Source organism: Motacilla alba, chromosome 23 (assembly GCF_015832195.1).
Source record: "Motacilla alba alba isolate MOTALB_02 chromosome 23, Motacilla_alba_V1.0_pri, whole genome shotgun sequence".
In the NCBI taxonomy this organism is placed as follows: domain Eukaryota; kingdom Metazoa; phylum Chordata; class Aves; order Passeriformes; family Motacillidae; genus Motacilla; species Motacilla alba.
This window is the reverse complement of record NC_052038.1, coordinates 3,249,372-3,391,937: the sequence shown is the minus strand read 5'-3', so window position 1 is coordinate 3,391,937 and position 142,566 is coordinate 3,249,372. Positions and strand designations below refer to the sequence as shown.

At 49.8% G+C, this 142,566-nt stretch overlaps 1 protein-coding gene across 1 annotated transcript; it reads right to left on the bottom strand.

Annotated features, from left to right (window-relative positions):
• Nucleotides 1-23,765: 23,765 nt before the first annotated feature.
• GRIK3 (glutamate ionotropic receptor kainate type subunit 3) lies at nt 23,766-138,201 on the bottom strand. Its single transcript, XM_038160935.1, has 16 exons — nt 137,604-138,201; nt 72,243-72,419; nt 71,221-71,478; nt 69,140-69,321; nt 65,141-65,194; nt 60,646-60,819; nt 58,285-58,428; nt 56,305-56,412; nt 52,673-52,786; nt 49,933-50,136; nt 41,103-41,326; nt 34,947-35,065; nt 32,921-33,138; nt 25,895-26,117; nt 25,434-25,684; nt 23,766-24,085 (listed from the first exon to the last, which is right to left on the bottom strand). Exons 1-16 carry the CDS (start codon nt 137,716-137,718, stop codon nt 23,891-23,893), a joined length of 2,760 nt encoding a protein of 919 aa, XP_038016863.1. The 5' UTR covers nt 137,719-138,201; the 3' UTR covers nt 23,766-23,890.
• Nucleotides 138,202-142,566: the final 4,365 nt, after the last annotated feature.

Below are 142,566 nucleotides of genomic sequence, written 5' to 3'. Positions count from 1 at the left end.
CAGGCTGTTCCAAGCCCCTCCAACCTGGCCTGGAACAGGGATGGGGAACAGGGATACCCAAGGGGTGTGACAACCATAACTTTTCTGGACAACCCGTGGCAGTGTTCCACATGTGTCTTCTCCCCTTCTCCTTTTGTAAGATATGTTTTTAGAAACATCACTGAGGCTCATAAATGAGGCTTTTAAAACTGTTTAAATACCTGTCATATTTATAGTGTGTTTCCATGTCATTGAATGCAATTATCTGGAGAAGTTCTTTCGAGAATGTATTCAGGTAATTTGGAAAACACTGGTATTTCCCCCGCTTTTGGAAAGGCCTGAGGTCTGGGTTGGGGTTTCTGGAGTAACCCAGCCGTGTTTCCAGCAGCAACAGTAATCACTATCAGTGAGAAGAAAATAATATTGCAGGGTTCTTTGCTTGAAAGTCAGAAGGAATTAGGAAATCCTGCTCTGCACCGCTCCTTGAAGGTCAGGCAGGCATTGCTCAGTCCAATCACATGTGCAAACTCCAGCATCTGAGGGCTCACAGAAGCTGATAAAGAGTTTTCCCTGAAGTCCTGCCGCAGCCAGTGGGATCGTGCAGGCATCACCTCTGTCAATATTTAACTCTGGGTCAATACAGCTTGATGTTTGGCTTAACAGAACTTAATATCTGCCGAATGTCAGCCAAGTTCTTGCAAGTGCAGGAGCTGCCTGGTTCTGTGGGGAAGGGGTTCCTGGCTGAGGAGTCGGAGGGGAGGGGAAGCAGCCCAGCTCTGCTCACAGGTGAGGGCTGGGAGTGGCTCCTGCTCCTCTCCACCCCAACAGACAGGGCTGCTAACCCAGGATGGGTTACTGGGGCTGTGCAGGGAACAGGGAGCTGAGTTCCAGGGGATGAGCCTGTCACTGGTGCATGGGGCAGCCTGGGACAGTGGAAGGTGTCCCAGCTCAAGGAGCAGCAGCTTCTCAAGGCATCTGTCCCTTTCTGTGTGAGCTGCTGGGGCTCATGGAGCTCCATCTGGCACAGAAGATGCACAGGAGAGAATCATAGAATGGTTTGGGTTGGAAGGGACCTTAAAATCCATCTTGTTCTAACCCCCTTCCACTAGACCAGCTCCTCCACTAGAGACCTTCTGGTCCCATCAACATCCCCAGCATGTTGTGAGTGCTGCTGTTTCTCCCTGGATATTTGGTTCTCATGAGGTTTTCCATTCTCCTGTCTGGCAGTGATGCCCTGAGGCTGCTGCAGGCTGCTGGCAGCTGCAGTAAGGCCATGCTGCCCCTCTGTCCTCCCCTCAGCCTGGCACAGTCCCCTCCTCCTCACAGCCCACGTCTTTGGGCAGCAGTTAGCCAGTGACAGGGGTTTCTTTTTATCATGGTTTTAATATTCATGCCACATGCAAATGAGGGGAAAAGGTAATTGTCCCAATTAACACTAAATAGGTTTTTCTCACACATCTTGAATAATTTGATGCTTCTGCTTATCTCATAAAAAGTTTCCTGGTGGAACTGCCTCAGCCTCGGTGTTCCTACAGGAGCCTGCTGAGCCTTGGTAATTAAGCTGTGATTAGCCAGCTATAAATACATGGGGTGGAATTCTACACTGCACTCGTAGGGCACCTGGAGATGCTAATAAAGTGATCAGATCAGTGAGCACCTCAGGTACAGCAGCAGTGCTGGGAGAAAGCTTTTGCTGTTAGCAGCAGGTCAGCTGCCATGGCTCAGCTCCTCTGGGCTCAGAGCTGAGTGCTGGACCAAGGCTGGTACTGGTGGATCCCTTCCATTGGGAGCACCAGCATTTCTTCACAGAAGGGGAGGTCTGCCCTGGTCTTCTAAGTTCTTCTAAGCCTTCTACATTTTTGTAGTAGAGTTCTCACACACTTTTCATGTAAATAATGATTGGTTTGCATTCTTTCTAGAGGAGAAAAAAAATTGATAAACAGTTTAACCAGTGTAACTAAAAAAGTAACAATTTCATCGTCCAATCCAGAGTCACTTTTAAAATCCTATATATATCGAAGTCAAAAAATAAACTTTCTTCTTTTTACCTCAAAAATTTCAGCGTGCATGTCATTTGTTTCGTGTCCTATTGCAACAGAGGTCAGGCATTAGAAGGGGCTGCCCAGGGAGGCTTGGAGTCCCCATCCCTGGAGGTGACCAAGGAATGACTGGACATGGCACTCAGTGCTGTGCTCAGAGTGACAAGGTGGGCGTGGGGCACAGCTTGGACTCGATGATTCTGGAGGGGCTTTCTGACCTTGGTGATTCTGGGATTCTGTGCTTCCCATGAAGGGAACAGTGGTGGTGAACTGGCTTTTTGAGGAGGTGGCTCATTGGGTTCCTCTGCTTCCCATGCCCCCTGGGCTTTGGGCTCCAGTGGTGTGATGAGGGGTCCAGTGAGTGAGATCCTCCTCCCACCCAGAGCGGAGGACAACTCCTGGGCTTGAAACCAAGGGCCACGAGGTTGTGCTCATTCAGCCAGAGACATGATGGATCTCATGGCCTCTGGACCCAACTGCAGCTGTTTGTGATGTCAGGGGACTGCTCTCCAGTGAATTACAGCTGATATTTCATCACACACATTATTCTGGTAGGGAACAAACTGGAGGAAGCCAGGACAATTTGGAGAAGAAAGTGAACTGACAGTTCCCGAGTAAATGATTCATTATTCACTCAGCTCTGGCTGCTTATTGCACTTGCCCCGACTCCTGAACAGAAGTTGGCTCCTTTCAAACCCTTCTGCATTCCTATTTCTCTGCTGTGACATGACCTGGCAGCTGAAATGTTCACGAACACACTTATGAATTAAAAGTTCTGTCAAACCTGATTCTGTGAACTGCTCACAGGAAATTCATACCAGCTGCTAATTTCCATCCCTTTACGTCTCAAATACCATTTGTGAGCTTTCTAACTCAATGCTATTTCAGTTTTAAAAGCACTTCAGGAAAACAACGTGGGATTATTTGGCAGGAGGCAGTTGTCTAAAGCACTGTCAGAACAAGCACTTTCTCTTTAGCAGCCTCTTTCCTCACCATTACAGCTCCTGCAGGGGCTGGTACAGACTCAGCCCCTTTGGGCCCGGCACTAGAGGAACAACGTGCACAAAATCCTGATGATTTTGTAGAGTTTGACATACTGTCGTGGAACTGTTCCAGTCATGTGAATGAGGAGGCAAACAGGGAAATCTGAAGCTTCAGAACACTGTGCGAGAGCAAAGGGTTGGATGCAAAGGAGTGCAGCACCAGAAAGGGAATGGCAGAGCCCCCGTGCCCAGGTGAGGCGAGAAACAGAGGTGGAACAGAAAACAGTGAACCAGTTTATGTAAAATCAAAACCGAACAAAATATTCACAAATGTCACTGTCATATTTTCTGAAAAATCCCTTTGCCAGGATTTCTTCTCCTGGGAAGCTGAGAAGCCTCAGAGAAAAATGAAAACAATAATTATCTGATTGCTTCTCCTGTGTTTTGCTGCTTTGAAATGTGGTTGGAGATTGTTTATCCCACATGGGAATTGTTTGATTGGTTTCATGTGAATTTTTTTACTTAATAACCAATCATGGTCAGGCTGTGTCAGGACTCTGGAAGAGAGAGTCATGAGTTTTCATTATCATTCTTGTGAAGCCTTCTGTCTGTATCCTTTCTCTATTCTTTAGTATAGTTTTAGTATAATATAATATAATATAATATAATATAATATAATATAATATAATATAATATAATATAATATAATATAATATAATATAATATAATATATAGTATTGTATTATATTATAATAATAAATTAGCCTTCTAAGAGCATGCAGTCAGATTCATCAATTCCTCCTTCATCCTGGGGACCCAGCAAATTCAACACACAAAGAAGATCCCAAGCAAAAAATTCATAGAGAGAAAGAAAAATAAAGGCTCAGCCAGGGGCCTGCACTCTGGACCGTGATGTGTGGGTGGATGTGGTGTTTTCCACGCCAGCCCTGGACGTGAGTGCAGATACCTGGGAGCAGTGGGATCCAAGCTGCCAGCAGGAACCTTCCCGCAGAGGGCTGTGAATGCATCCCACGTCATGCAACACCTCTGCTCGCTGTTCCAGCCCGAGGCAGTGCTAGAATAACCACAGAGAGCACGAGCAGGCGTCAGCTTCGGTTCGGGCTGTTTGGCACAAAGAACCGTGTCCCTGTACGTGCTCGTTCAGGCTGGGAGGGGAGATGGAAACGTTCCCTTTCATTGCTGATTTCTCCATCTGTTTTGTGTCTCTGCTTTGTTCGCCTGCAGCGCTGCGTGGGTGCTTGTTGGGGAAGGGCGTTCCGGAGCCCTCGCACAGTTTTCCTGGTAAACACGATTTGATAGTCACTTCAAGTGTGGCTTTTGCAGTGTTCTCGCATTTCATTCCTTTATGCTCTGCCAATCCGAGTCCTGCTGCTCCTTTTGTCCCTCTGCCATTCCAGCCCAGCCCTGCCCCCAGCCACTAATGCAGCGAGAAGTATTTTTTCCAATTTAACGCTGACCAATTTTTATGTGTAGCTGTAAGTGGGTCCATTAGCGCTGGTCAGAGGAAAGCTGAAGAACATTTGGCAGATAATTGGGCCTGGATCCATCAGAAGGTCCTGATGTGGAGCCTGCAGCTCTCTGTGCTGGTGAAACATCTGTGTAAAGAGCTCTGCTGCTGAGGCTTCGTTAGAACTGCCCGTCACCACAGTCCTCTTAAAGCTCTCAGTACACCAGGGACTCCTCTGGGTCTACCCAAAATAGCAACTCTCCACTTAGGCAGCCGTGTGCTGAAACGGGAATCGTCTCATTTAAATGTTCCTGGCTGTAGGCACGACCTGAGCCTCTTTGTGGGATGTGCTGAGCTATCAAAGCCTCACTCTTCACAGCTCTCCTTAGTCCTGGGGGACGTGGGGCTGGAGATGGCCCCCAGCTGTGTCCCTGAGCTGAGTGTATAATTTTCCAGCCACATCTGGAAAGGGGCAGATGTTTAATTGCACGCAAATGGTCATTTGTCACAGTGAAACCGTCTTTTCTGGTAGGATGATCCTTGAAATGAAGGCTGTACTTTAGGATGAGGAGATAATTGTAGTGTTTATGGAACTGAGTGACAGATAAAATCCGGGGCAGTTTCCCCAGCTCTGTTCAAAGGCTGTTCTCTCAGCCTGGCACACCCTGCTGCTGCTCTGGGCCCCTTGGCACTGTCTCATGCCTGAGCCTTGTTTCCCCATGCATTTTCCAGCTGTGCCTGTGCCCACCTCTGCTGCTCACCCTCTGCTCTGTGCTGGGTCCTGCTGCTGGCTCGGGACCTTCTGCACCATGGCCCTTGTCCATGGCACAACGCTCAGGGTGTGCCTCCAGAACCAACAAAAGGTTTATTTAAGTGACTGCCAGGGGATCACAGCGTTCTCCGAACCAACAAAATGAACCCTCCATAAGTGCCTTAAAAACATTCAACACTGAGAGAAGAGGCAGAATGGACCTGACACATCTCTGCATCTCAATACAGGCCATGATGAGCTCCTCCTGAGTCTCCAGTCTGTTACACCCTGATCATCTCAACTGTCCTAGGATCCTCCAGAAGCCCTTCCGAGTCACCCACCAGCTGTGCTGCTCTGTTGCCTGCACCCCTGCCCTCTCCATCAACACAGGGCAGTGTGCCACGCTGGTGTCCCCCACCAAACCCTGCACACGCTCGTGGTGTCAGCCTGGCTTGTGCAGAGGAGGTGTGGGCTCCCAGCCCTGCTGATTAATCCGGAAGAGACATTATTTAAGAATATTGTTGCACCACTGAGCTGAAGTCAGAGGATGCTGCTGGCTTGCTGGCATGTGGGATGGCTTCGAGCAGGATGAGCACACACCGAGGGTGATGCTGTGCGGGATGAATGCCAGCGAGCAGGGAGTTTTCAGACATGCAGATTTGTTTTGTGGATCATCATCTGTTCCTTCTGTGTGCTACTTAAACTGGCTGTTGTTATGCAAATCCCGTAATGTATTTAGGAGTGCTCTCCAGAGATTTCAAATGGCATCTAATCTGGTTAGCAGATCCATTCTGCAAGAGACCTGGCTAATGTGTTCAGCTAAAGACGAGATATTGGTATTTTATGCATGTGACTAGCACAGAGGCTGTTTTATCCCATTCACCAAGCACTTACAGCACTCTGACTGACCCAAAACCCGTGTAACTGCCAGGGAGAAGAATAAACACACCAATAATGTGAACAAGCAAGTACAAGGTATTTTCAGCTCCTGACAGTGCCTCGGAGTTGCTGCAAACTGGGAACTTGCCTACTCTCCTGAGTTAAACAAGGCTGGGCTGAGTCTGTGCCTGGATGAGGAATCCAGGAGCTCCCAGAGCTCCTAGCTCTTGCCCTGCCTGTCATTTCAGGCCCCAGTGCACCTTCCCTCTGCTCCCTGGATTTATTTGTTACCAGTTTGATTTGTAAACCACCAGGGAGTCTTTTTGTGCCTCCAGATTGATGAGGGCTCCATGCCCAGACTTCTTCTCTGTCCGCTATCTCCTTCTTGGGCTGTGGGACGTCCAAAGGAAACAGATTCCCGTTACATCTGTTTTTAATGCAATTATTTCATGCAAATAAGTGTTTCTGTTTCACTGGTTGAACTTAAAAACTGTATATCCACTTGGAATGTTCCACTGAAACCACTTATTTCTAGCCCAAATGACAACCCAGACTTTTTGACCAAATGGCACTTTACTTTCTGCTAGTTAAAACAAATGTTTCTGATTTTTCTTTAAATGCTACATTAGAATTGGATTGAGATAAATTAGCACAAAAGTACCTCATTGAAATAAAAAAAATGTTAATTGAAAAAGTTTTTACTCTAAATTTAAATTTTAAAGGCAAATGCCTTCAACAAAGCAATGTGAGCGGTTAAATAATTTTGATGTACATGAAACACTTTATCAAATTAATCTTTCATTTGAAGACTATAAATACATTAACATTCACATTTGTGTATTCTGGAAATGCAGGGTTTGCTGGAGCTCTTGTTCCTGGTTCCATGTAGCTCTGGGCTGGCTCCTCATTCCCTTCTCCACCATCTGCTCGGTGTCTCCTACCCCAGAACTGTCCCACATGCCACTGTAATGTTCCTTGTCAGATGACAGATTTCGGGGAGCTTTAGTAATTAGGAACTCCACTCTCATCAAGGAAAATAATTAGTGTGAATGCTTGTGGTTTACTAAAGCAGCTCAATTAAAGAGAGTAACAAGCTTTTTACAGCAACAAAGGAGGGACTAAGCAGGCCTTGGTGAGTAAATAAAGCTGTAATCAGTATGATTAATTTAAAGTCTCAGGAAGGCAGGAATTGGATTGATATTCCAAAAGTTTCACACGTTTCATGAGATCTCAGAAGAAATCATTCCACATTTTAGGGCTAACATGAGGCCTCGCTAATTGTGAACAAGAAGAAGTAAAACCTGACAAATGTAATTTGCTATTAATTTCCTCCGAAGCACAGATTTTCATGAATGTTTTCATGGGGCTCCTAAAAAAAAATAAAAAATCTGTGTACATTTCCTGGCTAAAATAAATTCAAGATAGATTTAGGAATGGACTGGATTTTAACCAGGATCCTTAAAACCCTCCCTCATCTGCATTTTTTTTTACCCTGGCACTATCATGGGGACTCCCTTGTGCTGTTTCTGTTGCTCAAGAAATTGCTGCTACTGGTATCCCTTCTCTTCCACCTGAAATTTGGCATTCCTCCATGGTTTATTTTGGGATACAACAAACCCTAAACAGCTGGACAGGAGCTGGGACTGTAAATCGTAACCAGCTTTAATTTCATTCATTTCCCGCTGGTGACTGATGGCTTTATGGTGCTTTACTGCACTTCATAATAATTTAAAGCAGATATTTAGTATGTCTATAAAATCTCTTTCACGAGCTTCTGGGGAACAGAAGGGAAATACTCTGCAGGTTTTTGTTTGAGTTACAAACTGTTGACAAGTCAATCTACAAAATAAGTCATTCCTGGGAGTGGAGGAGTTACTGAACCCCTTTGCTTATAGGAACCTGTTTATGGGGGAATTCTCATTTTTTTCTTATTAAATCCAGACAGGCTTAATGGTGGAATCAGTCTTTGAGCCTGGGAAACATCCTGATAATGCTTCAGTCTAGAAATGTCATATCAGACAATTCTTGGGTCTCGTTTTGCTACAGAACACAAGGCTTGAATAATTTCCTTTGATAAGTATTTTTCATTCTTTCTCATTTTTCTAGTGTTTCCAGCATTCTCAAATTTTCTCCTCAGCATTTTTAGTGGAAAGAGAAAAATCCTTGGAGTGTCTTATAACTGATGATTTCCATGACAATTATTTGAGAATAAGCACCTCTGATTGATGGCTGGGTCTTTCCCTTTGCACAAGGCAGAGCTCAGGGAGCTTCTGAGTGATTTAGCACAAATCCAGCAGCCCTGACAGTGAAACCCTGGGTGCACCCGGCTGGGTAGTGAGGTGAAATCTCCTTCTCGAATTTCAGCTCGAGTTTTGCTCGTTCCCTTGCGTTTCTCTGAGTTTCCTCCTGCTGAACGTGGTGAAATCGTGTCTCAGCTGATGAAAATAAACACTGCGGCGCTGTGTCAGTCTGCTGTGGCACCCTGGAGAGAGACATGGCATTTCCAGCAGACATCTGAGCAGGGAGAAGCAAAACAGACCCTAACTGGAAGTGCAGCTGGGTAAGGACAGCCCTGATGTGGTCCTGGCAGCCTGGAGGTGTGGAAATGAGGAGGGGCAGCCCCTGCATGGAGGCAGGAGTGATGGCACATGACAGGGCTTGGGTGTCCTCTGGAGAGACTCTGGTCAGACCAAGGTCAGCCTCCAGTGGGAAGCCAGATAAAAACCTGCAGAAGAAGCATAATTCTCTATTCTAATTCTAAAATTTGTTAAGCTGTCATGATGCCTTAAGTTTTAACTTTTATATTTTTCAGATTCTGTGCTGCTTTAGTGTGAAGTTCTGAACTTCATGTTAAGAGATGGTGAATTCTCTTCACAGAGTAGGGAGGCAAAACAATTCCTTTTCCAGCTGGGGACCAAGGACAAATGATCCAAATTTCAGGCCCAAGAGCAGAAACAATGTGGACTGAAGAGAGAAAAGCAAGAAGGATGGGACTTCATAACCTAAAGCTTTAGTTGGGCAATTAATTCCAATATGCAAATGGACCAGAACTTATAGAAGTGAGAGACCCCGTGAGCAGTCGTGCATTTTGGGACCATTTTGGCTCATCTTGGGTGCAGCCCTGGCTGGGCTCTTGTGCTGCCCAAGGTGCATCCATTGAGGACTTTTAATAAATCCTTACTTTATTCTTTAGCTCTGCCTGGTCTCTGTTCTAGCTCAGCCTTCTCAAGGCCTCAGTCACTTTGTAGGGTTGCCTGGACTGGCTGTGGCTCTTGAGAGCATCCTGCCCATGCAGTGCCAGCCCATCCTCCATGGATGTGGATCCAGGGCATCCCCACGCTGCCGCTTGCCCTCCCTGCCATGCTCCTGAAATCACATCCTCCTTGAGAGGGAATTTCATTTGCAAGTCTCCAGGTTTTGGATTATCCCTCCCAATCCCCTGCAGTATTATGAATTATTTCTGAATTTAACTCGAGTGTTTCTGTGAACCCTGCCCGTGAACTCTGCAGTAATTTGTATTGTAATGGGAAGGGCAGCACGGCATGGAAAGAACCTTTCCATAAATAAATGCTGAGTGCTGGGGAGCACCTGCAGCAGGAATGAAAAATCAGAGGCGATGGGGCTATTTCAGCAAGTTCAAATTCCAACCAACCTCCTTTCAGCAGAGGAAAATACCATTCCAAAACCTGCCGTGGTGTTCATTTGCACTGGAGAAGGATCAGCGTTTGCATTAGGTTCTCCAAATTTTGATAACCTCATTTCCCCTGAGGGAGTTTTTGGGCAGGATAATGTATAGCCCCATGTTGTGTGTTCCGAATTCCATTTGCTAGAGATCAGGATTTTATTGCCGGAGCAGCATTTAAAAATTGCTCTCTCTTTTCTTGGCTTTGTGGGAATTTACAGGCCCAGAGCAGAAAGAAAAGGATTTTTTGATAAGATGTAGGCTTGATTTTTATTTATTACTTTTGATGGGAATCTTTACTCCATGGATGAATCTTGCTAGTTATAAAAAGTAGTTGCTGAAAATGCCCAGCTCTTTCCTGCAGTGGTGCTGGAGCTGGAGCTGCCAGTGCAGGAAGGGCTGTTCTGGAACTGGAACACCCAGTGGTCTGAGTGCCCAGCCACCAGCACTGCCAGGCAGGCAGCTCCGAGGGTGAGTGCTCAGCTTTTCCTAAAAAAAAAACTTCTTTGAGGTGTTTTAAGTTTTTTTTCCTTTTTTCCTGCCTTTATGCCATCATTGAGCAGCTGCTGGGGCAGCTGAGTTGTGTGCTTGGGTACCTCCCTGCAGGCCCTCCTGCTTCTCTGCTCCTGCAGAGGGATGATGGAGCAATCAGTGGCTCCTCTACATTCTCCTCCTTTTTACCCTCTTCCTCCTCTTCCTCCTCTTCCTTGCCCCAAGTGCTCTTTTGCCTCCCTGCTCCCTATTCCCTGGGATGCCAGATTTCAGGGATTTCAGGGAGCAGGTGGGCTCTAGGAATTGCCACCTGTGCCTCAGTGAGGTTGGGGGGCTGGAGGTGTGACAGACACTGTCCAGTGCATCCTGGGCTCCTGCTCCAGGCCAGATCCATTTTGGGGGCCAGGAGGTGGGACAGACACTGTCCAGTGTAGGAATGTGTCCTCTGTTGATGGAGTGACAAAACTATTCTTTGTCTCCTTAAAAAGGAAAAAAAAACCCAGAAGTTTCTCTCCTCAATTAGGTGAAAAGACACCTCATGGGACCTGGGGGACTTCACCTCAAACTTAAGGATAGCTAATTGGACAGAAGCTGAAAAGTCTTGCCTAAGCAATTTACTAGAACAAGAAGAGAACAAAAAAAACCCTAATCGCTTTTGTGAGGTGTTTTACCAAGAGCAAAAGCCTTTTGCACCTAGCTCAGTTTTTCTCTGTAAAGAGTTTTGTTATTTTACCTTTTATTAAAACTTTTTTGTTTCCAACACTACCACAGAAGCCATCCTACTAATTCTATGCCTTCTAAAGTAGCTAAGCTATCTTCAGTGTGATAAAGATCTCCAAGAGCTTATGAGACCTGGCTCAAAAAGACCATATATCAGTCCAGTGCATGCTGAGCTCCTGCTCCAGGCCAGGTCCATTTTGGGGTGTCTGGTTGCTCCCCACTGTTGGGTCAGCTCTGTGCTGGGCTCTGTCTCCAAGCTTGGAATGTGCATCAACTTTCCCCACTGAGTTTTCCACTTGTTTTTTTATTTAATTGAGCATCTCTCAGCGTGTCTCCTGCTTCACTGGGCTCCTGAAGGACTGAGGCATTGATGCAGATCATGGCAATTATTCCTGGGACAGTGGTTTGGGCTGTTCCACTCCAGCCCAGCTATGGGCTGAGATCCTTTAAATGCACATGTTCCTTTCCTGAAGAATTAGCAGAGGAGCTCATTAATTCCTAATTGCTGCTAATTAATCCTCTGTATGGTTTCTCATGTTTATGAGCAGATGAAGTAGAACTTCCCCTCATCGATGCCTTGAGAACATTTAAGCCTTTTGTGTGGCTTGTTAAATCATCACATTTCAAACTTCCCAGTTGCCAAAGCAGTCAGTAATTAATTGATATCCCGTGGTATGAGGTAACTGTGTGTTGGTTTCCTAGTCCTGCTTTACTTGGTGTATTTTCATGTCCTATGGCAAATTAACTCCAGGTTCCAAATTTTCCTCGGAACACTTCCAGAGCCATGGTCCCTGTGAGGCTGCTCTCTGAGGTCCCTTTGCCCACACAGGTGACCTTTTAAGAAGTCTTTACTCCAGCCCTTCTCTCCCCAAAGCTCCATTCTTCTAACCCAGCCAAAGAACAGCAGCGCTGGCTCCACAAATCTCATCAAACTTGTTGCTTCTTGGTAGCAACTGGAGGTAAATGGATGTTCCCTGCCCTCTGGGGGTAATGATGGTTTGAAACTCCCTGTCCTGCCTCCCCTTCCTTCATTTGGCATGTCTTTGGGAGTTTATATAATCTGGCAGTGATCCTCTGTCTAAACCCTGTCCAGCATTTCATGCAATAAACTTAATGAACTTTTCCATCTTGGAACAGCTGAATTCTTTCAGAGCAGCTGCTCTGGTTTATTGATGGGCTCATTAGAGCACTGCCACTGGCCCGGGAGGGACTTTGTGCATATCCCAGTGTGGAACATAAACTGGGCATTTCCAGATGATCCTGCTTAAAGGCTGGGAGGGCTGGGATTGATGGCTGGGACTGCAGAGCTCAGACAGGGAGCCTGGGGAGATGGAACTGGCGAGTGCAGGGAAAGCCAGAGGGCAGAGGCAGTGTGCTGAGCCCTGGCTGGCTGGCAGGATTGCTGTTCCACGGTTTCCTGTGGGATCTGTGTCTTTTTGGGGGAGGAGGTTGCATGGAGAGACTGAGCTGTGGGTCCCCGCAGCACTACCAGGGAAAGTGGCACTTCTCTCACTACTACATTTGGAGAAAATCTAAACAATTTGAGATTGTTTTCAAATTTTCTTTGGAGGGCTTGTAATGAAAGTGATTCCTCCCCAAGCAAGAACATTGCCCTTTCCACACAGCTCTGTTGTTTACTTCATCCATCATCCTTGCTCGGGAGCTCAATTCATAGGAGTGCCCTGACTGCTTGCTTGGGTGTGAAAATTGAAATTTCAGTTCTTGTCCTTGTCTACTGAAGTCACCTGGCCTGTGTCCATCGGTGAGCTGGTCCAGACTGTCTCATCAGAGCTCGACTTTTAGGGGAATAAAAATTCCAGCTTTATTTTCTGAGACTGTTCTGCAGCATCCACCTCAATCACGCTGTGGTGGAAAACATTCAGGATTGCATTTGTTTACAGGGCCTTTCTAGTGATCAGCACCTCCTGGGAAAAACGCCTCAAAGGAGTAAGAATAAACCCAAAAGGTTTCCAAATCTCGTTTTTAACATTCGTGATCATTTTAATCGTTCTGTAGGTCCCAGCTGGTGCTGGGTTCTGCACTCAGACCTGCAGAACAGCCCTGTCTTTGCAGCTGAGCTGGAGGAGATGAGAAAAAAAGAGAATGAGACAAAATGAAAAAAAAAAAGCATGAAAAAAGAAGAGAATGAGAAAAGCCTCGTGCAGCCAGTCTGGAAGGGACAGGTCCTCTGAGGAGCATTTGGAGCACAGGCTTTAGGATAATTAGGGCTTGTGTTTGGGTGAGCAGGTGCCAAAAGCTGCTCTGTCCAAACTGCCCCTAACCCAGACCACTGTGTGCTGTAAATCCTGTTGGAAATAAATAACTGAGCCCACAAACTGGTGATTCAGCCCTCAGAACCTCAGACAGTTTTGTTTGTGTTATTTCCATTTGCCTGGGTAATCGAATTTGTTGGAATTAGGGGTTTGTCTAGATAATAAGGTTTTCTCCCCCTCTGGCAAAGGAGCGGGCTGTGGTGAATGCTGCACGGATTGGAATAAACTGGCCCTTGATAGCATCAATTACCCACTCCTGATGGATGGCTGAGAGCAGGCTGCCAGCTTTGGGTTGCACGGGATCAGCCACATTTCTCTCTGATGGAAATGCTCAGAAGAAAATGCAATCGCAGCATTGGTGGAGACCTGTGCATGTGGAGGGACCCCACAGCCATGCTGGGGACAGGACTGTCACCACATTTCTCTTCACAGAGAAAAAGCAAGGCACAATTCTTCCCAAGAATATTTCTGGGCTTCGCATTCTGTGAACCTCAGAGAAAGGAAAAAAATAAATTATCATTTGCTGTGCTTGTGTTTGTGCAGAAGTAGAATGCAATGTGGAGATGGTTTACCCAAAGTGATGGTGTTTTGTTTCCTTGGTCTGTCAGGGCCAGGTTTGTGTCTGTGTGTGTGTGTGGGGACTGTTGGGACAGTCACGAGATTCTGTGCAGGGTGTGCAGAGTTGAGTGCTTGGCAGATTCAGTTTGGATCTAATGTAACACAGTGTAATATAATATAGAATAATATAGTATAATAAAGTAATTAATTGGCCTTCTGATATCAGTGGAGTCCTCCTCATCATTTCCTCCCTGCCACGGGGGTTGTCTTGGCTCGATACAAGGGCAGCCTGGCACCCCCTTAGTGCCTGTGGGCCCTGGGCAGTGGCAGCCTGGCCAAACCCCCCTTGGTGACACTGGTGACAGGGTTCTGCTGCACTCTGTGCCAGGCCACTCAGCAATTGTCCCTTTGCTGGTTCTGTGGGGACTGCTGGAGTCAGGCCCTGCCAGAGCTGTGGTGACAGCAACAGGAGCACCTGTGGTGGCTTGTGGAGCCCCTCAGAGGCTGTCCCCCACTGGTTCTCCAGGGGGAGGCTGGGCAATGTTATTATGGGATATGAAATCATATGATGTGGATTTATTGTTGTTTTTAAGGTGAAAAGGGAAGTTTATTATTTGATCTTAATATTTATAGATTTTTGAAAGTGATAGTGGATTGGAGGGTGAAAGTGTTACTTCTGCAATGACATTGGATAAACTAACGGTTTATTAAATATTTTTCTTTCACAAAAGAATGCAAAATAATGTTACTTACAAAAAGCGTGTGAAAAAGTTTGTTACAAGAATGTAAACATTAGAAAGTTTAGAGAATTTTAAAAAATCAGGGTGGCAGGGCAATGACAGGTTGTGGTTTGTAGGTGTGAGTGTAGGTGGTGGCCAAGCCATGCTGCACCTGGTGAAGGATCCATAGAGTGGGTGATGGTGCTCTTGTGTGGGGCAAAGCCTGCAGCAGCCACTTTGTTCAGGCTTCCCCAGGGCTGCTCAGCCAGCAGCAGGATGGGTGATGATCCCTGGGGCTTGGGGGTCTGAGGAGCTGCTGGACTCTACCAGCCCTGCCACTGGATGTCCAGCCAGAAGGGGAGCAGGGCCTCTTTCTGCTCCAGGAGCTCCCCACAGCCTTGCTCCATGGGCTTGGGGGGGTCTCTCCCCATCCAGGGACAGCTTCAGGGAGGTTTGGGGGCAGAGTTCTGTGCCATGGAAGCACTGGCACAGCAAGGGAAACTGGAAATTAGAGAGGTGTGTATGGACAGACATAGCCTGAAGTGTGAGCAGGGCTGGAGGGGTGGTTGTGTTGCTGATCATCAGGGTCCAGAATTCCTGCTAAAAGACAAACTATCCCACTTGTATTACCTATGGTAGCTGCATGACCTGCAGGATGGATTGGGATTAGTGTTGTAGTAACAACCTGCTGAGCAGCCCCTGGCTCCTCCAGCCTCCCTAACACTGCTGCGAGCCAAAGGAATCCTGTGTGTCCCCATGCTCTGCTCCCGTGAGGAGACAAGAGTGGCGAAGCCATTAGCTTGGAGCACATTCCTTAATGTGGCACAAGCAGCTAAGGAAGATGTATTTATGCTCCTTCATTTGCAATTGATAATCTCAAGAGTGAGAACTGGCAATAAATTCCCTCACTGGGGCTCCTCTCCCTCCAGCCCTGCCACAGAGGGGGAGAGCAGCTCATTTGCATGAGATAATGAAACTGCAGTGAAATAGTAAAATTGCAAAGCAACTTTGTTTTAATAATGACAGATGCTTCTTAAACACTTCAATTATGTCTCTCTGAGTTGTTTTAGCAAGGCCACAGAAAGGGAGAGCAGTATTCCTGAAATACTTGGAATAAATCTCATTCCCTTTCCACAACATCTCCAAGTGGAAACCTTTCCCCTTGGTTCAAACAAAAGCATTTGGCTTTTTTCTGGGCTCAGGGCTTGCCTGTTTCAGGTCCTGAGAGGGGACAGGTGAGTGCTGCCAGGCAGGTCACCCTCCCCAGGGTGGGCTGTAGGCCCTGGGGTGCTGGGAACTACATTTCCTTGTGCTGTCCTATGGGAATTGTTAAAATGGTGCCAATTCCCATGGTTCGTGACCCTTCAGTGACACAGTGTCAGCACCAGCCTCAACTTCAACGGGCAAAACTGGCTCCCGAGGTGCTGCAGACACTTTGCTATAAAGAAGCAGCAAATGGTGCATCCAACAAAGCACAGGGAGCAAGATCAACACATTAATGGAAAAAAAGCCATTATGAGAGCACACAGCGTGCATGGAGAACAGGGAGAGAGATTCTGGGCAGCAGGGGAGGATGATGAAAATAAGACAACTGGTGCTGAAGGGTAAAAAGCCTGAGAGACTGGAACGGTCTGTGCCTGAAATCTTTCTGCAGCACGTTTTTGTGTTTTCTGCAGTGATTCTCCAGCCCTGTGCGCTGCTGCCTGCCCCCTTCCCTCCTCTAATGGTGCCCTTTTCCCTTCTGCTGGGGACTGTGCTCTGGTTCCTCCTGCCTCCCTTTCAAGCCCATGAAAAGAAACCTTTTCAGACCTGCTCCTCCCCTGAGCCCGTGAGGCTCCGAGGTGTTACCTGTGTCACATCACTTTGCTAATTTACGACAACCATTTCAAGGCACATTATATCCAGAGCCCATATGTCACCTCGGCGCTGCCAAAAGAGTTCTTGTTTACTAAGCTGAAGCTTTCAGCGTGCTCAGAGTGTGCTAAATAGCACCATCGATACTACTTAAAATAAAAGGTGTCAGCACCTTGTCTGCCCCTGCAGATTGCTCAGAGCTCTCAGCTCTGAAATGTCCCTGAGGCTGAGCTGCTCCTGCTCTGCTCCTGACCCATCCCTGCAGCTCTTGGGGCTGTGACAGGAAGGCAGCTCTTGGTTTGGGGCAGATCGACACACTTTTAGTGGTTTAAATGTGTGGTATTTTCTGAGTCCCCCGTCGTTGGGAGGAAATGATGAATCTGACTCCATGTTCTTAGAGGGCTAATTTATTATTTTATGATATGATATTATATTAAAGAATGCTATACTAAACTATACTAATGAACAGAGAAAGGATACAGACAGAAGGCTAGAAGATAATAATGAATCTCGTGACTCTCTCCAGAGTCCAGCACAGCTTGGCCTCAATTTGCCAATAAGTTAAAATAATTCACATGAAACCAATGAAACAATCACCTGTTGGATAAAGAATCACCTACCACATTCCAAAGCAGCAAAGCACAGGAGAAGCAAATGAGATGATATTGTTTTCCTTTTTCTCTGAGGCTTCTCAGCTTTCCAGGAGAAAATCCCGGGCAAGGGGATTTTTCCAGAAAATATGACGGTGACATAAATGCTCTTAATGTCTGGGGTTCCCAAGGAAAGCCAGGGCCACGTGTGTGCAGCTGCTGGAGCTGTCCAGCTCTGGCAGAGGAGCAGCTCCTGGGGTGTGCAGAGCCCAGAGAGAGCCTGTCCCTGTCCCCCCGTGCAGCTGCATCCCCGGGATGTTCCCAGCACAGTCCTGAGCTGACGGGGCCCTTCTGCTGATGGACCAGGCTCCTGTGTCACCCTGGGTTTTTAAAGTTTTTATAAACCTTCTGATGTTTGCATTCTTGTAACGAACTTTCTCACGCACTTTCTGTACATAACTTATTGTTTTGCATTCTTTTATAGAGGAGGAGAAATTTAACAGACTGTCGGTTTGTCCAGTGTCACTGGGAGAGGTGGCACTGTCACCCTCCAATCCACTGTCACTTTTAAAAATCTATAAATGCTAGAGTCAAAGTTAAACTTCCCTCTATTTTACCTTAAAAAACTGCGTGTCCACATAGTTTTATTTTGTGTTCCATAACAACGCTCCTGCTCTCCTCCCTTTCCCTGCCCCTCTGTGTAGCACAAAGTCTTTCAGTCTTCTGGTGTTTTCTGCTTTGTCTAAGCCAGACACTCTGCGTTTTCTAGTTAAAACCATAAAATTAGTGCACAACTCCAGTCCCACGGTTCAGTTTCTGGTGGAAAATATCAGATGCTGAAGTTGCACGAAAATTCTTGATGGGAAATGTCACCAAATTCTTCCAAATGTCACAGTTTGGATCCAGGCTGTGTGTTTGGAGGCCCGGGGCAGGTTTCTTTCTGTGATATTCACCTTTCTGCTGGGCTCCACTTCTCACTGGCATCACCCCCCTCGTTCTGCAAGGCCCAGCTGACCCTGTTCCCATTCTGGAAGGGGGAATAAAGGAGGGGTCTCTGGAGGAGCTCCTGGTTGTGCTGCAAGTCACTTCAATTTCTCATCAGTGGAGCCAGAGATGGAGGTGGCACGAGCTGGGATCAACCTGTCATGCTCAGTAAGCTGGGTTGGGATGCGATAATGCCACTTGTGAAAATCTCAGGAAGATCCTGGTGCTGGACAGGCAAGAGTGTTATTAAATGGAAAGTTATTCTATGCAGGTGCTGCTCCCCATTTCCATGGTTGTTTGGGCTTTGTAAAAGCGATGCAAACACAGTTTTTATACCAGGCAGGGACTGTCCTGCCCAACCCACTCTGGCAGGCACTAAAGGAGACAATGGATTTCCTGCTGCCATCATTCCCTCTGTTCCATCCCCAGATTTCCATTAAGGAAATCAAGTGTAATTTACCCGTGAAAACATTCAGGTCCAAATTTGCCTGAGTCCTCCCCAAGTGGCAGAGATTTTGTCTGGTTTGGTCTGGGGAGAAGGAATGAGTTGGTGCTCACAGAGAGCAAGAGTGCACAGAGGGGTGATGGTGGCCCGTGTCAGCTGCCTGTGAGAGGGCACGGGGATGTATCAGAGCACTGACACCCAGGGTCAGCAAAACACCTGCTCACAGATGTACAATTACTGCTTTGAAATGGGATTTTGCTGGAAGAAATCCAGGTTAAAAATTATTCTCTGCTGAGCTGACAATCTAAAATGTCTGAAGGTGCATGGCTGGGACTGCGTGGGGGGAGGGTGGGCAGACACCTCTCACCATTTCCTGATTTCCTCCATATTTTGCCCAGAGGGATTAATTGGTGCTTCAAGGGAAGGGAACTGCTGTTTTATGAGTGAAATCTGTTGTCTCATTCATTATTCATTCGGAGGTGATTGGCAGCTTCCAGGCGGTGGGGTCACAGGCACTAAAGGGTGAGCTGCTGACTGACAAGGTTAATTGCTGCCTGGCGTTAATGCTGATAACGATTTATGTTGACAATTCCTGGTGTTCCTGGCGCAGCCAGAGGTTTGTCATGCGGGGGCAGCCCCTCCTGCCCCTCCTGCCCCTGCTGTCCCCGCAGCTGGGAGCTCCCATTCCCTCAGCACGTGGGAAGGGATTTTGCTCCCTGAGAAGGTCTCTCATGCTAAGTGATGCAGAAGCAGCTTTGCAAAGGCACCCGTTGCTTTTACCTTTTTTCCTTCTTCTTTTTTTTTTTTTTTTGCGATGTTCTTTGCATATTGATCAGGGTTCAGAGCATAAAAGTGAGGCTGGGCTTGGCTCTGCTGATCCCCCTCAGCACCAGCCTCAAAGCTTTGCATTTCTGGGGGCTCAAGCGAATAGAGATGTGAAAGATTTTTGAGGGTGACCCTTAAAAATACTTAAAATGGGAAGGAGTTGTCTTTATTTCTCAGTGTGCAGGGTGGGCTGTGCCACTGAAGCCCAGAGCCACCCCTGGGGCTGTGCCCCCACTTTTGGGGTTTGTTTTATCTCTGTAGAGAGGGCACAGCTCCAACCACACTCGCTGCTCACTGCAGAGGTTTCCTCCCTGCCTCCATATAACAAAGCAGAGCCACAAAGATTTAGACTAATAAACACTGGCCTTTAGGGTGCTCTCAGCTTTTATGGGGCTAATAAGATTTTTGACTTGCATGGGAGGGAAGAGGCAAACAGCGCCTTTATGAACCTGGCAGCCTTGCTGGGGCTGCTGCACCTCTCTGTGATGAAAAGCTGAGGCAGCCTCCAGGCAAACCCCGACAGAGAGAGCTCCTGTGGACGGCTCTTGGTGGAATATTCAGGCTTAATTACCTGTCTGATATCAAGCTGTGAGGGCAGGGAGAACTGCCCTGTCTGAGCCTCATTATCTCTCCCCTCCCTCTGGCCAAACTTGGGACCTTCCCTTCCTCTCCTGAGACCGTCACCAGTGCCCCAAATGTGCCACAACCCCCTTGGTGAGCAGCACCAGCAGCACTGCCCAGGTGTTTGGGCTCAGCTGGGAACTGGTTTTATCACACTGGCTTTATGGCTGATAAAGTTGGGGTGCTGTTAAACAGTGGGAGTCTGGGACAGAATCTGAGCAAGAAGGAAGGGAGATGTTGAGTATAAACAGGCATAAACTTCATTATTTTCTAGAAATTATTTATTTAAAATTTAAAACCATATTACTTCATACAGCAAACTGTGCACTTTGATATATCACAGTGTCTTAAAAAGGAAAATAATCAGAATTTTTTCTTTTTTTTTATTTTTTGGAAATTGTATTTACATCAGCCTAGAATGATCAGCAAGTAACACAGTTACTATGAAACCAAAATTGTTACAAAATGTTTACAAAAAACTATATTCATAGAAATTCTGCATGTCCACAAAGGAAAATCCCCTGAATGTCACGGAGACTATTTTTTCCTTTTTCCCACTCTTTTCTTTTATTTTTTTTCTTTATTTTTTTTCTTTTTTTTTTTTTTTTTTTGAGAAACATGTCAAAGTAAGGTACAGAGCAGAGGGCTCATGATGCCAATGCCTGGGAATGCCCCTGCCCTGCCAGCCCCGAGCACTCTGGGGACTGTTGCACCCCACGGTCACTGGGTGCTGGGGTGAGCACTGGGTGAAGCCACCAGGAGCCACGATGTCCCTTTGCTGTGACCTTCCTGGAGAGCCTCTGTGCTGGCACCCAGCCCAGTCCTGCTGCCAGCACCGAGGTGGAGCACTGGGTGCCCAGAGCTGGTTCCCCTTTGCATATTCCATCTCTCCGTGGGTCTGTCCCCTCGACACCAGACCTGACGCGTGCTGTTGGTTGACTCCAAACAGAAAATCCGCCCCAGGGAAGCTGCTGGCTGCCCCTGCTCTGTCTCACGGGAGAGTTGGAGGGGAAAAAGCAAGTGATAAGGGGATGGTTAGCCGAGGTGACAGCAGTTTAGATACAGTTTAATAACCCAAACCTGCTTTTTCTGTATTTCCTGCTCAGTTTTCCAGTCCCTCTGCCCAGGTGAAGAAAGGAACAGCGTTGGAAGTCAGATGATTTCAGACCGAGCTGTCGCCAGTCCCAGCCAGGTCACGGAGGTGCTCACAGGAGGCTTTGAGGCTTTGTCATGGGGTCTGTCCCTTCCCAAGCCTCCCAAGACGTGGCTGTGAGGCACTGGGCTGGCTGCTCCTGCTCTGGCATGAGCACGCATGGCTTTGGGCTCCCCAGCAGGAGCACACGGGGAGGCTCCGGGAGCTCTCCTGGCTGAGCTGCCCCCGGTCCCGCAGGAAGGCTGGGGCTGACATTCCTGCACGTCCCCTCAGGTCACAGTGAGCGGGGCCAGGGGCTAGGGTCTGCACCAGGCTGGGGTCCCAGCAGCTCCTCTGCAATTTTTGGGTGCTGTAGAACATTCCCTTGTTGGATGTCAAGCGTTCCAGTGATCAACACAAAGCCATCATGTCGATGCAGGAATTTGGCTGCAGTTCGTGGCTGATTTAGGGGTGCAGGGATGGAAGGAAAAGGTTCATCTGCAGGGTTTGGTCTGGCTGGCACTACACCAGTAATTCCAGATGCTCACCTGTTACATTTGTGAGTAAAATCAAGTCAGGCTGGTGTCAATAAATAAATGGGGTTTGTGGTGTTAGCAATATTTATTTATTTTTTAAAAAAATCTGCTAAGAAGCAAAATGAATGCTGATTTCTGTGGTATTTTACTCTCTGGATATTTAAAGCCAGTTTCAGGCTTTGTTTGCATCTCTGCTTTTTTTTTTTTAGAGCTTAGAAATCCGCAAGGAAAACATAAAATCTACTACTCTGACAAGCCTAAGGATTTGCAAAGGAATACAGAAACCATGTCATTGGCTTTGGGAAGCTGCCCCACACTTCAGTTTGTCCTCTGCTCAAGGTATTTGTGCGGCAAACTAGTAAGAATCTGATGCCGACTGCATTGGCAACTTTCATCCCTAATTTTTCATGGTTTTTGTGAAAAGGTGAAGATGAATGTAAATTCTTTGCATGTCTTTACTTGAGTCAAAGTATGACAAATCACCTGGTTTTGCATGGGGTCACTCTGCTGTTTCTTTACATCATGGAAAAAGCAAAATAAGGACAAACTGTGTTCCATGATGGGGTGGGGGAGCAGCTCTTCCCTCTTGAGCTAACCTGCTAATTCTGCTCAGTTTGAGACAACCTTCCTCACTGAGCACAGAGAGGAAGAGGTGGGGAAAAATCTGAAATCAGCTACAGTCAGCTTTGTTCCTTTGGGCAAGGATAAACTTTCCAGAATGGCTGTGCAGCTCAGGAGGGCTGTGGTGGCCTCAGCACCCTCTGACCCGTGGCCCAGAGCTGGGTGCAGGGCTTGGGCACTGCTCCATCCCTGCCCTCCACACAGGTGGGGTCCTGCAGGGCCACTGTCCCTCTTACCCCTGCTGGGGAAGGGTGTTGCTGTTTTCTCCACCACCAGTGGTTAAACCAGAGCTTTTAAGCACCTTTGCATCACATGTGTGACATTTTGGGTTATGGTGGGCAGAGGAATTCCCATTTGTTTGATTTTGTGAATGAATCCCACTGGCTGCCTGCGGGTCCCCTGGCAGGGATGGAGCTGAGGGAAGTAACTCGAGTGTTACCTTAGGTCAGCAGAGGGGTCTTTGGTAATTCTGCCTAAATTCATCTGCAGGACCAACCTTCTGGGTTAGGCAGCCTGAAAATAAGAAGACAATTCATGGAAGATTTCCTAAAAACATTTTAGTGTGTGTTTGCTTAAATCCCATGGAGAGGCTGCCTGGAGGGGTGGCAGTTTGTGGTCAGAGCAGGAGGAATCCCAGGCTTGGCTCTGCTTCTCCCAGGTCAGCCCTGGCTGAGATACATCTTTCAGGTCCTTGATGCCATGGAGAGCACTTAGTCCCAAACCAGGCCCGCAGCCCCCTCCCAGTGTGGAGTTGCACTTCAGCACTCCTGAATTTCATGGAAATTGTACTTTTGGCTCTTGGAAGCAGCTCTCCTCCTGCCGCTGCTGGAGCCTGTGGACGTGGTTGCTTCCCATGCTTCTCTGCAGGAGAGACTGAGCTTTGCAGGAAGAGCAGAGACAGAGCTGAGCACCTGGAGATCATGGTGTCACCCTGGGCTTGGGCTGGAGCTTGGCTCGGGAGTGTGGGTGCTGTCACTCGGAGGTGCAGAAGGTCCTGTGCATGCCACGCTGTGCCCTCCCTGGCCCAGAGCTCGGGTACATTTCAGGCTCACCTTCCCCTTCCCAGACAGCTGCCCTGGATCTGCTGAGGAATGAGTGTCACCTTCTGCCACCACGCTCCCACGTGGCTGTCCCGCTCCGGGTGGCTGCGGCCAGCACAGCCGCGAGGTGAGGGCCACCGCGAGCTGCTCTGGGGCAAGCACAGCCTCCACCATCCTGGGGCTTCCCAGATGCCTCTCCCATTCCTGGGCAGTGTATCCAAAATGTGCTGTGTGTGTCGGTGTGGACCAGGTGCTCACACCTGACCGAGTGTTCCTGTTTATTGCCGTGCTGATGGAGCCACGCTCGGGGCTCCTCCTCACCCGCTCGGGGTTGGCTCAATTCTGCTTCACCTCCACGTGTTTGCAGTGTGTAAACATCAGACTCCTGCGTGGTGGTTGGACTCCATCAGGCCTGGAGGATCGAAGCATTAAAAAAAAAGGAATGAAAAGTAACAAAACAAACGCAAAAAGCCCCAAGACCCATGTTACTGTCCGTGCTTGGAAGTTCTGGCTCCTCTGCGATGATGGATGCAGCTGGGTTGCAAAGGCCTTGTTCTCGAAATGAACAAACCAGGCTTTTTTTTTTTTTCTTTTTTTTTTTTGTTTCTCTCGTCTTTTAATCCATTCTTCCCTAGTTAAGTGTGCATCCAGCCGTGTCTGCTGCAATTCCTTCCCTCCCACCCCTCCCACTGCCATTCCCTAGGGAAACACAGGTGCCAATCCGGTGTTGCAGGTCATGCTGTCCTTGCCGGGCAGCCGGCGGTCGTTGAAGGTGTGCATGTTGATCACGGCGTCCGTCTTCACCATCACGGGGGGCTGGGGCTTGTGCTTGACCCGGCGCTGGCAGGTGAGCGACAGGCGGATCTCGTCGGCCATGGCGCTGCAGAAGGAGCGCTGGGGACAGTGGGGGTGACGCCTTAGCATTGCAGCTCTTATATTTTTCAGCTATTTGTAATCCTGCAATTCGTTAGTGGGTAATTGTAAAGCTCCATAGCCTGTCAGCCACTGTTCGCCCATTTTGGTCAGACTCAACAATTCCTCTCTAGGCTTGGGAATCAAGGGCACCTCACTGTCTCAGGCCCCAAAAATTATAAACAAAAGTGAGTTGAGGGGAGCAAACTTGGAGTAAATCACTTCAATACCTGAAGCTCTAATTAGAGGATTAACCCCTGATATGTGAATGGACAAAATTTATATCTGTTTGAAAAACTCATGGCCACTGTCCCTCTTGTGTGTAGCCCCTTGGAGGTTTTGACTGCCCAAGGTGTACCTAAGGCCTTCCATAAGTACCCACTCTTATTCTCCTGATCTTGCCTAGCCTGTGCTCTAGGGAGCCACTCCAAGGCATCAGGCACTAAACACCCCGTCACTGCTGCAGTGTTCTGCTCCCCCGGGGGGGCAGTGGGGCTGGAAGGGCTCAGCAGAGGGTGAGGATGAGATTTGGGGCTGCTCAGACATTGGCTGTGCTCTGTGGGGCTGTGTGGGCACCTGGCTGAGCCCTCTCCCTTGGCAAGGACTGTGCCTGTGCCATGCTCAGTCCTGCACAAAGGCAGAGCTGGAGGTGGCTGCCAGGGTCTGGTGCTGTGTGATCCCTGCGGGGGGCTCGGGGGGTCTGACCCTCCTGCTACTGGGCAGCTTTCCTTTCCCTGTCTAGTCCATCATGAGGGCAGCTCGCTTTGATTTCCGGTCATGCACAAAAGTGCATGTTCCACTTACTGCACCGGGACACCCACGGCAGGGGAAGGACATAAAAGCAGTTCTGTTGTTTCCTGAACACTGATCAGCAATGATGGGCCGTGTCTGCGAGCGTGGCTGAGTTGTGAGACAGTGTGAGGCTTCCTGGTGAGCCCTGACTTGTCCCTCTTTGAATGGGACTGGGGACAAGGCATGGATAGTCACACCTGGAACGTGCAAGGTGATTTCAAGACGGTGTAACAGCTGAGAAAGGCCCCTCCCAAGGACTTCTGTCTATATTTTAATGATTTATTTGTCAGCTTGCTCTAAACCACCGTACCAATGTGTCCTGGTCTGGCTGCTGCAGCAGCAGACCCTGATCAGAGCAGACGTGACTTTCCCCCGAGTGGAGGCAGTCAGAGGGACAGCCCGGTGAGCCTCTGGGGATGGCATTTTAGGGGTGCCAGACTGGATCCCTCTGCCCTCTCCCTGCCTGTCTCTGGGGTCAGTGTGCAAAGCCACGGCTGGGCTAAGGGGAGGCAGAGAATCAGGGGGAATCAGTCGGTACCTGCTCGCGCTCCGCCGTTTTGCGCAGCTTGTAGATGAACTCCACCATGGCCACGAAGACGGACAGCACCAGGCCTGCTGCCAGGACAATGAAGATCCCTCCGATGTTCTGGATGCCCAGAGCACTGGCCTCCTTGTTCTCATCCTCAGGGCAGCCGTTCCCCCGCCACCACTTCTCCTTCATGACATGGAGCTTGTCCTCCTCCTGGAGCTGCAGGATGGCGATGGTGATCTTGTCCCTGTATGGTGACCCTGGGGGTGGGGACACTGTTATACACAGAGGAAAAGGGGGACAAAAATCCCACCCAGCAGGGAAGGTGTCTGTGTTGAGCAGCACAGTTCAGACCTCTCTTCAATGGGCAGACAGTGGTATTTGGAAATTTGCTGCTGGGAGTGCATTATTCAGTCACCTGTGTTTGTGGTGACCAGCCCCCTCGGGGTAGCTGCAGAGATGTCACTTACCCATGGGTGTCCCGATGCCATAGCCTTTGGTGTCGATGAGCCCCCCGATCTGGGTGAGGTTGCAGTTCCTCTGGGTGATGTACTCGATGGTGGTGGACTCCATCAGCAGCGCGTAATCGGCCGTCAGGGTTCGCTGGATCCCCTCCTCGTTGTTCTTGACCAGTGCCGTGGGTTTGCTGCTCATGAAAGCCCACATTTTTTCAAACGTGGAGATTTTGGATTTCTGGAAAAATGATACCCCCCACCCAGCCCCAAAATAAGAATGAGTTCTCCGTTTGCTGAAAGCTGGTATCTTTTCAGTAAATAATAATAATAATAATAATAATAATAATAATAATAATAATAATAATAATAGTTGAGAGCCGATCACACAATGGAGCAACCATGAATTTGACTTTATCTTAAGTGCCTTCAGTGCCCAGCATTGTTTGGATTTATGTCGCCTTAAAGAGACACAGGGGTTGCAGCAAACATCCCACTGTGCATGTGCGTCAGGTCCTGAGGTGGAACTGAACCTGCCCAAAGCCCTGCAGCCCCGCTCGTCTACCAGGCCATTGTAAGATCTGCTTAAATGTGTTCACTTCCGAACCAGGATTTGTTTACCTTGAAGTGTTTCTGCATGCAGAAAGAACAGAGAGTTTTGGAGGACGTGGTTTTCTCTACACACACTCTATGATATTTTTGTCTTTCCTCAAGCATGGCAAGGAAACAAGTCTCCTCTGAGATATGTGCAACTGCCAAACAGATTTAACGTACCCACGTAAACAGAAGCACAGAGATATTCAAGAAGATTGTCTTACGGCTAAAAATAAACATGGATATTCTTTCACTATCAGCAGACATTCTGTTGCAAAGGATGGAATATGTTTTCTAGCTTGCTATTCATGTGAATGTTTTTTTTTCTTCTAGAAAATGTGTTGAGTGAGAAGAAATATGGTTATTTTACGTCCTGCCATAACATTTGAAAAGTACCATTTATCCACGAGCACCTTCTGAGTTGTCTCTGTCAGTCATCGCAAAAGTCACAGAATCTCAGAATCCCAGAATGGTTTGGGCTGGGAAAGACCTTAAAGCTCATCCTGTTCCCCCCCTGCCATGGGCAGGGACACCTTCCACTGGACCAGACTGCTGGTCAGAACTGGCTTTAGTTTAGGAAGATTTCCCAGGCAGGCAGAGCAGTGTCCTCTTGCCCCTTTGCTGGTCCCAGTGCTCCCGTGGGTCAGTGCTTCTCCCTCAGACCAGCCCTGGGACAACACTTGGATATTGACACTTGTGTTCCCACTGCTGCCAGCTCCTTTATGCACTGTTCTTCTTCTCTGCCCCATTTCTTGTTTTTCCGAGATCTGTTTTTGCCTTCTTATTTCATAAGAGGCAGCTTAGGCAGCCAAAGCTCTTCCTCCACTGTGCTCCTTGGTGAGCCTGGAGCTGGCTGATAAGTCAGAGGGCAGATAAGTCCCTGTGCTGTGCCTGGAATCAGGGTGGCTTCTCAGCAGCTGCTGCTCGAGGAGTCGCTGCTGCAGAGCTGTGATTTCAGCTCTCGTTTATCTCTCCACAGGTCTCTGTCCTTCCATGAGAAAGCAGGAGATGGAGCCCAAGCCCAGCCCAACTGCTGCTGCCACAGCTCCCCATCATTTTGCCAGTATCACCCAAAATGTGCCAGCGTAGGTTCTTCTGATAAAACCACAATAAATAATGGTGAGGTAGCTGAAAGTCCCTCGTAATGCTTCATTTTCCAAACGTTTTGCCCATCCACCTCCTTTATTCCAGCACGTTTAGCCAAAGTTAAACAAAAGCTCATCACCCCAAAGCTGGGTCCTGCAGTGCTGTTCAAACAAAGGCTGTTCCTCTGCCATTAACCCTGTGGGCCCCTTCTCCCACCTGAAATACCCAGGGATTCATTTCTTCTTCAGTAAAGCTTGTGCTCGTTATAATCCACTTGATGAATGCTCAGCAGTGGATGTGCTGGAGCAAACTTCATTCAAGAGGCAGGATAATCTCCCTCGCTTCGAAATCTGGACCAGGGCCTGTAAGGTAGATTTGTGGCATCTATCAAACCTCAAAGAGCAGCAAGAAATGTAGCCTCCAAAAGGATTATTAAATATCTGAACATTACAATGGGTAATTGAAATGAATCGTGTGCTCGGCTGGCTGATAAGGACTTGTTTAACATTTATATAGTTCACATCAGAGGCCTCTGGGTTCCTTGGCTCTCCCTCTCTCTTCTTCTCTTTCTGCATTTAATGCTCCTTGAGTGTTGACACAGAGCTTTTAACATCAGTGTTCTCCCAGTTTAGAGCACAGAGCAAAATAAACTGGCAAAAAATCAATAGGCTGCATTTAGTGAAGCAAATGGGACTTGCATGAGGCACTGGACCTCTTCAGGCAACTGAAATTACACGAGACAGGGCTCCCTGGAAGAGAAAAACCACTTTTCTCTTCTTCTCTTAAATCACTACTCCTGGACCAGCTTGAAAGGACTTAATTGTGTTCGGGATGCCAGGAGGAGCCCAGATTTGTCACTTCTGGCTGGGCCCCGCCAGGGGTGGAGCACTCCTGAGCTGGGGCACACCTGGGAAGGGCTGGCAGGGAGTTTGGAGCTGCTGTCACTGCTCACTTGAGCCTAAAGAGAGCTGGCACGGAGATCTGGGCTCAGGGCTGATGCCCAGCAGGGCAGAGGAGCTGGGGGGTCCCTCCAGGAGGGAGGGCAGGCCGTTGGTGCTGCCAGGGCAGCTCACACCCAGCCCGGCTCAGGGCAGTCTCAGGCTCTAAAACCTGATGAGAAAACTGCTTTTCCAAGGGAAAATTCCCCAGCTGTAATTCCCAGCACAGCCCTCACAGGCCGATGGTTTGCTGCAAACCCAGAAGCAGCTGTGAGAGTGATGTTGGTCATCAATCCCAAATCACAGGAGCAGCGAGGGCAGGAGTGTCCCTGCTCCAGCTCACACACAATTAAGCCACAGAACATGTTTTGTAGTTGAAGGAAAAGTTCATTTCTCCCCTTCCTGCTCTTAAATACTGTGCCCACACTGCAAAGCTGTTGCTTATTGATGGGAATTTGGATTTCGTCAGCCACGACTGCACCATGGAAATAAGCAAAACCATCTTAGTAGTAATTTAGTAATAAGGAATGCCTTAAATTGTGTTTATTTTGCTGATTTTTTCTGTGTTCTTTATTTGTGTGTACATTCTATTTTGCTAGACCCCTGATTTTACCACAGTTTGACTTAAAAAACTGGGATTAGTTACTGGTCTGAGCTGGTATTTGCTGTGCTGTGGCTGGGTGCTAATTTCTTCTCAAGAGATTTACCATTTACTTTTATGGGCTTCTTAAAAGAAGCATATCTCAGTTGGTTGTGGGTAAAGGGACCCTCCTGTGCCCCCACATCCTCTGGAGGGTCCCCAGGTACCCCTCAGTGACAGCTTTGCTGCCAAAGGTAGATGAGGAGGAGCTGCTTGGGTGCTCTGAAGCATTAAGATAAATGATCTGACACTGGCTTCTTCCTGGCAGAGAAGTTCCCGTGTCAGGAGCCCCGAGATGTTGGGGATGATGGAGATATTGCTAATTATCAAGGGCTGCTGCTGCTGCAGCCGTGGCTCCCACGGCGGGGTCGAGTCTCACTCCTGCTCACACGAGTGGAGCTTCTCCTTGATTTATTCAGGATAAATAACACCAGAATCTGGTCTGCTGTGCTCTGCATCTTAATCAGCCCGTGTTAGTGCTAAATGAGATGTGTGTGTGGAAGCAGGGTGCCAGCCCCTCGAACGCGGCGCCGCCGAGAACGCCTCCGAGTTCATTCTTCAGAGTCACAGCTCAGAAGCCACCTTTAATAAGCAGTTCTGCAGGGCCAGTCACCCAAATCAATTAATGGAATCGTTTAGAGGAGCCCCTACGAGGCATCTTGCCAAGACATATACGCTTTTTTATCTGCCAAATTGGCAAGAAAGGAACTTTCAGGCTTAAGATTTTCAATTCCAGCCCGTATGAAAAAATAAATTGATTTCCACCAACTGAAGATACTTAGTCTTGAGGATTTAACATTTCTCTATGAGTATCTGTGTACACACACACACTCACAGCCAGACTCCAAGAGATCTGGCCTTCCATTCAGAGAGGCAGCATCCTCTGCAGGATGGGAAGGATTTATGAGTTATAATGAACTCTAGATGCTGTTCCGAAATTAATTGATCCATGCTTATTCCTGTAACTCAATCTGTATTGCCAGGGAGTAAACAGCTTCTCAGAAGTTCTTTTCCTGAAGTCAGAATGTGCCAATATGGTTGGTAAAGCTCTCTCTTCCTTCTCTTGGTTTGCTTGGCTGCACGGGGTCAGATTTTGTGGGAGCAGCATCCCCTGCTGTGGGGCTGTCCCAGAGGGGTCTTGGTTCCACTGGGACCTTCTGCAGTGTCCCTGGTGAGCTCTGCACAAGCTCTCAGGCCTGAGCACAGCTCAGTGCTTGGGATCCATCTCATGGAACAGCATGCACGGTGTCTGCCTTCCTCTTCCTCCCGTCGTCCACTCTCCCCAGGATCAGGGTGCTGCTCTCCTCCTGCACTCCTGGGGGATCCAGCGTGGACAGGAGGGGCCCTGACAGAGGGGCTGCAGGGCCCAGGGGTGCTCAGGGCTGGTGTGAGCAGCTTGCAGCTGATTTAACAGGGAGAAAGGGAGGAGTGAGACCCTGCTGTGAGGGGAACGACTTTGGGGAACAGCCACACAGAGAGCCAGGCAGCAATTTGGGCTAAATATACTAAATATATAGGTAATCCACGGAGCAGGTGAGATCCTCATTGGTGTGCTGCCATCAGCCTTTTGTCCCAGCAGTGACAGTGTGTTCAGAGCTGCTGGGATGGTGTGTTCAGAGCTGCCCAGGCACTGACAGTGTGTTCAGAGCTGCTGGGATGGTGTGTTCAGAGCTGCCCAGGCACTGACAGTGTGTTCAGAGCTGCTGGGATGGTGTGTTCAGAGCTGCCCAGGCACTGACAGTGTGTTCAGAGCTGCTGGGATGGTGTGTTCAGAGCTGCTGGGATGGTGTGTGCAGAGCTGCCCAGGCACTGACAGTGTGTGCAGAGCTGCTGGGGTGCTCAGGCTCTGGATCTGCAGGAGTGATTCAGCAGCCCTGGCTGGTGGAGGCTGTCTCTGCTGGAGCCCCCTGGAGCAGGGCAGAGGGAGGCAGGGAAGCCAGGTGCTCTTCCAGTGCCACCCATCCGAGGGAGGGTGGATCCTCACTGGCACCTGGAGCTCTGTGCTGTGCCAGGTGTCCCCATGGAGGTGGCACTGACAGAGCAGCTGAACCAAACCCACCACAGGAATTACCCAGTTGAGAACAAAGACCTTGTTGGAGCTGGGAGAAGCCCTGTCTCTCCCAAGTCCCTCAGCACAGGAAGGACAAGTGAGCAGAGCTTCCCACGTGGGAGCTCCCACTGCTCCAGTAATGGAAATGCTTGTCAGAAGGGACATTCCTGAGAATTCATCTCCATACAACAGTGCTAATAAAAAGGAAAAGGAAAATACTCTGCATCAATAAACCATGCCAAGGCCGTTAGAGCCTGAAGTATGGTTCTGATGGATAATGATATGAAGCAATAAATATACTGTGTCCTGACGATTGTTAAAAGAGACAGTTTCCTTTTATTCCCATATAAAACTCGTATTGGAAAGCACAGTTAAAGCACACAGTGACAGCCTGCCTTTCCCTGCTGGCTGTTCCAGGGTTATGTGGCTTTGGAAAACACCACCACACATCTGCCTGTGCCATGGACAGAACTGCAGGGACCAGCTCCATGGCAGGAGGCAAGCTGGGCATTCCCAGGATCACTAAAGATCAAACCACCCCCTCTGTGGCTCTTTATCAGCCTCTGCTGCTGCCTGTCAGAGTCAGGACACACATCCAGGGAGGACAGTGGCTTCTCAGCCACATCAGAGCCAGAAGTTGCATGGGAACAATGCTCTCTCTATTATTAAAATCCAGCATATTGCCTTCCTTTAATGAGTCTTGCCAATTAAACTGCTGGGGCCTCATCAAGCTGCCATCACCCTGTGCCTGCTCAAATCTTGCAGCACCAGGCACAAACTGCTTGGTAAAGCCTGAACTGTGCTAGTCACATGTATTTCCTTCTGCATTAGGGTGGTGGAGGGGGAAGGAGCCAAAGGTGTGGGGGAGCCAGCTCCCATCCCTGAGCCAAAGCCTGGGATCTTCCTTTGGGCCTCTTTCCTTGCCAGGGTGATAATTCCTTAATCACCCCTCATTTCTATCCCTTTATTCTCTCTCTTTTCAAACTGGGTTTTTACAGGCCAGCAGTGGTTTTAAAGGTCATTTTACATCTCTCAGTTTCTTTCTATTTTTGAGGCTACGGTGGAATCTGACTGACTTCTGAATTTAATTATGCTTTAAATAGACGAAATTAATGCAATTGGATTGTGATGCACTGGTACTGTTACCTTGCCCTGGATCTCAGAGGTTAATAAAACTGGATTACATTGATATGAATACCTGAAGGACAAGAAAGATATTTCAGCTGTAAAAAATACAGGTCAGGGGGGGCATTTTGCAACATCTGTCCAGCTGTGGGTTTCATCTGGGCTCTCCCCTGTCCCTGAAGGCTGGCTGGGTCAGCCTGGGGGCTCCATGGGGCTGTGCTGGCAGAGGCAAGGAAGAGCTGGATGGGTCAGATGTGGAAATTGGGAAGGTGATTTAGGGAATGTAAAATTTTTCTGCAGGGCTTTAATACAATCTGCACTTTGGCACATGCCACGTTTTTGGGTGTCCGAGCCAATGTTGGGTAGAGCCTGCAAAAGTGTAAAACCAGTTTAATTTTGTACCTGTGACTTCAGTTAACAACAGGGAGGGGGATTTAGCCTTGGTGGGACTCAGGTGAGTGACAATCTCAGTCTGGGCAAGATGTGAGACTGCAAGAAGCTGAAAGGAGGAGCAGCAGGGGCGGCCTGGGAGGATTTCTGTCTTTGGATCTTTGTCCTGGCTCCCGTTGGCATCTCTGCCCGGAAGGTAGAAAGCCTCTGCCTGGTCTCACCTTGAAGAAGGTCATGGTAGCTCCATCCTTCACTGCTCCATACTCTATTTTTGTCTGCTTTGCCAAGTCATCTGCCGAGTCGATGGGGGACTCCATCCTCTCCACGGTCAGGAAGGCCGCAAGGTTGGCCGTGTAGGACGAGATGATAATTAGGGTGAAGAACCACCATATGCCACCAATGATCCGTGTAGACAGGGCTTTGGGCATCAGCTCCGAGCCTGGGGTGGGACAGGGGAAGGTGGGGAGAGGAAACAAAGGGAAAAAACCCATTTTATGTATCCATACGTACATTTTATATACATACATACATATATATATATATATATATATGTGATCAGGATTCACTGTCAAAACTGTTACAGCTATGCAATTAAAGCCAACTGGTTTTGAGGCAAATTATCCAGACATCTTGCATGCCAGGATATCAGTGGGGTTTTTGTAGCATTTGCAGAAAAACCCTCTTCCTTGATTACTGACCTTGGGTACAGTGCCCAATTTACAGGAAACATCCAAACTGAAGTAATTAACTGGGCTGCTTTTATGGGATTTAAATAGCAAGCTATTTATGAACTTTTATGAGTGTTTTGTTCTGCCATTTAAAAAGGCCTTTGCTTTTATACAGATTATTTTCAAAAGACTCACTCTGGGGAGTGTGTTCAAATACACAAGGTTTAAAAAAAATCAAACACCAAGAGAAAGGAACTATCAGGGTCCAGGGCTTTGAATGCCAGTCAGAAGTGGGGAAGCAGGAGATGTTACAGCATAAAAGGTGTAGTGGGTCTGGAATGACTTTTATTGAGCAGACATGAAGGGCTAAATGGGTTGTGCTATTTTTGTAATCACCCAAAACACCTTTTAAAGCCAGGCAAGGGCTTTGGGTTTGAAACAGCTGTGCTCAGAGGATTTATCAGCCTGGAAAGTGCAACAAAGATTGGGCTTTGCAAAGCAATTTCAGGCAGTGTGGCATCAAAGCAGAGCATGGGGTGTAGTTTTCCTCCCTTCAGAGTGCAGCAAGGAGACACCAGGAAGAGGAGGAGTCCTGGATATTGAGGGTGCTTTGGTTCTCCTCAAGATCCTGCTTCTTCCCTCTCCCATCTCCGGCCCTTTGATGCATTGGATGCTGTGACATCAGTCTGGCTTTGAAATATTTTTCTTCTCAGATGCAGAATTGAGTTAAAAAGAATATAGCTCTTTTCATTTATCAGCATCTGATAAGAGGGATGATTCATCCTGCTAAACCGTCTTGCTGGGAACTGTCACTGTCCATGAGGGCAGCTGAGATCCAGGAGGAATCTCTATTACAGGCAGCAGTGGAGCTCAGAGCAGCTCTGTGCCTGCCACTGAGCCAAGGCTGTGCTTCTTTTGCTCTCTGGATATAAGCACTGATACATGGTAAATTAAAGTGTGACAAATGTTTGACATTTTCCACTTATTTCTATTCCTGGATTTTCTGCAATTAGATCGCAGCTGAATTTCGTTCCTTATTCAGAGCTGCTCCCAAGCTCCCCCCCTGCTGCCTTCTGAACAGATTGATTCTGTTCATTGCATCTCTCTATTCCATTCACACGCAGGGGTGCAATCCCACCCCTGTCCCATTTCTGGGGTCCCTGTGACCGTGGTGGCTCACACCTGTGCCACTGGCAGCCCTCCTGAGGGGCTGCTGGGCTCCCGGGGCAGCTCCTCGCCTCTGCCAGCCTGGAGGAGCTTCAGGGCATCTCACACTGCTCAGAATGACCAGGGGAGGGGAAAAATGGGGATGGAGCAGAGGGCAAGGCACCCTGTCTGCTGGGAAAGTTGATTTAGAACAGAGAGAGAGCCAGGTCAGAGATCCTGAAACCGAACAAATGGTTCGGATTAACAGAAAGAGGAATTTGCAGAGTCCGTGGGATGTGGGGCAATGAAGCAGCTGAGGGAGGTGAAGGCAGTGCTCCTCCTTGGAGCTGCAGGGGCCAGGAGGTGCTGGGAGGTTGCAACCAAAACAAGTTTTCGATTCAAAAAGCCCTAAGAGCAGGCGGGTGGCCCTTACCTTGCTGCATCAGCGCTCCCATCCCGAACCAGAAGCTGTTCAGGAGGGTGAAGTTGTTCTCCACGATGTCCGAGCCCGGGTTGCAGGGGTGGGCATCGTACCACTCGTAGGGGCTGAACCTGCAGCACACAGGGAAACAGAGCTCCTGGTGATGCCTTGGAGGGGCTCCTAGGACAGAGACTAGTCAGGATTAAGAGAATAAGGTGGGTTTTTATTAAAGGCCTTCAACAGATACACACTGGGCAGCCAAAGCCTCCCAGGGGCTGCACCCAAAATGGACAATGGTCACAAGTTTTTTTATGAGTTTGGTCCATCTGCATATCAGAGGTTAATCCTTAATTACAGCTTCAGGTAATGAAGTCAAATACCCCCAGTTTGCTCCTCACATTTCACTTTAGCTTACACTTCTCAGGGCCTGAGGCTGTAGGGTGTCCTTGGATCTCAGGCCTGGAGGAATTGTTTTGTCTGACCAAAATGTGAAGACAGTTAACCAACACTTCTATATGGAGTTATGCACTAATGCAGCACAGGATTTGAAAAAACTAAAGGCTAAAATCTTAAGGCATCAGTTGGGACGTGGCAGGACAAGACCCTAAAGGAACTGGAAAAAAGGAGTCTCAATGCCTCTGGCGCTGCTGTGCAGGGGCTGCTGACCCTCTGGAGCACAGCTTTATAGAGAAAAAGGAAAATTCAGCCCAAGTCACCCACACAGCTGTAAGTCTGTGTCCTGCATTCTGGAGAACAGAGACCCGGGAAGCCAAGTCCTCCTGAGGCATCTCAGATGGCTTCCCCAGAGCCTTGGGTCACTTTGGATCATCTTTTCACTACTGTGCCCTACAACAGCAGCCAGAGCACGTGATGGTGGGATGGGATGGGATGGGATTCAGACACATAACCTCTTGTATGTAACAGTTCAAAAATATGGGGAAAAATGACATTTTTGATTGACTGAGGGGAGAAGCCTTGGTCATTCTGCAGTAGTAGCAGGGAAAAACTGTATTTCAGGAGATTCTGCCACCAATGCACATGGGAATCGGGGTGGGATTTAGATCACTGAGAGGTAGAACCTTCCACCATCCTGACAAGCAGGAGTTTGGCCCAGTCAGGGCACTGGCAGAACATGGAATGTGGTGGCAGTTTGCTGTGGACAAACTTATTCTCTGTGGGGATGAATTTCCATGGATAGGCCTGCAGTTCTTGAGCAAGACTGAAGGAATTTCATAGGAATATCTCTGCAAATTCTGCCCAAGACTGGCAGGCAAGCCCTGCTGGGAATGAGCTCGTTTAGCCAGGATCTGGGGAGGATGCTAAACAGGAGAGATGTTAATATTTTTAGAGCTGTTTATTTACATTTTCTGAGAGTCCCAAATTTTGCAGAGATTAAATTAAAAACATAATTGGTATAATTGCTTTTGAACCAGGCATTAATTATCATCTCCGCTTCCTTCTGGAATCCCTGGAGATTCACAACAGCCCCTCCTCAAAGCCCAGCCCACAGCCTCTATCAGGAGATGTTTCCCTCTGTAATTCTCCACCAGATGCGCCACCACCCAAGGAGAGGGCTCGTGGCTCCATTCCAGGGTGGCCTCGCTCAGACAGTTGGATTTGTTTGGAGAAGGGCCCCAGATCCCTGCCAGGAACCTCCTGGCACTGAAACCTGCCCTGGGCACGTGTCAGTGCACAGCTGGGGTGTCCTGGCAGTGCCAAGCACGGGAGGGGTCTGGGGGAAAACCATCCCTGAGGATGGACAAGGCACAGCCCACGCTCCTGGAAAAGATTACCTGGCTTTGGAAAAGATTACCCTGGGCACAGCTGTGCCGCTTTTCGCTTCTGTTTTCCACCTCCAAGTACAGTCCAATGTGCTTTCCTTTCCTCCCTGGTTTATCTCACCTTCCTGCAGCAGGGACTGTTCCCTGGGCTGGGTTTGGGGTGTGGAACCCCTGGCCCTGCTCAGGCTGCACCCTGGCATTGCTGCTTGTTCATCAGGCAGTGGTTGGGCTGGGTTTGGGGTGTGGAACCCCTGGCCCTGCTCAGGCTGCACCCTGGCATTGCTGCTTGTTCATCAGGCAGTGGTTGGGCTGGGTTTGGGGTGTGGAACCCCTGGCCCTGCTCAGGCTGCACCCTGGCATTGCTGCTTGTTCATCAGGCAGTGGTTGGGCTGGGTTTGGGGTGTGGAACCCCCCTGGCCCTGCTCAGGCTGCACTCTGGCATTGCTGCTTGTTCATCAGGTAGTGGTTGGGCTGTCCTTGCTGCTCACCCTCCTCTGCTCTCTAAATCAGAGGAAATCAGCAAGGAAACAAGAAGCAGGCTGAACTCAGACCTGGCTTTACATGCTGCTTATTCCTTGGAACTTGCTATAGATTCACACCAGAGGTGGATAAAGGGTGGTGTCTTGGTCCTTTCTGTCAGATAAAGCCAGAGTTCAGGAATTAGATTAAAACTTTCTTGGGCTGCCAATGAAAGACTATGAAAAAGAAAGGGAATGGGTAAGATCAATGAGCCTGGCAAGATGACACGCTGGAGAACTTCAAGGTCTGAGTGAAAACCTACTGGTGCAGCTCAAATGACAGAGAAATATTCAGAAATCTGCAAAGCAGCAACAGCCTCCAGTGCTTGAGCAGAGAAACCATTAGTGGAAGCAAGAGGTAACGAAGGAAGGAGGGAGAGGAGCTCATTGACCCCAGAGCTCAAATCAGTGGAGGAATTCAGGATCCTCTGTGGCTGGCTTCCCTCATCCTCACATGCACTGTGGGCTCTGAGAAATATTTCATCAAAACCTAGCATCATTCTCCTGTCTCTTTCAGCTTTTTGGGCGGGAAATTGAAGCATTTGGAAGAAATTTATAAGATCTAACACAAAATACTTTTGAGTCTAAATTGTGTCTCCAGAGAAATTTTCAATGGACGACCCAGACTATTGTATTTGCAGGGAATGTCCCAATGAAGGCAGGAATGATGAATCTGACTCCATATTCTCAGAAGGCTAATTTATTATTTTATGATACTATACTATATTAAAGAATACTATACTATAGAATACAGAAAGGATACTTACAGAAGGCTAAAAAGATAATAATGAAACTCGTGACTCTCTCCAGAGTCCTGACACAGCTTGGCCCTGATTGGCCAAAGAGTGAAAAAAACTCCCAGCAGAAATTCAATGAAACAATCACCTGTGGGTGAACAATCTCCAAACACATTCCACACGAGCACAGCACAGGAGAAGCAAATGAGATAAGAATTGTTTTCCTTTATCTCTGAGGTGTCTCAGCTTCTCAGGAGAAAAATCCTGGGGGAAGGGATTTTTCAGAGAATACGAATGCCACACCAGACCTCACTGCAATTAGGATGAAGATTAAACCAACCCACCCACGCTGCCATGCAGCCATAGAGGTTTGGTGTAGTTTGGAGGCTGTGTGAGCCCGAGGACAGGTGCCAGCCTGGCACCAGAGCCTCCAGACACAGCATCCCACAGAGCCCTGGGGACAGCCAGTGTTGGTGGCTCTCTGGGGGCTGGGGGCTGGGAGCAGGGGCTCCATCAATAGTGAAGAAAGGCTGATTAAAATGACAGATGAACCAAATCCATCCTTTGCCTGCCTCTAAATAGTTCCTGAGTCTGTTTTAAGTGGCATTGACCTATGGTTATGGCATGAGCAGAGTGCTCTGGTGCCTAGTTCGGAAGAGTCATGTCTCTGAATTAAGGCTTTTCTATTTTGATTGTGGTTTTCTGCTGAGAATTGGATTTCAGAGGCCTTGCTGGGGTCAAAAGCAGATATTGTTCCCCTTACTTCTGAATGCAATAAATATTTTCCCTGTGAAATCTCTTGCCTTCCATCTCTATGTGTTAAAAGACCATTCCAGCAGAATTTTAATTACCCCGAGTACTTGGTGTTATTCAAAAGAATAGGATGACAGAAGAAATGTCAGGAGCAAAACATGAAAAAATAAACTGTAATTGCAACATTTTATGTGTTGAATTTAGTTCAAAAAATAGCCTCATAGGGTTCATACAATATCATAATTGATGTGATGGAGTGAGATGCTGAGGCTCATGTCAGAATAAAACCTGAGACAAAGCCACAGTTCTTCAGGTTTTCATCCCTCAACATCAGCCAAAAGCCAGGCAGCACTGCCATGCTTGGACAGACATCCCTGTTTGTGCAAAGTGGTGACTGAGGGACTTCACATCAGGGCCTGCCCCAGCATTTCCTTCGGCCTTTCTGCAGCATTTCACATGCAGATACAATTTGCACATTTAACATGCTTTGGAAAGTGGGATCTGGACAATTTGGGCTGGAGCTGGTCATTATGAGCTGGGAAAAATAAGCTCCAAAATGCAGGATTGTGTTTGGATTGTAGCTGCAGGCCCCAGGAGCAGGCTGGTGCCCGGGGCCATGGAAGGCAGCAGCGCTGTGGGAGCAGAGCCTGCTCAGCTGTGCCCTGCCTGCATGACAGGGACAGACAGCCAAGGGCTGTCTATCAGCCACCACAGGATTTTCCTTCTCATGGATACCTTGGGTGCACATCCCCAGAGGAGAGCCTGGTGCTGCTGAGAGCACCTGGTTCTCCTTATGGCTGGCTGGGGAGGCATGGCAAAGACAAGGCAGGAGGGTGATTGCAGCTGCAGTCTGGATCAGGGAGGGCCCTCCATGTCCTCTGAGAGCAAAACGGTGGATGCTGACGGTCTGCTCAGGGAGAAAGTCAGATAAACTTTCCCAGGCATCGCTCTGGGGGAGCTTTGAGAAAGCTCAGAGAAAGAATTAAAATAATCTTTAATCTCTGCAGCTGTTGCTTTGAACTTGTTGTTTACTTGTAAGATGTGTACAAGAAGGGTGCTCCTAATTAGCCAGTGAGGTGAGGGGTGTTGATTGAGGACCAATCAGGTCCAGCTTTCTCGGAACAGTCTATGAAAGAATGTGATATCTAATAAACTTCACTGTTGCCTTCTGAGAGAGAAGACCTCGGAGTCTGTGTTGCTTCATTCAGCTGTCCCTCATACAATAGTGACAGAAAACAAATGTCCAGCTCTGCCCCCGTGCAGAAGAGGGACCAGAGGCTGTACCTGCCTTGCCATGCATGTTTAAAATGCTTTGAAAGTGGGGTCTGGACAGTGTGGGCTGGATCTGGCCATTATGAGCTGGAGAAAACAAGCTCCTAATTGAGCACTGCAGGTGCTCCCAGCACTCATGCCCAGCTCACTCTGCTGTTGTGTGTAATTAGGATATGACAGACTGAATGCAGGAAATCTGCTCTAAATGCCCCCCTGGACTGAGGGATGCTGAAAATTGTAGATTTGTTGTACCATCAGGGTTAATGGAGTCTGCTTGCTCCAGCTCTGTATCTGATCTTTCCTTTGACTCTCTAATGCCAGTGGATGACAGAGGAATGTTTCTGATGGATGCTCCCAGGGAGGTGTACACAGCAGGCCTTGTGGAAGAGGGTCTGCAGAGACCCCCAGACCAAAACAGGGAGGGTTCTGAAATCACCACAGGTATAAATTCAACTGGAAATAACGAGAAATGAGCATCCAACTGCAGAGTGGGCTGAGGAATCTTTCCTGGACGAGGTGTTTATGCAAAATATTCCATTGAGGGCTGTGTGTGGTCATGGAGGGCACCTGCCTGCAGGAGGGCGAAAGTGCTTTGTTTTGATTTGAAAAGGTGGGATCATGGATTGAGAGCAACCCTGGACTGTGTCTCATCAAAGGCCCTGTGGAATTAACAAGACATGCAAATGTATGCAAATTCTGCCTTTAAACATAGAGGGTTTAAACATGCTAATTAGATGCATATTAATTTTGTAAACAGACACACTGTCTGATCTGTAGCAACCAACGGCTTCTCCATTCTTCTGATATAGGGAAGGGGAAATGGTTTTACAGAGACAGGACTGGGAAATGGTGGGGGAGACGGGAGCTCAGGGCCCAGCAGAGGCTGGGAAGGGTGTGAGCAGTGAGCATGAAAGGACAATGCTGCAGAGATACTTCTCTTCATACACCAGGACGTACTGATTGAAAGGCTCCAAAACTTCTGAAATCTTAAAATTCTTTCACGCTGTGAGTGTGTGAAAGTGAGCAGCCAGCCCATGGGGATGGACCAGAGGGGAGCTCAGGGGTGGCAAGGGTTTGATGCTGCAGCTGCCAGCAGGGACCCCTTACCTGGCTATGACAAAGAGCACACAGCTGACCCCCAGGTAGGCGAGCAGGATGTACATCCAGATGTCAGGAGAGAGGGGGTTGAGGAAGGAGAACACGCTGGGGTTGGTCCCGTTGGGCTTCCTGTAGAGGATGCTGACCCCCAGGGTCATGAAGGGCTTGGAGAAGTCGATGGCTTTCTCCCGGACGTGAGTGATGGTCAGAGGAGCCACGGCCAGGTCAGCTTTCTGCAAACAGCACAGAGGGAGGGGCAGGGGCAGGGAGGAAGGAGGAGTTACAAACCGAGGTGTTTCCATCCCCTTGGAGACACCACAGCTCCTACACAGCAGAAACAGGCAAAAACCCCCAAAGGGCAGCCCTGGGGTTCCCCCCTGCTGCTGCACATGTGGTACACATTTGCTGTGAAATACAGATGCTGGGGTGCAGTGTTTGCAGTGAAATACAGATAGACAGTACAGTGTTTGCTGTGAAATAGAGATGTTGGGGTGCAGTGTTTGCAGTGAAATACAGATAGAGAGTACAGTGTTTGCTGTGAAATAGAGGTGTTGGGGCACAGTGTTTGCTGTGAGATACAGATGTTGGGGTGCAGTGTTTGCTGTGAAATACAGCACAACCAAATGGAGGCATTACAGCCTCTGCAGCTTCTGCCCTGATGCAACGAGCTCTTCTGAAACGGTCAGAAAAATCAGATTTTACAGAGTTCTGAAGTGTCAGTGGCCCTTGTCATGCTTGCTCCTCGCCACAGGACTCCACAACAGCGAGTAGGCTGTGTGCAGAGCCTGCTGTTGGCAGCAGTGTTTGTTGTTGTGGTTGTTGTCCTTCCTTTCATTTGTTGTTGTCCTGCCTTTCCCGCTGATGCAAGAGGAGAGGAGGGTGTGGATGGAGCTGCAGGGAGCCATACTGTGGCAGCGTGAGGTAAAAGGCTCAATTTCTCTTCCCTCAGTCATTTCATGATGCAGCTTGAGGGGCTCAGTCTCAGGCAGGAATGCTCGGTGCCTGCGGGTGGGAGGGAGGGAGGCGTGCAGGTGACACCCTCTGAGGAAACACTGTTTAGTGATGGACTCCTCAGCCCATCCTGCTGGAGTGCTCTGAGCTCCATGAAGAATTTCAGCTGAGCATATTCCTTATCCTGACAGCTTGCATGAATTGTTTCTATTATTTCTCTTATTTACTAATTTGTGTTAATTCAACGAGCAACCACATTCACCCTCTTTCTGTTGGTTAAGAGCTGCATTATTCCTTTCAATAAACATTCATCCAGGCTCTTAAAAGCCACAAGTAAACACATCCAAGGTTTCCTCAATATCACCCTCCTTGCCTGAGCTTTGCAAATCATTCTTTGGGATCGTGAACTTCCGAGGAAACACAGACACATAAATTACAGCTCTGAAGTTGAGCAGAACCTCCCCCCATGCCAGGAGCCCGGGCGAGATTTATTTAACATCTGGTTCTGAAAATTAAAATTCTAAATTACCCATGAGTGATAATTACCTAGAGATACAGTAGATCTGTCATTATTCATGGACTTTAAATCAATACTGGCTGGAACATACTTTGCTTCAGCAGGAACTGGGGGTTCACTGTAGGAACCAGAGCAGATCCCTGGCCTGTGCTGGGGGTAAAGGTTGTACCAAAGGTTTCATTTGACCTTGCCAATCTGTGATCAAGTCAGTGCAATATTTATAAATAGAGGATTCTGGGTCTTTTACTGTAGGAAGAGTCTCTGCATGAGCTTTTGCCCATTTACACATACATGTGTGTGTGTGTGTAAGGAACCCCCTCCAATGAGTGCAGCCTTAGAGCTCCTGAACAGAGGCCCTCAGGAATTATGTAACAAGGGTAAAAATTATGTAGTTTTGTTCTAACACAGCTCTCCAGCTGCGCCCTGGTTTCCTTTCCCTCTAACTTTCCAGATGGAAATACATTTTTCCATCAGCTGGTACAGGAAAAGCTCACTTCAGTCACTGGCATTTGTCAAAACCTGTGGAAAATGGGAACAATATTTCCCCAGCGAGCTCATTGTGCCAGCTGTGGTTGTGGTGACATGGACAGAAGCTGAAGGGGGTTGGAGGTGGCATTGGTGGCTGCCCAGTCTGGGCTGGGGATGTTCTGCATCCTGGGGACCATCCTGGCAGGTTTGGAGCTTGGCTGCTCCCACCACCTTACAGCACACCTGGAAATTTTGGCTTAGTGCTCCACACAGTCACAAGGCAGAAATGGCACAAGAAATGCAGCATTTTCCCTCCTCCATCACTTCTGTGTGGGTGTCCTGACTCACCAGGGAAAGGCAAAGAAGATGTTGAAGGATTTGGCTACGGGTTTTTCTGAAGGAGGCAGCAAATGTTCTGTGGTCAGAGCTCTCTGGCAATGGCCAGGCTGAGGGAGACTCGGCCAAATTTGTCACAACAATACAGCGAGCTAAAGAACAGCCTGGAGTTGTGCTTTGCCACAGAAATTAAAGAGAGAGAACTCTGCATGGATGCCCAGGGATCCAGCTGCTTTTAGCACAGAAATAAAATTTTACTGTGTGGCTCCAGCAGCTCCTGTGATGTGCTCCCAGCCCTGTGTCCTTGCAGGCAATGTCACATTCAGGCAGGACAGAGCAGGGATTCTGGAGCCTGGCTGGGGTGTGTCCTGAGCAATTACAGGCAGCACAGGGCTGCACTTCCATATCCTTTTTATCAATGCAGATTTTTCTGAAGGTGGCCTCTAATTAAGGCTTTGCTGACAGAGAGGATCTAAATCAAACCCACCAAGGGTGAAGCTTTGATTTGTCGTGCTCTGACATTCCAAACTGGGCAGTCAATTACCAGACTCTGGCTGCTTCCTTTACTCAGCCCTGGCTCTTGTGCTGTTGCACAGTCAGGTGGGTTTTATTAAAGATGAGGAATTAGAGCAAGTGCCAGTGGCTTAAAGACCCTTGTCCAGCAAAACCACTTAAGCCTACACCTCTGTTTTACTGAAGCTCACACGTCTTCCAAGTCTTGTGCCTGTTCTTAAGTGTTCTGCTGAATTGAGGCCAAAAAGATGAATTCTGCCAAGGCACATCAAACACAGACACTTCTCCAACACACCTCCAAGGGTTTGGATCTCCTCATTCACCCAGTTCCAGCGTTTCACTTGGCTGGAACAGCTGTGAGTTCACGGGGTGTTCAGCATAGGAATGATCGTATTTGCTGCAGAGATATTTGGTTTTCATCAGAAAATGCCAAGTCTTATCTCCAAGTTCTCAGTTATCAGGGAGATGTGGCCTGTGGGTCAGGCAGCTCTAGTGCAGCTGTGGTCACTGTGGGAATCCTGCAGTGCCTGACCTCAGCCAGGGGTCAGCTCAGCCAGAGCCAACCTGCAGGCAGTGGCTGGTCATGGCAGTGCCCACCAACAGCATAAGCACCAAGATAAATATTTATTCAGGAAAAGAAGCTGCCTCTGTGCTTATTTTGCCAAACTGCGTTAGGTATTTACATAAACTAATCATGTGTGTGTTGCCTGAGAGACAGAAATAGTGTGTGTGTTTTACTGATTTAATTGTTACCCAGGTCTGGCACTGTCATCCCTCGGTGTCTCTTGCCACTGCCAGCACTGGGGCTTCTGTCTCGGGCCCTGTCTCTGCTTCCTACTCTCCTTGCTTGGCTGCTGTGCCCTGCTCCTGCTCCCTGTCCCCGAGGTGTGCAGGGCTCACACCTGCAGCTCCCTGCACCTTTCCCTTCAGGTCCGTCCACCTTTCCCTTCAGCTCCCTGCACCTTTCCTGCAGCTCCCTGCCCCTTTCCCTTCAGCCCCCTGCCCCTTTCCTGCAGCTCCCTGCCCCTTTCCCTTCAGCTCCCTGCCCCTTTCCCTGCAGCTCCCTGCCCCTTTCCTGCAGCTCCCTGTCCCTTTCCCTGCAGCCCCCTGCCCCTTTCCTGCAGCTCCCTGCCCCTTTCCTGCAGCTCCCTGTCCCTTTCCCTGCAGCCCCCTGCCCCTTTCCTGCAGCAGAGCAGCCCGGGCTGTCCTGGGGCGTGGGGGATGAGGCACAGCTGAGGCAGCTGGGCTCTGCTCAGCTCATGGCTCAGAGAGGAGGGGTGCTGCTGGGGCAGGTGTGGGGGTCTCTGTGGGAGCCCTGTGCCTGCCCAGGGGCAGGGAAGCACTCACAGGGAGCAGGGAAGCACTCACAGGGAGCAGGGATGCTCAAGGAGAGCGGGGTCAGTGCTGAGTGTCTGACTCCAGCTCTTAGTGGCTGCTCCTGCAATCTCTGTCCTAACTTAGACGTCATTTTTGTCAATGGATTTATTCAATATTGGGGTGAGTTAAGAACAGATGTTGGCAGGAAAAGCCTGGCTGTGAGCTGGAGGGGAGGAATGAGGGCCATGAGGTCCTGTTGGGGCTTTTATAATCTTCGCTTTAAGGAAGATCTCCTGAGTTGGAACAGCCATTAATTGTACCTGAGGGATGTGAAGGCTGGAGGAGTCAGGTGAGAATGGCCCTGCTGTGAGAAACAAGCCCTATCCTATGGAATCCTGGCACGTGAACCAGCCAGCAAGGGGCAGGGACACCTGCTGAGCACACAGAGAACCTGAACTCCCAATACACAGATCCTTCATCTGGATCCCTGGGTGTGATCCAGTCATGAATCCACCCAACAGTGATCTGAGCACAAAAGGAAAAGCTCTTCTGGTTTATCTCCATCCTGTCCCCAGCACTTAGGTCCTGCAGTGTCTAAACAAAAGGTGGAGGACTCTTCATCCAATTCAACTGTTTGCTCCCTGTCCCAGGCCCAGTGACATCCACATGAGGCCCCAGTTGATGACACATGAGCTGAAACCCCCACCAGAGCAGCAGCATTAATGGGGAGCTGGCAGTGGGGTGCAATATGTATTTCTGCCAGAATTTACTGTCAGAAAATGCCCACTTATTGTGGAATTGTTAAATCAGCTGTCAGGAATAGTCCCTAAGGATGGATATTTCAAGTCCTCTACAGTCACCATTGGCAGGGATTTCTATCAGAAACCCCAGTATTTGCCACATCTCTTTTATTCCCACCTGAAGTTCCAGATTGAACGGCAATGCGTTGTCGCAGCAGAAGACAAGTTTTATTTGTGAACAAGTTGGTGCAAAATGTCCAGAACAACTCATTCTGCTGGTTTTATGGGATCCTGCCCACAAACAATAGGGAAGATTTGCAGGCATTGCTTTGCCAGACAACTGGAATTTATAAATCAGAACGGATGGGCCACGGTGTGCGGTGGAGCTTTGCTTGTATCAGTAATAATTTCTATGAATAAACATCAATAGCAGTTCACTGTTGCTGAAAGGAGGAGGTTTGGCAGTTGTCAGGCTCCCTGTTTGTTATGAATAAAGGGCTCGGGAGCTTCTCTGCATCGCCTGGGTTCCCCAGACCTCCCTGAATACCCGAGTTCAGCTCTCGTGGCCCTTCTGATCAAGGCTCCTCTGCAGGAATGGCCAGAGGGGTGACAATAAGCAGCAGGCTGAGGTTACTTCTCCAGAGAATGAACTGAACTCCTCAAAACAGGGGCTTTTTGTGCTGAGGAAGAGCAGCAGATGAAAGGCAGCGGGGCAGGGCTGTTGCATTCAGCTGCATGAGGCTGTTGTCTCTGGATCTGCTGCTGGGGACCTGTCGGACAGGGTCGTGCTGTGGCTGCTCTGATTGCTGTTGCTTTTCCTGTTTATGCTTTAGGCCAGACTAGAAACACAGGGATTTTACAAAGGATCATAGCCTGAGGCATCCCTGCCTGTGGCCAGGCATGTCTGGATTAGAGAGAGAGGAGGGGGAGGATTCGTGGCTGCAGCAAGCCATGCTCACTGTGTAAACACCTGTCCCTGCACGTGATTCACCTTTGGGGTGCCAGCTTTTGGGGATTTAGCCCTTTGGTGACAGCTCCTTTGTCCCCCAGACACTGCTGTCATGCTCCTACCCAGGCCCCCCTCAGGCAGCTCCTCTGAGGGCCATCTCCAGCCCAGTGCAGGCCACCCCAGGGGACAGGTGCCCCTCCTTTGCCCATCTCCTCCTCTCCAAATTTCAGCCTCAGCTGAGTTGGCTGATTCCTGGTACACAGAATCTGCTGCTTCCACAGCTCCCAGGCCCTCTGAGCAACAATAATCACCATTTTAGCCTCTCACCTCACCCCAGGAGCACCCCCTGCTCTGCACAGATCATTCAGGGACCCCACACCAGCTCAGCCCACCTGTGTCACAGCAGTCCAGGGGGCTAAGTGGGCCTTCAGCAATGCAATGGCTTTCTGCACTGAATTAATCCTGACCCGGGTATTTGGACCTCACAAAATCCTGCCTGCTTTACGCTCCCACCTGAATGATTCCAATTGGTTTATGAGAAGGAGATGCTGAACACAGGGGAAAGCCAGCCCGGACATCAAACTCTGGATGTGGGCAGCCCTGTTTTCATCACTGCCGCTTGATTTGAATGCTGTCTCTCACACTTTTCCTCCTGGGTGTGAAATAAGCTTGACCTGGCCTGGTGCAGCGTCCACGGGTTGTGCCTTTCCCCACACCACGGGAAGATGCTGCTGAGGACGGGCCCATCTGGCTGCAATTTCACTTCTGAAGGCTTTACATAAACACTGCTATAAAAAGCAATGACATGCAGATAAAGGAGCTAATGGCTTCATGTGGGGCCTGGGCAGCGTCCCTGCAGGCACATGCTCAGCCATGCAGGACAGAGCACAGAGCTGCATCTCAGAGTTAAGAACACGACTTGCAACAAGAGGAGGTTTGACCCTTTCCTGCTGCTGTGTGTTGATTTGGTTTTTAGATAGATACCCAAGAAATACTACAATGCAGGTTTGACCGTGAGTTTTGTGTTATTTAGAGAGATTGCTCCTCAAACCTCCTTCTTGTCTATCTCAGGTAGCTTTGGGAATGCCTGAAACCTCTTGAGAGCCTCGTGGTGTTTTGCAGGACACTGGAAGTGACATGGTTTGGGCTAAATGACCATAGTTAGTTGACCACAGCTTTGGGAATGGCTGAAGCCTCCTGAGAGCCCTGAGGTGTCTTGCAGAACACTGGAAGTGACATGGTTTGGGCTGAATGACTGTCTGGCTTCTATTCCCTTGGGAGGGATTTGCTCCTTGTGAGCCCTGCAGTGCAGTGAGAGCTCCAGAGCCCATTCCCAGCAGTGGGAGAGCTCCAGAGCCCAATCCCAGCACTGAGAGAGCTCCAGAGCCCAATTCCAGCACTGAGAGAGCTCCATCCCAGCAGTGAGAGAGCTCCAGAGGCTGCTCCCAGCACTGAGAGAGCTCCAGAGGCTGCTCCCAGCAGCGGGGCCGGGCAGAGGAGCCGTGCCCCAGGGGGCTCTGCCGAGGGGCACAGCTGCCACTCGGTGTCAGCTCTGATCTGTGTCACACACATCACTCGGAGCAGCAGAGCTTCCACTGGGACACTGCCACTCGTCTCACTCGGCAGGGCTGTTGTGTAAGAGGCTCTAAAATCTGTGGTTTGAGCTGCACGGAGTTTTCCAGAAGGAAAAGCACCAAAGCAGGTTTGCAGAGCTCCCCCATGAGATGGAGTCGTGCTCCCCAGGGCTGTCCTTGCCTGCCCTTGCTGTTCTCCTGCTCCCTGGGCCAGGCCAGCCCTGGGCTGCAGCGCTTGTTACAAACTGATTAAGCGTCACTTTGTCCCTATAAAGGGACATAATCATTATCATCTGCATTTTACAGATGGAGCAAGCAGTGCACAGAAGCAACTTGTCCAATGTCATTTAGGGCAGAGAAGGCAGATCTGGAAGCCCAGCCCAGCTCCTGAGCCACTCATCAGTTGCAGCCAGTGCTTGACTCTCCACACACCACAGTGACTCACCCAGCAAACTCATTCTTCTCCCATGAATGGTAAGAGCATCACAGCTCTACAGGGAATTATTTTTGTGTCTTTGCTGCTTAGGCTGTGGATTCAGAATGTAGCCAGGACCTGGAGGTGGTCAAGGGCTGCCCCACTTGAGCAGGATACTCAGGAGGAGAGCTCTCTGCCCTGCCTGCACTGCTGCCTCTGCTGCAGAGAGCAGGCATTCTTTTTGTCCTTAGCTTTTCTTCCAGAGGCCTTCTCTGGGAATCAGATATTCATAAAAACACCAGCTTTCCTCACCTCCGTAACTGGGCCCTTGGGATCACAGGATGTTCTGGAGGCAAGATATCTAATTAGCAAACTGAGCAACCTCTGGCCGCGAGTGGCGGTTTCAGAGGCGGCGGCGCTTTGGCGGCTGCTGGAGCAAAGCTGCTGCTGCAACAGGTTCCCTGGGGCTTAAAGGGCTCCTGGAAGTGGCCGTGGAAGGAGAAGCACAGCTGCTGTGTGGCACAGGGAGCTGCGTGTCCCAGGAGATTTTAGAAAATAAGTTGCTCTTATAGAAAATAAAAAATGAAACCGTCCAGGGCACACCTGCTCCCGCAGTCTGGATGTCTCCTCTGGGCTGGGCTGTGTCTGGGACACACCTGGGCTCCCCAGGCTGCATTGGTGCTGTGCCCTTGCCTGTGTTTGTCCTTGGGGGTGAGAGCAGCTCATGCTGGCAGTCCAGGACAGCCCGTGTGCCCTGGGTCCAGGGGAAGCCTCTGCCCTTCCCACTGTGGGACAGGCTGTTCCTGGAGCCACAGAGCCCATTTCTGTGCTGGGAGAATGGCCCTTTTCAGGAGCTTCAAATTAATTCTTGGAAGAGCCAGACACAGGGATATTCTGGCAACCAGTGTGACAAGGAGCCAGGCGGGGTCAGGAGCTCACTGTGGATATTCCAGGCCAGCAAGAAATGTCACCTGTCCTACCCCAGAGAGCCAGCCCAGGGACAGCCTGGGCGCAGCCTGGCACAGCCAACCCTCAGCAGCCACCCACAGGCTCACTCACGTGGTCGATGAGCTCCTTGATCATGCCATTCCACTGGCCCTTCTCATCCTGTGCCCCGTACTTGCCGTCCTCCACCAGGCGGATCTCGTAGGAGAAGCCCAGGATGATGGCCAGCTCCTTCAGGAGGTCGATGCAGTAGCCCTCGAAGCGGTCATTCCCGAACAGGGCGGTGTCGGACTTACGGAACATGACAAAGGGCTCCTCCTGCACAGGGAAAGCAAAAAGTCCCAGTTCAGGGTCAGCTGGAGGCAAGGCCACCTCTGCAGGTCAGCCTGAGCCGCCAGGCACCGGCTCTCCAGGCAGGGCTGGCACTGTGACATGTTGGGAATAAATTAACTTTGCACAGCACATCAGCTAATTAGCAACCTTGTTTACCCCACAAAATTTAATTTTGTCTCTTCTGAGCAGCCAACTGTTTTCCATTTGGTAGGATTTCAGGGAGAAAAATAACCATTTCATGCTCTGAAAATGAAGTGTTAGAAACAGCAAAAGAGGGGGAGGACAAACTCACCCCCGCGCCCTGCACACGGTACCTGCCATTCACCACAGGCTGGTGGGTGAAATTCAGGGTGAGAGAGCTGTGCATGGCTGGGACCACCCCAAAACCTCCCCACTGAGCTCACTGGCACTCCTCTGTGCTGATGGACACTGCTCTGCTACTGCCCAGGGAAGCTTTGTGCTGTGTGCTGCACTTGTGGCTGCCTGGGAGAGCTGGGGGTGTGTGACCCATGGCAGAGCTGAGCTCCAGCACAGGGGACAGCAGCTAAAGCAGTGACCTGTGGATCCCTCCCCTCGAGCAGGGCCTGGCAGGTGAAGTCACAGAGAGAAGTCCAGCATCCTTTGGTGCCTCTCAGGCTTGGGCAGCCACCGAGGATGAGGAACACTGGGGAGCCTGAGGGGAAAACGTGTGGAGGACAGATGGAAATGGAAAAGGTGGTGGGCAGCAGGCAAGAGCTGGAAGGCAAGAGGAGGTGAGGTATCTCCAGCGAGTCCCTGGCTCAAACTGGGGATGTCTGCAGGGCTCCTGTCCTTGCTGTGGGGTGGCCAGCGAGGGAAGGTGAGGGAGGGCTATGCTTTGTGCTGGCAAATGCCCTCTGTGATTTTGCCCAGGCACGAGGGGGCTTGAAGAGGTGGGACGGCAGGTCTGGAGCCCTCATTAGAGCCCTGTCACAGTGCTTGGTTCGAGGGGGCATGGGTGCCCTGCCTGGGGTGCTCTGAGGAGGGGGCTCAGGTGATGCTTGTCTCTGCCCGCCTGCCAGCCCCCAGCTCTGCCCTGGGGCTCTGTGCTCCCACGGAGGGCCAGGGGGTGCTCCTTCGGCCCAGCAGCAGGGTCGGGAGGGGACGTGGCAGCACACGGAGCCCCATTTGCAGAGTTCTAAAGCCCAGCTGATCACATCACGCCCGTGGAGTTTGGCTTGGCACGCGCAGCTCGGCTCAGTCCTGCGCTCCCCCGCCGCCTCCTCGACGTTCTGCTCTGGAATTAGTGCTTTGTTTGTGAATCAGCTGAATCTATGGATCTCGATATAAATCCACGGCTCCAGAGCAGCCATAAAGCACTATTAATTTTGGGAAGCGCTGTAGGGATTACATACATATTTAACAGCCGAAGCACTGAACATTAGGACGCCAGTCGCTTCAGTAATGTATCTCCAGGTCTCAAACATTTCCTAGGGGGTAATTCTGAACTCTGTGAACCACTTATTCACGGACTATTTCACAATTTATTACTGAAAATAGCCAGACATCCAATTCACAAGCTCTCTCAGTTTGCTAATCGATTTCTCAGTGAAGGTGCCCTCAATTTCATAACTTCACAGTTCCCATATTGCTTGGGGAGAGCGGCACTGGCTGCTGGGGTAATATTTCTCTTCCAACAAGTCACTGCAATATGAGCAAAAAGGGAAAAAATAGCCTTTCATGCTTTTTCTTTTAAAGGCTCCTCCTATGGCTCTTCTCTCGTCATTTACAGCAGTGCAGAACTACAAAGGGGTGTTGCAAATGCAAATAACATCCAGGGTTCTATTTTATGTTTCAGACTCCAGCATACGCAGTGCAATCGCTGCAGAACTCGGGTCTGAGCACATTCCCTCCTGCCCTGGGCACAGGGATCCAGGACAGCCCCGGTTCCAAGGTGGAAATCCCGTGGCACATGTGCAGGCCCATGGAGTGGCACAATTAATGGGAACTGATATCACCCCGTGCCTTATGTAATTTGTACGTGCTGGCAGAGCTCGGGATGGAAATGTTGCCTGAAAAAAGCCTGTCAAAGGCAGATGGCTGACAGTCCCCTCCTGGCTCCATCCTTTTGCATTATGCCGTGGCCTTTGAAGTATGGTGGGTAGCATGGCCTGGACCCAGACGATCCCACAGCCATGGAAATGTTTAATGGGAAAAATGTCATGTGGTGGATGGGAAGTTCGCTAGGAGGAGTGGCTGATTTGCAGGGAAAGCTGCTGCAGCATCTGTCTTTGGCTTATGCTCAGCTTCCACCCTGCTAAACCCTTGCTGAGGGATACAAGACCTTTGGTTCCAGCCCTTCTGCCCTAGACCAAGTGTCCCCTGTCTCTGTTCCCCTCTGGGCACCTTGGTCCCATTCCTTTTATGATACAAATCCACGCTACATCCAGTCCCATCCTTTTAAAAGGCACTGGGGTGATGTGAGCTTTCAGAGACCTTGGAGATCCCTGGGATATCCCTGGGGTTTGTGGGGAAGGACAGTGACAGGCTGGCAGTCCCCTACCAGCACTGTGGTGACAATCAGAGATCTGTTGCTCAGCGAGTCTGTGACGTTGGGCCCTCGTCCTTTGGAGATTTCTGTGATGTTCAAACCATCAGAAGGGCTCCATGCTCCAACCTGAAAGGAAGCAAAGCAACACAGTGAACCCCTATCTCCAATTCCTCAATCCCTACCTGCATTCCTCACTTGTACCCAGCATCCTACTGGCCTGGAAAGGAGAACTTCCTTCCTTTGTCTGCAGCAGAACTGGAATTACCCTGAATCAACCCTCCAGCTGCAGGTCAGTCCAGTGGCACATGTTCCACAGTCCCTGTGCTGCTGCAGTGGATGAAGACTGTGGGGGCTGGAATTTAGGGGCTGAATGAAGGAACAATTTGCAAAGGCACCGCATAGAGCAACAATCAAACCACACTAAAGAGTCAAATCCGGGCAAGGATAAAGCACAACAAAAGAAAAATAACCACAAATCTGAGTCCATTTTCTTTCTTTTCCATTTCCCCACCAATTTGCTTTGGTGGGGAGGATTAAAAATGGCTCAAGCAGCTCTGCTGATCCCTGATAGGGACCATTCCTGCTCTCCGTGCCGTGGCAAATCAGCTGGAGGTTTCTAACACATTTCTGCCCTGGGCCCCCCTTTGGGAAATCCCTGCAATGAAGGGGTCTCAGTCCTGGCTGCAAATCTGGAGGAGAGGGTGGCACAGGCACATCAGCTCTATTTCAGGTGCTCTGTTTTCTCGGGCTGTCAAATGTAATAAATTATTAGACTTCAATGAAGTCTATTGATCCAGAAATGGCAAAGCATGTCTCTGTTTAAGGAAGTCATCTGGGCGAGGCTAAGCCTGTTAACCTGATCTCCACGGTGCAGGGGAGGCTTTGGGACAAACTTTGAAGGCAGGAGTGGCTAAAGGACTGTGACAGCGAGATAAAATGTCAGGAAAGCTGGAGGAGTGTGGGAGTGCTGCCAGCAAATGGAGCAGGGTGGCCACAGAGCCAGCCTGGCAGTGAGAAAAAAACAAACCCCACCTGGAAATGGGAACAGAATGATCCATCTGTAGGGTCAAACTGCAAGGTGGGACTCAGAGAGAAGCCAAAGGCAGCCAGCTCAATGCACCAGGGAGCCAGCAGCTTCCCATCTTTTATTTATTGCTGTTTTTAAGATTCTTCAGCCTCTTCAGCAGTCCAAGGGGAGAACTTGGTTTTACTGCATCCCCAAAAAGAGACTTTGTAATGAGCAATGCTGCCTGGCAAAAAAAAAAATTGTCATAAATTCTAGAAGAGTTTCCACGAACTTTGTGAAAGGTTTTAAATATTTCAGGTAAAACCGAAGCAATCCCCCATCTCTGCCTTGGATCACACAACAGCTGCAATGTCAAAAATTATTATTATTGTGGATGGGTAAAAAGCAAGCCTGAGAGGCCCCAGTTTGCTTCACTTCTGCCTTGCTACGTTTTCTTTAAGAAAATTAAATGCATGGCACTTACGGCTGAATTAATCAGTTTAACATATTAAAAAAGGAAGAAAAAGGAAAAAGTGCTTTAAGAGAACTGTGTGAGTCAGATAGTCAAACTATATGTAATTAGGATTTGGTAATACTCCTGTAATCCCTGGAACATCCAGGAGGTATGAGGATCAGGGGTTCAATCCTAAAGCTCAACAAACATAAGCTGTGATACATAAAGCACAATCCGGCTGGGATTTGTTTGTAGTTTGGTGTTTTGTTAGTTCAGATTAACTATTGACAGAATTCTGGCTTCAACAGAGATTTGACATCGATACTTTAAAACCCCTCTGGAGCTGACACGAAGCTTTCAGAAAAATAATGGTGGGAACTGCGAAATCTCTGAATTATTGGAGACAAAAGTTGATGGGGTGTGCAGGGGACACGTCGAGGTTTGGCAGCTTCCAGTGGGCTTGATATGACAGAGAACTGCAATAACTCCAGCTGGTGCCAGCTCCGCTCAGCCCACCTGAGGGGTGTTGGTTTGACAGGTGATTCTGTGGCTGTGCTTAAACATTTGGATTCATGTGGTACAAAAGGCTGGCATGTTTTCTATTATCTGCCCAGCACAGCTCTCCAGCAGCGCGTCGGTGCTGCTGGACTTCAAAAAGATGTGTTGTTATTTTGGGCTTAGGCTCTGTAAACAAAATATTTTGTGGGAAAATAAGGCTACAAAGGTCAGCTGCTGCTCAGTTCTTGGGAGGCACCGGCACCTTCCCCAGCTCTGTCCTGCCTCCTTTCCCAGCCAGCGAGACTGAAGGTCACTGGGTTGATTTGAAACGTTTCCTTTATTCCGTATTTGACGCCAAAATCTTCCCAGCAGGAGAGGGCTGTGGTGACCTTGAGCTGTGTTACCTGAGGCTGCTGCTGTGGTGGGGAAGTGTGGCTGCCATTCATTTCAAATCCCAGGAAAACCAAACAGTGAGGAAGGGGGATGTGGCACGGGAGCCTCCTGCTGCAGGATCCATCCCCTCCAAAGAGAGAACAGATCCATGGCTGCCTCCAGCCCTGGGGCTGCCTCCCTGTGCTGAGTGATTAATTCCCTGGACAAGTCCCCTGTGCTCTCAGGCCATGCACAGGTAATTGAAATCCCTCCCTGCTGCCAGCCAGGTGTCCCGTGAGTTCAGAACCTGTCACCCTGCCCAGAGGGACAGAGCCAGCACCGTGCCCGGCTGCCACGGGCACCTGGTACCTGTCGCAAAGCAGACTCTGCTCTAGAAAGGGCCTTGCTGCCCTGCCAAATTCCTCCTGTACAGGTTACAGACACCTGTAGCAGGACAGAGACACAGACCTGCTCACAGAGTAGTCAGAATCATAGAATTTCTTGGAAATCACAGCTCCCTGTGCTCCGGCCGCTCGCTGCCCTGTTTGTCATCAGCTGATCTCACCTTGAAACCTGCATTCTAAGGGCTTTAAGGCTCTGTGTGTCGCCTTTTTATTTTAAGTTTGGTTTTTTTAAGTAATTGAAGAGAAGGAAATTAGGTCCCCAGGCATACCTGGGATCAGATTTGCACATCAGCATGGTTTTACTGTGCCCAGAGGAGATCTGCACTAATTTGGAGGACCTAAGGCTGCAGTCTTCATGCTCTCGACCCTCATGACACCCCCAGCCAGGCAGGCAAGGCCACACTTCTCTTTTTTCCTTATTGTCCCTTAGATGATAAACAAAATACCCAGTGCATCATCCTGCAAATTCCAGGCTGTAATAAACTGGGGCTGTTCCCAGCCTTGGGCAATTTCCTAGTGGGAAATGACTAAAGATGATGATCTCCAGTGCTGTGGTGTCCTCAGAGAAGAACTGAGGGTTTGTGAGCCAGGCCAGCAAGAGGGAGTGGGACAGGCATCATTCCTGCCTGCTTAGGGCAGGGAGGGGTTAATGGATGCTCAGAAAGTTTCTTTTGCCTCCACTATCCCAGAAAAGTGCCACAAGCACTTCTGCAATCTGTAATCCCACGCACTGGCTCCAGGGCGAGTGAGTCATGGTTGAGCATGGAAAAGGATCTGAGAAATCCCACAAAGTGAATATCCTTTTATATAAACCCCAGAAACCTGGAATCAATACAGCACCAACCATCTCTCTGTTGCTGAGCACTAGCGTTATCCTCAGCCACATGCAGATAAAACAAGCCCTGCCTACCTTTTCAAGGCCGTCTTCTTTGAGACTGATGATATCCAAATCAAAATCTGTCCGTAAACCACTGGTTTTATTAAAGACAATGCGTCCCGTTAATCCTTCCCATTGGGCCTGTGGAAGGGAGAAAAAGTAGCAGGGCTGTTACTCAGTATCATAAATAATCTTTTGCCCTCCACTGTATGTTCTTTTAATTAGTCCTTATGCTGGTTCTTTCTCCCTAAAGAGCCTGATTAATTAATAATCCCTCCGCTGCTGCTCAGACTGCAGACGGAGCTGGAGATTTCCTTCCCTCTCTTGCAGTCCTTGCTACAATTTCTGTTTGCACCTTTTGTGCTCACCAGCTGTTGCAGGACGTGATGACTCAGTAGAAAACGACTTGCATTTATCACGGCATCCTTGCGAGCTGCGTTCATCCTTGCAGTGCTGATAAACACCGGCTCTGGGACAGCTCGGGCCAGCAGAAATCCCTTTGTGCACCAACTTGCTGGTGCTTCCAAGGTGTGGGGAAGCTTAAATGTCAGGAATGCTTCCCTCTGTCCTTCCAGAGGGAGAGTGGAGCAGAAGAGGCTAAGAATGTGTTCATGCAAGCAAGATCTGAGGTTTGGAAACAGGAACAGGAGTCTGGGGGCATGTGCTGCTGGTGCCCTGCTTCAGTTTTTGGCAGCATGAGAAGGTGCTCACTGGGACTGGGGACATCCCGTTCCCAGAGATTTTTCAGTGCTTGGCTGACTGAGGTCCTGAACAGCCTGGTCTGACTGGGACCAGGAACGGGAGTTTGGAGTAAAGATGCCTCAATTCAATTCCACAAAATAACTCCTGTAATTAGATTTCTTTCCCACTGTTCACTTTGCAGCACCCCTAGAATGAATCTCTCTGATTTAGGATGTGATAGAACCCCCAGCTGCTCTGTGCCAGCAGAGCAGGAGCTGGGGGACAGGGAGGTGTCCAGTGCCTGGGGACAGTGCTGGATGTGCTGCAGCACTGTCCTGAGGAGGATGCTCCTGCAGGAATGCCAGGCTGCTGCTCAGCAATCCCATCCCAGCAGTGGGGAGCTGAGCCTGGGAATCTCCCCCCGAGCAGCCCCGTGCAGGCTGCTCGCTGGGAAACGTGTTTCCTTTATGGGTGGGGAAGCTTGAAATATTTCAGTGTGATCAAGGTGGCATAATGTATTCTCAGGGGGAATAACTGGCGTTTCTCCCAGTAAACACGCTCCTCTGGCTCTCCCTCATTAATTCCTGAGGAGCAGTGACAGCCTGCTCCCAGCCTTGCCACCCTGGAGTCCTGGGGAGCTCGTGTTTGCTCATTTGGGCGTGCAGGTGGTTTGCCTGTGGGACGTGCAGCCCCCGGAGCCCCCCGGGAGCCGGGGAAGACACAGAATGTTTGACGTGCCCAGCTGGAGCAAACACAGCTGCGTGCTGAGCCCTGCAGCTCCCGCGGGGCTGCGTGCTGATGCCTTTTTGGGCTACCTAAAAACAGAGGCCAGACAACATTAAAAGAATAAAAAGCAGTTCTATTTGTTGAAGGCTCTTCTGGTACACTTTGGGCAGATGAAACCCCCCCACAAGGGGCTACACCCAAAAAATGGATGATGACAGGTGTTCACACTTTTATAAGTTTGGGCCATTTGCAATTTGGGGGTTCATCTTCCAATTCCAGCTCCAGCTAATGAAGTCATTGACCCCAAGTTTGCTGCCCCCAACTCACTTTTGTTTCCATCTCTGGGGCCTGAGGCAGTGAGGTGTCCTTGATTGCCAGGCCTGGAGAGGAATTGTGTCTGCCCAAAATGGGAAAGCAGCAGCTCACACTGTGTGTGGAGTTTAGAGTCACACAAAATCCTGAGGCATCAGTGGGAGCACCGAGGGGCTGCACAGCTCCGGCTCCAGGGAGATTTCTAACGCTGGACCTACCAAGCCTCCACTACCTACTCACAGGAACCTTCTCCTCCTGAGGAATGTTTATAGTCAAACAAAGCCGCGTTTTTACCTCTTTTATGAAGTTCATGAAGCGGCCGCCGAACCTCCAGGCCTTGTGGCGGTGGCACTGCAGGGAGTTGACGGTCATCTGCGGCGCGCGCTGGTAGCACACGGACACCACGTGCACCGCGTCGTACAACAGGGCAGCGTCTGTCTAAAGGGAAGGGGGACAGCGTTGGTGGCCCTGGTGGCTCGTAGGAAAAGGCGGAACCCGCTCTGAGTTACCCCCGCCAGCCCCAGGGTTTCTCTGTCTGTGTTCCCTGGTCGTTCCTTGGTTGTTTAGATCAAAAGCTTGGGGTTTTGTCTGAAATCAGCGATTCTGGAAGTGTCGTTTGTCTGTTCGGGTGGTTTCTTGCACATTTCCTGCTGTGGTGTCAAAGAGGGAGGCAACGGCTTCTAAATGTGGAAGGTAGTAACAGAGTTTTCTTATTGAGTCTGTTTTGTCTGAGTGTAAAAAAAAAAATCTATACGAGAACATATTTTCTACACTATTTTATACATGGGAAAATAAGAAACAGAGATGTTTGTGGGCACACAGTTTTCCAAAAATGGCACAAGCTGTCACCAAAATCAGGACCTCATGGCTTTGTAACATATTCCAGCATTTCAGTGATCTGAACTAGGGAGAACTTTCCCCCCCCATATAATGTGATGATTTTAGATTCAATTTGAGATGCCCTATCTTACATCCAAACACTGATCAAGAGAATTGGATTTATTTTTCACTCTGATGTGGTAAGACCTCCTAGTGAAAATACATTATTTGCTGGCTTCACGGAGCCACGAAACATATGTGAGTGTAGCAGCAGCGTAATAAACCACAATGAAACAAAATAATACAGCAAATAACTGAGCAAACATCTCACAGGACGTAGCCATGGAGAAAATCCTCCAGCCTTGGCAGCCATCCCTGTGACCTTCCCTTCCCTCAGCAACCAAGCATGAAGAGCAGGAGCCCCACCTGCATCCGTGGGCGGGTATGGACCACAGCAGGGACAGGTTTGTGAGTTTGGGGCTGAAGGAAAGGGGAGGCAAGGATATGTCCATGCAATTTCATGGTGAATTACAGGCCGTAATGCCCAGCTGAGTCCAGGGCCCCAGTGGACAGACACCTGGCAAACAGGAATCAAAGGCAGGATCCCCCTGAGAGAGCAAAGAGGGGCTGGGAGGAGAGGCAGCGCTGGGGACCGAGCTCTGCTGCAGGCACGGGGGGCTCAGCCCTGGGCAGCCTGGGGAGAGGCAGGAGCCTGCAGGAAAGTGGGGGTCTCTCCCCTAACAACAAACCCAGCAGGAGGGGTCTGAGGAGCCACTTCAAGGTGAAGGTCTGGGAGGCTTTGGCACTTTGGCTCTGGCAGATCTAAAGGGAGAGGGAAGGAGGGAGCCAGTCAGCAATTCCGGGGGTCGGAGACAGCCTGGCAGGGAAGACAGATGGGCGAGCAGGTGCTGCACCTTGCGAGCAGTAACTCAGCGGAGCAGAGCTGCCATCAGGCCCTAAAAGGAGCCATCAAAGCTGCAGCTCAGCCCATCTCTGGCCATGGCTTGGGCGCTTTCCCCTGTCTCAATCTCTGCAAAGTGCCTGGCCCAGCCTGGCTGTGTGCTGTGCTCCCTGCCCTGGAAGCTGGTGTCCCGCTGCTCTCGGGGACAGCTGGAGCCCTTTGGGACATGTCCTGGCTGCCTGCCTTGTCTGGTGACAATCTGTTGGCAGCTGGGCCTGAGCAGGAGTATTACCACAGCAGTGGGGTGTGGGCTTCATCACAGACTTCGAGGGACAGTTGTTGAAGAGTGCAAGAAAGCACCTCAGGCCAGACACCTGAGATGAGTTGTTACTGGTACCAGAACCAATAAAAGTAACATTTAGGCCTTGATTGTAGCCACATTTCTCTTCACAGAGAAAAGCAAGGCACAATTCTTCCCAAGAATATTTCTGGGTTTCGCATTCTGTGAACCTCAGAGAAAGGAAAAACAATTATTATCCTATTTGCTGTGCCTGTGTTTTGCAAAAGTAGAATGCAAAATGGAGATGGTTTACCCAAAGTGATGGTGTTTTGTTTCCTTGGCCTGTCAGGGCCAGGTTTGTGTCTGTGTGTGTGTGTTGGGACTGTTGGGACAGTCACGAGATTCTGTGCAGGGTGTGCAGAGTTGAGTGCCAGGCAGATTCAGTTCAGATGTAATGTAATATAATGTAATATAGTATAGAATAATATAGTATAATAAAGTAATTAATTAGCCTTCTGATAAGATGGAGTCAGATGCATCTTCTCTTCCCCCCTGTCAGGGCTGAAAATATCATCAATACTTAATGACTGTTCCTGCTTCCTTACCACCCTGCCCTGCTTGCCAGACCCCTGTGCCCCGTGTGAACTGCCCGTACCATCATCACACCATCCAGAAGCCCCAGCTCTGCCTTGGGCGCTGACTGCAGCCTCTCCATGGACCACTTCTCAATGATGGAGGACACGTGTGGGTTCTCCACGTTGAGGATCCGGAAGCCGGTCAGGTTCACCCCAGAGTAGCGGTATGGTTCTAGGTCTAATGCATAAAGATCCTTAAAAGAGAGAAACCGGTTTAAACATTTTGCTTAGCTTTGTTTTGTTTGAGTTTTCTGCGTCGGTTGGTGTCTGTGTTTGGAGCCAGACAGCAGAGCCCACAGAAGGTGGGAGGGAGTACAGATCCCGCAGGAATTCAGAGGGTTGTGCTGCCTGCTGCCGTCAGTGGCTGCTTGCAGAGGGCTGTAGGTGTTGGTGGAATTTGGGTGCCGTATGTGCAGGTTCCCCCACACGCAGCAGAAGGGAGCTCCTACCAAAGAGCCAAGAACCTGCTCTCAGCATGAAAGAGAGTGGATTGTGGGGAGAAAAACAGAATCACTGCCTGTGACCCTGAAAAAAGAGAATTGTGACCCAGGGAGGGGGGACAAGGCAGAGTTTGTGTATCTGGAGCTCCCATGGGCCTTTCCACAGGGGATCTGCTGGTGGTGCTGAGGCCCACAGGGTGCTGTGGGTGACAGAGTCACTCTGAATGCAAAACACCAATTTGCAGACTATCAAAGAGGAACTAAGACGCATTTCTTGACATTCTGACCAGCCTACACAGTCTGCAGATGAATGAGGGTGCCCTTTATTCGATGTGAAAAGCAGAGCCAGGCAGTGCTCAGCTCTGCTGGCTGCCAGCCTGCGAGCATCGCTTGGCAGGCAGCGAGAGGCACTGGGGCTACTGGGGGGCACTGGGGGAGCACTGCTGTGGTGCAGCTCTTGGCTCTCCACGTGTCTGAATACCAGCCTCAGTGCTCAGCTGTCACCCTGATTTTCTAAGACTTGCTAAGCCTTCTGATGTTTGCATTCTTGTAACAAACTTTCTCACACACAGTTCTGTAAACAACTTATGTTTTGCATTCTTTCATGGAGGAGGAGAGAATTGATGGACTCTTGGTCTGTCCAGTGTCATTGGAGAGGTGGCACTGTCACCCTCCAATCCACTGTCACTTTTGGAAAACTATAAATGTTGGAGTCAGAAAATAAAGGTCCCTCTTTTTGTTCACCTGGAGAGCAGCAGTGTCCGTGTTGTCTTTTCGTGTCGTATTGCGACACTCAGCAACGAGTTTGGGGTTAGACAGCACGTCAGGAGCATGTGGCAGCTGATCTGCTCCCCAAAGCCAAGCAGCTCACCCGAGGGGGGAGTGAGGGAGCGTGGTGAGAGGCAGTCAGGGGTGGCTCGGTTAATGGGAGCCATTTGTTGGGTGGGATATATTTCATCAGCGTTTATCCTGAACAATCTCTGCAAGGGTTTCATGGCACTTTCAATGTGGGGAGGCGGAAAGGCAACATCACAAGTCTGCAATGGAGCGTGGGGGTGAATACGTGACATTCCCTGCTCTCACAAGGGCTTCTCAAAATGAGCTTCAGTATGGGATGAGCTGCTGGGGCTGTGCTGGGGCTGTTCTGTGCTGTGGCTGGGGCTGTTCTGTGCTGTGGCTGTTCTGTGCTGTGTCTGTGGCTGTGCTGTGGCTGTTCTGTGCTGTGTGCTGGGGCTGTGGCTGTGCTGGGGCTGTTCTGTGCTGGGGCTGTTCTGTGCTGTGTGCTGTGTGCTGGGGCTGTTCTGGGGCTGTGGCTGTGCTGTGCTGGGGCTGTTCAGTGCTGTGTGAAGAGGCTGTTCTGGTGGGACACAGCTACACTGCAGGGCCACCCAGCTGCAGCACCCATCTGCCCACAGGGGGCTGGCAAAGTCCCACATGTGCTGCCCCAAGCAGAGCAGGACAGCAGCAGCACTTGCCAGCAACTGAGACATCATTCTCCATGGGGGAGTGAGGGTTCTTATGGCTGTTTTGCTTTAATAAGCTTCGGGGGTTTGATCTTTTCTGTAAGCCTGGCCCCAGCCTCTGCAGCCCCAGAGCTCACTGCTGATGGATGCAGTGCTCAAACCTGCAGGTGCAGCAGGGACCAAATCATTAATCACCCTACAACGGCAGTTGGGACTTGGGTTTTTGGGCTGTTTTTTAACCCTGAAAAATTGCAAGTGCAAGCCTGCACGTTCTGTCAAAGGGCACCGTGAAAACCAGGCCACAATGTTGACTTTTAAATGACTTCAGGGAGCTAAGGGCAAATACAGTGGTTTCACCTCAGACAGGTGCTCACAACTCTGGCTGGGAGGGGGACAGCAGTTCTGTGCCTGACCTGCTGGAATGGGTTTGTTTTTTCAAGATTCATTTTTAATCAGACACTTCAGTTTGTATTCCAGAAATTGTTGTGAGGAAATAATTTTTCGTTGCAAAAGCTGATGATTTCCCCCCTCAGAATGTGGCTGGGTGTGACAAATCAGATCCCTGAGCTCCAGACCCCATGGTCTCTGTTGCCCATCTGTCAAACCACCAGCCCTGGCCACCTCTCAGATCCCACTGGTATTTTGGGTGCTGTCCCTGCCCTGCTGCTCCCCACTGACCCTTCCTTTCACCAAGTTCCTATAGAAACCAACCTCCCATCAGATCCCTCCTTGGTTCCAGTTTAAATCTCAGCTGCAGCCTGATTTATCACCTCCTGGAATCAGAGGATAATTCAGAATGCCAGCTGAGTGTCAGGACACGGAGAGGTGTGGATGGGAACCATCAGATCAGTTTCTTCTGGATTTTCTGCTCCTGCACAGCCACAAATTGAAACATCTGGTTCTATTTTCCACCTCATCTACATTCCCTTTCACTCGTTATTTTCTGTACTGCAGATTAATTCTCCCCTGCACCCTTAATTTTGCTCTCAGCGTTCCTGTGACGCTCTCCCCCTTCCCCAGGTTTGCCCAGCTTGGGCTCCTTGGTGGTGGCAGTGCTGGGGACTGATCCTCAGTGACTCCACATCCTCGGTGGGAAGCTGCAAAGCTGGTCCAGGAAGGGCATCCCTGTCTTCTGCTGCCCGTGGGTGAGGTGTCCCCAGAGCTCTGCCCTGGCACGTGGCAGGGCTTGGCTGTGGCTGCAAAGCCCCACTTTACAGACTGCTGGGACACCCCCACAAGGGTGCAGATCTGGGCTGTTCCCTGCAGGGCTCTGGATGTAAAATCTGCATGTGACAGGGACAGTGCTCATCAGAGCTCCTCCTCCTGCTCCTGCTGGGGTGGAAAAGGCTGATGGGGCTCTCCTTGCTGGAGTCAGTGAACTGTAGTCGTGCTGCCTAGCAAAATGTTGAAGCATTTCATGCCAAGTGTTGATACACTGTGCTCAGTATTGACTGGGGACCTTTTAGAAACATTCAGTATAACATAATAGACTAATTCATTAGCACCCCATGGGTCTCGTACTGGGGAAGCTGAAGCACAGGCATTGCAAGCTAGGAAAACATTGCCTTAAGGAATGACAGATTAAAATATCTTTCCCATGATATAACTGTTATTTCAGGAAAGTGGCATTAATTGTGATTGCTTATCTATTAATTTATTATAATTCCTCTTTTCCCACCTCCAGGCTGTACCTACACATGAAATGTACTCCAGGCTCAGCTGGGGCTGATTAATAGGAGGTTATCTGGGAAATGCTTAAAGCTGCCTGGAATAGATAATGGCAGCAGGGGTAATTAAAATGTCTTTTGCATTTGAAAAATAAATTTTGTAGTTTTTAAGGGTTAGTTTAGTCTGTTTCTTTCCTAAAGGCAAAAAGATAAATTGGATTTTCAAAATCACACAAAATTCAACAGTAGACTAGACAATAGCATCTTAAATGGAGACAAAAGTGACCCTGCCAGGAAAGCCAAATGCCTCCCAGAGTCAGAGAGAACTGGCCCGTGTTTAACAGAGGGGAGTTAATGTCAGACTGAGCTCCCCTCCTGCAAAATAAACCTGCAGGGCTAAAGCCTGGACCACAGCAGGGCTGCTCCTGGCTCCAGAGGGGTCCTGGGTGCTCATCTCCAGCTCCTGCTGAATCAGGGTCCCACCAGATCCTGGGTGGGAGCTGCAGCCTTGCACTCTCCCTGTGCTCATTGTCACTGTGTGGGGAGCTACACTGAAATCAAAGTGACTGGGAGGGAAAATAAAACCAGAACCCAGGGACTGACAGCTCTCAGGCAGTGCTGCAGAGCAGAGGAGTTAGAGCCAGGCCACTGGGGTCTGACCCTGACCTGCAGCCAGGTCCAGCCCTGCCCTCTCCTCCTGGCAGGGTCCCAGGTCTCCCTTTTCCTCGAATTTCCCACCCCACAGCAGTGCACACCAGGATCAGACACCCATCCCACCCTCCCCCTCCAGCTGCCCCTCACATCCCACCCCCATCGGTGTGTGCAGGTTGTTCTCTGTGTTTCCTCACATCCCACCCCATCAGTGTGTGCAGGTTGTTTTCTGTGTTTCCTCACATCCCACCCCCATCAGTGAGTACAAGGTGTGTGCACAGCCAGATACTTTACCAGAGTGGTGAAGATGAAGTGGTAATACTCTGTCATCATCCCCATTGCCATAGCCTTAAGGAGAGGAGGGAAAAGGGGTTAGTAAAGGGGTACAAGAACAAAACAACAGCCATGCAACATAAAACCCAGAGCTCCTAGGTAAATGTGGCAGGAGACACCCAGAAACACCAGGTTTGGATTCAGGACTGAGGCCATGGAGCAATTAAGAAACTGGAAACACCAAGTTTGGATTCAGGATTGAGGCCATGGAGCAGTTAAGAAACTGGAAACACTGGGTTTGGATTCAGGATTGAGGCCATGGAGCAGTTAAGCCAGGCTCATCAGCAAGAGGCACATGCTCAAGCTGAGCTGAGCAGAGCTGTGGTCCTCAAACCATTCTGGAACCGTGGCAAAGCCTCAGTGTGCAGCTCCCATGAGGGCTGGTGGCATTTCTGGGTGACACTGGGTGTCCCTGGCTGTGCCAGGGCACGGGGGCACTTCTCTCATGGGTGCAGGATCCTCCAGGGCCACAGGCTCTGTTGGCACAGCTGTGGGAAAGGGGGTCACCTTTCCTTCTCCAACACCAAACCATGAGCAACCTCACAGAAACCTGTGCAGACTGACCATAAACAGCCTGTTCTGTAGTCACACATCCATGTAGTGGCTAAGAAGCCAGCTGAAAGGGTTTGGATTTCTGACACAGGCAATTCTGGGGCTCTGCATCCCCTCCTTCAGTCCCATCTGTGCAGCGAGTACATGGAGCTCCTGCCTCAGTCCCTCCTTCCTGAGCACAACAGCCAGACCCTGACTTAGGGCCTGCTTTAGAAGTGGGTCAGGGAAGGTGCAGGCACAAGGATGGGGAGTGGGACTATCCCCTGTCCCTCAGCTTTTGGGGATCAGGGTCCTGAGGGCGCTTGGCCAGCACAGCTTGAGATTCCCTGCCAGCCCCTGCATGCAGGATGGCTCCTGCAGATTGCTGGGATTTGCATAACTGAGCACTGGAGAGAACAGACTGTCCTGGAAACTCTTTCAGAGGACAAGCACAGGCTGAAGGGGCCTTGGCTGGGTGACCATGCCCAGGCCCTTCACAACATGGGAGGAGCACATTTCAGTCTCTGAGAAAGGTCACCTTGAAGCTGGTGGCTGGTGACAGGAAGATTCCTGTGGGTTTGGCTGGGCTGCTGACTGTGTGAGCATGTTTTCTGGAGAGAACACATGCAAGAGCACTTTAAAATCCCCACTGATGGGAAAGTGACTTCAAGTTCCCCCAGGAAATGTTTGCTTCCCTTGGTTTTTTGCTAAAATTACTAGGGCGGAATTTACCTCCGAGGAAGGAAGTGACAGTCTGAAAAGAAGTGAGATGTCAAAAAAACAAGGGAAAAGGAAAGGATCTGGATTGCAAGCCTAGATATTGTGACTCTAGAGTGTGATTTCACCCCAGGTTTCCTGCTCTGGAAGTAGCTTTTAGAAAGTCTGGGGGCTCTCCCTGTGGCCATTCACCATCCTGTCCCCCAGTCCCTGCCTGGTCAGTGCCTCCAGGGGCAGCTCTCTCCCTCCTGCACACCCTGGTTCAAAGAGCTGAAGCAGGGAATGGCACCTCGGTGTGGGAAGCATCAGTTAGTGATGAGGAGCCAATCTGGAGCAAGTAATGAGATGCCAGTTCATGTTCTACAGCTGGATCACTCTGGCCATAGCTGAGGAGCCCAGACCCGCTGTCAGAAGGAAGCTCCAGCTTCCCAGCACTGGCAGCCTGGGGCAGGATGCATCTGGGTTTGTGGGGAAATGAATAAATGATCATCCTGGTGGATAAGCCACAGGCAGTGGCCAGGATGAGAGCAGGAGCTCTGTCAGAGCTGACAGGCACAGCTGTGCCCTGTGGAGCACAGAGGCTGCTCGGCACAGCCTGGGAACAGACCTGGAGTGACAACAAGGGACCAAAACTGGGGAAGGATGGTTCTTTCCTGGGGTAGAACAGGAAAGCCTCACAAGCAGGACTCACTCTTTGATAGGTTTCTGCAATTATTTGTTTTCCAAGAGGGTAAAATAATGGATGGTTTGGTGTGTGGTCACTCCAAGGGACCTAGGCTGGAGCAGTAGGTGACAGTCTCATCTGTACAGTTGTGCTGGCTCATGTGGTGTTACTCATGGAATCCTTGGTGGTTTTTACTACTCCAGTTTAAAAAACCTGCCTGGATGATCCATGCTGTGCTGTGGGAGCATGGAACCTTGAATCCCTGGGGAGCAACATCTTGACTGGCACGATGGGGTGTGCACTGCTCAATCAGAGCTGCTCAGCCAGCACAGGCTGCAGGTGCTCAAACCTTCTCTCTTTTCTGAAGATGTGCAATGAAATTCAGTGTCATGGAGTGGAAATTTTAGCAAGGGTCTTGTGAGAACCTTGTTGCCATCCATGGGGGTGGCAGCCTGGCCAAGAGACTCCAGGGACTCTGTCCAGCCAAATGTCTGCAGAGCTGACTGGTGTCGTGATCAAAATGTTACAAAAGGCACATAATAGCAATAAAATATGAATATTACAGATTCTGGCATAAACAGAATCCTGAGCCTTCCTCCCTGGATTTTTTTTTTTTTTTGCAGTCCATTATTTGTTCTGTGCATTGTTCTTCTGCTGCTGTGAAGGGAAGCAGCCTCCCCTCCTCCAGGAGATGGCTTTGCCTAGCTCGTACGTTCAGTGGAAAAGGGCTGTTTCACAAATGAAAGTGGCACCTCTAGGCATGCATTTCTTGCTACAGGTAGAAAAGTGAGGAAAAGATGAGGTTTCTACACCTCCCAGTCTTCAGCAGATGCGGGTGACCTGCAGGTCGTGGTGCACTGCTCTGAACCTGCCTGATGTTACACACCCGAGTGGCCAGGCATGCAGAGAGCAGTCAGGCTGTGGTTTGGGTTTGTGCAACTCCCCAGACTCTGAAAACACATCAGTATCTCCCTGAGTAAAAATACACTGTCTTTTTTTGCTAAGCTGAAATCCATGGCTTCAGGTCCTGACAAAACCCCGACACACACACAAACCCGGCCAGAAGGACTTAGAGAGACTTGTCTCCCCTAGTCCCCCCTCTCCTCCATCTTCCTCACTCTGCACCAGTGGTGATGAGCTGAGCAGATGGCACAATAAACTATAATAAACTGCATAATAAGTGAGCAGCACCAAACACAACCAGCACGGGAAAATAACTGGCAGGAGACAATGAGCCCCTTCTATTGCTTCCCATAATACTCCCTCCCAGGCTCTCCAAGTTCTCTGAGCACTTCTCTTCCTTTTGCATCAAGCAGGCTGCAGGAGAAGGCTCTTGCCTTGTGCTTGCTTTCTCATCCCTTCGGGGATTTATTTAATCTGTGTGGTGGTGTTCTGCTGGGCTGATAGGAGCAGCACTTCCACCAGCTGGTTTTTAGCATCTCTGTGAGAGCCTTTTCCTCTGCCTCATATTGACCCTGAAACCCAAAAGCACTCGGGAATGAGGAGAAGCTGGGGTGAGCAGCAAGAATTCAGTGGAGGAACTTGTGGAGGAGGAAAGGAGGGAGCCCAAATGAATGGAAAATCACTGACATCTGGCTTAAAGTCCAAGAATTGCAGACACTGCTGGGGAAGGGACAGAGGATGCAATCCCTCCTGGCTGGGCCTAGCTGGAACAGCCAGTCTGGATGGAGGGAGAAGGGGGAAGAGGGAAGGAGGCTGGGGCTGTGCAGCTGCAGGGAGAGCCATGGAATTGCCCAGCACCAACCTGGGCCTGGCGCTGCATTCAGCACAGCCCCTTCTCCTCCTGTAACATTTGTTTGTTCTCACCCACAGCCACTTTTTGGTACAGTTTTTCAGTGAAAACACCATTTTCTGTAGAAATCCAGCCATGTCCTTGGAGAATGGACACGCTGCAGCTTTTAGTGTGGCTGTGGATTGTGGCCCAAGGGAAAGCTGCACCCTGGGGTGGGGCCACTCTTCATCACGGCCACCCCACACCCATGGGCTCCTGGGCAGGCACTTTGCTGTCCTGCTGGCCCCCTGCTCACCTGCTTGAGGATCTGAGCTGCCATCAGGTGGCTGCAGTCGAAGATGATGCGGAATTCCCGGCCCCGCTTCATCTCCTTGAGCAGCGGCCGGGCGTCGTCGGTGTCCAGCGGGAGCTGGCGGATCTTCAGGCGGATGTTGTAGCGGGACGGGGCCATGATGAGCTCCTGCAGCCGTATCAGGCCTTCAGGTGTCACACAGAGACAAACCCACAGCGTTACAGGTCTGCCTTCCCCACTACTGGGCCACAGCAGCTCAGTGCTTCTCCTGCTCCCCATGGAATGGGATCAGGGCTGACATCCATCATCCATCCATCCATCCATCCATGCATCCATCCATCCATCATCCATCCATCATCCATCCATCCATCCATCCATGCATCCATCCATCCATCATCCATCCATCATCCATCCATCCATCCATCCATGCATCCATCCATCCATCATCCATGCATCCATGCATCCATCCATCCATCCATCCATCATCCATCCATCCATCCATCCATCCATCCATCCATCCATCATCCATCCATCCATCATCCATCATCCATCCATCCATCCATCCATCATCCATCCATCCATCCATCCATCATCCATCCATCCATCCATCCATCCATCCATCCATCATCCATCCATCCATCATCCATCATCCATCCATCATCCATCATCCATCCATCCATCCATCCATCCATCCATCCATCCATCCATCATCCATCCATCCATCCATCCATCCATCCATCCATCCATCATCCATCCATCATCCATCCATCCATCCATCCATCCATCCATCCATCCATCCATCATCCATCCATCCATCCATCCATCCATCCATCATCCATCCATCATCCATCCATCATCCATCCATCCATCCATCCATCATCCATCCATCATCCATCCATCCATCCATCCCTCCTTCAAATGGCCATTGCCAAATCAAAGCCAAGGTGCCACACATCAGCCATGGACCCCAGAGGAGCTGTTCTAGGCCAGTCTGGCTTTTCCTGGTGGTTCCCTGCCACCACGGCAGCCAGTAGATCTGTATGGGCTCCCTGCACTGGGTAGGAAGGGGAGAACAGCAGGTTGGTCCTAACCTCAGACACCTCTGGGATCACAAAAAAATTTCCTTAAGCAGATGTGCCCTTGAGAAAGGACAGGATGTGATAATCAGCTGCACAACAAATTAAAATCTGCATATTTACCATGCACAGCAGCAAAAAGAAGAAATGAATATGCACTTGGATTTATGAGTCGCGTAGATCGTAACGGTCACTTAATCACAACTCGTAACTTCCTACTACCCTCAGAATTCATTTCTGTTTCCTGCACAAGGCAAAGAGCCATGGTCGATGCAGCTGAGCAGGAATTATTGGAATCTGAGGTTGCAAGGAGAATTTCAGCAGATGCCTATTGCAAGGGGGAAGAGAGAAGCGTGTCCCTCTGCACAGAAGAAACACATTAGAATACGCCACGAAGGGAACATACTGTGACCCACATTTGCAAAACAGGAATGTCAAACTGTGTTCTCATCAGCCCTCCCCTAAAGAAACCATTTGGTTTAGTGAAATTAGGTTGGACAGGCTATCCAATGTGGCTTTTGTTTTTTTGGGGGGTCTGTATCTAGAGCTGTGCAGCACTTTGCTTTGTTTAACCGTCAACAGCTTTCCTTACATGAAGAACTTTGCCAGCTCTGTGTTACAGAATGATCCAGAAAACAAAAACACTTTCCAGAACTGCTTTTGGTTTTAGCTGGGAATTGCTCCCTCCATGGCAGCTGTGGACAGGGGCTTTTCTGTTGCAGAGGGGCACCACAGTGCCAAAAGAGCCAGGCTGAGATGGTCACCCCATGCCAATGAACCCCTCCAGGACCCTGTGCCAGCTCACGGCCCCCTTGCTGAGAGCTTAGTGAATGAAATGCTTAGACAGCTCCCAGGGCCTCCCACAGCACTGTCTAGAACTCCTGGGAACCCATCACTGCACGGGGCATCATTTGGCTCTCAAGAGGGCTCATTGGAAAAGCTCCCAGAGAGACCCAGGACAGGAAATCTCCAGGATTCCTTCTCTGAGGAGGAATCTCCTCTACCCACCTGTGCTGTCGTCGTACACCACGGTGGCTGACCTCCATTTCAGGTACTGCACCAGGTCCAGGATGGCATGGCTCAGGGAAGCATAGTCAGGATACAGGTTGACATAGAAAGTGTCCTTGTTATCCAAAGGGTGATGCTTCCATCGGAGCTGGATGTGGGGCACTTCCAGGGCGTTGCAGATAGACTGGACAGCATTGGTGCAGGAGCCTTGGGAAGGTCCAAATATTGCAACGACCCCCAGAGCGAGCTGGTCACAGGCTGGAGGGGGAAGGCATGGATGTCAGCAAAGCCTGGAGGGACTAAGCATGGGGCAGCCATGGGCACAGCCCAGACACTTGTGGGCACTGACCCAGCACTGATATTGGGTAATTACAGCAGTGATTGGGCACAGATAGAGGATGAGCTATGCCGGGTGGGTATAGACTGGTGGGTAGAGGCACAGAGGAGTGCCAAGCTCCTCTGAGGGAGCCTCCTCCTCAAAACCATCTGAAAAGGGACAGGGGGTCACTGGGCTGGCTGGGAGCAGATAGCTCCCTCCTGCTGGTGTCCCTCCAATAGCTGCCAGCTCAGGCAGCAGGTTTCCTTTCTCTCCAGCCAGAATCAAACTCCACAAGCCCTCAGGTCACCAGCTCGAAGCCTTTGCTGTGCAGTCCCTCCCCTTCAGCAATTCAAGTGTGCTGCTGTTATCCAGTAATCAAAAGTGACTGTTATTAAGAGAACAGAACATCCATGTGATGGATGTGAACACTGCCAGGGATGCAGCGACACAAACACAGGCATGGCCTCCAGACCTTTGCTCAGGATTAGAGCAAACGCTGAAAGGAGTTTTCTGAGGTTTCAGAGGCAAAAAAGGTAGTTGTTCCCCTTGTATTAGAATGCCTCTGGAAGGTCAGCTCCAGCAGGAGCTCTCATCCAGATCACTGGTGAGAGCAGGACAGAACAAGCTGCTGGTCTGGAAACCAGACCTTTCTTCTGCTGAATAAATGGCCACAAAGCTGCTCAGAAGTTTGCTCTGCTCTTACCTTTCTTAGTTGCTTCAAAGCTGTCGTGGAAGTGTATCCTCTGGATGTCATAGGTTAGGGTTGTGTTGGGCAGCAAAGTTCTGTTCCTGTTAATGATGTTGGCGGAGAATCGGAAGGCTTGTTCCTCAGCACTCATCACCTGCGTGTTGGGGCCATCTGCGTACTCAAAGATTCCTCCTGCAAGACAAAAAAATCCACCTCTGAGCCACAGCTTCTTTCACAAATTTATGCAGCAAGGATGAGAAAACTCTTGGAGTGTTTGCGGGTGGAGCTGGGCTTGCTTGAGGACCTGTCCTGCACTGAAATGAAGATGTGAAGACTTGGGTTTTTCTAATATCCTGGTCTATGAGAATGTTCAAGGTGGCAGCTTTGTGGGGCAGTAACAGGTGGTTTAAAGTCTTGGAATATTTTTATGAGTCAGATAAGTGGCTTCCCATAAAACTTTAGGACCAGACCATGGGAAGTGGACAGGCTTATTGCCCATGGTCTGTGCTCTGAGGAGTTACTGGGTACAAAACTGGCACTGCCCTCCTCTTGAAACCCTCCTGCCTCATCAGCCACCTGGTCCTTGCACAGGAGACAGGCAGGGCAGTGCTGCTGCTGGCTATTTTCAGTGCCATTTTCAGTCCCCTTCTCCTTTTTTACTGTCCCTCATGTTTAGTCCTCCAAGTTTTTAATTCAGACCAGCAGAGACTTCTGGATTTGCCTACCCTACAGCTCCTCTGCTCAGTAATGCACATCTCGGATGCAGCTTTGCTGTGTTCAAAAGTTGTTAATGCCATTACACCTCCCCAAGGGCAACAAGCTCATGTCACAGCATCGCTGGGTTTCTTGGCTCTGTGTCTGTGAGTCTTGTCCTCAGTTCCCACTGACAGCCACTCTAATTGGAGAGACTTGGTGCAGGCATGGGTTACGTAATGATGTGTCCTTGTCTCTGAGATGCAGGAGCCACCCTGAGCTCCCCACAGAACCACAGAAAGACACAAACCTTGCTCTATCTTATTCAAAAGTAAGCCAAAATAATTAATGGATGAGCAAAATAAGCGAGTACAATTGGTAACAGATGGTCTCAGGTTCATTAGCAGAAGGAAAAACCTTCCTCTTCAATTTAAGATAGTCCTCAAATGTTTTCTTGTAGACAGCAGATGTCTGCTCAGCCCTGCTGGCTTTCAGGCAGTGCCATGAATCCTTCTCCAGCAGTCTGAGCACATTTTCTATAGCTTTGTGGCAGTTTGCTGCTGGCCAGGAGTTCCAGTTTGGCCAGAGCCAAGCTGACAGCTCGGCTGATGGCCATGCTCTGGGTGTCCCCCCAGGAGTGTGACCAGAGCCATGGACTGGGTGAAGCACAGGAGTGATGGCTGGAGATGTTCTCAGCGAGGAAGCAGAAGGACTTGCAAAAGGGCTCTGACTTTCTGCTCCCCTTGATCATGGCAAGTCCCTTTCCTCCTCTTCCTCTGCAGTCTTTGCGCATCCTGTCCCCAGTTGTGAAGTGAGTGTGGGAATTAATTTACATTCATAGACATAAAAAAAGTTTGAGCTGTTTCCTGCATGTCTTTGCTAGGAAAAAAACACTGAACTCAGTGCTAATTTTGGTAATAGGCAGAAGAATAAAGAAAAAAGAGGCTGAATGCTCATTCTGGAGTGTCATTTCAGTCTCACGTGATTTTCAGCCAGTCACTCATGGGCAGGTTTTCAATCCAGAGCGCTGAGCAGCGTAGGCAGGAGTGTAGCAGAATTGTCCACGTGCCTCATTCTCACTCAATTACGCCAAAACATTTGGGTTTTGACTGGTGCAAAAAAAATTATTCATCCACATCAAAGTTTGCATATGCTGGCAGCTCAATTTAAATTTCTTAGGGCAAAAGAAAGTTCATCTACAATATTAAATCAGATGCAATAAACAAAACTAAAGTGAGTGTGAGATTCACCCCATCTCTCTGTTCAAAGCTTCACTGTCCAGACTGTTCAGCCAGGGACTTTTTTGTTTGCTAGCATTGTCCTGAAGTGATAACTGGTAAATGTTACATTGATTATCCACTAGCTGGCATTAGCCTTTCTCCCAGCCCAGCACTTTCAAAGTTGCTTTGGAGCATGTCTTACTATGAGAGAATGCAGAAGGGCTGGGAATGTGGATTATTGGTGTTTGATCCTAAATAAATTCCCTCCAGACATCCAGCTGGATATAACAGGCTTTTGGCAGGAAAGAATTTTCTGTGCAGCCACCCAGCACCTTGAGCTCAGGGCCAGGCAATGAGAGAGCTGACAGGCAGCAGGGATGTGTTTCTGTGCATTTCCCATTGCTGGGAGCACACCAGGAATACTCTGGGACATTGGGAATCTCCCTGAGGTGCTGAGGGCAGCCACAGCATGCCCCAGCCTGGTGTTTGCTCAGAAACTGGGGAGCACCTGATGGTGCTGGGAGTACTCTGGGAATACTGGGAGTACTCTGGTGTCACTGTGATATTTTCTGAAAAATCCATTTGCCAGGATATTTCTCTTGGGCAGCTGAGAAGCCCCAGCTTCTCCCTGTTTTGGTGCTTTGCAATGTGATTTGGAGAATGTTTAGCTAAACACGTGAATTGTTTTTACTTAATGACCAATCACCATCAGCTGTGTCAGGACTCTAGCAAGAGTCACAGGTTTTTATTATTCATTCATGTTAAACCTTCTGATGTATCCCTTTCTCTATTCTTCAGTACAGTTTTAGTAGACATTCTTTTAATATAATATATATCATCAAATAATAAATCAACCTTCTGAGAACACAAATTCATCTCTTCCCTCATCCCAGAAACCTCACAAAAACCACACTCTGGGAATACTGGGCGTACCCTGGCACATTGGGAATCTCCCACAGCTGCTGAGGTGCTGAGGGCAGCCTCAGCATGCCCCAGCCTGGTGTTTGCTCAGAAACTGGGGAGACTGGGAGCACCTGATGTCAGATCTGTGCGTGGCACACCCCTCTGGATCCTCACATCCCTCTTGGCTGCGCGCCGCTCCTTCAGAGACGTTCGCTCCCATCATTATTTAAAGAGCCTAATAACTGCCTTGAAACAGCTGATTAATGCATAATCTTCATCATGATTACACAGCATAACTGGCATTAATTTGCAAAGCCAGCTAATTATGAAAATAATTGTTGCAGTTCTTCCATTTGAGCAAAATGGAGACGCTCAGCTCGTGGCATTGAGAGCACGAGGGATGGGACATCAGCTGGATGACAGCCAGGCTGGGGGGACCCCAGGGGTCCCCTGCAAGCCTCAGCAGGAGAGATGAAGGAGCAGGGCTGGGCAATCTGCTGCTGGACAGCTGTGGGCAGCTCAAGCTGATCCCACATGGGCCTTGGGCAGAAACCTCACCTGGCTTCACTCTCAGAGATGAGAGTCAATGGCTGTGAAAAGCTCACAATGAAAATCTCCACTTTTATGCACCTCAAATTGACAAATCCCACCCAAAAGAGTTAGACTGGAGCTCCTTTAGTGCCACTGTCCCTCTCTAAACCTATTTTGGAAGCTAGTTCCCATGTCTTGGAGATCATTGGATGCTCTGTGGGGCTCGTGGCCTTTCCCACTCTTTCCTCTCTGTGCAGGTCTCAGCTTCTCATTCCTTCTTTCTTCCCCTCCCGTGGCTTGGCAGAGAGATAAAAGATGGCTGTGGCAAGGTCTGTCATGCTTTGTGACACCCTCCTGAGGTTCATGAGAGGATCTGCTGCCTGATTTATGTGTGCTGCTCCTTGACCAGTCAATAGAGCCCGAGGACTCCCCAGTGCAGCACCAGGTGCTGTTCAACACACGCTGAAGTTTATCAGTTCAAGTTGACTTTGTTTGCATAGATATTTTTCTCTGGAAAGCTTTTTATGCCATGTTTGGGGGGCCTTTGGTGCAGTGGGATCTAGGAGTGGGAGTCAGCCTTGTAGGAGATGCCTCACACGAGCTGTTGATGAAGGCTTTCAACCCTTATCACTTATTTTACATCTTTTTTGATGAAGTAATCCATTATTATATCTGACTTCTTGGATTTTAAAATCAATCCCAGGCAGGTTAAATAATTATTCAGTTGTCTTTTACTCTTAAAGCAGACTAATTGCTCCCTGGAGAATGTCAGCCAGCGTATGGGAAAACACACTAATTACAATCAGCTTCACGTCTGACTGTTTTATGTTATTTTATTTCATGACCTCGACATCACTGCTAAGGTGAGGAGTTTTCAAAATCTGAAATGAGATTCCAGAGCAAGTGCCTGAAACTCCCTTAGGGTCTAGACCAGAGGAGCCGTAGTGGGGCTGGGCAGGCAGAAGGAGCCTGGCCTGGCACAAGGGGAAGTTTGGCTGAAAACCACAGAGGCTCTCACTTGGAGCAGCAGAACTTGAGCCTCTCTTTGGGGAAAAACCTGGATCCCACAGAACACCTAAAGTCCCGCTGATGGCAATCAGAACAGGCCCAGGTCTGTCTGCATCCAGCAAAACTGCACTGCATTCTTCTGTCCCCAGGAATGGTGCTGGGAAACCTTGGGAATGGCCAATGACCCCTGGACAATGTGCTGGGAACCCTCCTCCACTGCTCCAGTGATCCCGACATGGCTGCATGGGCTCAGTGCCAGTGCAGTTATTTTTAGCTTTGTCAAGAGCTAAGTCAAGAAAGTGAAAGTATTTTAGGTTTGTATTTCTCCCCTCTTTTGCTTTTCACCAAAACAAACAGCTTTCATTCTCAGAAAGAAAATTCCAGCAGCCCTCAGCGTGTGGTGTGATCTCTTATCTTCTACTCCTTATAAATCACGGAGTTATTTAGCTTTGAAGAACAACTATTTCTGATAACACTTTTCTCTCCCCCGCTGACAGTGTTGTTCACACATTTAGACAGCTCTGACAGCCTCTTTCCATGTGACATCCGGGAAGAAATACCTGGTTTGAGACAGCTCTTACCGAGGATGGAGCTGGCAGAGCTCCTCAGGGACAGGGGAGCTCCCCTTCCCTCTCACAGCCCTTCCATGCCCAGAGCTGTGTTTTAAGTGGTTTTTTTTCCTCTGGGGTTATAAAATGTTTTTGCTGTTGCCTTCTGAGGCATTGAATTTGCCCTCTTCTGAGGACAAATCACTCTGTTTTGGGGACAGTATTAGCAAATGGGCCAGTGAGGACAGGTACACAAAATTTAGTGCCTTTTCCAGCTGGATGCTGCTCCCTGAGGCAGAAAGTGGAGAACCTATGGAGAGTCTTCCTCACAGAGCTGCCTCCCTGGGAAGGCTTGGAGAACGTGACACTGCTGCTTGGCTGACAAATCCAGTGGGGAGAATCTCACTGTCATGGCCCAGGTCCCCTGAGAGCTGCTGTTTATACAGCAGCATTATATAGAGAAATGAGATAACACTGCTGGGAAGTGAAAGAAAGTTCCCTGGAGCACAAGGTTGTGGCTGGGAATGGAGCTTCACCTCCCAGAGCCTGCCTATCCTGGGGGACTGTGGCAGTCTCAGGTACAATAATAAGGATGCAGAGAGAGCAGGGAAATCCAGAAGGCAATAAACATCAGCAAAACAAAAAGGGAAAGCAATGACAGATTTATTCACAAGAAATCTCTCCTTGCACCTTCTCCCGAGGAGCTGCTACAGTGAAATGCTCCAGGAGTGTGCTCCAAGGAGCTGCTACAGTGAAATGCTCCAGGAGTGTGCTCCAAGGAGCTGGTCCTGTGCTCAGCCCAGCACAGAGCAGAGCCCCCAGGTCTGCTGTGGATGCCAGCTGGGCCCCAAACAGAAACAATCCCACCCTATAAACTGAGGAGTGAGAAAAGCAGTGCCAGGAGCACTGGGGGCTCACACCTTTCCAGAACCCTTATTACTCCTGGGGAGCCCTTGCTGCCAGAGAGGGGCAGTGGATCCCTGGCCCAGCCCTCCACAGGCTCCCATCCAGCCCCGTGTGTCAGAGGCAGCGTCCTGGGATGTGCCCTGCAGCAGGACCACGGAGCTGCTCCACGCCAAGGCAGCGAGCACAACTTGTGAACGGATTGAGACAAACCTTCTGGGAAGGAGCTGAAAATAATTCCCGCGGTCTGTCAGTGGGTTCTGGGTTTTGACAGAGCGGCAGGATCTGAGTCCCTGTCCCCTTCAACTGCTGCTGATCATGCACTGGCCCTGTCACTTCAGCGTGGCACTGCTTAATGTGATGCAGCACAGCCACGGATCCAAAGCAATTTCAGGCTTCATCAACACGCATCACGCAAGAGAGCCCCCGCGCAGGGCCTGGCGGCTCAGGGCTGAGCTGGCCCTGCCCACGGGAGCTCCTTGCTCTGGATGCTGATTGCTAAAAACCCAGGAGCAGGATCTGCCTGGAATGTGGGGAGGGGATTAACCTCAGAGCCGGTGTGTCTGGATCGCTCGCGCTCACACGCTGCCTGCCTTCGCTCTGCGTCTCTTTTGTGTACATCAAAAAGGCACCAGCCTGTCCCTGAGCTGCTCCCAGCCTGGCAGCTTCCCTGGCTCTCAGGTCCAAGGCATTTCCACCTGCTTTTGCTGAGCACCCCGGTTTCATGGGGCTGATGAAGCCCATGATGTACCTGCCACCCAGGAGCTTGCCCTGCGCCCGTAATGCCCTACAGAGGAATGGACCCTCTGGGCTTGGGTCTGGGTGTTCCTGAGCTCCCCAGCGCACCTGGCTGGATTTGCTGCCTGACACCCTTGGGAAGAGGCAGGACATGGAGCTTGAATCCCCTGTGAGCTCAGAGAAGAGACAGGCACAGCAGGGTGGGTGATTCCCCCAGTGTCCAGGGGCTCACTGTCCCCAAACACCCTCAAATGTGACCAGGAACGTTTCTATTTCAGCTGCTGTGACCCTGCATCCTGCAGCCAAACCTGAGTGGGAGCAGTCCTGCTGTCACCTCCCTGCCCCAGCCCTCCTCTCTGGTCACTCTGGGGGTGTCCCTGGGACCCCACGGTGGCTTGGAGAGGAGCTGATGGACAGAGATGCATTCCCAGTGCCTCTGATTCCACCACATGGTGCAGCAGGAGGCAGAGCCAGGTACTTGCTGAGTAATGCCAAGAGAATGAATTCAACCAGAAAATCAGACACGCCAAGTGCAAGTGTGTCCCACGAGGAGGGATTTCCCACCTGCCAGGACAGAAATCCCATCACAGCAGGTTGAGCCATTCCCAGGAGACGGTGTCTCCTTCTTTTCTCATTTTTGTATTGAATATGCAAAATCCTATTTCATTTGCTCTGAATTAGGCACTTCATGTCACAGGGGGTGACATTCTTCTATGTATAAGCTGCTTAACAGATGAGCAGTCAAGTGGCAAAGCAATACATTATTAATGCTTCTGGTTAAATTAACTGATTAAAACTACTGGAGCTAAAATGTATGTATCAGCACTTTGCTCGCACTAAATGAGGAATTAATGGAACATGGCAGGTTGTGTTTTTAATGAACAGTAGATAGGGAAGGTCTGGAAAGGTTTGTCACTGCTCCTGGGGATGACCTGTTGCATCCTCGGCTGGACGCTGCTCGTCCCCACGGGCTGGGGCACGGCCAGGACACAACAGAACAGGCTGTGGAGTCACCGTGGGATTTTCTGAAAAATCCCTTTGCCAGGATTTCTTCTCCTGGGAAGCTGAGAAGCCTCAGATAAAAAATAATAATAATTATCTGATTCTCTTCTCCTGTGTTTGCTCCTTTTGTATGTGGTCTAGAAGTTGTTTACCAACTTTGATGGGTTCCATGTAAATTGTTTTTACTTAATAACCAATCAAAGCCAGCTGTGAGTGACTCTCTGAGGAGCCACGACTTTTTATTATTCATTCTTTTCTAGCCTTCAGATATATCCTTTCTCTTTCTTTAGTATAGTTTTAGTATATAATTTCTTTTAAGATAATATAATATCATAATATAATAAATCAGCCTTCTAAGAATATAGAGTCAGATTCATCTCTTCCCTCGTCCTGGGACCCTCACAAACACCACACTGTGGCTCCTAGAAATCTTCTCCTCATTGCAAACCCTCCTCGTTTGGCCTAATTGGCAGCGTTTCCTGTGCCATGCTTTGAACAAGCTGTTCTGGTGTTGCACGTTTGACATCTGAGGAAGAGCGTTTAGCGCCGCGGCAGAGCGTAACCCCGACCAAGGGAGCGGATCAAAGCGCTAATCTCAGATCAAAAGCCTTCCGTGGTGCTACAGCAGAAATAAATTAAGTTAGCAACAGATTTCTTAATGATATTTAAATTTCTAATTTGCATAACACATGATTAAAATGAAATGGGCTTTCTCTTTTTTTTTTTTCTTTTTTTTTTAAGCAGCTCAATTAATTAAAAAAAAAAAAAGAAAGCAGTATATAATCTCAGAGGAACAGATTCGCATCAAGATAAAGGCAAGGAAAATGCCACGGAACTTTTAATTTACACAATTGTCAGCTCACAGGAAATGCAAATCTCCCAAAGTGGCCGTGGAGTTGCAGCCTCAGAACTCCCCTAGGGGCTGATCTCCCAGTGACCCCACGTCCCACCATTGCCCTCCTGGCTGGGAAAGGCTCCCACAGGCTCTAAGTGCTTTATTTCTCTGCTGAAGGGAGATCTGCCAGCTTTGGGCTACTTGTGCTTGTCTTGTTCCCACTATGGGACACCTCACCAGGCATCTGGGCTCCCTGGGATTATTCACCTCTTCAGATTTGTGTGTGAGCTGCCCAGAATTTAACCATGGTGCCAATTCCAGCCTCCACTCTCTGCCACCCCACTGCCAGGGACGGGCAGCTGGACTGGACTGGACTGGACTGTGCCACCAGTCCCCCCATGCCCGTCCCTGCCCCCCTCCCCAAAACCTCACTGGAACAGCCTAAACTCAGCAGATGTGTCCTGGCAATCACTGAGGCTGGATAAATCAGGCACACTCAAATGTGACTTTTATGGCAGGGCTTTGAGCTGAGAGCACGTGTTACGCTGCAATATATGAGGGGAGAAAGGGGCTTGAAAGCTTCAAATTCTTGTAGATGTGTAATGCAGGGTTGAGGTGGCATGGCTGGAAGTGGATTTTCTGTGGGGTTTTATTGCCCTGAGGTACAGAGCAGGGAGTGAGACCACACTGAAACATGAATCCACCTCGTGCCAGGCTTCTAACAAAGCCTGCAGGGTGATAAAATCTCTGGATTTCTCTTTACTGTGTGCTGGAGAGCTGAGGGCTGGCCCCGTGTCCTCCTGCACTCACTCCCCAGTTTGGGGAGCAGCGCCTCCTCTGAGCAGGTGAATGTTCTTCCCATTTATCCCAGTGCAAACTGGCTCCAAGTGGCTCATTTGTGAAAATTCACTGTAAACTGAACACAGGGTGCTGGAAACCAAACCCTCTTCTTTTGGGGAAAAACACTGTCTTCACAGGTAAACTGGATTTTGCAAATCTTTGAGCTCTGCACTGGGGGAGCCCATTGGCTGCACACAAACCTGCCAAGCTAAATTAAAATGGCAATTATTGCATGTTAATTAAATTCTTCTCTAATATTCATCGCTGAGACGCAGCTAATAAATGTTAATACCCACCTGGTATGTAACATATATTAGACATAAGAAACCTGCATCAAATCCTGTTTTCCATTCACAGTGTAGCCAAACACCAACAGCCAACTTGTTTCTCACTCTTGCATTGATGCTTCCAAAAACTGGGGCCTTGACTAAGACAAGGCATTGAATGGCAAATGCAGTTCTGCAAATATTATGACACATTGTTTGTCATCTGCCCTAAATATTTAACAGTTCCATTTTACAAGATTTTTTTGCCACATGCTGAGTATTTGCTCCTGATAGATGCTAAATTTGACTGAGGGAACGGATTCCATTCAGGAGCTGACAGTCCCAAAACCTTGTGAGGATCTTTGCTGTTGGCATCTTCTGTTTAAATGAAAGCAGAGAAGGGAAAAAAAACCCTACAAAGTGCCCTGGGAAAATTGTTTCTGCTTGATTCCATCTCTTCTCCTCAGAAAATCCTTTTTGTAGGAAGAGATCAAAGGTCTGTAATAGATTTCAACAGGTCTCCAGGAAGTGTGGGATGCAGAGGGAGTGTGGAGCTCTGCAGGATTGACCTGCCCCTGCTGCTGGTGCTTGGGGCAGCCAAAGGTGTAATTGGGAGATTCAGAGAGTGATTTTGCCTTTTCCTCTTCCTGTTTTAATGCTTCAGTGTTGTTAAGCAGAGGGAAAAACCAGACTTTGCCAGGATGTGGCACTTGCTGGGCACAGGAGGTGGGGGCAGCACAGGGGCCCACACTGGGGCCTGTAAGAATAAAAGCTCACAATGTTTTACAAATTCCTTCCCAATCTGTCCTGACTGAAATCTTTTATGGTGGGAAAGGTCTGCTTACAATCTTCAATCTATTTTATGAATGGCTAATTTCCCTCCCTTTGTTTTAACCCTCTCCCCCCATTTCTTAATTTTCAATTCCGGATGCCCAGGCTAATTACAGCTGAAAGATTTGCTGGCTTAAAAGCAGCACTTTATTCCAGGGAATGAAAGAAAAAAAAAAGAAAAAAAAAAAAAAGGAATGACAAAAGGATCTGCTGTGAAAAATGCTTTCATTATTTTCCTGTCATCTGTACTCTTGGTTTACAAACAGCCACACACAGACCAGGGGATGCGAAGGGACGTGCTGGACCTGCCTGGCAGCAGGGCTCCAAAGGGATTCCACATCCCCTAAATGATCAAAACTGGTGGGGAAGATGAAACAAGAAAGCCTTATAAATATGATTGCCTGGCAAAAGATTTTGAGAATATGGGAACTATAAGTGAGATTGAAATGAAAGCAAGCTTTGAGATACCAAGCCTTACTTGCTGAACAACTGGAAAACAATGGTATGGCAGGCTGAAGGAAATCCCCTTGTGATGAAATAATACCCTCTGCTTGCAGACAGGTCCAGGGATCAGAGCAGACCCTGCGGGCTTGGCAGAAGGGGCCCAAGGAGTAGTTTTTAAGGTTTAAAATGTAACACAGTATGGTAATGTAATGATTCTTATAGGCTGCATGTGAATGCTATAGGATTTGTATCTTGTACTAGATTGGTCAGTGAGAATTAGAATATTCAGCACAGAAGAAGATTTATTGTATTGTAAGGGGAACCTCACTCTCTCATCCTCTTCACCACACTCTTGCCTTCTTTCCCTTTCCCACTCTCTCTCCCTCTCTGTCCCTCTCTGGGGCCAGCTCCGAGCTGCAGCTCCAGCAGGGCCCCTGCACCCAGGCCCTCTGCAATAAACCACGAGTTCCCAGACCAGATCCAGAGATCTCTCATCCCCATCCATCCCCATCGTCCTACCCCCGGCCCTCCTACACAGAACCAGCTCTTAAAAACCTCACAGAGGAGCAGCTGCCCTGGAGGAGCAGCTGGCGTGGGGCTGTGCTGGTGCTGTGGTCTGAGCACGTCGCTGCCCGGGGCTCGGGGGGGTGGCCGGGGGTCCCTGTCACCGTGGTGGGTGCCCTGCCTGCTCCCAGCCTGCCCTGGCATTGGGTTATCCTGCTCCTGCCTCTCTGCCCAGGGTCAGGGCTTGGCAGTGGGTCAGTGCCTGTGCAGAGCTGGGCGCTCACGGCAGAACGGGGTCCTGGTCCTGTCTGTGCTGAGCTTTTCCCCTGGGAAAAGGGTTTTGGATTGTGCCACGGGAGGGAACTGCACCCAAACACCACCCGGGGCTGAGCTCTGCGGAGGGCAGCACCTGCTGTGGGCACCCTGCTTAGGGAGGTGATGGGCACCAAGAGCCATGGGCACAGTGTCACTGCCATGGGCACCACGTCACTGCCATGGGCACCACGTCACTGCCATCAGCACAGTGTCATTGCCATCAGCATCGTGTCACTGCCATGGGCACAGTGTCACTGCCATGGGCACCACGTCACTGCCGGGGGCACCACATCAGTACCATGGGCATGGTGTCATTGCCATGGGCACAGTGTCACTGCCATGGGCACCACGTCACTGCCATGGGCAGTGTCACTGCCATCAGCATCGTGTCACTGCCATGGGCACCACATCAGTGCCATGGGCACCACATCAGTGCCATGGGCACAGTGTCACTGCCATGGGCACCATGTCACTGCCATGGGCACCACATCAGTGCCATGGGCACCACATCAGTGACATGGCACTGTGTCAGTGCCACGGGCACTGTGTCACTACCATGGGATCAGCGTCAGTGCCATGGGAACAGTGTCAGTGCCATGGCCACTGTGTCACTGCCATGGGCACAGTGTCAGTGCCATGGGCATGGTGTCACTGCCACGGACCCCATGTCACTGCCATGGGCACCACATTAGTGACATGGCACCATATCAGTGCCATGGGCACCATGTCACTGTCATGGGCACAGAGTCAGTGCCATCAGTACCATGTCAGTGCCATCAGCACCGTGTCACTGCCATGGGTACAGAGTCAATGCCATGGGCACAGCATCAGTGCCATGGACACCACATCAGTGCCATGGGGACAGTGTCACTGCCATGGGCACAGCATCAGTGCAATGGGCACTGCACCAGTGCCATGGGCACCATGTTCCTGCAGAACTGGGGGCCATTGCTCCAAAGGGAGATCCTGCTGCCACAGGGATCCACTGCCAATGATCCCACAGCCAAAAGGATCCACTGACAGTGACCCCACTGCCAGAGGAATCCACTGCCAGTGACCCCACTGCCAAAGGGATCCACTGACAGTGACCCCACTGCCAGAGGGATCCATTGCCAATGATCCAGCTGCCAGCCTGGCAGAGCTGAGTGTCTCAGTAAGAACTGAACCAAGTATCTGCTAATAAAGCTGAATATTCATTATTATGACTAAACACAATGAATCACAAATTAAAATGGGCAAATTATTAGTTGGTAGATCAGAAAAGGGGGAATTAGAAAAGCATTCTAATTCTAGAGGAGGTGGAAGAGGAAAGCTTTATTAAGAGATCAAAATCCAGTTAAAACTGAGTGTTAGTCACTGTGCAGTGCTTCACGCAGCCCTCTGTCACCCGAGACAGAGGATGTCACTGTGCCACTGGCAGCTCAGCACTGACCTGACCCTGGAACTGCTCACACCAACCCCGGAGCCCTGATGTTTTGTGGAATTCTGAGATTCATCATGATGATCACTGTTTATTTAATGCTGAGGGCACTGTTTCCTCTGCTCCAGAGTTATGAATTACCAAGGATTATGTTCAGTGGCTTCCATTGATTCATGCAGAGCTAATTAATGGGATACATCAACCTATCATAAACATGAGCAATAACTCATGCCTCGTTAGCACCAATGAGCAAACTGCTCCAGGGAGCAGGCAGGTCTCTGGAAGGGTTAATGGATCTACTGATTGAAGTGAAACTTCTTTTTTATTTTTTTTCTCGAATAGTTTTTTTTTTTTGTAAACTGCCATTTCTTACATTTTAGGTGTGTCAGTATCTCCTTTGTAATGGTGTAAACTGGGAGCTGTAAACTGGGAGTAGCATGAATTCAATGGAAAAGTGGTTTGAAGAAGCTTGAGAAAAAGGGATACTGGTGAGTGGGAGCTGCAAAAGGAGCTGAGCATGCAGTTGAGCTGAATTTGACTTTAATTAAAAAGCATATTGAAGGAAGAGATTTCTGACAGGAAAACTGAGGAGTGAAGGGTTCCTATTTCCCACCCTATTTATAAATCAGTGAACACGAGCTGGCATCCTCCTCTCACAAGGGCTGTACAGTAAGCAGATTGTCTGGGGGGAAACCACATGAAGTTGGGCAAAACAATCCTCCTCCTCTTCCTCCCGTGTGTGGGATGAGCAGCAGGGAACAGCCCTGTGGGGGTCAGTGCCTGGACCATGGACTGGAATCAGGGACAGCATCCCTGAATTTCCTCTCCTTCACAGGTAACTGCTGCAGAACTTGAGTGATATCTTCAGTTTCAGAGTTAAGTGACAAAAAAGCAAGATGAATAAGTAGAGCTGCCCATGTGGTGAAAGCAAATGCAGAGAGGATGCTGCAGACACCCCCCGCTGCAGCACCCAGTTCCTGCAGCGCTTTCTTCTTGAGGCGTGTAATATATTTAAAGGCTATTTGCAAAAGATGCTTCTAGCATCTTCTGGCCCAGCAGAAAGTGGGACTGTGCTGGGCAGCAGCACGTGAATCTGATTAGATGAAGTGTCGGGTCACTGCCACTTGTCCTCTGCAATATTCAGAATGAAGCTGCTGCAAACACGTGAGTCCCAGGAAAACCCCAGCAAGGGGGCTGGACAGGGGGCACAGAGCTTTCAAGTTACATCCTCTTGCCCTCATCTGTGCTCTCCCACAGCTGCTGTTGACCTTGGCTGCTCTGCCAGGGTGAGAGTGTGCAGTTCCCCTGCTTTGTGGGATTCCCTTAGCTAAAATCCACCAGTAACACCTTGGGGCTGCAATGATGCTTTAGGATTTTAGCTTTTGTATTTTTCAGATCCTGTACTGCATTAGTGGGGAACTCTAAACTCCATACAGAGTTTAGCTACTGTCTTCACATTGTGGTCAGTCGATACAATCCTTCTAGGCCTGAGATCCAGGGATACCCTCTGCCTCAGGCCCTGAAAAGTATAAACAAAATTGAATTGTGGGGGGAGAAATTTAGGGGCATCTGACTTCATTACCACTGTAATTGGAAGATTAACCTCTGATATGTAAATGGACCAAACTGATATCAGTCCGAAAAACTCGTGACCATTGTCCATTTTGGGTGTAGCCTCTGGAGAGTTTTGTCTGCCCTAAATGTACCTGAAGGCCCTCCATTAAATATATCTGCTTTTATTCTCTTAGTTCTGTCTGGCCTCTGTTTCTAGGTTAGCCCAGAAAAGGCAGCAGTAATAAAGAGGATATATGAGGCAGCACTGGGAATCAGTGGTGGTACTCTAGCTCCTGTGGTGGGCCTTGCTGCTGAAATGCAGCAACACTGCAGAAAAGACCTGAAACTAAACCATGAAGTGAGGTGGGCTCTGTCCTTGCACCCCTCACTGCTGCCCTAGGGGTGCCCCAGCCATGGAGAGACCTTGCCTCCCCTGGAGCAGGGAGCTCTGTGGATCTCCAGGCTTTGCTCAGGTCCCCCTTGGGCAAATACAGGAAACGTGGTGTGAATCATTTCACTCCTCAAGTTCTGTTTATGGAAATGCTGCAAGGCCTGGCCTAAGTCACGTCTCAGCAGACAATGAGTGGGGAGAACCCAGCTTAGTGCTTCGCTCAGCTTTGGAGTAGAGAGAGAATCCTCCAGCTTTATAGTGCAAAGAGAAAAAACATACACCAGCTAGGAGGCAAGGGGAGAAGGGATGTGACTTTAGGATTAAGGCCCAGGAAGATGATTCTCTGCTCAGGATCAGCAGTGACCCTGGCTCAGTGTGGATCCTCTCCCTCCTGGCAGGTATGAGGGAGCCAGTGCTGGCTGGAGATCCAGGTGTGATCCTTTCCCATCTTCAGCAATAAAATGCCTCTACTCCAATAAACAGGAGTTCATTTCAGTGCATTCGAGCTCTTTGTTCAGTTTTTGTGGATTCTTCCCAAAGCATTCAGGCTGAACTAACAAATTTTTATTAACGCTTTCAAATGGAGATGAAAATTATGTGTTATCTCAGAGATGTCAGGCTTGATGAAACCAAAAATCCTACAGCTACAACTTCTGTTCCTCCTGCTTTGTTTAGCTGAGCCTTAATGCAGTAATGATCCTGCAGTCCCCTTGGAGATGAAGACAGAAACCCTGACTGGATTAGTGTGTGGGACTGTTTATTCCAACTGGGTTTCTTTTGCTTGCGAGAGCTGCTCTGAACTTCATTCATTAACGTGCTGCTAAAACAACTGAATGGGTTCCAGACATGAGTTTCATCATTCCCTTCTCCCCTCACCTAAGGAAACCCCCAACTCTTCGTTTCCTCCAGCAGAGTAATGCAGACACAAACCCCAGGGTTAATCCCTTGGGCAGCTGCAGCTGGTGACTAGAATCCCCTGGCAGAGTGAATATTGGAGTTGGTCAGAGAGAACTCCACCCTCATTCCCTTGTCCCTCGGGGAGGGATGGCTGGCAGCACTCCCAGCTCATCCTGGCAGCACAGGGCTTTGGGGACGGGTGGCTTTGGCTGCCGAGGGTGCCACAGCTCCTGTGTCACACACGTGGCTTTGGCTGCTGAGGATGTTGTGGCTCTCCTGTCCCACTCATGGCTTGGCGGGAATCAGTGCCTGTTCTGACTCCCGAAATGTCAGAAAGTCTCTTTTTCCCAGCCCCGGGACCGAAGAAGAAGTCAGGATTCCTCGGCTCTGGTTCTCAAGGTTGTTTATTTTCTCTTATCTAATACATTCTGTCTCTGACCTGCTGAGCTCTGGCTGGCAGGTCAGTCAGGGGCACACTGACCACCCTTGGGGCAGTGTTAGTTTTTTGTACTAAGAACTACGTGTACTTTATTTACAATAATTTTACAGCACCTATCACCCATGTTAGACAGTCTGTCTCTACTCTAAACCAATCCAAAAGTGTCACCATCACAGCAGAAGATGGAGCACAAGAAGAAGGAGAAAGACAGAACATGCCCAGATTCCTCCATCTTGCCTCTTGAACCCCCATTCTAAAACCCCCAAAATTCCACTTTTTCACCCTGTGACAAACTAACTATCACTCTACTCAAACTCTTGTGGCTTGTAGATCCTCACACAAAGCTGATATTTTTTTCCATGGGTTAAAATCAAAGGCACAGGGGTCTTTGACTCCGTGCCAAGGTCTGTGATCCCCCTGCCAGGGTCTCCAGCCATCCAGGGCAGTCAGAGGGATGTCCTGGGTTCTGACAATGGCTCTGCTGGGGACACCAAGACATGTCCCCATGGGCTGGTGGCTCTGCTCAGAGGGGCAGGCAGTCACAGGGATGGGCCATGAGCTGAGGAAGGGCCATGGTCATCAGTGCAGCCGTGTGTGTTGCTTTGTCCTTCACAGATTTTACTGTTAATAATGTTACTTTTAGCTTTCCCTCCCAGAACTCATCCAAGCAGGGATTGTTCATCTTGCTCAAGTGTATTTTGAAACATATTCTTACAGGGTACATTGCATGACTATTAGAAACTTATTTTTTCCTTGGGTGTTCTTCAAATAATCCCTGCTTTGAAATGCTGAAACAAAGATGCACAAAGGTCTGGCTCTGCAGGACGAGTGCAAGTGAAAGGTCACAGAGGAACATGAGGGTTGTCTGAGGAGCTAAAGGGATAAACACAAATGCCTTTCTGAACTTTTCTCCTCCTCCTGCTGCTCACCCGTCCCCACTGGAAACACTTTTCCAAAGGAAGGGGGGAAACTTTTCTCTCTTCTGAATCTTTCTGCAAATTTTCATTTTTAAAGTGGAATCAGACAGTAATAACTGTGCCTTTTCCTGGATTAATACGAGGAATCTTCCCAATGTCAAAGCAGTATTAGAACCGATGGGGCCAATTCACTCCCTGGGTTTTCCTGTGACCTTTCGAGTCTGCACAGAGCTACACTTTGTATAAATAGACTGAAATAATAGTGAAGGATGTGGTTGGTTCTTTAGTTTAGAAGCAAAAAAGGCTTTGCTTAGATAAACATGGCAATCGTGAGCAGAAAGGTCAGAAACTGAGCCCCGTGGGCAGTGCAGGGCTTGGAATTAAAACCTGGATTGTCCCTTGGAGTCGCCTCCCCACACCAGAGCAGCCCTGGCTGCATTTTGGCTGCAGCACAGCCAGCACCCAACATCTTGCAGGTTGAAACCTGATGCCTTCAAACTCGTGAGGGACAGGGTGGAGGCTTTTACCTGGTGCTGTCACAGGAAGCTGTAACAGGAGCCAGGAGCCGCCCTGTGCATCTCATCCCCCGGGGAAAGGCTGTGCCAGAGCATTATCCTGCCTGCAAACCCTTTGGAACAGCCTGGTTGGGGCTTGCTGTGGCTCTTGGGGGCCAGGCAGGGCCATGCCCAGGGCAGTTGAGCTCTCCAGGTGCCCAGGGCAGCTCAGCCCTCCAGGTGTGCAGGGCAGTGCCCAGGAGAGTTCAGCTCTCCAGGTGCCCAGGGCAGTTGAGCTCTCCAGGTGTGCAGGGCAGTGCCCAGGGCAGTTCAGCTCTCCAGGTGTTCAGGGCAGCTCAGCCCTCCAGGTGTGCAGGGCAGGTACTCAAGGTCTCCAGGTTTGCAGGGCAGCTCAGCTCTCCAGGTGTGCAGGGCAGGTACTCAAGGTCTCCACGCCTGCCCCACGCTGGGCTGGCAGTGTCCAAGCCAGGAGAGCCCTCTGCCAGGGCACAGCTGTGTCCTACTTGTGTCCCTGCTGCCCTGCCTATTAATGAGGAGGTATTTTAGGGCAGAGCACCGGGGAGTTGGTTTAATTAGCAGGTTACAGGGTATTTGTGCTTAAATTAACTTAGGCTCCGTTTTCCTTCCATTGCACAGACTCAGTTTAAACAGCAGGTACTGGTTCAGCCTCCTGGCAGGGCCCTGGGCAAGAGGCTGTGGCTTCACCTACCAACAACCAGAGGCTGGGCTGAAGGCTGTGATGTGACATTCTCCATGGGTGTATAAAAATAAAGACATGCAATGGCCTTTCAGTAATTCTGTGCAGGGTTTGGGCATGGGGACAGAGCATAAACACGGCCATAAAATCACTGTAACATCACACTGCTCTATGACAATGTCTTTTCTAATTATGGAAAGCTCAGAGACATCCTCAAGAAGATATAAAATGGAAATGTCGGCCTGTGGATGGATCCAGGATGAATCCTGAGGAGACTGAGTAAAAGAAGTGGGTATTAATGAGTAGAGCAGACACAAGGACTTGAGGAAATTCAACTGTAAAAAGATGGGGAAAAGGGATTGTCTGTATAACCAGGAAACAGCTAAAACAACAGACCAAAAGGGAAACATAAAGCTGGAAATTGGGTAATAAATCTCTGCCCTCATCAAAGAAGAGACAGTTCTATTGGAAAATAAAAATAACATTCTAGAACACAACAAAGTGGAATTTATAGTCCAATTAAAAATGCACAACTGAAAAAAAAACCCCAAACCTCAAATACTTTTCTTCCTACTTTAGGTAGAAAAGCCAGCATATGGTGGGGGCTGACCAGAAACTGCAAGGAAAGAATGGCTTGGATGTATAATTGACCCAGGGCTTCTCTCTGCCTTGGAGGTGCTTTGCAAAGTCACAGGCTGCCCCAGAGCTGCTGCCTCCCCTGGTCCTGGAAGTCATTTGCTCTCCACCAGCTGAAAGTCTGGCTCTGGTGCTCCAAGCTGAGGTGGAGAGAAGTTTGGGAAGGTTCTGCAGGGGATGTTTGTACTGTACCTGACAGGACTGTGTGGGGATCTTGTAGGTTTAAACCTGATGCCTTTAAACTCGTGGGGGATGGGGTAGATCTCAGGATCTCTGTGGTCAACATGACCCCAAGGTGGTGGAAAATCTCTTTTTCCCATCCCAGCAGTCGAAGAAGGGTCAGGATTCCTCGGCTCTGGTTCTCAAGGTTGTTTATTTTCTCTTATCTAATACATTCTGTCTCTGACCTGCTGAGCTCTGTCTGGCAGGTCAGTCAGGGGCACACTGACCACCCTCAGGGCAGTGCTGTCTTTTTATACTAAGAACTACGTGTACTTTATTTACAATCATTTTCCAATACCTATCACCCATGTTAGACAGTCTGTCTCTACTCTAAACCAATCCAAAAGTGCCACCATCACCCAGAAGATGGAGGACAAGAAGAAAAAGAAAGAAGGACAAGGCACGCCCAAATCCCTCCATCTTGGCCTCTGAACCCCCATCCTAAAACCCCCAAAATTCTATTTTTCCACTCTGTGACAAACTAACTATCATTCTACTTAAACTTTCATGGCTTGTAAATCCTCACATAAAGTTGGTAATTTTCTTCATGGGTTAAAATCAAAGGCACAGGGGTCTTGGGCTCTGTGCCAAGGTCTGTGAGCCCCCTGGCAGGGACTCGAGCCATCCAGGGCAGCCAGAGGGGTGTCCTGGGTTCTGACAGGTAGAGGCTTGTACCTGGTGCTGTCACAGGAAGCTGTGACAGGAGCCAGGAGCAGCCCTGTGCATCTCATCCCCCGGGGAAAGGCTGTGCCAGAGCATTATCCTGCCTGCAAACCCGTTGGAACAGCCTGATGACAACAGATTGTCTCATTATAGAGCCCACAAAAACATCTTTAAGCATCATAAAAAACAGAAGTGCAGGTTTGAGGACGAGCCTCTGACTCCCAAACAACACGGGAAAGGGGGGGAACACCAATGTGCTGCACAGGGACAGCATGTCCCTCTTGTCCAGGGCTGGTGGTGGCAGTGGGGAGCACAGAGGGGCCCCCGTGGGGCTTCAGTGGGGACAGAATCCCCCTGTCAGTGCAGGCAGGGAGAGAGGAAAACAAACACTGTTGCCATCACAAACGCTCCTGAAAACTCAGGGCAGCTTTTGCATGAGCAACAAAAGCCACACTGGCCACACAAACCATCTGGAGCTCCCTGTGGGGATTCAATAAACTCCTGCAAATTGCTTCAGACATTTCCCACTCTCTCCACTCATTTTATGTGCAGAGTTCAGCGAGACACTGTTTCCTATTCAAACAACACTTGTCACTTACATTTGGGTCGTTTTTCTTCTCTCTGGCAGCACTCTGCTTCTCTGGCTCTTTGGTTTCCTGCGTGCCCTCAGCGTGGAGGGGCTGTGAGCCTCAGCAGGGCTCAGGGCAGGGCACAGCAGCCCCAGTGTGGGGCACAGCAGGGTGGGTGCTGCCTTCCCCTCGGTCCTAAAATTAACAGCCAGACACGGTTAAGGGATAAAGGGTTTTTATCTTGGTATTTAATGAGGATCTTTATGGGGCACCACTTTGCCAAGGTGGAGCGTGCTGACATGCACACACAAACACGATAGATCACGTATGTAAATTAATAGACCTTGCAAATTAGCATATCTAATGAAGATGCCCCGATGAGAGGCTTGGATGAATAGTGTGACATCCTCCTATTTCAAAGAATTCCTCCCTGTCTGGGCCCAAATCCTGGTTTATAGGATGTATTTTAGAGGAGACCTTGGTTTTCCAAGATAGCCCAGGACTTTCCAGCCTCCAGCTGCAAGGCCTTTAGGATGTTTGGTCTCCTGACCTAACAGAATATTAGGACTATGTTAAGTTATTCCATTTAAGGAATCACAAATATGCATGTTAAGGGCATGTTACTGAGAATTCATCAAAGGTATATAAAAGAAAAGGCAAAAAATCATCATGGCAGAGTGTGGTACAGCTGTGTAGGGTGCAGCAGTTTGGGGTCCACCACCACCCGTGGAGTGCCACAGTGGCACTAGTTGTGCTCTGGGGCTCAGTGCCTGCCCCTCCTCTCCTCTCCCACGGAATTGCTGTGGTTTCCCCTCCTGTCCCGCTCCAGCCCTGCTGCAGTGCAGGCAGCCGTGCCAGCAGCACCAGCTGGTCACCACGTCCTGCCTGCCTGCTGCTTATCAGGAGTCCAGCCACAGACACTCACACTCCAGCAGTGAATTATGATATAAAAATAAGCCCAGGCCTGATTATTCCCTTTGTCTGCTTTTTGCAGACAGATGCTCCATTATTTGCCGAGCCTGTTCTCAAACTCCACCGACACGTTCGTGGTGCGGGGCGTCTTCGATTTGCAGGCACTTTCATGGCTTCGTTTTTAAAGTGCCTTCTTTAAAATGCCCTGGAGGTGCATATTTGGTGCGGTGTGTTTGAGTGACCCTGTGCCCCAGGACAGTGCAGTCAGCAGTGACCAAAGGCCAGAGGAGCTTTGCTTCCCAACCCTATCAGAGATGTAGATCCCGCCACAGCCTTGGCCTGGAGAAAGCGTGTGGGTATCTACCACAGGCTCATCTTAAGGAAGGAAAAGACCTTATTGTGCTGACTCAGAGTCAGTTTTCTGCTGGACAGTGTGGAAATGTGATGAAGGACTGGTCCCTGACCCCTGGTTGTGTCATCTCATGACACACAGAACTCTTCAGAAGTTGCCCAGTGCATGTTCTCTGCTCTACTGGATGACCAAACAGGTATTGCTGGGGCCTGCCTACACTTAATTTGCTCAGCTGCAGGTTGTCTGTGAATATAGGAGCTCACATGATGAAGAATTATTACTTTGTGTTGAGCACATTATCCCTTATCTATCTGCATGGCATGTACATGGCAAGCAGATTCATTAGAAAAAAGAGTTTTACATTGGGAATATTTGAAAATGTTGTGCCTACCAGGGCTGTTATGCACATGGTGGATAGAAAAGAGCCCCTGCCTTCTCACGGTGAGACATTTTGTGACATTCTCAAATCTCAGCCCTGTCCCATCCACCAATGCTGCAAGAGTGTGTCCTGAATAAGGGGATTTGGTGGAGCTCTGCACTACTCAGCAATTTCAGCTCCCAGGGATACAGAGGAGCAATTTCCCTCATCCTCCTTGCCATTTCAGGTTTCATTTCCGAAGAAACTTAAAGGAAAATTCAGCCCAAATTACTCTGTATTTGCCTCCCATCAGAGCAAAATTGTATGATAGCTTTTACTTGATTTCTGCATGAAACCCCGTGTCTTTGTTGAGTTCCTTTTGGATGGATCCCGCTAAATAAGAAAGAAATGCAGGTGTTTGAGAGGGTAAAACCCAGGCTTGAATCACTCTCTGCAAGCTTGACTCACTGCAGCTCTCCAGCCAGGGAAAATGAGGGAGGAAATCTCCTTTCTAAAGTCCTTTCAGCTCCAGAGAGAACTCATCCTGGCCAGAGTTCCTCTCTGGGTACCTGGAGCCCCTCAGCATTTGGCAGTGCTGGGAGATGCCTGTGGATTCCTGTGGGAATGGAAAAAGCCCAGGCAAGAAACACTGACCTAGGCCAGGCTCTCTGCTGCTGGTGCCAAATCTGTTTGTTCTGCTTCTGAAATAATAATAGAACAAATTTTCTGAGCATCTTGGCGCCAGACTTCTCTTCCCTGGGTGCTTCAAAGGAAAGAGCTCCTTTTTTCAGACCTCGCTGAGGTCACTGAGGCTGCAGCACAACAGCACTCCATGGCTTTCAAAAGCATTTTCAATTAACACAAAAATCTAATGAAAGCATGCAATCACAGGTGCTCAGCTGCCACGGGACTAATCGGAGACGCCGACTTCAAATGCCTCGTCTTCAGAAACTCTGCTAAAAAGGGTTTTTTATGCCTCTGTTAGTCTGAGACTTGTGCCTTCAGCCAGGGGCATGGTATTTACTTCATTCTGACAGAAGGAAAAACCACTTTGCCCTGCAGGGGCTCAGACTGGTCCCAGCCAGCAGCAGCCCAGTGGTGAGCAGAGCCAGGTCCTGCTCAGGGCTGCCCAGCCACCCCTGGTCATTCTGCCTCCAACCAGGACATGAGGTCTGGCAGCATCCTCTGGGTTCTTGCCCTTGGCCTGGAAGAGTTTGACTTCTATAAACCAAATTGAAGCCTTCTAAGTGATGTGCAGATGTGCATGGCTGTGTTGGCTGAGAGGGGAACTCCAGCTCCTCCAAACAGCCACAAATTGCTCAAGTTGGGCCACTTGGTTCATTTTGATAGCCAGGGGAAAAGCCAGTGTAAATTCAATAGGGCTCAGACTGGTCCCAGCCAGCAGCAGCCCAGTGGTGAGCAGTGCCAGGTCCTGCTTAGTGCTGCCCAGCCCAGAGCCACCCCTGGTCATTCTGCCTCCAACCAGGACATCATCCCTGGGGAGGTCTGGCAGCATCTCCTGGTTCCTGCCCTTGGCCTGAATTAACTTCTATGAACCTGAATTAACTTCTATAAACCTGAATTAACTTCTATAAACCTTCTATAAATTGAAGCCTTCTGAGTGATGTGCAGATGTGCAGGCTGAGAGGGGAACTCCAGCTCCTCTAAGCAGCCACAAATTGCTAAGTTGGGCCACTTGGTTCATTTTGATAGCCAGGGAAAAAGCCAGTGTAAATTCAATAGTGACCAGACTTTGACAGTCGTGTATTAGATTTGTGCCCTGGAAAAGCAAGTGAAAGGAACTTTTATTATTAAGTGTCCCTACAGCAGAGAATATCTGAGCATGAATTCACCAGGCTGATTCAATTGGAAATAATGTTTTCAAAAACAAGATGCATCTGTTCTCACCTCCTCTAATGCGATTATTTAGTGCCCTACTGTTATACCGTTGCAAGAAATAAGATTCACTGCATGCTAAAAATGACACCAAAAATTGATTCAGGCAGAGGAAGAGTGTCTGGAGCACCAGTGGTGACCCGAGCAGCTGTGCCACACTAGCACACTTCATGGGAAGTGCTTTTTATAGCAGCACCAGTAAGTGCCTCACAAATGGGCTGTGTTTTGTTCACAGCCCTCCAAAGACGGCGCATTGTTTGGAGCTCTTGGGGCAGGGACACATGGGATGTGCTCCTTCCCAGCAGTGGGAACGCTCGGGGTGGGGGGAAGAGTGATTAAACCACATAAAGTGGAGAAGAAATAGCCTTCGGATGCCTTTTCTGCCAGAATACAACTTCTTGTTCTGGTGTTCAAAGCCGTGTGTCAGAAGCCAGGACATTCCTCTGACTGTTCAGGATGGCTCCAGCCCCTGGCAGGGGGCTCTGAGACCCTGGCATGCAGCCAAAGACACCTGTGCCTTTGATTCTGACCCACGGAACAAATTACCAGCTTTGTATGAAGAATTGCAAGTCAGGAGAGTTTAATTAGAATAACAGTAGTTGTCACAGGGTGAGAAGTAGAATTTTGGGATTTTTTGAATGGAGGTTTGGGGTCCCAAGATGGAGGAATCTGGGCGTGCCCTGTACTTCTTCTTCTCCTTCCTAACTTCCATGTTCTGGGTGATGTTGACACTTTTGGATTGGTTCAAAGTAGAGAAAAACTGTCTAACATAAGTGATAAGTATTAGAAAATAATTGTAAATATAGTCTACGTAGTACTTAATATAAAAAGACAACACAACCCCGGGGGCGGGCAGTGTGAAGTCAAGTTCAGTGTGCTGACCAGACCTCAGCAGGTCAGAGAAAGAATGTAAGAGATAAGAGAAATTAAACAACCTTGAAAACTACAGCTGAAGAGTTCTGACTCCTTCTTCGACTGCCAGGCCAAGAAAAGAGACTTTTAACACATCTCGGGGTCATCTCCATCCCAGAGACCCCGTCAGCCATGGGTGGTGCTGGTGCTTTCTTCCTGCTCTACAAACCAGAGACATCACCCCTGGCTCCCAGAATCGTGTGAGCTCTCCACCTGGACTGCTCCAAGGAGATGCCATTTCTAAGGAGGGTTCAGAGATAGTGGTACAGTGATTTTTATTTTTTTTCCCCTAAAATTACACAGGAAAACAAGGAATGTCAATCCTTCAGACCCCTGGCTTGGCCATGCAGGCCCCTCAGAGGCACCTCACCCATTTCTGTGCCCGTCCCCATGCTCCCAAACAGCTCCTCACACTAATTTGTGCCACAGGCTCATTGCACACTGAACTCCAGCACTGGATAAGAGAGCCTGTGTCACCCAAATCCCAAACCTCATCAGAGAGCAAAGTCAGATTTATCTGACTGTTTTCCATGGAAATGTGTGCAGCAGCATTACACTGCTGCTAAATGCTCCAGTAATTGACTTTCCTGCCAGCTCTGCCAAGCCTGCATTAACGGGTCCATCCTGCTCTCCCCTCCCTCACACCACTCTCTCCCAACTCCTTGAGCAGCCCAGATTTTACACATTTTGTTGGAATCAGCCCTTGCACCCAGAGCTGCTCCAGGCCATCTCCCAGGCCTTGGGGCAGCTGTTGGGTTTTTAGTCTCTCCTTAAAACTGCAGTCTGGGCTCTCTCTCCAGTACCCACGGGGAGAAATGCACTTCAGCTTCCCTCAGTGGCACTTGGTGCCACTTTTCTTTCCGTGTAAAGATCAGGAAATCTGTTTGAATATTCTCCTGGTCGCCTCTGCACTGGTAACAACAATTACATCATATTCCTCCAACAATCAGTTCAATAATTTCATAGGGTTTCACCTGCTCTCCTCTGCCATTCTGACCATGGATATTCTCTCAGGATGCCTTTAGATATTCTTATCTTTTTTTTTTTTCTTCTCATTTATCTTCATTATTACCAATTTGCTACTTTTCCTCTTCCTCGACAATGCTTTTTGTGGTTTGTTTCTGCCTTTTAATTTCATTGCTGGCTCCCATTCAGGGTGGGCTCCCAGCCAAAGCTCTCTTCCTCTCTGCTTTGCTGCATAAAATGTATCTCCATATTCTGGAACATTCCCTGAGGCTGGGGGCTGCAGTGGCTGGGAGCTGCTGGCCAGGGCTCTGCTGCCAGTGCTGTGTGAGCAGCTGTGCAGGACCAGAAAGTTTCCTAGAAGGATTCCCCAGCTTGAGGAGCTGCACCTCGGCCTCTGGAGCCTCTGTGATGTTCAAATGAGAGAATCTGGGTGCTGCACTGTGAGGAAGAGGGTTTCCAATTCCCTGAGGGCAAGGTCTTTTCCTGCTGTGCCCATGCCCAACCCCAGAGCCCAAACACAGCTCAGGGCACTCGAGAGATGCTCTTTGGCTGGCACACAGAAGTAGTTGTCTCTGTGGCTCTGGAGCACCTTATCCAGGCAGTTTTGAGCAGGTCCTTCCTTTAGCCAGGCAGGGATTGAGCCCTGTGCATGCTCACAGGTGTCTGATCAGCCCACCTGCGTGCTCTGCCTGAGCCTGGATGGAGCCCACAGAGCCCATGGAGCAGGCAGCCCTTGATGCCTTTTTGTGACTACCTAAAACAGAGGCCAGACAAAATTAAGGCAATAAAAAGCAGTTCTATTTACTGAAGGACCTTCAGGTACATTTTGGTCAGACAAAGCCCCCCAGGGGCTGCACCCAAAATGGACAATGGGTCACAGGTTTTCACACTTTTATAAGTTTGGGCCATTTGCATTTTGGGGGTTCATCTTCCAATTCCAGCTCCAGCTAATGAAGTCATTGACCCCAAGTTTGCTGCCCCCAACTCACTTTTGTTTCCATCTCTGGGCCCTGAGGCAGTGAGGTGTCCTTGATTGCCAGGCCTGGAGAGGAATTGTTGTGTCTGCCCAAACTGGGGAAGCAGCAGCTCACGCTGTGTGTGGAGTTTGGAGTTACACACTAAAGAACTGCAGGATTACAAATAGATGGAAAATAGAAAAGCTAAAATCCTGAGGCATCAACCTGTGGATGGGCAGGAGGCAGCTGGCAGAGCTGCTGCCAGACCCTGACTCAGGGGACAGGGACAGTGCACGGAGCACCCATGGGCTGGCAGCTCAGTGCTCCCACCCCAGTGTGTGTCTCTGCCACTTGGCACAGGATGGTTTTTGCTAATGGGAATTAGGAGTCCTTTCATCTGCCCTGCTGCAGGAGCTGCTGCACAACTCTGCAGGATTCCCAGGGCACCCTGGAGGGGACACAGACCCCGCTGTGAGACTCTGCCCTGTGCTTTCTCCAATGCAGTCCTTTCTCCTGGGTCCTCTCCAGCCCCAGTCCTGGGTTAGCCCAGGGCAGTGGAACACCTCTGAGAGCCTGCAAAAGCATCTGTTGGGCAATTTCTCCTCTTTTAAACCTCCTCCAGCATTTCCTGCTGTTTAGTGGGAGCTGCAGAAAGCTTTCAACAACCACGGAAAATTCAGACTATTGGGATTTAAAACCAGTGGTCACAGGGGTCCTGATGTACCTGGCTGAGAGAAGGCTCCATTTGCTTTGCTCTCTGCAAGCCCACTCCAGCAGCGCTGTTCTGAACAGCACACCAGTTCCTGGAATCTCCGACACAGGCTGAGATTGCAGTGTTTTTAAGACATAATGAAAAAGGTAATTTTCCAGCCTCCCTGCAATCTTCATCATCGGGGAGGTATTTTGTGCAATTTTCAGTCCTGGCTATAATCACGCTCCCAGAGATGATAGCGTGCTGCTGTGACTCTGGGGGTCCTTTGAACCCTGCCAGGCTTTGGACCCCCAAGTAAATGGAAGAAAAAAGGAGTGCAGCCATTGAGGTGCCATCCCTGCTGGGGCTGCCAGTGTACAAACCCCTGTGCTGAGGGCACAGCGTGCCGCCAGGGCAAAGGCTGGCAGAACACCCAGGTCTGACTCTCTGCTCACAAGAAGAGAAGTTAAAACAGAGCTCAAAGGTGAATGGACCCCTCAGATGTGTTGGCACACAGACCTGACACGCCATGAAGGGAGCACTGACCCATCCCTGGTGGCACAGTGTGGTCTGTTTGTCCCTCTGCTGTGCTGCTGTTCCAGGGGGAACACCCAGAGCTCTGAAATTGTGGCAATCATCATCATCATCATTTTGGCAGGATTAGTTGCTATGCAATGAAAGGGACATGCAGTCCTTCTGATGTCCAGCACCTTTGAACACATAATGGGGCTTGGAAAAGCTTCTTGCTTGCCAGGCACTCTGCAGCCTTGGCTTTGTCTGTGATGGATTTGCTGAAGCCGAGGGCAGAGGGGGAGCAGAGCAGGATTTGTGGGGCAGATGAGGGCTGGGGTACAAGGTGCAGCTCTGAGGGCACCTGGGTGCTGTTTTGGCCCCCACCCTGGCACTCCCTGGGTAGATATTGGGTTGGGGAGGCACAGGAGCAGTGCTGGGGCTGCCACCTCCAGTGGCACGAGGCGCCGAGCTCCCCTCAGCCCACAGCTGGGTCTGCCACATCCACAGATCTTGTGGAACAGCATGTTCCAGAGCTGTGGGACAAGACCTGGGAAGAGCTGCGAGGAGCAGCTTGCTAATGCCTGAATATGTAGATGTGTGGGGTATTAATAACAGAACAGCAGCTCTTTAGTCAGGAGCTCCCAGCAGAGAGGCTGCCTGGCATGGGCTCCATCTCCTGACAGCTCCTGATGAGGCTGCATTTCCCTCCCCGACTGCTTGTACCCACGAAGGAGATGCTGAGGGGTAACACAGAGCAGCACAGGGTCTGTGATGCCCTTGCAGCAGCAGCTGATGGGAGAAAAGTGCAAAGTTGTGTTCCTGGCAGAGCAGAGCCCAGGAGCCCTGGCAGCAGCCTCGGAGCGCTCGTGAAATAAAAACAGGCTCCCGTGCTACCTGCCAGGAGCCATTAGCCAGAGAGCAAATGATCTACAGAATGGTCTGTGAGGAGAGCACAGCTCGGAGAGGGGCTGCAGCAGCTCATCTGCCATCCTTCACTTCACCAGGACATCTCTGTCACAGCCTCACGCCTCGTGCTTCCAGTGTGAGGGCTTGTGATAGATATTCACAGGCAACAGGATGCAAACAGGCTGCAATGCTCAATCAGATGATGTTAAGGGTTTCAAGGAAAACAGAAATGAAAATGTCAAACCTGTTAAGCTGTGGAGTGCTTTCACCAGAGCGTGGGCAGAGGGACTCCAGGAGGGTGTTTAAAATAGGAGCCAGGGGAGATTGCTCTCACAATGGCACCATTCTGGTGCCAAAGCCCCGCTGGGGCACAACGCACTCTGCTTTTTATAGATCTCTAAAGGAAAAAGTAAACCATGTGATGCTGAATTTATGAGCCCACTCAAAAAGCAGGGGCTCCAAACTTGGCTGTCATCTCAAGTTCAGCCTTGATAGTGTCTGTGTCATCGTTCTGAGAGCCTGAACAAGAGGCAGACGAGGGGAGGTGAGGCACAGGCTGCCACATCCAAGGCTGGAGCCTCTTAGCATTGATTTCAGGACACTGACACCTTGGAAAGGTGGCATCTTGCACCTTTTTTGCAGCTCTTGAGTACAGATCTCCTCTTCAGAGCACTGAGAGCTGTAGGCCAGCTGCCTGTGCTGCCTCTGCGTGTGGCTCAGCTCCCGGGGGCTGCTCAGCTCTCTGGAGCTGCTCTCAGCTAAAGCACAGCATGGGTGAGAAGCTGCTGAATAGCCTGAAAGCATGGCAGCAGCAGTGAAAAGCAGAAGTCTCAGGAACTTTACATGTTCAGGTACAGCTGTTTCTCCTCCATGAGGGCACTGTGCACTGAAGAGATCAGGAGGGGTCACTGAGTGGGATTTTGCAGTTTAAGGCCACTTCATTCCCTGTGTAACTCAGACCTTTGCTCAACTAAAATATGCAGAAGTGATAGCAAGGTCTTTTCTCATGTTTATTTACATGCAGGGCTTTGGCTTGTGCTATGCTGGACAGGAGAGGCATTACTACAAATCTGTTTGTTAATGAAAGCAGAGCACTAGGAAAGGGAGGATTCCCCTCTTGTCTCCTGCCCCAGCAGTGACCTTACAGGGCCCTGCAGGGTCCCCAACACTCAGGCCAGCCCATGGTCACACCCAGCATCTCCACCGAGGTGTCACAGGAGCTCAGGAAGGTTTTCTTTAGCAGCTCTTTCAGGCCACCAGGATTCCCTAATGGTTACAGCTGCTCTGGTAACATAAAAGTGATTTGTTCCAAGCCTACAGATACAGAAACATTTTGCCTACCCCATTTTTCTTCTTGCCTGAGAGGAGGGCAGGCAAATACATCATCACCAGGCCTGCAAGCAGCATCAGAGCCAGAACTGATGTGTGAAAATGCTCTGAATCCTCTGCCCATGGCTCCAACCACAGGCTGGGGACTCCGAGTGTCCCTGCCCTGCCTGTCCTGTCGCTGTCCAAGGCTGCTGCCACGCAGGACAGAGCAGAGGGCTGTGTGAGTAAGGAGGGATCTGCCCAGCTCCCTCCGTGCTGAACCGAGAGCTGGAGTGCTGTGCTTTGGGAAGCCTGGAGAAGGAGGGGTTTGTAATGTGCCATATGCTGTCCCTTGGTAACCACACTCCAGCCACTCTTCCCTCCATCTGCATTGCAAGGCTCCCACCCTCCCTCTCCTTCCCTGGCTCTCCTTTCTCTCTCTCAGCTATTTACAGCCCCAGAAGCTCTTCACAGCCACGGCTGCCTTTTGCCTGGGTTTGTAGAGCCCCTCTGGGACAGGGGCCCTTTGCTGCCAGAGCCTCTCACTGTCCCTGTCCCTGGTGGCTCTGCCGTGGGGGTCCCTGTCTTTGCCCTCACCTCGGCTCTGTGGCCCCAGGGAGCAAACAGGGACACTGTGAATGCACTGAGCAGGACCACAGGCACGGCAGAAATGGTCTGATGTTGCCCTGTTCTTCTAAGTTCTTCTGATGTTTACATTCTTGTAAAGAACTTTCTCATGCAGTTTTGTGCAAATAATTATTGCTTTGCATTCTTTTCTGTTGGAGGAGAAACTTGATGGACTGTTGGTGTGTCCAGTGTCATTGGAGAGGTGGCACTGCCACCCTCCAATGCACTGTCACTTTTGGAAATCTATAAATGTTGGAGTGAGAAATTAAACTTTCTTCTTTTACCTTGGAGGTTCCAGTGTCTGCATCGTTTTATTTCGTGTCCTAGAGCGACAGTCCGACCCAACATCCAGGTGTGAGGTGGTAAAACCACGAGCAGCCAGCAGTGCCTGTGAGTGAATTGTGGTCTGACAGCTTGGAGGGGAGCTCAGCTTCACCCACCTGCTTCCCAGTTACCTCCTGACAGGGCTGCTCCATCCCCAGGCACCTGCAGCCCATCCTGCCAGCAGGTACCCACAGTGGGTGTGCCTCCTGCACAATCAGGGTTAATATTTGTGTCCACGGCTGCTGAGGGTGGTTCCCTGCCACCTGCCAGCAGCAGAGCCACAGTGAGCACCTGGCTGGCCACCCCACAGTAGGCGTGGGGCTTTGGGCTGGATGAAAAGCCCCTCCTTGAGCAGAAACCCCAAAGGTGCAGTGAGGGAACCCAGGGCACAGGGAATATTTCTCTGTCTGCTCTGGGGTGCCCTGACCCCCAGGGCAGCACTGACTCTGACCCTCATCCATGGAGAAAGCTTCCAAGACTTCAAGATAGACTAGAGTCCACAAAAGTGTGAAATAGAGTACAGAAAGCAGTGTATCACTTGGGTGTTTGGGATTTTTAGTATGTTATGGATGGAAGCAAGATGGAGGGCACAGGGTGTTGTCCCAAGTTCTTTCTTCTTGCTTCTTCTTCCTTCTCCATGGGTTTGGGTGGCATTTTGTAACTGGGCAGAACAGTCTGCATTGGGGCTCTGTGGGATCAGTTCTTGGGTAAAAAGGGAAAATAATCTAGGTGTCAGCTCTTAATTGGATAGTTTAGCTTTAAAAGACCTTGTACCAAGAGATTGTTGGCCATTTTGTGGTGTTTTTCCAGCACGCTGAGCCTGGTGTGGACAGTGTGCAAGACTTTAGATAAGATAACAATAAGCAAGAAGCTGAAGACAGAAAAAGTCCCGTGTGTGTTCCTTTTTCCTGGCACAGAACTGCTACAGGAGGGTTCCCCCCATCCAGGGAGCCCCCAGAAGGACCCATCCTAAAACAAACATCAATAAGTGGTGCCCTGACAGTGCAGATCTCAGCCCCTCTCTGAGCTGTGCAGGAAATGGAGAGGAGGCAGAGGCACAGGGCTGTGAATCCCCCAGGGCTGGGATGGGCTCCGTGCTCTGGGAGAGAGAGGTGAGGAAACAAAAACTTCGGTCCCATAAAAAGTCGTAACGTTCACCTTATAAAACACACAAACTCAGTGATTTAAAGGGGGGAAAACTACTATTTGTTTCCAAATTTACAGGCAATAACACTTGATTTAGATCCCTGTCTGCCTCCTGTATAGACTGCAGTATAATTTAAAGGACAATAAAGTCTGAGGCCGTAACACCATCACCACAATAAATCAGGCCAGCTACCACCCCTCAGAACAGAAATTATTAATCTGGGTTCCAAATGATATGCCTGCATATTGCTTATTTGAGCTGTTTATGCAGCCAGCTGAGATAGCACTTTCCCTCGTTATTATTTTTTACTTTTGCAATGAAATACCATCTCCTCCTACCAAGGGGGCATTTATTACCCAGAATATATGGGGGCAGCCAAGGGTGCTGTGCAGAGCATGCAGCATCGATGCCACTTCCCAGAGTCCCCTCTCCAGGATGTTCTCAGGGCTGAGGGCACTAACTCACCCCCAGCCAGCGTGGCACGGGGCAGCGCTGTGCCCTGGGCAGGCCTGCCTGCCCTGCCATGGGCTGGGGACAGGATGTGCTGATGCCTTTTTGGGGCTTGCCTGGAAACAGAGGCCAGACAAAATGAAAGAGTAAAAGAGGATATATGTATATATTAATTTATAAATTTTATTTATTTATTTATTTATTTATCTATCTATTTATTATTTTTCTATTTTTCTATTTTTCTATATTTTTTATATTTTTATATTTTTATATTTTTATATTTTATATTTATATTTATATATTGCTGTATTGATATATTACATATTGATATATTGTTATTTTTTGTATTTGTATAAATATATATTATATATTTATATACTTATATATTAATATAGGTATATATTTCTATATTTATATGTGATTTTATATAATATGAATATTATATTTATTTATATTTATATTTTTATATTGACATATTACATACTGATATATTGTTATATTTCTGTATTTGTATAGATATATATTATATATTAATATATTTATATATTAATATATGTATATATTTCTCTATAGGTATACATTTCTATATTTCTATGTGTTTTATATAATATATTTATATTTATATTTATATTTATATTTATATTTATATTTATATTTATATTTATATTTATATTTATATTTATATTTATTTAATGACAGGCCTTCAGGTACATTAAGGGCAGACAAAGCCTCCCCAAGGGGCTACACCCAAGACAGACAATGGTCACGACTTTTTCAGACAATTATAAGTTTGGTCCATTTACATATCAGGGATTAATTTTCCAATTACAGCTTCAGGTAATGAAGTCAGATCCCCCCAGTTTGCTCCCCCAAATTCACTTTTGTTTATACTTTTTGGGGCTGTAGGGTGTCCTTGGATCTCAGGCCTGGAGGGATTGCTTTGTCTGACCACAATGTGAAGACAATTAACCACACTCTATAGGGAGTTTAAAGCTCTGCACAAATGCAGCACAGGATTTGAAAAATAGGAAGTCTAAAATCCGAGAGCGTTGGTGCCAGCCTGGAGTCTGTCTGCAGCCTGGCACCCTGCTGCCAGCAGCAGCCAGCTCCTGCTGCCACCCCAGCACCCCAGACCCGCTCTCCTCCCCCAGCTGTGGCACTTCTGGGAGGGCTCAGAGCCCCTGGAGGGTTTGTGCCCTCAGAGCATCAGTGGGTTTGGCAAAGTATGTTTAAAACGGACAGAATTAAACCTTTAAATATTCGAATTTGAGGGAATTTTTAATGCTACAGGGGAGGGAGGGAAGTCTGTTAGATTTCAAGGGAGAAAGTGCAGAGGGGAGTTCGCAGGAGGCTGAGCTCCCTCCTCACATCATTCCCCAGTAACTCTGAAGCAATGGACTGAAAATAGTGAGTTTTTTCTAGGTTAGGGGACATTTCATTCATCTTTACTTGACTGAGACTTGATTGTGCAAAGTCCACTCTCCTCTACCAAAAAAAATCATATTTTGGAGTAATATTTTCTATTCAGGAATGATGAGTCCTGCCTGGAGCAAAGACCACCCCACCAGGGGTCTTCACCTGAATGCAAAATATTATAAGCTTCGTGTTTAAAATTAGCAGAAGCGCCAACTCTCCTGAAATTGCAGGGATTTCCTGCGAGGAGGAAGTGCTGCTGTCATAGGCAAACCCACTCACAGCTGCACTCAGGATTTTGTCTGCATTACCCAGGGATTAGCATCATTTTCATTCATGGCAATGATCTGCTTTCATCTGGTGTAAAACATGAAGATGTGAGCATAGATTTTAACACACTCCTCAGAACGACTTAGAAATTTGTGTTTTTAATAAAGTACAATTTATTTGCTAAACAAACAGCATTAAAAAAAAAATATTGCCACCTCCCACATTTTCTGCAAACCCCCTTCTGTCTGAAGCAAAGGGCTGCGAGTTACATTTGTACATCATGAAACATTCAGCACTCAAATTGTCCCCAGGAATGTCTCCATCTGCTGCTAGCTTTCTCTTCAGCTAATTATTAAATATATCTGAACAGAAATAAATAATAGATTTCCTTTAAAGAACCAGAAGTAAAATTTAATGAGCGTTTTGGTGTCAGGATGTGTTTTTCCCTCTGAAGCTGCAGTCCCTTAACACATCCTGAGCCATCCTGAGCCACCCTGAGCTTCCACCCAGCACACCCAGACTCCCTTTGGCCACGTGCTTTTGTTCCTTTTCCATTTGCCATCCAGCCCTTTTCCAAAGCCAGTTCTCAGCTAAAAAAATGCCATTTTATATTCTCAAGCAAACTGCAAGGCCTCCTGCCCCAGTTGCCCCAGAGCCCCAGCAAACCCAGACTGGAAGAGATCCATCATTTCCCTTCCTGGTGAGTGAATTTCATGCCTTCACTTGAAGTTTTATGCAGGAATAAGGGATTGTTTCTGTTACAAACCATCTCACAATACTATGCCCTTTCTTTTAAAATGAGATATGCAGAATTAGGTATAATTATTATATTGCATCACTTAATGTTACAGGCAGGGCCGGGACCAAGGCAGCAACACCAAAACCCCAAAGCCCAAAAAGCCCAATCAGCCAAAAAGATCCTGGCCCTGTTTTCATTGGATTTTGCACTCCTGGGAAATCTTTCCTGAGCACAAGGAGCCTGAAGTTCCTCTGGTGCTGCCTTGGTGGAGCACAACAGTGTTGGGTCTTGTGAGAGATGTGATTCACAGCAAGGCTCCTCTGGAGTGTTCTGGGGAAGGTGCTTTCTTCCCTCACATCAAAAATGTAGTGAAATCTTTAAGAAACATGAAGGAATGGCAGTGTTATACTACAGACACAGGAAGTGCAGGAGAATGAATGAGAAAAATTTTATTTCCCCTGAGAGTAATTATTGACATGCCTCTAGAAATGCTGCCTGAGAATAACTCGGTGCTGGGGGAGCCACTGCCACCTCCATCCCACACCAGGCCTGGATGTGTCCAGCCTGATTTGTGGGGTTCTTGCCCTGTTTGGTGATGCTTTATTGGGCTACCTAAAAACAGAGGCCAGACAAAATTAAGGCAATAAAAAGCAGTTATAGTTGTAGGGTCTTCAGGGAATTTATGGCAAAGCCCCCAGGGGCTACACCCAAAATGGACAATGGGTCACAGGTTTTCACACTTTTATAAGTTTGGACCATTTGCATATTGGGGGTTAATTAATTCCAATTACTGCTTCAGGTGATGAAGTCATTGACCCCAAGTTTGCTCCCCCAACTCACTTTTGTTTCCATCTCTGGGGCCTGAGACAGAGGGCTCTGCACCTCACTGAGGCTGTGAGGTCTGCTGCACCAGAGTGCAGCACATTTTTAAAACCTGGTTTGTTTTCCATCTCTTGAAATGAATTTTCTCTGTTTTCCTACCACCATTAATATGCCAAATAAACATCAGATTAAAAAAAAAAATTAAAAGCAGCATTTCTTTCTCCCTCTGAGTAGTAATACACACTCTCTAGGCCTTGATTGCCAGGCCTGGAGAGGAATTGTTGTGTCTGCCCAAAATGGGGAAGCAGCAGCTCACACTGTGTGTGGAGTTTGGAGTTACACACTAAAGGATTACAAATATATGGAAAATATAAAAGCTAAAGGAATCAGAGGGACCCAGAGTCTGCCAGGAGATCTGCAGCCCAGCTCCCCAGGCCCGCTGCAGCCCGTGGGAGGCAGTGGCTGCTGACACCATCCTTACACTCCACAGTGGTACATTTTCTCTCATTACTGGAAGCAAACGTGTCCCTAATAGTGCAAATTGCTGCAGAAGTGTTAATGAAACACATTGCAGCTGTAAAGTCAGAAGAAATCTGTTACTACAAACTGCATTTCCATTTCCTTATTTCCAGTCAGACTCAGGGGGTCGAACAGGTCATGTTTGTGTACAGCTCATCAAGAAGAAGATTCACAGTTAAAATACCAGGAGGAAGAGTTGTTTAATTGTTTAATGTGACATTTTTGAGGGAAGGCATGGAAGGTTCTGGTTGGGATGCAGCTGTCTGTCTGTGGATTCTTCATCAGGGGCTTGCTTTCCTCCAAATCCTAAATATTCCTGTTCTTAAATAAGGAACCTCTTCCAGCAATTACATATTCTTACCTCTAGCAAGATTTTCTTAATCCATTATTTATATCCCATGTGTTTCATGTTTTAGGGTGGTTTTAAAAATCTACAGAAGGGCGTCTTGTTGATGACAAATGTTGAAGTACAAATCCTGTTTGCAGCTTCCCCCCTTATGCCACAGGAACTTCCCGGGGAGGAAAAATGAAAGCCACAAATACTAAGATAAAAGATCTCAATAAATAAGATTTGATTCATCCTTCCATCATTGCTGGAAGAAATTAAATTAACTGTACCACAGTTCATGAGGTAACTGTGCAACTGTACTTGTCCACGAGGCTTTCAGATGAAATCCTAAAACACTTAAAATCAGTTTGTTTCTGGTAGAAACTGCAGGTCAGATGGTTATGATGATGAAGATTTTTTGGGTTTGTCACCTGGACAAAAAGCTCCTTTAACTTAAAGAAAATCCCATATTCCTGCTCTGCAGAGGAACATTAACTGTGGTAAAACAGTTTGGGATCCCAAACAGGCAAGGTCTGTGTGTGTGCCTGATCTCCCACCTCCTGGTGCCATTGGAGATGAAATCTTTGTCTTCTCCCATGCTGGAATATCTCATTCCTCCTCAAATCTGTTTTCCCCAATTTATTCTTGATGACAGTGGGATTAACATATATAATGGCAAGTGAAAATCTGGTTTCCAATGCTTTCCATAAATTTTATATCCAAAAAAAAACCTTCCCCTGTGTCCCTTCCAAGAGGCTTTTTGGTTTTCTCTGAGGTAATTGCAGAGTTGTCACTGTGATAGTCCATGGTACAACAGGGAGGAGACTGAGGCAGCAGCCAAAGGCTGTGAATTATTCAGAAATGTGCATTTCTCCAGGGGACCCAGGTGATGTCTGTTCATGCCCAAGACCTCAGAAGACCCAGAGGAAACTTGAGAGTTAGTGCAAGCCTTCCAAGATGTCCCAGTCAGAGATGAGGTTTTGTCCATCAGCAGGTCCCTGTCCCTGTGTCCTGACAGGAGCAGCCCAGACACACACAGCTGGCACTTCATGTACATGTAAAAGCTGCTTCTCTGCATCTTTCCTCTTGCCCTGAGCCCAAACCCTGCTGGTGCTGCCAACTTCCCCTGCTCAGCCTGGTCCTGCAGCTGCCCTTCTCTCGGGCTCCACAGCTCAGCTCTGCAGGACAAAGTGTTGGTGGCTCTGGGGACATGGGACAGGAGCTGTGGTGACCCCCAGGGTCAGGACCCCGTGTTGTCTCCAAGCCCAGAACACTGCCCAGCCCACTGACACGTACCAGTACAGAATCCCAGAATCGCTGAGGTTGGAAAAGCTCTCCAAGAGCACTGAGGCCAACCTGTGACCGATCCCCACCTTGTCACCCAGCCCAGAGCACTGAGTGCCACCTCCAGTCATTTCTTGGACATCTCCAGGGGTGGGGACTCCACCACCTCCCTGGGCAGCCCCTTCCAATGCTTGATCACCCTTTCCATGAAGGAATTCTTCCTGATGCCCAGCCTGACTCTCCCCGGAGCAGCTTGAGGCCGTTTCCACTCGTTCAGTCCTTTGTCCCCGGAGAGAAGAGGCTGATCCCACCTGACCCTATCCTCCTGCCAGGGAGGTTTAGAGAGCCAGAAGGTCCCTCCCGAGCCTTCTTTTCTCCAGGCTGAGCCCCCCCGGCTCCCTCAGGCGCTGCTCATCAGACTTGGAGCGAACCAGAGGATCCAAACCCTGTCACCCAGGAGGGCACAGCAGGCACGGGGAGCTGGCCCGTGCCGGGGACAGGGGGGACAAGGGCAGGGGCAGGAGGGAGAAAGGCTGAGACAAGAGGGAGAAGGGCAGGGACAGGAGGGAGAAGAGCAGGGAAGGAAAAGAGAAGAGCAGGGAAGGGAGGATGAAGAGCTGGGACAGGAGGGAGAAGGGCAGGGACGCGAGGGAGAAGGGCTGGGAAGGGAAAGAGAAGAGCAAGGAAGGGAGGATGAAGAGCTGGGACAGGAGGGAGAAGGGCAGGGACAGGAGGGACGAGGGTGGGACAGGAGAGAAAAGGGCAGGGACGGGAGGGACGAGGGCTGGGACAGGAGAGAAAAGGGCAGGGACGGGAGGGAGAAGAGCAATGACAGGAGACAGAAGAGCAGGGGAGGGAGGAAGAAGGGCTGGGACAGAAGGGACAGGGGTAGGGACAGGAGAAAGAAGGGCAGGGACAGAAGAGGATCCGCGCCGGGAAGGGAGGGAGAAGGGCAGGGACAGGCGGGACAAGGGCAGGGAAGGGATGGAGAAGAGCAAGGACAGGAAGGAGAAGGGCTGGGACAAGAGGGAGGAAGGAGGGCTGGGACAAGAGGGACAAGGCAGGGACAGGAAGGAAGAGGGCTGGGAAGGAAGGGAGGAGGGCAGGGACAGGAGAGGACCTGCGCTTGGACAGGAGACAGAAGAGCAGGGAAGGGAGGAAGAAGGGCTGGGACAGACGGGACAAGGGCAGGGAAGGGAGGGAGAAGGGCAGGGACAGGCGGGACAAGGGCAGGGAAGGGAGGGAGAAGGGCAGGGACAGGCGGGACAAGGGCAGGGAAGGGAGGGAGAAGGGCTGGGACAGGCGGGACAAGGGCAGGGAAGGGAGGAAAAGGGCTGGGACAGGCGGGACAAGGGCAGGGAAGGGAGGGAGAAGGGCAGGGACAGGCGGGACAAGGGCAGGGAAGGGAGGAAGGAGGGCAGGGACAGGCGGGACAAGGGCAGGGAAGGGAGGAAGGAGGGCAGGGACAGGCGGGACAAGGGCAGGGAAGGGAGGGAGAAGGGCAGGGACAGACGGGACAAGGGCAGGGAAGGGAGGGAGAAGGGCTGGGACAGACGGGACAAGGGCAGGGACAGGCGGGACAAGGGCAGGGAAGGGAGGAAAAGGGCTGGGACAGACGGGACAAGGGCAGGGAAGGGAGGGAGAAGGGCTGGGACAGGCGGGACAAGGGCAGGGAAGGGAGGAAAAGGGCTGGGACAGGCGGGACAAGGGCAGGGAAGGGAGGAAAAGGGCTGGGACAGGCGGGACAAGGGCAGGGAAGGGAGGGAGAAGGGCTGGGACAGGCGGGACAAGGGCAGGGAAGGGAGGGAGAAGGGCTGGGACAGGCGGGACAAGGGAAGGGAGGGAGAAGGGCAGGGACAGGAGGAGCCGCAGCTCCAGCCGGGACTCTGCCCGTCCCGGTGGCCGGGCTGGGAGCGCTCCGAGCCCCATCTTTCACGGGTCACCTGCCGGAGCCCGGCGGGGCAGTGTTCCCGAGCACGGCACAAACTCGCTCCTTGTGTCTTTGTTATGCTAATGGCCCAGCGCCGCACAATTTAAATAGCACTTCCAGAAAAATTAAGTATGTTCATTGACACAGTGAAATGTTTTCACCCTCCATGTAACCTTCACAGTTTCTGTACAAAATCTATCAGTCAGTAAACTATTCATCTGCGAATGCTTACCAATTATTATGCTAATGCATTACAATACATTACAGTGAATTCTTTTTAAATGCCAGGAAATGCAGCTGTCTGGCATCCTACCTCGCCTGTATTATGGAGCTATCAATAAACAGCAGAGCATTTGCAACTGGATTTTGACTGCTTTGTCAGAACTCTGGAAAAAAAAACCAAAAAAAAACCCCAAAACAAACAAAAAAAACACCTTATCATTTAATATTATGAAGAAATTCTGGAATTAAAGTGGTGTAATGTGTTCCTCAGGCAGGGGACTCAAGAATGGCACATCACTCCAGAGCTGAGGCTGTTGCAGGGGTGTGCACTGAGCCAGCATGTGCAGAGGGACAGGGGGTGTGTGGCCCATGGCAGCCCAGGCATGTGCAGCACGCTCAGACGTGTAACTGCTCCCCAAATCTTGTCTCTTTTTGGAACTGAGCGACACTAAAACTTTGACTAGAATATCTAGACTGCAAGTGCAGATACCAGGTTATATATGGAATATGGCATATTAGTAGTTCACACTGAGATTTCTTCCCCAGATCGTGGGAACTGCTACCAGGTACCAGAAGGAACTCTCTCTTTTGTTGCCTGAGAGAAGGAATATTCAATATTAATATAAATCTGGCTGTACTCTAAATCATCCAGGAATGATATGATAAAAATCCCAATTTATTATCTAGAATTAATATTGCTTGTTGGAAAGATGAAATTGCTTAGTCTGTGTATTTTAGATTTCATTGCATTTTTAGTGCCCTGCCTGTGCTGAGTGTGTGCAGAGCACTGAGCAGCAGAGCTTGCTCTCCCAGCAGCACTTTCCCTTCCCTTCCCTTCCCTTCCCTTCCCTTCCCTTCCCTTCCCTTCCCTTCCCTTCCCTTCCCTTCCCTTCCCTTCCCTTCCCTTCCCTTCCCTTCCCTTCCCTTCCCTTCCCTTCCCTTCCCTTCCCTTCCCTTCCCTTCCCTTCCCTTCCCTTCCCTTCCCTTCCCTTCCCTTCCCTGAGAACATGTGCCAATCCCCATCCAGCCCCTCACAGGGCTGTGTAGGCTCCCAGAAATGTACGTACTTGGTATTTTTAAACATTTGCAATTGCATAATTCTTTAATGAATTCATTTATTCCTCTGTAGCACGACACCGAATATAGGAGAGAGACTGAGCATACATTAGTGCCACAGAAACCTCCTGGGCTCCAAGGAGCCCTGACCACCAGGGTTTGCATCCCTGGAGAGCAGCAGCTTGTCCTGTAGGACAAGCTAAGCCTGGCTGCACCCAGGGCTCTGTCAGATACAATAATCACATCCTCAAGGCAGAGAAAATCTCCATGTTCTCAGAGGAGGTAACGCCTGGGGCCAGGAGATGCTGCCAGAGCCTGGTGTCCCACAGAGCTGAGCTGGCTGGGCTCAGACCTGGCTGCAGCCAGACCTGCCAGGCATTTCCTGGCTGGCAGGAGGTGGTGGACCCAGAGGGCAGAGCAGGAGCACTGGCACTGCCACACAAACAAATCACTCTGTAGGTACCTGCTCCACCATTCCAGCAGCTCTGTCTGCCCTCCAGGATGCCCAGCCCTGGGGCTGTTTGGTGCAGGGTGCTCCCCACTCCCCAGTCCTGGGATGCTCAGCTTTCTGCAGCTGCAAACATTGTGGATGTTCTGCAGGAGCCCCTCTTGCCACCAGCCCCATGGCTCCAACTCTACCTCACCCTGTCAGATTATGGGAAGTTGTCTCAGTGTGGAAGATGCTTGGGAGTTTAAAATCAAAAATGCAAAGTAAAAAAACGCAGCTAGAGGCATCCATCAAAACTTCTCTGGTTCCTCTATTTGTCTTTTCTCGGAAGCTAATATCCATGAATTTGGTTATTAGAGTCATAATGTTATAATTATTTCATTTAATACTCTAATTATCCCTTGTGATTAATCCTGACCATAGCAGGAATGTCTGTGAGTCTGGAAGGCATGTTCCAATGGCTTCTGCATTATGAATGTTAATTTGAGTTAACAAGTGTGAGAGCCAGAGGAAAAGAAACCAAAGAGCACGAGGAGTCTTTGCTTACAAGCAGGGTTTCTGCTGCCTGTTTTTGGTGGTAACTGGGCCAGCAGCCCCAGTTTCTGCTGGCATGGATCCCCTGACTGTGTGTAGCATTGGGAATTCTGTCCACAGCTGGGGCAGGGAGGCAGAGGTGGCACAGTCCCGTGCCCATGCCTTGTTTTGGCAGCACTACCCTGCTCATCCCCTGTGCTCTTGCTGTAAATGTCCTTGGGCAGAGCTGGAGCCCACAGGGAGCACAAAAGAAAACACCCTAAATTCCATAGGAATTAAAAATTAAAAGGGAGAGTTGTACATTAGAGGGGAATCTTCAGTATCAGGTGTTCTGGGAAGTCTGGACCTCTCAAGTACCTCAGAAATGGGGAAAGAGAGAAGGGAAATGCAGCTGGGAAATTGGGATAAAAAGGAAGCTGTGTCCTCCAAAAATTTGAGAGACCCCAGGGGAATGCCCCATGGCCTCTGCCTTTATTGGAATAAAGTCAAAGGACTCCTCTGTCTCCTTTTTGGACACAAACCTCTGATGTTTGTGGATTAGTTTTCCTGACAACCTGATTCCTGCATTCACCCTTGTCCCTCCTGCTGCCCCTCCTCAGGGCCAAAGCTAACACTGCACAGGGTTTTTCTTACACACACAAACCATGAGGCTGCAGGAAGGAGCCTTTCAGGGAGAGGAGCCATGGCTGACTCCTGGCTTCTGTGTCCATCTTGCAAAGAACTTCTTGCAAAGGGGGAAGGCTTTCACCTCACCTGTCCTGAACAATGCAGAGCAAGAGAAATCCAAATTGAATGAGAACATCACTGCATGGAGAGATTTCTTGAGCTTTTACATTCCCACCACTAAAACAGTCAGTCTTTGAGGAATCAGGAATCCCAAAGATGATGCTCCTGCTGTCAGTACCTGAGGCTGTCTTGGAGCTCCAGTGTTTTCCTGTCCCACTGGTGTTTTTGGCTCCCATTGGTGTTTTTTGGCAGCCTCCAGCCCTGCAGGACCAGGTTCCTGCTCCACCCAGGGCTGAGCTGGACACTCTCACTCTGACATGCTACTGCTTAGAAACCCTCACTGCTCAGAGGGAAAGTCCCTAGTGGGAAACTGCTTTGTCCTGCCTGTGTTTCATCAGCTGCACAGCTCGGAATCCATTTGCTTCATTTGTTTCCAAAATGAGCTGCATTGTTTTGCAAAGTTACCAGGGATAGACAAATCACCAAAATTAACTAACTTGCATAAACCACCTGCGTACACAAACTTACTTTTCCTCTAAATAAAGGAACACCTGGCAGTGTCTGGCTTCCAGGGGTCTGCAAATGTTGTTCTTTAAATATTTCTTCATGCACTTGCAGACGTTTGCACATCGGCCTCCCTGGAGCTGGGAACTCCAGGAGTGCAGGGATGGAGCACAGCATCTAATTTTAGGTACAGAAACGTGAAAGATTGAGCTAAATGCGGCAAAGCCTCCTGTACAGCCTCAGGTGGGAAGTGAGGCTCAGGAGAACCTCCTGGGGGATCCTTGTGCTCCTGGATGGCTGAGGGCCAACAGGGAATTGCCCCAGGGCTGTATTATAGATAGGAACATAAATGTTACCTGATTTCTCCTCTACTAATCCCTGACCCTCACATTTGTTCCCAATTTAGTTTCCCTGTAGTAAGGCCACAGCATCTGGGCTGTGGCAAACTGGATTTTCCACCTCTGCCCTGCTGGCTGCACCAAGCCCAGGCTGCTGCACACTTGCTGCTGCACATCTGCTCACTGCAGGCTGCTGACCCTCCCCAGCCACCTCCTGCAGCATTTCGGCTCCCTCAGAGGGTTCTAGACCTGCCCACAACCCTCTCCTGGAGACAAACAGGGCAGAGCTCCTGGCTGGAGCAGCTGTGCCCTGCCCAGTGACCCAGGGAGGAGGTGCAGCAGTTCTGGGTGCTCAGGCTCCCCAGCATGGACAGAGCCAGACACAGATCCAGATGTGGAGCAGCTGCAGAGGGCACGCACAGCCGGTGCAGAAAGCTGCCTGGTGGGAAGAGACTCCTCTGCAGGGGCAGACAGGTGGCTCCTGGTCCCTCCCAGGTTCTGTTCCACGTTCTGCAAAGCAGCTGCCCAGGACTGCCAGCACACAGCAGAGCTGCAGCCCTCAGCTGTTGGAAAGACAATCCCGATTCCACTGAAAAGTTCACATCAGACAAAATCCTTCTGCTGGGCTGTCTCAGCTATCCTTGGGTTGAGGAAATGCTGCAGGAGCAGGGAAAGCTGGTGGAGGAGGCACTTGCTGTGCTCCACAGTACTGCTGAGGATGTGCTGTGCAGCAGAACCAGCAAAGTGCTGATGGCTGCTTTTCAGATGGAGCCACATGAAGGTCCCCAGAAGGAGCAAACCTCATCCTCTGTGAGGAGCACCATCCCCTGCACTACACAGAAAGGCTGGGGGGAGGTTTGCAGTAAGCAGCCACAGCAAGGAGCAGAGTGCTGTACCCGGGGTGACCCTGATGCCTTAGGATTTTAACTTTTCTATTTTTCAAGTATTTGTAATCCTGCAGTTCTTTAGTGTGTAACTCCAAACTCCACACACAGTGTGAGCTGCTGCTTCCCCAGTTTGGGCAGACACAACAATTCCTCTCCAGGCCTGGCAATCAAGGACACCTCACTGCCTCAGGCCCCAGAGATGGAAACAAAAGTGAGTTGGGGGCAGCAAACTTGGGGTCAATGACTTCATTAGCTGGAGCTGGAATTGGAAGATGAACCCTCAATATGCAAATGGCCCAAACTTATAAAAGTGTGAAAACCTGTGACCCATTGTCCATTTTGGGTGTAGCCCCTTGTGGAGGGCTGCCCAAAATGCACCTGAAGGTCCTTTAATAAATAGAACTGCTTTTTATTCCCTTAATTTCATCTGGCCTCTGGTTTTAGGTAGTTCCAGAAAGGCCTGAACCCTCACTCCATCATTCTCCTCCTGGGGTCACCCTCCCTGGACACAGCTGCTCGCACCTTGCCAGTGCAGGAGCTGCACCTGGGCTGAAGAGGGAAACATTCACAGGGGTGCTTTCCCCATCCTGCTGTGGGGCAGGACATGCAGGTGACATGGGACACACCCAGCCGGAGCAGGAGGAGCGTGGGGAGCCTGGCAGTGCCCACGCAGGAGCTGCCCCACAGCCTGGCCATGCCCTCATTTGATTAATTAGCACACGGACTTGGCTCCAGCACCAGCCCCGTGTTCAGAGCAGCCAGTCTGGGGGAAGCCAAGTCCCCTTTTCTGTGTCTCTGGCAGCCAATTACTCATTTCCAGTGCGACAGTCTGTTCCTAATTTGGCCAGTCAGGGGTTGTTGAAGGAAATAATGCAGCAATGTCCTCTCAGAGGGAGTCTCAGAAACAATATTCTCAGAGACAAGAGAAAATTAATGCAAGTCTGTAATGTTTACCAGCCCCTGTCACTGCCCATGCCTGAAGGACTGACTATTAACACCTGGTCAAGAAGAAGATCTTTCTCTGCAGATTTTTTTTAAAAGGCATCAGGGATGATATTGAGGTGCATGAAAATAATCTGATTAGTATGATGTCTCCTTGAAACATTCCTGAAATGTGTGAAGTGTTACTTTTACTGCAGGGTTCTTTCCTTCACAAAGTGGAAATCGAAGTGCAGAACAACACAAAAAGCAGAGATCCTTACGACACAGAATAATGAGGCCATAAAACCAAACAATAAACTTAAATAATTTACCATAAATATCGAAAGCTCCGAAATTATTCTCTACATTAACTGCCTATGTTTCAAATGATCTTTGCATTCACCATGTCACAGATGGCAACATCAGACAAGAGAGTCCTTGACAAAATCTCGCTGTAATTATTCTTTCCACAGCTGCAGTTATTTTAATGCCTTTTCAGTTAAGCTGAAAGAGACGCACACGTTTTATAAATAAGGGCTTTTAACCAGTTTGACAATGAAGCATTTGAAACGTAGTGTGGAGAAAAAAAAAAAAAAGAAAAACCAACCTAAAAACTTTCACTGCATCTTGAAACCTGGGAGAGCAAGTGTGAGGACTTGGAGCAGAAAGACAGCCAGTCTTTCTACAGCAACACTTAGCAATTAAGACCAAAATTATGTTGATTGTGATGGTCTGAGATAGCTGTTACTAGCAACTTTCAGAGTTGCTCAGACACAATGCAACAATTAGGATTATTTTGGCTGGCAGCTCCGAGGAGTCTTTTCTCCATTGGAAAACTGCCCCTCAAGGATAGACAGGGACTGACTTCAGGAGGAAAATACAGCTTGGATGAGGTCAAGCTTACACACTGCTCAGCATCAAAGTGTCCAGCTGCAGTCTAGGTTTGGTTGGCTTTTCTTGCGTGTTTTGGCTTTTTCCAACGTGCTCTAAACCATTGTGGGGGGCCCTTCTCCCCAAGGAGCACCACAAACCCCTGGCCTCTCCTGCCCCAAGGGAATTTGGCTGCTGGCTGACCACAGTGACTCGGCCGTGCTGGGCTGGCCAAGCTGGCACCCTGCACAGCCCCACTGGAGCTGCCCAAGAGTAAAAGGATGTTGTTTGGAGCACCCTCTGCTCTCCTCAAACCCCCTTTCTCAGCCAGGTGACCTACACCTCCTTCCCCAGCCCCGTGGCCATGCTCCCATTGCCCAGAATTCCCATTCCCTGCAGTGCTACCCCAGCCCAGCCCAGCCCTGCAGTGATTCCACTCTGGAAGCCCTGGCATGCTTCAGCACCTCAGGAAAAGCAGGCTCACTGTGGAGTGGTCCTGAATCACAGAATCACAGAACCACAGAACCACAGAACCACAGAATCACAGAGCCACAGTATCACAGAATCACAGGATCACAGGATCACAGAATGAACAAGGTTGGAAAAGACCTTTGATATCACCCAGCCCAACCCATGCCCTACCACCTCCTCATCAGCTGAACCCTGGCACCGAGTGCCACCTCCAGTCTGTTTAAAGTCCTCCAGGGATGGTGACTGCACCCCTCCCTGGGCAGACAATTCCATTTCCCAGCCACTCTTTCAGTGAAGAATTTTTTTCCAACATCTAACCTAAACTTCCCTTGGTGCAGCTTAGGGCTGTGGCCTCTCCTTCTGTCATTCCCATCCACTCAGAGCAGTTGGGGTGTTTGGGACATATCAAACAGCACAGCTGAGGACTCCAACAGGGATGAAAACCAGCTGAAGCACCAAAATTTCAGTTCCCATGGGAGTTTGTGGAAGTGTAGCCAAGCACAGCAGCCAGTGGGGCTCTGGGGGATCTTCATTCCTGCTTCCAGCTCTCTGGAGAGCCTGCAGAACACCTCTGCCCTGAATCCACGTTGCAGGAGCCTGAATGAGTGGCCGTATTTTTTAAAGCTCTGAGCACTCAACAGCTCTTGTGGAAAACAAAAGGAGCTGAATCCTCTGGAAGTGAAGTTCCCCCGCTCCCAGCAAGTTGCAGCTGCTTCTCCTTCCCACCATAAGCTGTCAGTTAGTTTAAAAGAAACGTGTGGAGATGCAGCTAAAGCAGTGGGAGCTGTACTGGGAGGCTATTTTCCTGTTTAAACCAAAAAAAAAGGAAGAAATGAAAGAGCGGGAGATCGGTGGGAGGTTTTTCACTCTGGAATCCTGGCAAGCTCTGGCGTACAAAGAGGACGTGGCAGTCTCCAAGGCTTGTGGACTGGGAGGCCTGATTAATGGAGGTTATTGTCAGGGAGGCCTGGCTTTTATGCTCAACACTGAAAGGCACCAACCCTCAAAGTATTCAACATCACACAATAACAGATTGTGTGCAGTTAGCCTCAGAAAACAAACGTGTTCTCCCTCTATAGGATTATAGAGCATCCATCAGTGGCTGGCATTAAATACCACCCAAGTGTATGTAATTACTGATACGTGAAATCTAAACATCATTTTAAAGCAGTTGGAACAACAAAAAACACCTGGAGGTTTCTGTTTCCCTTTCACTTTGAAGCATCCTTCCTTTCCTAACCAAAATGCCAGGGAACAGCCTTCTCTGGCCCATGCCTGCGAGGGAAGGGCTGCTATCCTGGATTTCTGACGTGGTTGCAGCAGTCACCACTCCCAGGACTGGGACCATTCCCTGCCAAAACCTCCCTTGATCCTCTTATTAGATTTAGACTGCAAACAAAATAAAACTGCAGAGCTGAGAGGGTGTGGGAAATGGATTTGTAGAGAATGTAGAGAGGTGAAAAACACCTCTCAATTACTCCGTCTATAGGTTAAAAAAACTTAATCCAACAAGAGGGGGAAACAGGATTTTTATGAGACACAGTGTACTGGGTTCATGGGCAGCTCATAAACCTGGGCTGGCCTGAAAATCCCCTGCAAAACCCAAAGAGCTGCTGCACACAGATCCCTCTGTCCTTGTTTTACCAGTTCTCTGTAGGAGAAGGGTTTGGTTCACTCAGGGGGGCTGCACAGGCACCACAGTGAGGGCCTGGACAGTGACCCAGGCAGCAGAAGGATCTCTGATCCTGCCTTCCTTGCACTGCACTGCAGGATCAGCCACACAATCAAGAGCTATATTTAAGCACTTGAATAAATAAGCTCCACTCCTGAAAGATTCAGGCACGCCTCGTGGGGTCCCTGTGTTCCTCAGTTTTGAATCTCAGGCTGATAAATTAAAAGCAAAAGAATCACTTATACAAATTAACTTCATATCCCGCCACGGAGAGAGCACAAAGCTGTTGTCACTTCTGATTTCAAACAGGCTTGAATTAAAGGGGGCTTGGATTATTATTTTTTATTTGAGAGAAGCAGAGCAGCCACTTGGTGGGATGGCAAGCAGCTGGCTGCAGACAGATGTCTGAGAGCTCTTGCACGGAGCCAGCCCGTGGCAGCCTGGCACGGGGCAGGGTAACCATACCAGCATGGCACTGTGTGCCAGATTTATGATTCCCAGCATGGCACTGTGATTTATGATTCCCAGCATGGCACTGTGTGCCAGATTTATGATTCCCAGCTGTGGAGAGGCCAGGACAGAGCAGGGCAGACCGTGTGCTGCTCAGGCACTCAGCAGGGTTCCCAAGGTTCCCATGAACATCACGCAGCATCCTGGCCTTGGTGCACCTTCCAAGGCTGCCCTTCCCCATCAGAACTTGCTGCCCTTCCCCATCAGAACTTGTGGCCAAAGCTGGAGGTGGCTCCCGCAGGGCAGGGCCTGCTGCTGGTTCCCATGGCAGTGATGAAGCCAGAGCTGCTGGGATGGGCAGCTGCTTCTGAGGAGCACCCTTGACCTGTGACATTCCAGTCCCGGGAGCTCTGGAATCCAGAATCATAAAGCATCCATGGTCCAACCTGTCTCCCAGAGCATCCCGGCATTGAAGCCATCCCATATGGAGTGGGAGCGATCCCCAACAGCCTGAGAGCCCTGTTGATCCAGCCCCACATAAACCCAGCCCCAAATGGACCCAGTGCCGAATGGACCAGCCCCACATGGACTCAGCCCCGAATGGACCCAGCTGCACACAGAACTGGCCCCAAATGGACCCAGCTCCACACAGAACCAGCCCCAAATGGACCCAGCTCCACATGGAACCAGCCCCACACAGACCAGCCCCATATAGACCCAGCCCCACAGAGGTCCCAAATGCACCCAGCCCCATACAGACCCAGCCCCAAATGGACCAGCCCCAAATGGACCAGCCCATACAGGCCCAGCCTCACACAGACCCAGCCCCACACAGATCCAGCCCCACAGAGACCCAGCCCCACATGGACCAGCCCCATGTGGAACCCTACAAACCCTACAAAGCCCTACAAAGACCCAGCCTCACACAGATCCAGCCCCAAATGGACCAGCCCCACACAGACCCAGCCCCAAACGGACCCAGCCCCAAACAGACCCAGCCTCACACAGACCCAGCCCCAAACAGACTCAACCCCACACAGACCCAGCCCCATACAGATCCAGCCCCAAACAGATCCAGCCTCTCATGGAGCAGCTCCACGCTGCCACTGTGTCGTTCCAGGATCTGCCTGGCACCGCTGACAGGCAGAATCCTCCATCGTGTGGGTCTGGCTGAGGAGCCAAACAATTGGGAGCTCATTACAGCCTCCCTTTTAATTAAGTGTCTCAAATAGGATGTAATTGCAATGTAATAGCACACGCTATTGTACATTAGTTAAATACAAAGGGATTATTAAGAGTATGTTTTAAAGGCTTTCCAGTACCCGATTGAGTAAACAGTTGCTAAATTTCGATAAATAACTTTTAAAATCTACATTAAATAAGCAGTTAAGTGTATTTAGGATACTTTCTTTTTTTTTTTTTTCCCAGAATTGCTCCAGTCAGAGAGTCCTGGGTTATAATCTCAGTATTTCACTGGTAATAGGGTTGTGCCTGCTCATATCTGTTTGTTCTGCCTCAAAGATCCTGCTGGGTGTGGCAAGCTCGGCTGCTGACATCTGCAGGCTCTAAACCCTTCCCATTCCCACAGCCCAGAGGAGCTGGAAGTGTGCTCAGCCCTATTTTACAAGTACAGAATTAAGGCACAGAAGAGCAAAGCCATTTGTTCAAAGCCATGCAGGGAGTCTGTAATAGAGCAGAAGAGGAGCCAACAACAGATCAAAAACTATTTCTCTAAAAATAAGGCTTTGAAAATCCAGAAAGGAAATGTGGCTCTAACAAAACACTCTGTTATGATCAAAAATGCAATTAGTCATTACTGACTTTGGTAATGAATGTACAAATGTCCCATGACCCCCAAAACCTAACAAACATCTCCATCCATTTCCTACTTGTGCCCAGGGGATGCCAGCTGGACTGACGACAGTGGGTGGGCACTGAGTGATCCCTGGGGGCAGCTCTTGCCTCTGTTGCACCAGAAAATTCTGTCCAAGGTTGCACATCACAAAAAAAAGAGGTGTCATCACCCTGGGAGCCACGGCAAGGAATAATTTAGCGCTCCCTTAACCTTTGTAAGGCTGATCTTGAGCTCCCTGCTGCTCCCTGCAGCTGGGGTGTTCCTGCTGGGAGTGACTGGAGCATCCCCAGGAGGAGTGAGTCAAAGCTGCTGTCCTGTGAAGTGGCACAGAGGCCCTGGTGGCATTTGGGGGACAGGACACTACGGGGGGCACGGCTGAACTCAGCCTGGCTGTCAGGGTGGGAGCAGGAGCAGCGATGGCTGCCCCGAGGCTCTGGCACAGGGACCCCTCAGGGATGCTGGAAAGCCACCGTGTGCTGGGCTGGGACAGTGCACTGCCCTGGAGGGCTCCAGGGTGGCTCAGCACTGGCAACCAGCCCCGGGTGATGGGAGTGTGAAAAATGGGTATTATATATTGGCTTTTCCCAAACATTCAAATGAATATTATGTGTGTTATGTTAGAAAGTGATGCTGTATTAATTTTCTTAAGTAGTGTGTTAAATAGAGTTTTAGGTTATAATGTAATGATACTTTTTTTAAAGAGAGGATTCGCACCAGATAGCAGCCACAGGACACCTGAATCTTTCAGAGAAAAAAAAATATTGCTCCATTATCAGAAAAAACAAACTTCTTCCTGCCTCCTCAGCCCTGAAGACGCCGTCAGGATTCAGAGGAAGAAGCTGACACTGACCAGACAGAATCCTTGGTTTGAATGGAATTTATGCATCATGTGTGAGGTGTAGGAATATGCAACAGGCTGTTGCTTTTAAGGGTTAATCCTCTGCTAACATGGGTGCTTTTTTGGGCTTATTTTGCCCAGAAAAGGTACCCAGACCCTCCATAACTATTTGTTTTTATTGTCTCATATTGTCCTAAATCCTAATTGTTCAAATTTTTATTACTCTAATTATATTACTATTTTCATAACCATTTCATTACTATTAAACTCTTAAAATTCTCAAACCAAGTGATTGGCATTTTTCACAGGAGCCACTGGGCAGGCTCGGGCCACTGAGCCCCTGTGCCAGCCAGCCCCGCTGGGGAGGCTAAAATCTCTCTAAAACCTTGTCCCTGCTCCCAGCTCCTTGTCCAGAGCTTCCAGCTCCTGTTCTCCCCCTGCAAAGCAGAAATGCTCCTTTCAGAAGTGTCACCTCCCCTGCTGCACGCTGTTGAACAAGGTAACACTAATGAAGGAGCTGAGAAGTCGGGACTCTTCAAGCAAGTGCTCTGAAAAATTAATGAGGAGCTGCAGAAGAACATAAATAATCCGTGCTCCCCGTTAGAGGTGGTTAGCACCTTCACAGGGATCCAGGGAAAACCTGCCCTGGCACCACCATTCTCCTTTGGAATCACTGTCCTGGAGATTTTGTCAGCTGGAGTCAAAGGATAGTTAACCCTTTCACACCTGAGCTGTTTTGAAATAATTATTGTTAATCTAAATCAAAAGTGACAGCTTAACCGGTGGCAGAAATGGATATATATATAAACCAAAACGAAGTTGCACGGCCTCAGAGGAAAAATCATTAGCTCCCTGGTGGGTTTACAAGTAATTTGCCAGCAATAAAAATGCAAAAACACATTTTGGTGCGCAATGATCATAAATAATCCTTGGACAAGATTTCTTTCTAGGACTCACAAGTCCACTCCCTTAATGGCAAGTTTTATTACCCTGGTTTCTCTGTGTTCTGTTACAAAATGTTGCTGTCAGAACAATTTACGAATTACAGCCCTGTCGGTATCAACTTCCATAATTCATATGGAAATTGGTTTCCCCACAAACCCTCACAGAGCACAAAGAGTCGTGTAACCACATAGAATGACCTTAACAACACAGAATATAGAGACCAGGTGCCTGGGCCAGCATTAAATATCCATCCCAGGCTGCCGGCACCTCACAGCATCTTTAGGAAGCCAGGAGCATTCAGGGGGTTCTGTTCCCAAGCAAAAATCTCATCCAGCTGCTGAGGAAACTCTGAATTTTCTTAAAATTCAGCATTTTCTTAAAATACCAGGAAGTACAGCTTGTTCTGGATTTCAGCTGTGCTCATCTCTTCCCTCCACTTTTGAGGCCTGGGGATGAGGAGGGGAGTTCAGCAGCTGAGATGAAAGTCACAGAGGGAGTGGCTGTGCCAGGGGCACCGAGGGTGCGTGTGTGTGATCCTTGGAGTGGGAGAGAGAAGGAAAGGGAGTGACAGTCAGTTAGGTGGGAATTGCCTCCGAAAAATTCTAAAGTGAATGCAAATCCGAGGTGTAAAGAGAGGGATCTGCAGCTCAGGCTGGATTTTGGGTGCTGTGTGCCATTGCTCTCCCTTCAGCTGGAGGAAACGGATCCGGCAACTGAAATTGCCACATTGCATGGATGAAGTTGCACTGCAGAAAAGAAAACCAAATAGAAACCACTGCATTAATGTCCAAGAAAATTAAGCAAAGATGGTTCCGACTATTTTGTTTACTATCCTTTACAAATAGAGGGGCACACATCTACAGTCAGCTCTGGCTATTGGAATGCACCACAGGGTAGAAGGTAGCTGCTCAAAGAACTGAGCACTTCTTGTATTCAACACCTCATTTGTAACTTTAACCTAAAGGAAATTTGGTAAACTGTGCAGGGACAAGCCCTCCATTTTAAAAAACATTATCAGCTTCATCTAAGATTTTGCAACATCCATTCTGGACAGCCCTTTTGCTATGATGTAGGTGAATAGGAGAGAAAACTGCAGAGCCTATTTCCATTCAAATATTATGAGCCAAGCTGAGATGCCACCCTGAAGCAAATCACCCAGGGTCTTACTCTGAATTTTGTCTAAGCACAGATGACAAAAACTGCTTTTGCAGAAATAAAAATTCCCAAGAAGAAAAGTGCATAAAATGAGGAAGAAAATGGTTTTCTTTCCCGATAAAGAAAGAGCAGGTCCTTAAGATTTTATAGACCAGAGATTTAAACCAAGAACACCCTTTTTACAGGTCCCTGGTTCAGCTTAAAATGGTAATGGCATTGCTGCTGAAACAAACAGCACCTGCAGCTGCAGGAGGTGCTGGGCTCTGCAGAACAGCTTGGGTGGGAGGGACAGGGATTCAGAGGATTCTCCCGCAGCTCTTGTCCCCTCCTCCCATCCCAGGGACATTCTGGAGAGCTGCTGTCACCATGGGAAGCAGGACAGCAGCCACCAGCTCCTGCTCTGGGAGCTCCGTGGGGCTCTGCCACACCACGAGGTTTCAGTCTCGGTTAAGTTCTCAGCTTTTGATGAGATGGCTCAAATCAGGAAAATCCCGTCTCTGTGCCAGATAGATAAAACTGAAAGTTATTAAAGCAAAATCTTTTTCCTGCCCAGAAAGTACCTAACATGTGGCAATAGCAAAATCATCAGCGTTTCTGCCATCGTAAGCCCAAAAAACAAATTGGATTTTGAATGAAGCACATGGAACAGTGGCCTTTGTGTACAACTTATCCTGACCTCTGAAAGTAATGGCATTTTGTCTCCAATTCTACTGCTAATCGCAAATGCTGAATTCTGAATATTCACATTTGAGAGGGATTCATGGCTTGATTGTTTCAGAAATCTGAATGCCCCCGAGGAGAAGTTCCTCTCCTGTAGGAGCAGTGTTAGCTGAAGTTCCCAGGCCTATTCTCAGAACAGTTTCCTGCCCAGCCCGAACACCCAGACTGTGGGAGGCTGAACCCAGGCTCCTCTTTCCCAGCTAAACCACCCATGAGCTCCAGACTTGGCAGCTGTGACTCCTCTTACTCCCTCCTACAGTTCCTTCCCTAGCTCAGCCCTTTCCCAACTCACAGAGGACAGACACATCAAATTCCACGTACCCCAGTTGTGAAAAATGCCTATTATATGACTGGCTTTTTGCAAATATTAAAATGAATATTGTATGTGTTATGTTAGAAAGTTATGCTGTATTAATCATTTTAAGCAGCGTGTTAAATATAATTTTAGGCTACAACAGAATATTAAAATAGAAACGATGCGATGTAAGGTACTTTTCTAACTAGCTCAAGGAATGGATAAGATAATCAAGAAATTATTTGCACAGAGATACCAGCAACAAGACACTAAAATCCCAATAATATTGCAGGAAGAACCAGGCTCCTTCTGCCTCCTTTCAGACTCCACAGAGCCAAACCATGATTTACAAGATGAAGGGGGAAAAGTTGACAATAAACAGGAAAATCCCTAGTTTGAAAGGAATGTTTGCATCATGTATGAGATATATGAATATGCAACAAGCTGTTGCTTTTAAGGGTTAATCCTTTGTTAGCAGACATGCTTTTTTGAGGAAAGCATCTGAAGGTTCATAATTATTTGCTTTTTTATTGTCCTAACTCTGATTGTCCAAATCCTTATTGCTCTAATTTATATATATATATTTATATATTTATAGAATATATTTATATATAATTAATATTTTATATATTTATTTATAATTTATGTATTTCATATATATTTATTTATATTTTTATTTATTTTTATATTTTTTATTTATTTATATTTTACATTTTTATAACCATTTCGTTACTATTAAGCTTTAAAAATTTTTAAAACAAGTGATTGGTATTTTTCACACCAGCCCTTGGGCTGCACAGCACCAGTGTACCCCCCCAGCCATGGGGAATCACACCCCACCCGGGCTGAGCCCCCTCTGCTGGGCCAGGACACGGCTCCAAACCAGGACAGAGACCCCAAAGCAGATTAAGAGCAGTTCAAGCAGCCAGTAATGCAGAGCAGAGACCAGAGCACGAGTGACCTGAAGCATGATTTGCAGTGAATGTCTTTTCCCCTCATAAATAGGAGAGACACAGTGGGACGATTATCCACCCAGATTTATCTCCTCAGCTCTGTGTATATCCTTCTGTGCTTAAAAATGTCTCACTGCCCTTTGCGTTATTGCATTGCCCTTTACATTCATAGCACATAAACCTCTCAAGTACTGTAAAACTTACAAGGTGTAATATAACGTCGGGGGGGTTTCTTTTACACACCATAAACAGAAGTCACTGGGAAAGGAAAGGAGCAAAGAAAGGGAGACATTACTTGGCCTGACAACAGTACAGGAGGAAAATATATATACAAGTATACATATATATACTTAAAATCCCGAGCTGGATTGATTATCTGGCATTGATGGATCACCTGAATGTGTTACGTAGATAAGGAAATTGATTGTTCAATAAATCACTGTCTGCACTAAGAATCCTGTGTTAAAAAAGAAAGGGAAAATATTATAAATCTGTCTTGCACGGGCAAAGAAAAAGCTTAAGCTTTTAAGGTTAATCATGATGTACCTTTTGCTGCACGTCTGATAAAAGAATATCGTCTCAGAGTTCTGCAGTGCTAAAGGACCGGTGTCTGTCCCGAGGCTCTCTAGGGAGGGAACCTCCCTGGCATGGCTGAGGGGCTGTTCTTCGTGCCAGCAGTGGGCAGGGTGATCTGACAGAGCCCCAGGGGTACGTCAGCCCCATCCCTGGAAGTGTTCAAGGCCAGGTTGGACAAGGCTTGGAGCAACCTGGGATGGTGGAAGGTGTCCCTGCCCATGGCAGGGGGGTGGAATGAGCTGAGCTTTGATGTCCCTTCCAACCCAAAGCATTCCGAGATTCTGTGACATCCAGCCTTGTCTCCTCTGCCGAGCAGGTGCTGTGGCTTTGTTCCGTTCAGAACAGAATCCACCCAACACAAAACTCCTGCTGCAGCCAGGAAAAAGCCCCCTCAGCCCATGCGCCTAGGCAGGCACGGTGTCTCACAGGGGGTGGAATTTAAAATCACTGCGGTGACTTCCCTCAGGGTGCTTTGAATTCACTGCAAAACTAACCAACAAGTCTAACACCTCAGTCCCCATAGACAGCCGTAACTCAGCTAAATTTGTGGGTTACACCAGATTTTATTTACTGTTTCATCCTGGGAGAAGAGTGCGAGCTGACAGCCGTCTATTCATTAGAGTGGGGGAAGCCGCCCACGGCGACGCCGCTGCTCTCCCCGAACACTTCCACGGCTCTAACCAAGTCTGGGTTCTGCAGTACCAGCTCTGCTATTTTAGGAATGACGTACGTCCTCCTCACCTGGGAGCTGGTGAGCTCAGAGATCTGGTCTGTTCACCCCCAAGTCCCCAGTGGGAACAAAGGACATGCCACAGCCATCAGATGTCATTACCAGACAATGAGTGCCCAGTGGCCTCTGCCAGGGCAGTCTGTGGCCTCATCCCACTCCTTGCTGGAGGAAGGAGCCACCATTTCCCCCCAGCTGGTGCTCCTGAAGCTGCTGCTTGCAGGTGCCAAGGATAAATTGGAATCTGTCTCAAAAGCCTGTGTAACACTGGGTGCTCCAGTCCCAGGGGAGCTGGGTACCCCTTCGAGGGGATCCCCAGTGCCCAATTTCCAGAACAATGAGCAATGAGCAAAGTGCAAGGCCCAAATTCATTAATTCATCTGAATGCTTATGTAATTTTAAGTCTTTGTTTTGTGCCTTTGGTATTAGCTGGTTTATCTGTGCTTAAAAACTTCTCCAAACGTCCCCACAGAATCCTTTGGAAGCCCAGTCCTTCCTGCTGCTTTCCAGGTCACGCTGCTGTCCCAGGCACAACGAGCTGATACAAAATGTGCCAGTTGTTCCCTTGCTACTTCCCAGTTCTGATTTTTATTCTCTGAATCTGACCCCACACAGCGGAGTGCAGCTTGTTGGCTGGGACACAGCAAAAAAAAAGCTGAAGTCTAACGAGGTCCCTGGACTAAAGTATTAAATAATACAGATACTGTGTGGTGCCCAAGGCTGGTGTCTGCTCTCCTCTCTTTCTGCCAGTGCTGCAGAGCTGAGCAGCGTGGGGGAAGCTCAGAGCAGCTCTGGGGTTGCCTCTGACGCAGGGGTACCCCACGCTCTCCTCAGCCGCTTGCAGCTGAACCACGTTTTCCTGACGATCTTCCCTGCCAGAAATAACAGAGCAGTCACATCCCTGTTTGTGAATTCATGCTCAGCATCTCGCTGCAGATTTAAAGCACAAGGACCCAGGTAATGCTGGCGTGGTGAGAGTCTCACGGTGCAAACCTGAGCAGAGAAGCTGTGGCTTCCCCGGGGGCAGCACAGCAAAGGCGGGTGAGAGGAGCCAGAAGGGGTTAACAAATGCAACCAGAAAGAAAAGCTGGTGCAGGAGCAATGGCAAAGCAGCGACCTGAGCCCTCCACCTGCTTTAAGAGCTCTCGCTTGTGCTAAGGACCTGCATCTATTTTAGTCTTTTTTACAAGTGGTAAATAGCAGCTCATCATCCCTGTTTTCACTGTCAGTAACACCAATCGATGTATCAATGCATGAGCCCCCATCCCACTGAAATCCCCTCTGCACCGGCCCACACTGCAGCAATCCCTGCCTGGCAAACCGAGCCGGATTCTCTAAGGGGCACAGCACCCCTGTTCCACAGCTCGTCCTGCCATGGAGCAGTTCTTGTCCTCTCGTTCAGCCCTCAGCTCCTCTCAACGTTTCCCTCTGTCCCCCCTCGCCTGTGGTTCTGGTGCTTTCGACTCGCTATCCGCCTTTCCCAGAGGCTTCCCGCCCGTGCTCTGCTTGCACAGGGAACAGCCCAGACAGCACCGCGGGAAAGCTGCAGCCGAGAGGAGGCGAAGGAGACGGCGAAACTGGGGAGACACACGTTACACTGGATTAGGAGGCTTAGTGCTGGCTGCAAACACCGCTCCGGGCGGATTAGCCACCGTGTCTCATCCACGAGAGATTCCAGCATCTCCAGCATCTCTGCTGGCCCAGCTCCGTGCGAGAGCTGGAGATGCGTGCTGTTTGGGGAGGAGAGACTCCAGCACCGCAGCTCTGCTGGCCCAGCTCCGTGCGAGAGCTGGAGATCCGCGCTGCTCCAGGAGACACTCCAGCATGCCCAGCATCTCTGCTGGTACAGCTCAGTTCGAGCGCTGGAGATCCGTGCTGTTTTGGGAGGAGACTCCAGCATCTCCAGCATCCCCAGCATCCCCAGCATCTCCAGCATCTCCAGCATCTCCAGCATCCCCAGCATCCCCAGCATCTCCAGCATCCCCAGCATCTCCAGCATCTCCAGCATCCCCAGCATCCCCAGCATCTCCAGCATCCCCAGCATCCCCAGCATCCCCAGCATCCCCAGCATCTCCAGCATCCCCAGCATCTCCAGCATCTCCAGCATCTCCAGCATCCCCAGCATCTCCAGCATCTCCAGCATCCCCAGCATCTCCAGCATCTCCAGCATCCCCAGCATCTCTGCCGGCACAGCTCGGTTCGAGCGCTGGGGATCCGCGCTGCTCGGCGAGCAGGGTGCGGGAGCCGCGGCGGGGCACTGCCCTCTGCCGATGCGGGGCCCGGCTGGGCGCCAGCGCATATCGCGACAGGCGGGGAAGCCGGGCTCCCGACAGGAGCGCTGATTCCCTGGAAGCGCTGCTCCGTACCCAAGGAGCGCCTCGCTGCCCGGGGAGAAAGGGAGCCAGCTCTGCCGGCGACAGAACGGGTTCAGTGTCGCTCGGTGCGGGCGGTGCCGGGCAGCTCTACAGGAACCTTGTGCCAGCATCAGCCCCTGCCTGGTTTCGTTAATAAAAACGCCCAGATGCAGAGATTCGGTCATAGAGGTGGATTTGCACCTGCTGGTGGTAAAACCAGAGGTGACACTGCAGCACGAGAGGAGGTGCCATGCCACAGGAGCGTGTCACTGTGTCCCGGCGTGTGTCACTGTGTCCCGGTGTGTGTCACTGTGTCCCAGGGTGTCAGTGTGTCCTGGTGAGTGTCAGGGTGTCCCAGTGTGTGTCAGTGTGTCCCAGAGTGTGTCAGAGTGTCTCAGTGTGTGTCACTGTGTCCTGGTGTGTGTCAGTGTGTCCTGGTGAGTGTCATGGTGTCCCAGTGTGTGTCACTGTGTCCTGATGTGTGTCACAGCGTCCCAGTGTGTGTCCCAGTGTCCCAGAGTGTGTCAGTGTGTCCTGGTGAGTGTCCCAGTGTCCCGGTGTGTGTCAGGGTGTCCAGGTGTGTCTCACAGTGTCCCAGTGTCAGGAGATGTGCAGCCACCTCTCTCCACACACGACCAGCCCACCAAGGCTCCCTCACCCCTCAAGCCGTGCCCACCTCCTGCTGCCCCCAGCCCGAGGGTGTCCAAGTGCCCCGAGGCAGCAGCCCAGCACGGAGCTGTCTGCTTTGGTGTCTCTCCTGCCTCGTGATAAATGAGAGTCTATTCTTTTCTGCTGTGTGGTTTGATCTTAATTTCCTGTATGAAGTTCTCGAGAGAATGCCAAGATCAAATAATTAGACTATTCTGAGATAAAGAGTTAACATTGTTATTCAAATGTATTCAGAATTCATTTACCACCAAACAATTTACACTGCCGCCCTCCTATCCTGCTGAAATTACCAGAATGTGTTATCTGACACACAAAGCATCTCGTGACCTGAAATAACTTTATCAACCGTGAAATGCTTGAGCAGTGGGTGCACGGTCACAGAAATGCCCAAGGGAATGCAGGAGAAGCTACAAAGGCAAAAAGTGATTTGAAACCACCCTGGTGCCATCCCCTGCCAGCCTCCCCAAAGAACACTGGCCACTCTGGTCACCAGGCACGAGCTGGGCAGAAAAGCCCTGGAGCTGCCTTGCTGAGCACTCCAGCATTCGTGTCCCCCATGGATGTGCAGCTCCCAGCCCTTGGGTGCTGCCTTTTCAGCCTGGAAAAGCCTGTTTCTGCTTTATTTTTAAAAATACAACTTCATTTGCAGAGTGTGGGAAGGTGGTTTCAAAATAAAATTCCTGACAGGCATAATAAGCCTCAGAAAAGCCAATCACACAGAGCAGGATAATTATCCACAGAATTTGTTTTCTATGTATTTGTGTAAAATAATCAATGATATTTTTCTCACACAGAGTCCAATTTGATTGTATTTTCTGTGTTACTTGCAAATCATACAAACAATCAATGCTCTGACCCCTTCTTTATGCAAACACAGCTTAGAAAGACACTACAAGAAACAAAATCCGATAAATTCCTCATGCCAGGGTTGTTTGTTTAAGAGCTTTGCTGGAGACTGATCCTGCTCACAGCGACTTCAGAGATACAGGAGTGGGACTGTCAGACATGCTTGAGGTGGGATTATTGCTACAAACATCAGCAGGAATAGAGCCTCAGTAAAAAACCTGGCACAAAAGTGAGGACCCAGACGTGGAGGTGATGCCTTTTATAATGGAGCGAGGAAAATGAACCCATTCCCTGGCCTGGCACACTCCTCCTGCAGAGGGGCACACAGCTGGGCTTGGGGTGACCCAGGGGCAGGCTGGGACCCTGCCTGTCCCCTTGCCCACACAGGGGGGCACATCAAGGGCACTCCTGGCAGGAGTGGGGTGGCCAAGGGCAATGATGGCAGCAGGGCAGCGTGGTGTCACCTTTTCAGCAGCACCTGAGTGCAAACCCTCTCAGAACCCCCCAAATCCAGCTCCTGCTGCCTGCCCAGTGCCAGGGGTCTGTTCATCACAATTTACTGATCTCAACCCACTGGCATCCGATCCGCACCGTGTCTCGCTAACACATCATCCCTCAAAGAATCACTCGGAGGAATTCCCGGTGATGCTTCACCAAGAAAACGGGGCTGCTGGAGCCGCCAGTCGTGCTCCACCTGCGCCACCCATCCCGCCCTGCTTTGTCAGGGACGGTGCCATCAGCTCTGCAAAATGGCACCGGGCTCTGTCTGCGCGCTGAAGGGCTACTGCTGCTTTTTAATCCGAGTGCAGGGTTAGACAAACGGGCTCGCCACGGTCCCATAACCACCTGGCTGGCCCTCCTTTCCGCTGCGATAGTGCAAATGCTCAGCAGCTCCTGGTAGCAGGGCGAAGCGCCGGAGCTCAGCCGCAGTGAGGGCGGGCAGCAGCGCAGGATCCCCAGCGGGGTGAACACGGGCAGCTCCTGACACCACCACCCTCCTCTGCCTCCGCTCCAGGGCAGCTCGGAGCTGAATTGAGCACTCGGGTGGTGTTTTCTGATACGGCGTTTTCAAATATTTAACAGATTGCGTAATAACCGAGCAGCTGTTGAAGAAGCTTCAGATACAAACTCCTGCTTTAAAAACCCATCTTGTAACAAGGCACAGATTTTCTTTGTACGGGTGCATGTATAGATTATGTTTAGATGTGTAGATTAAATATTTATATTTTACCAGTGAGAGAAAGAGCGCTTTTGGCTTTTTCTTCCCTTTCTTAGATATCTCTCCCTGTATTTATTTTAATAGTCAGCTTCACAGGGAAAGAAGAGAGCTTTGAGAAGTTACCTGCTTTCTCTCTGGTTTGATTTTCAGTGCTAAACAAATAGTTACTTAAGTGCTTTGCACTTCTTGGAATAACCTAATAATTAAAATAATTACTTGAAAGCCAGGGCAGCTTTGCACAAATTAATGCAGGGCAAAAAGCTGCAGTTTTCCAGTGGGCTGAAAAAGAGGTCACAAAATGATGCCAGTTTTAGCTGAGAGAGAAGGTAAACACAGATCTCCCTGCAGCCCTGATTAAAGCCTTTTCCTGATCTTTTAAGTTTCTTACTTTGCTGATCAAGAAGGTGGCTCGATGAGGCGCTGACTGTTGTGGGATTTCTCAGCAGGTAAAGCGAGGCTGTTCCTGCCAAGGCACGGCAGTGCTGGCAGTGGCACAGCTGTGCTCCTGCAGCGGGCAACCCTTCCTCCCTTCCTGCCCTCCTGCCTCCATCCCTCCCTGCCTGCCTCCATCTCTCCCTCCCTGCCTCCATCTCTCTCTCCCTGCCTCCATCCCTCCCTGCCTGCCTCCATCTCTCCCTCCCTGCCTCCAACCCTCCCTCCCTGCCTCCATCTCTCCCTGCCTGCCTCCATCTCTCTCTCCCTGCCTCCATCCCTCCCTGCCTGCCTCCATCTCTCCCTCCCTGCCTCCATCCCTCCCTCCCTGCCTCCATCTCTCCCTCCCTGCCTCCATCTCTCCCTCCCTGCCTCCATCCCTCCCTGCCTGCCTCCATCTCTCCCTCCCTGCCTCCAACCATCCCTCCCTGCCTCCATCTCTCCCTCCCTGCCTTCATCCCTCCCTGCCTGCCCGGTGAAGGGGAGCAGAGCTGCAGCAGACCCAAGTGCTTTCGTGGAGGGCTGGCAGCAGCCTCTGCATTGAAATCTCCTCTGTCCTTTTGTGCAATTGCTTTGAGCCTAAAAAAAACCCATCTTCAGGACAACTGAGGCACTGGGAGTCGAGACTAAACATCTCCACAGAGCCCCCAGGGATACTCCTGAGCCTGAATATCCCCCATGAGCCAGGTGAGCGTTCCCTGGAGTCTCAGCAGCCGCCAGCCCCAGCGGCCTCAGCCCGTTCCCCACGAGCATCTGCCACAGCTGCAGCTGCCCCTCGCCGCCTCCTCGGAGCGCCAGCCTGGCAGCAGCCGGCTCTGGCCACCCAGAATCAGGCCCGCTGCTGCCAAGCCCAAAGCAGGAGGAGCTGCCAGCCCGGCAGCCCAGCTGCCACAGCCCCCCTGCACACGGCTCACGGTCCCGAAGGCGGTCAGAGCCCTGGCACCTGCCGGGGAGGGAAACTCCGCCACAGCACTGCGGTGCTCGCGGTGGGGACAGGCTGGTGACACACAGTGGGGGGGGGTCTCATAGCAGGACGCCTCCTCCCCGCTCCTGCAGTGGGACTGGCGAAGCCCAGCGCGCCCTGTGAGCTTTCCTGGGAGTGGGTTTGTGTGGCACAAAACATTTCCAGCTGTTCCAGGCGGAGGCTGAGCATACTAAACAGCTTGGCTCTGGTGAAAGTTCAGCAGCCGCCAGGGCCCCAGGCCAGAGGCAGATCCATTAACCTTTTCCACCAATATTTCTGGCACCACAATGTGCAGGGGATAACATCTGCCTGGAGCGCCCCATTCACAGAAGTCTGGGGGATAGCAGATGCTCACTCTGCAGGCATCAAGCCCTTGTCCATGAGATGATCTGGGCCATGCAGCCACTTCAAGCCGTGCTGGAGGTGACAGTGTTTCACTTCAAAAAGCACCTGTCCCTCAGGAGCAGCATTTTTCTCTTTCTGGCTTTCACATTGCTGCTGTGCAGTTGCACTGGCATAAGTAAGACCCATTTTTTTTTTCCCAGTTAAAATTATTCACAAATCTATTCAGTTTTCACTGGTTTCTCTGAGTTAAAATTTGAACCGTCAAAAGACAGGTAAACATGTCCTTGTAATTTTTAGTGGGCAGACAGCAAATCCCTGGGAATGTGTACCAATGGCAAAGTGCATGGGATGTAACAGAAATCAGCGCCGTTCTTTACATGACATGATTAAAACAAGTATCTCGTTTAATTAGAAAAAGAAAGATCGCAGACTCATTCCCAGGATGTTATCTGTGCAATTACTTTATGTAACATTATTAAAAATTAATTTTCCCCAGAACCTCAGCAATTTAATGAAACACGCCTGGTCCTCAGCAGCAGCTGCAGCGGAGCCAGCCCACTGGCATCCTCCAGGCAGCGGGGCTCGGTGCCGCGGGCCCCCCCGGGCTGTCTGTCCCTTGTGCTGGGCACATCCAGCCCTGGGTCGAAGCACCCCTGCACAGCACCCTATTGCCGCAGGCTCAACAGCCTTCCTCGCACCGGCTACCGCAGCCCTCCTCGTCACAAGCTCCGCATCCCCCTCTCCGCGGGCTCGGCATTCCCCATCTCTGCGAGCAAAAATCCTCCTTCTCCAGGGAATCAGCATCCCCCCTCTCTGGGTGCTCGGCACCCCCCGTCTTTGGGGGCTCAGCATCCTCCCTCTCCAGAGGCAAAGCATTCATCCTCTCCGGGAGCAAAGCGTTCCCCTTCCCCGGGGAATCAGCACCCCACTCTCCAGAGGGTCAGCACTCTCCTCTCCTCTTCGCAAGGTGCCCAGCACCCCCAGCGCACCTCGTCCGGGGCGGCTGCTCGCACCGAGAGCGCTGCCCGCTCCGTTCCGGGACACAGCCCCCGCCTCGCCGCGCCGCCGGCACCTTCCGTCCGCCCCGGCACCCGGCAGCGCGTCCCCAGTCCCGGCCGGGGCATCCTTCGCAAGGGGAACCTCCTCCCCGGCATCGGACAGCGCACCCCGCAGCCCCGCGTACCGCGTCCCCGCCGCCGCCCCGGGCAGCGCTCTCCGCCCCGGCCCCGAAGTTCTCCCGCCGCCGCCGGCGGCCCTTACCGATCCGGATGACATGCGGCATCCCGTGCGAGCTCTGTCCCCAGAAGCCGCCGACCAGGAGCGCTGCCCAGTATTCCCAGAGGACGCGGCGAAGCGCCGGCCAGAGATGGGGCATCGTTGGGGAGGGCGCGGGCCGGCGCGGCCCTAGGGCCCCAGGGGCAGCGGGGACGGGGGCGGCTGCTGCCCGGGGCTCAGGCGGAGCGGCCGCTCGGCGCCGGGGCCGGGCGGCTCATGGCACATCTTAGAGCGGCCGCGCCGGCCCGTCCCGCGGCTGCCACAGCTCCGGCCGCTCCCTTCCGCGCCGAGCCGAGCCGAGCCGAGCCGAGCCGAGCCGAGCCGAGCCGAGCCGAGCCGAGCCGAGCCGGGCCGTTCCGCTCCGGGCCGAGCCGTGCGGTGCCGGTGCCGGTCGGGCGGCACCTGCGGAGCCGGGGCTGCCGGTGCGCCCCAGGAGCGGCTCTGTCCCCTCCTACCGCTGATGCGCGGCTCGCGCAAAGCCCCGGAGTGGAGCGAGCACACACCGACACACTCACACCCCCTGACACACACCCCGACACACACCGCGACACACTGACACCCCCTGACACACACCCCGACACACACCGCGACACTGACACGCCGCGACACTGACACACCCCGACACTGACACGCCGCTGACACCCCGGCACGCACCGGCACCCGCCCGCTCCCCCGGGGCGAGGGCAGCGGATGCCAAGGGGACCCTCGGCGGGCACCGCGGGGCGGGGGGCGATGGCGAAGGGGTCTCGGGGGTCTCGGCAGCGCCTCTGTTCCCTCTACCCCCCGACGGAGCCCTGTCCCGCAGATCGCGGGGTGCCCGGTGTCCCCCAAGCGCTCGGGCGTCCCTTATGACCCCGGGGTCGCGGTGTCCCCGCCGGGAGAGGCCGGGCAGGGGGCTTTGGGGCCGGGGCCGGGCCGGGGTCGCTGCAGCAGCGGTACAGCGGCGGGCGCCCGGCCCGCGCTCCGCAGCCGGAGTTTAATGACCTCGGTGACAGAGACAAAGGGCTGCCCGTGCCGCGGACCGGGAGCTGCTTTGTCAACGTGCTGGGCCAGGCTAGGGTGAAATTCTTTTTTTTTTCTCATTTAAATAATTTGATCTATTCCATCATTTCCAATCGTTCCCATTTGCCAGCTGTCTGCTAACTCCAGCCTGGAACAGCTGAAGAGCAAATCTTTAATTTTCTTACAAACATACTATTACTCTGTATCGGCTCATCTTTTTAATTTTCCTTGCCCGTCACTTTCCCCAGCGGCAAAGCTCGGCACGCTGGAATGCTGATCTCCAGAGCCCCATCCCGGAGGAGGCTCGGGAGCCGGGGTGTGCGGGCTGGAGGAGGAACACCGCAAGTCATTATTGATCTACAACTCAAAGAGAAGTTGCTGGCTGTCGCCCCTGCCAGCAGGCAGCGAGTGCGGGACGGCTGCAGGGAGATGGACACGCGGGGGATTCCCTGCGCGCCCACTGCAGTGGTGTCGGGGCTCTGGCTGATGGTACAGCAGCAGCAGCAGTGGGGCATCGCCCAGGGAGGGTGACAGCCGGCATCAGCACGGAATCATAAGGAAAAAGCTGGAAGAGTCTCTGGCTACACGCCCGGGGCAGGACCAGCCCCTCCCAGAGATGTTGCGGTGCCTCCCCGGGCCGCGGCGTGACTGGGGCGATGGGAGGCGCAGCTGAGCGTGGCCTGGGGTCTCAGCACCGTGTCGTGGGGATGGGGACATCTTACTCCTTCCTCAGCCCCGAGGCGAGCGGCAGAGGGGCTGCCCGGCCTCCCCCGGGCGCCGCGCACAAGCTCGAGGAGGAGAGGGCTGTTGGTGTTGACTGTGGGCAGGGCCAAGGCTCCAGCTCCCAGCCCGAACCTCCCTGCCTGTGCCAAAGATGGTTACAGAAAAGAGTGGCTCGTGTTAAGGATATTTTTATCCCTCCTGCCACCAGCGTGGATAAGATTTAGCAAAAGGGCATGCAAGAAAATTTCTTTAAATACTGCTTAAGTGAAGGACAGCTGTTTCTGTGAACTTGTTATAAAACTAAATGTCACAACCTGGTGACTCTTTGCACCGGCAGATAAAAAAGCCCCACAAAGCTATTGGGAGGGAGCAGGTAAAAAGGGCTGTTTCGGCTGTGGCTGTTCTTTGCTCTTTGCAGACTCCAGCACATGGAGCAGAGGTTTGATTTTGTGGAGTGTTTCAATTCAACTGAGGCTGGGAGGAAATACTCTGTTAGTTCAGGATGCTGCTTCCAGCCTTTCTGTCAGTACCAGGCAGTGATAAGTCTCCACCCTCAGCTTCAGCCTCTGGATCCTACTGCAGAGCCAGCACAAATAGTTTATTTTGTATTAAATTATTTGATTAGTGACCAATGGATGTGTGGAGGTCACAGACAGTCCTCACCTCCTGTGTGTAGGTCAGAGAGGGCAGGACAGAAATAATCTTGTACCAGAAATTACCACAGCAGTCGAGCTTGGGCACAGGCAGAGGAGCACTCCAGGGCTGCTCGTGGGCTTTCATGGCTTTTCCTTCCCAAAGCCACCTGAGGTGTTCAGCACAGCAGCCCCCATGGCTGTGTCTCCCTCCCTTGAATTCCCACATCCCCACACTGTCCCCAGCCCACATGGCTGTGTCTCCTTCCCTTTGTGTTCCCACACTGTCCCCAGCCCACATGGCTGTGTCTCCTTCCCTTTGTGTCCCCACACTGTCCCCAGCCCGTCCCTCTCGTGTGACTTGGCAGTGCTCCTCTCTCTGGGCAGCACCCAGGGCATCCCGGGGCTGCTCTGTGGCAGGATTACAAAGAGGGCACTCTGGAAACTTCTCTCAGGTGTTGCACCATCGCTGCTTGGGGTTTTTTGCCCCATACAAAGACTCGATTTCACCTGGTGCCCATGGAGGGGCTGCCTGGGCCCTGACCTGTGAGCAGTGACCTCCAGCAACCAGGCCAGATTTCCCCTGGAGCCAGAGCCAGGCTGTGATGGACAATTACAGCACAGGCAGGGCTGGACAGAAGAAAGAAGAATCTGGAAGGCTGACAGAGCTCCTCATGGGCCCAGAGCTCTGGCTCGGTGCTGCAGCACAGGTGAGTGCTGCCCAGTGGGATGCTGGCCTGGGGAGCAGGATTTACACCAAGCTGAGTCAGGACTTTCTTCAGGAATCTTTGGCTGTGCCTTGAGGATGATCAAAGGTAGCAGAAGGGCTTTGGCTTTGGACGACTTGTTACAGTGATGCTAAAAATACAAGATATTTGCCCAGTTCATAAGTGCTGTGAAAATAGCTTTAATGTGGTAATTCATCATTTAAGAGTGTATCAATTAATGCAAACTCTGGTGTATTTATAACTTGTGAACATGGTGTACCAGTGAGGAGAAGCCGATTCGTTATTTTGAGTTTGTTGAGAAGATATTTGGATGTTATTTTTTTTCATGCTGCTCTTTTTACTATGAATGTGGCATTTAGAGCTCCAGGTATTACACAGGTCATATTTGAAATTGTGTACATCTTATGGGGGGTTTATATACATAAAAAATTCAGTCCTCTCACCTACAAAGAAAGCTGTAGGTTTATGGGTGTTCTTAAGACACTGATTTAAGGCTTCTTATTTTTGAGTATGAAAGGGAACCACTTGCAAAAGTGGGAAATAGTGTTCAGATTATTAATATCTAGATGAAAATGCTGATTGACGAAAGACATTTTCAAATCAGACTAATGCTTTAGAGCAGCAGCAGAACTATGAACCTGGCAGAAAGAGACATAAGCATTTCTATAGCTATAGCATTTTTCAATACTAATGAAGAAAAAGAGGCTTCTCTTTATTTCTGTAATGGTATCTAAACTGGTTCGTTGGAACTAGCTCCATCCACATGTGTTTTGTTTAGATTTATATGCATCAGGTCTAATAGAACCACAATCAATCTGAGTTACGAGGCTCAGTGCTCGCATTACCGAGATTCATGTGCCGAAGTCGGCTCCTAAAACATCAGAGAGGGAATTTACCTGGAAAATGCGGATTTCTGGGACTTGAGTGCCCTCTACTGAAACCGTCCCGGCTCCGGCCCTTCTCTGTGACACCCGCAGCTTGATTGATGGCTCGCTAAATCGAATTGAAGCCTGCGGTTCACAGACCCATCATAAAGGATCCCTCCTTTCCTTCCTCCCCGCTCTCACCCTGCGCTCCAACACTGGTTCATCCTGGCTCCTGCAGCTGTGCCACAGCAGATTTGCCGGTTTAAATGGCAAGTTTAGATTCTGTAAGGAGGGTTCCTTTGGCTGTAACCATCCGGGAGCTGTGCTGGCACTGAGGAGCGCCGGGCTGGGCACGGCAGCGCTGCAGGAGAAGCCGGCTCTGCCCGAGGAGTTTGGGTCTGCTCGGCGCCTCTTCTGGGAGAGGCTTTAACTCCGTGCCAGCAGCCGGGATGAGGTGACGCTGCCACCCACGCTCCAGCAGCTCCTGAAAAAAAAAACAACCCTCCAGCTCTCCGCATTTGCCCCCGCAAACTCACTGCAATTTGTGTTGCATTCTGCTTGTTGTGGGGCGGAGGGAAAATTCCCACTTCCTGCTCGGCATTCCATCTGGAAGGGAGAGGCATTGTGTTTGTTTGAGGCAGGGTTTGTGCGCTTGGGATGGAGGCAGGTGGGGCCAGGGCAGAGGGAGGTGCTGCCCGCTCGTGTGCTGTGCTGCTGGGCAGCTAATTCCGAAGTGGGGTGGTTTCCTGCAGCCCCACATTTCTGTTCACAGAGAAAAGCAAGGCACAATTCTTCCCAGGAATATTTCTGGGTTTCACATTCTCTGAGCCTCAGAGAAAGAAAGCACAGTTCTTATCATTTGCTGTGCCTGTGTTTGAGCAAAAGTAGAATGCAAAATGGAGATGCTTTACCCAAAGTCATGAGTTGAAGCGTGGTTCTGTGCAGTGTGTGCAGAGCTGAGTGCTTGAAGATTCAGTTTAGGTGTAAATACGTATGT

Coding starts and splice junctions, on each gene's coding strand:
- GRIK3 (XM_038160935.1), bottom strand. CDS start 137,718: ATGCCCCATCTCTGGCCGGCGCTTCGCCGCGTCCTCTGGGAATACTGG. Junction 65,195..69,139: donor CAGCTCAGATCCTCAAGCAG/GTGAGCAGGGGG, acceptor CCTCTCCTTAAG/GCTATGGCAATGGGGATGAT. Junction 41,327..49,932: donor TCAAGGAGCTCATCGACCAC/GTGAGTGAGCCT, acceptor TGCTGTTTGCAG/AAAGCTGACCTGGCCGTGGC.